We start from the raw sequence: 111,229 nt of genomic DNA on the forward strand, positions 1-111,229 counted from the left end.
AGGGAAAAGTTGACAGCTATGGGAAGGGCACCGGCGATGGGAGGCCTCATTAGGGAAAGCACGCCTTGGTTGAAGAACGGTTTCGGTTTAAGAACGGACTTCCAGAACGGATTAAGTTCGTAAACCGAGGTACCACTGTATAACACACTGCATGTGTTTTACATCATTAAAATTTATTTCCTCTTCCTCCGAACGTTGTAACTTGTGCTGTGTGCTGTACAGTGTAAACATACAAGTAATGGCTTTCAAGTACAGCAATCATTTTGTATTTGTTATTTTATTTTGGTTGTTGGAACTTTTAGTTAAGAAAAAACACACGCAGATCCTGTTAGTTTATAATCGTTGCTGTAGGCTTCGTGCAAAGACACACACAAGCAAATATTCCAGGCAGGCAGCAAAGGGCCTTGATCCTAAGAATAAAGTTTCCTTGTGTGTTGGCAGCTATCGGAAAAAGGATGTGAGGAATGCGAAATATGGTCCCCAAGCTGCCCCTATTAACACCTGGGCAGAAAGCCAGTGCTCAGCAGAAGTCTGAGCAGGCACCACATTCAAATCATGCATCTCTTGGTGCTGAAATAGCTCGTCTTTCAGGAAAGGCGGTTCATTACAATCAGAAAAGCGCCATTGCCATGTGTGCTTCTCATGGCTAGCATGGTTTTCATGTTCACTATGACACGGCATTGTCTAAAAGTTTAATTTTTGAAGGCAGACGCTTAGCTGTTACGTGTGTGTATTTTTAAAGAATATCACAGGCACTTAACTGCATCATTTATAGGGACCCTGTTTTGCAAAAAGCCAATGGCCTTTACTTGTGCACGAAGCTTCTTTGGCTGCATCTGGTACTGGCTTTTAATGAATGTGGCAAAATGATATCCATCTTCATCTACAAATATTATAATCATCATCATCATCATCATCATCATCATCATCGGCGGCTTCCAACAAATATTAAAATACAATACAAAGTCACAGATTAAAAGCTTCCCTAAACAGGGCTGCCTTCAGGTATTTTCTAAATGTCAGGTAGTTGTTTATCTCTCCGACCCCTGACGGGAGGGCATTCCACAGGGTGGGCGCCACTACCGAGAAGGCCCTCTGCCTGGTTCCCTGTAGCTTTGCTTCTCGCAGGGAGGGAACTGCCAGAAGGCCCTCGGCGCTGGATCTCAGTGTCCGGGCTGAATGGTGGGGGTGGAGACGCTCCTACAGGTATACAGGACCGAGGCCGTTTAGGGCTTTAAAGGTCAGCACCAACACTTTGAATTGTGCAACTGCCTAGTTCGTCTTAATGGACACGCCGGCCCTGCTTATATTGTATTCCTGGCACATGGTATCCCTGGCATGCCCCCATTTCGAAATGACACCAGACAGGACCTTACTGGGACAAAGCTGATGACGCCCAAATGTCTGGCTGCCCTTCTCAGGGAGCTGTGAAGGACCGGATAATTCAGTCCTTCACTCTGGGAATTGTAACTCTGGGAGTGGAGCAGGGGGTCTCCCAACAACTCTCAGTGCACTTAACAAGCTACAACTTCCAGGATTCTTTGGGGGAAGCCAGGACAGTGTGAAGTGGTAGCGTACTGTTTTAAATGTATAGTGCACATTCCTGCTGGTGGTACAAAATAGCAACAACTTACAAGCGAAACTGGTGTTTGTTCCCATCTCCTTTCGTATTCATATTTGATGACACACGAACCCTGCACCCATATGAACCTGATCAGACTTTAATGTTGGCTGTTGGGGTTACCTGCACAATTGCATACCCTCCAACATTTCTCCGATGAAAATAGGGATGTCCTGTTCCATATTAATAATAATACTAATAATATTTTTACCATTTATACCCTGCCCATCTTACTGGCTTGCCCTAGCCACTCTGGACCAGAGCATGCCAGGCACTTCTGTCTTCCACTGCCTCTCACAGTTTGGTCATGTTAGTAGCTGTCCAACCATCTCGTCCTCTGTTGTCCCCTTCTCCTTGTGCCCTCCATCTTTCCCAACATCAGGGTCTTTTCCAGGGAGTCTTCTCTTCTCATGAGCTGGCCAAAGTATTGGAGCCTCAGCTTCAGGATCTGTCCTTCCAGTGAGCACTCAGGGCTGATTTCCTTCAGAATGGACAGGTTTGACCTTCTTGCAGTCCATGGGACTCTCAAGAGTCTCCTCCAGCACCATAATTCAAAAGCATCAATTCTTCAGCGATCAGCCTTCTTTATGGTCCAGCTCTCACTTCCATACATCACTACTGGGAAATTCATAGCTTTAACTGCTAGGTCTGATGAAAGTTGCTATCTAAAACATCTGGCGGGAACCAGGTTGAACTAAATCACTGACCCAGATTAACAACTGAGAGAACTGGTTTCATCATTTGAGATTTAGGTATTCTTCAAGTTATCGGAAGGCCAATGTGTAGGCTTCTTGTCAGAAGGGACAATGTTGGCAGCTTCTTCTTCTACCCAACCCTATTAAAAGAAGGTCCTGGAGAGATTTTATGTGTCCAGAACTCCATAAATAATTTGCTGTGGAATGAACATTTGTAGGCCATGGGCAATTTCATCAGATGGGTGAAGCAGGTTGACATACGATGGTAATTACAACGATGAAGGTAAGAGCAACAAAAACAATAACTTGCCACTAGCCCAAAGTTTTGCAACATGGTACTCCTGGTTCATACCAGACACTGCGAGATGAGACATTGGTCATGTAGGAGACACAAGGAGTGGAATCTAGCTGGAAGAAAGATACAGTTGCTTGTGTTTTCCCCACAGCTCCACAAACATGGCTGTAATTAAATGTATAGGAAACCTGAGCTCCTACTTAACTGCATTTTTAGGGCACACACAGAAAGGGTTTTAAGTGCACATCTAAAATACAGAGCGTGGATAAGACAAACCTGCAGTTGCAAAGATTTGTTAGGGATTTTGGATTGAATTAAGTTCTCCGGTAAATGTACAGCTGGTGGAAAACCTGGATTTGCAAAAACACAAAGACAGAAGGCTTGTAAATACCAGTCCTAGGCAAAAAGCTAGACCTAGAGAAGGGGCTCAAAATGCAGCGGCAGAGAAATGTACTCTTGACACCCTCAGAGGCACTACCTTCAGCATTTGAGAAGTCTTGTTCACTGCATGGGCTCTGGGTTCTGCTTGACTTCTGACTGGACCTACAGTCCTAGAGTGGAATAAGTGGCAGAGTCTTGGGCTGGTAGAATGGATTATACAATTTCATACTGCTGTTGCAGGTTTGCATTTTCAAATGCTTTGCTAGGAAGAGGATCTCTTTGCAAGTAAAGAGCTAAAATGGGGAGAGGGCTAAGATACCCCCCCTTCTTTTGCTAAAGAAAAAAAAAACTGCGGGAGGTTAGAGGGAACAGGTTTAAACATTGGACCTTGGTGCCAAAAAAAAAATGTCCAGTTTATGACTCTAGTGTGAACCCTTAAAATCCTTTAATCTAGGGGGTTGTCAATGTGTATGACTAATATGTACTTTTTCTTTCTGCTTGTACTTCTCATTTGTTTGTACACCTCATTTGTTTGCTTGTTCTTAACTTTTGTTTACTGCTCCGGCTCCGCGTTGGAGAACCTGGTATGGTTGTACAGGTTGGGCCCACCCACAAGGGCTTTGCTTCCACAATAGGACTTTCCCTCCTCCCCACAAACTACCCTTGAGTCAGGAGAACACCTTGAATAGCGCACAGGGGTAGGGGAGAGGCAAGGGATCGTTTCACCTGGCGAAGCAGAATGCTTTTCCTGACAGAACAATCAACTGTTGAATTCCTCCCATTACTTCAAAATTAAAATGTCTTTTAAAAAGAAACCTAGTGATTGCCAACACGGTGCCTGTGGGCACACATGCGCCCGGAGGGGTCTTACATGGCACCCCAGAAGCTCCTCTTCCCCTGCTGAAATTACGGTAGGTTTGAAAGAAGCATTCTCTTGTAGCCAACAAAGTCGGTTGTATTTTGTGCATGCGTGTGTGTTTGCGGTGCCCACAGTTCTGGGCACCACAGTTCAAGAAGGATACTGACAAGCTGGAACGTGTCCAGAAGAGGGCAACCAAAATGGTCAAAGGCCTGGAAACGATGCCTTATGAGGAACGGCTTAGGGAGCTGGGTATGTTTAGCCTGGAGAAGAGAAGGTTAAGGGGGTGATATGATAGCCATGTTCAAATATATAAAAGGATGTCATATAGAGGAGGGAGAAAGGTTGTTTTCTGCTGCTCCAGAGAAGCGGACACGGAGCAATGGATTCAAACTACAAGAAAGAAGATTCCACCTAAACATTAGGAAGAACTTCCTGACAGTGAGAGCTGTTCGACAGTGGAATTTGCTACCAAGGAGTGTGGTGGAGTCTCCTTCTTTGGAGGTCTTTAAGCAGAGGCTTGACAGCCATCTGTCAGGAATGCTTTGATGGTGTTTCCTGCTTGGCAGGGGGTTGGACTGGATGGCCCTTGTGGTCTCTTCCAACTCTATGATTCTATGATTCTAACAGTTTCTCTGGCTTGCAAATGTCACCATAGTCCCCAAGGGGTTGGCGACTCCTGCTCTGATGTGCTCTTTGGCCTGAGTGATCCTTAGGCCCTGTGTGTCCTGTTTTTCTCAGGGCAGTCTTCTCTTCGAAGCCTCGCTCCATCTGAAAGGCTGGCCCAAGTCTGGTTTAAAGGAAGGATCCATTCAAAGGGAGAGGTTGGGGTCTCGAAGTTGTCCCTTCACAGGAAGCAACTAGATGGCGAAGCAGCTGTTGCAAGTGAATACCCTAGACCTCTTTTGTGGACCTTTGAGGAAAAGATCCTGCTTATGTCCTGATAGAAATCCTATCTAGATGTATAAAGCTGCAGAATACAAACCCAAAGGGTTTCTGTAAAGAACAGAGAACGCGAGGATCTTACACACAGAAATAAAACAACAACAGGTGAGAAAAGAAGAGGCGGGCCTCAGATTGATTAAAGAAAGCAGTAATTTGTTTTCGCCATAAAAATAACAGTCATCAAAGGATGAGTGTGCATGCGTTGGTGCCCCAAATCAAAATCTCTTTTATAGGTTTACAGCTCCAGGTAGCTATATAAATTATGGCCACCAATGCAGATATACTGACGCATCTGTCTCCACTTGTGAACCATGCAATCATCCGCCTACTCTGTGTCCACGTCAACATTTCATTACATCTTACGATTGCTCATGCTCATGTCGACGCCGGGATGTAATCTTCCCTTCTCTCATTTGCTCTGCACCAGAGCGGAGCGGAGGTTTTTCCGCAGGAAAGCTTTGGAGGAAATTTCTGAGATTTTTCCTTTATCTGACTCTCCTTGGGCCCCTCCAGACGGCTGCTTTCACGTGGGCATGTTCCACAACCTGTGCTTGACACAATAATTTAGTGCATTAACAGAAGATTTATTCCGTTTTTAATTTGTGCCGCCTCGGTGCAACCCCACGTAATTGCTATCTGGGACGGGGAACGGGGTGGGCTACAGCACAGCAAAAGCAAGACAAAAATATATCAGAAAGTTTATGGTGTTAAAAGTTATGGGATTTCAGTAGGCGGTCACGGGATATGCACGGGCTGGAAATGAAGCAGTACGAATATCTCAACATCTTTGCAGGTACAAACAGTGTTGTAAACGTGGGCTCATGTGTGACTGCCCTGAAAACATCATGTGTGCAAGTCATCATGAATGCACAATAAAAAGGACTACTGGAGGGGACTTTCTGCAGAGTGGCCATTCCCCCCCCCCAAAAAAAAAATTCTCCACTGTTTTCCCATAGTTAATCTTTTTCATACTTTTGTCACTGTTGGTGCTTTGAACTTCCTAACAGTTGAGCGGGTGGTATTCAGATGGTTTATGCTAGCGGCCCCCAGTTAGCATTGTTTTTTCAAAAGCCAATTTTCGTACTTTGATGTACTGTATATTCTGGCGTATAAGACTACTTTTTAATCCAGGAAAATCTTCTCAAAAGTCGGGGGTCCTCTTGTACGCCGGGTGGAGAATGTATGCGGTCGAGTATATCTCAAACTCTATATTTTAACTGGAAAAGTTGGGGGTCGTCTTATACTCCCAGCCGTCTTATACGCCAGAAAATACGGTATTTGAGGTAGTTTTAGTTATTGGAATGATGTAACCATAGCTTCCAACTTGTCCCAGAGCGAAAGCAGGACTCGTCTTCCAGGGCATTCTCCCATGCAAGTCGCGTGACCTGTGCAAGAGTGTGGCAACCTAAAACATGTTTTGGGGTGCCACAATCTCGCTCAAAATGTGTGTTTGGATGTTATCTTGCATGTTTTTGGGTGCCATGCTCTCAAACGGAATGTCCCAGACAGTTGACAGGTATGTGCCATGGACCCTCCGGACAAGACAGGCCTTTGGTCTGACCCAGCAGGGCTGTTATGTTCTTATGACCTCTCTGTGGTGGTGATGAGCCACTTCACGACTTGGCTGTAGTTTAGAAGTACTCCCTAAGTGGATCGGGGCCATCATGGCAGTCGGTCTCTCTCTGTCCCCTCCCCAGCGGTTGCCAGGAATGTGGGGCTCACAAATAGGAGTGCCTTGTTGGGTGCTATATGTTTTGTTTTCTGCTGGGAAAGGGAGGATCTCGCCGCAGGGAAGCCATTTTAGGCAGCGTATCCATAGCAACCAGAACATATGTGTGCCCTGGCTTGCAGCTTATCACATGTAGCCTCTCATCTGATTGAAACTGACAAAGGAATTGCAAGAGGATAAAGCTGCAAGTGTCAACTTATGGAACTGACTTAGTCAGGAGGATTTCCCCAATGTATTTTACTGTACTTTGGGAAAGCAAGGCAAGGGCATGAATCTCTGCTGCCCCTGGGTGGAAGCAATGAGTTTGTACACGTTTGCTGCGATTACTTTAATGGGGGGGGGGGGACGACGACAAAAAAAGAGCAATTTAAGGCCCTCTTTCTGGGCCTGATCCAGGAAGCTCTGCCACAGCATTGATGATCAGTGCTGCTTTTACCATCAAGCAAAGTGAGGCTGTTGCGCAAAGGCATGAAGTTGCAGCGAGGGGTTGGAGAGGTGTGTGCTATAATATTGCCAGCCCTGTGCTCCCTCATTTAGCCTACTGCCCCTCAGGTGATGTGGTTGATGCTATCCTGTCACCTGTGTTGCTGTAAGATTCAAATGCCAACCTGATGGGCTTCTGTATGGGGAATAGAGGGCATCGTCTTGTCCGCCTCAGGCAGCAAAATGCCTTGGGCCCAGGACCAGCCCTACCGTTAAGCAAAGTGAGGCAAAGTATGTGCTTGTTACTTCTGTTTCAGTGTATCTGAAGAAGCGTGCATGCACACGAAAGCTCATACCAAGAACAAACTTAGTTGGTCTCTAAGGTGCTACTGGAAGGAATTTTTTTATTTTTTATTTTGTTTTGACTTGTTACATTGATAGGGTTGCCATATTTCAAAAAGCGAAATGCCATTTTGGAGCTATTTATTTTTTTAAGGGAAATCTGCAAAAACGACACTGCCGACATGGCTTGCCATACGCCTGGATTTTCCCTGACATTTTGCCAATTTCTACCCGGACACACTGTATTCTGTGTATGTCCGGGAAATTCTGGACATATGGCAACCCTGGTTACAAGGATCCCTAGTCCAGATCCTTTCTAGGTGTATCATCCCATCCGTAGCAGAATTAACTCACCACCACCGCAATTGTGGGAGAAAGGGGGGGGGGGGATGAGCTCAGAGACAGATTGCACTTTGGTGCGATACCTGGGAGCGCAAATCCCTCAATGACCACCTAGAAAGGCAAGAGAAGGGAAGGTGAGCATACACACACACACCCTTGCAAATTTTGCAGGATTGGCACACTGGTGTATGTTATAATTTTTCATACTATCCCAATAAGTTCCTAAGGCGTGCCTAGCACACAAGGCCGGCACCAGATATTTTGGCACCTAAGGCAAACCAAAAAATGGCGAGTGAACAGACATGCTGGGCAGTTGCAGAGCCTAGGACACCTCCGAGGACCAACCCAACCCTAGGGATGGTAGGAGACCAGCGGTGCCTCCTATTCACCAAGAGGCCACTGCAGAGGCAGTATTTTTTTTGTGGGGTGGGAGGAACTCTCAAGGTGGCAACAAATCTGGTCTCCAAGAAGCATGCATTGGCTATTGCTACCATTGTGGCAGCGGCTGCAACAATGCATTCCTTTGAGGCTAGATCTGCTGCCCCAGTGGATCCTGCCACCTGAGGCAGTTGCCTCACCTTGCCTCATGGGTGTGCCGGCCCTGGTCTTGCACTAGTTGGCATTTATGAGACTTAAAGAGCAAATGGACTAAAGCAAAGATCTGCAACGGGGGCAAAGTTTGGGTTTGGGGAACCTCTTGAGTCTGCCTGCCTCATGAGGAATTGTCGATGAATTCAGCAAGACGCCAGTTGAATAAATCAGAGGAATGCGCTCCGATTCTTCCCCGTGGCCCCAAACACCACTGTGAACTTCTTTTGCGTTGTCATGTTTGGTCTAGATATTGCTGGTAGCAGGAGAGAGCTTGGATCACGTAACCCCAAATTCCGAATGTCACTGCTCCATGTGGGAATGGGAAGTGAAGTGCGCATTAACCGGCCCCGCCCCCTGCAGCTTCAACCCCCCCCCCACAACAACCTTGTGAGGTAGGCTAAAGACAATGACTGCCCGAACAGCACCCAGCGTGAGCTTCATAGCCCAGTGGGAACTCGAACCCAGGTCCTAGTCTAGCCACTGCACTGGAGAATCAGGAGGTCGCCCATAGTCCGCCGACACCCGCGTCAGCCGGTGCACACGTGGCAAAGAGTTTCTGCTTTAATGGATAGAACTGCATTCGCTTCTGTGGCCTCGTGTCAGCAGCCAGGATGGCCAGGTGTTTAAGGCCACTTTTTTTGGGGGGGGGGAATCTGAGAGTTTAAAACGAGTTTTCTACCCATTCATGGAACCCGCAAAGGGCAATTGAGGGAGCAGCAAGCCTCCTTCCCCTTTAAGGCGCCGAGCGAGGCATAATTAGGCAGCGGCCCCTTTAAAAAAATAATCTTTCTTCCTCCGCGCTTCCCGAGCGCGTCTGGTTGTCCCGCCCCCTTCCTCGTTTCGTGAGCGCCCGCACGACGCATGCGCAGCCCGGGAAGTTCTTTCTGGGTTCTGGTCCACGCGGATTCTCTGCTGCTGCGCCTGGCGAGCGGCGGCGATGGTGAGTTTGTGACGTCACGGGCTGGTTCTGTGACGCAGCTGCAATTGCTTTTTCTCCCCCCTTCTTAAAGCAGGGTGCAGGAGGCAATGGGGTGTGGGGGTATTATTATTATTATTATTCTGCAGTCAGAGAAGCCGCTTGCAAGTCGGGGTCGGTGGGGGAGAGGGCGAACTTTTCCTGCTTTTAATATCTGGACTCAGCAGAGCAGCCTGTGTTTTGGCTAGGAATGCAGGCAGCAGGGTAGCTAAAAAAAAATGCACCTTAAATACTAACAGCGTCGCCATCATCATTAGGATCAATGCTCTTTACGTTCGCTTTTTCATAGTTGAGTTGGAAGCGACCACGAGGGTTACTTACTAGTCCAACGCCCTGCAATGCAGAAATCTTTAGCCCAACGTGGGTCTTGAACCCACAACCCTTATGAGTTAAGAGTCTCATGCACTACCTTAGCTGAATCTCTGTAAGCACCTCCTTAACACTGGCCTTAGACATCAGAGATATGTGTTGCCAGGGTCCACCCTGTTCCTATGACTGTAATCCGTTTTAATTGTTGCTAATTTTAAAAGTGTTGGTAACCCACCTGGGGCCTGCTGGTGTAGGGCGCTAATAAATTTAATAATGGTGGTGATAATAGTAATGTACCATTATTGTTGTTCTGTGTAACACCGTATTAGTGTATGACGACTTGGCAAAGAGCACTGTTTCCTACCCCGAAGGGCTTCTAGCCTAAATTAGAGGCAAGGGAACAGTGGAGCAAAGGGGGAACTGAGTCGTGAATGGGCAGAGGAAAAAAGGATGATGGGTAGTTCATTTACCTGTAGTTGAGCAATTGTTGCCAAAGGGGCTAGAAACCTCTTTTCAGACTTTGGGTCCTATTCCTTTATGGGCCTCTACGCTGACAGGGGCAAGATGGGAGTTGTAGTCCAAAACATTGGGCGCTCCTGTTGGAAGCTGATGTGTATATACACGGTGATGTGTTTGGCACACACTGCTTCCTGCTGAGCAGTGGAATAAAAGTTGTGCGAGGCTGTCGTTGTGTTTCTTAAGCGCAAGGGAGTCTCTGGGTCAGGGGTAGGCAATCTAAGGCCTGGGGGCTGGATGCGGCCCAATCGCCTTCTCATTTTGGCCCGCGGACGTTCCGGGAATCAGCGTGTTTTTACATGAGTAGAATGTGTCCTTTTATTTAAAATGCATCTCAGGGTTATTTGTGGGGCATAGGAATTCGTTCACCCCCCCCCCAAAAAAAAATAGTCTGACCCCCCCCCCCCCAAGGTCTGAGGGACAGTGGTCCAGCCCATGGCTGAAAAAGGTTGCTGGGTGATCTCTTAACATTTGTTTTTCCTTCATTGCAGCTTTTCTACTCATTCTTCAAGTCCCTGGTAGGGAAGGACGTGGTGGTTGAACTGAAGAATGATTTGAGGTACAACTGGGTACAAACACTTCTTGCTCTCCTTGGGAAAAATCCAGGGGCCTTGGTCCCAGATCCCAACCCTTTTCTAAATAAAAAAGTAAAATAAAATAATTTTTATTTCTACTCCGCCACTCTGGGTGGCTTTCAACAGAACATTAAAAACAAAATAAAACTTCGAACATTAAAAAAAACTTCCCTAAACAGGGCTGCCTTCAGATGTAAAAAATAAAATTTATTTCTCAGCCTTTACACTCCTTTCTCCCTCCCCAAAGATCTCATGTGTCCTGGCTGGCTTTTAATTGTGCCTTTCCTGCTTTTTTTTACAGTATATGTGGGACCTTGCACTCTGTGGATCAGGTATGAATTACACCTCAAGCCTATTTCTTCCTTACAGATTATATCCTATGCTAATTCTTAGTGGATCGCGTAGGCGCAGCTTATGGTTAAACTGTGGCACTTGCTCCCATGAGAGGCAGTGATGTCTAGCAACTTGGATGGCTTTAAAAGGGGGGGGGGGGTTGGCAGATTCATGGGAGAAGGCTACTTGCAGCTACTAACTGTGATGACTAGGTTCTGTCTCAAGAGACAGAATTGCAGGTGGGCAAGAGTGCTGTCGCCAGTGTGGTGTAGTGGTTAAGAGCGGTAGACTCATAATCTGGTGAACCGGGTTCGCGTCCCCGCTCCTCCATATGCAGCTACTGGCTGACCTTGGGCTAGTCACACTTCTCTGAAGTCTCTCAGCCCCACTCACCTCACAGAGTGTTTGTTGTGGGGGAGGAAGGGAAAGGAGAATGTGAGCCACTTTGAGACTCCTTCGGGTAGTGATAAAGCGGGATATCAAATCCAAACTCCTCCTCCTCCTCCTCTTCTTCTTCTTCTTCTTCTTCTTCTTCTTCTTCACATTCTCCCCCCCCCCCCGCCCCACAGGAAATGCACAAAAGCACATAGCTGGGCAATTGCAAATTTGCTTGTGCAGTTTTCTGGTTTTGTGCAAATCTGAGGGATCAATATAATGCTGGACTAACTGGGCCACTGGTCTGATCTAGCAGGTTTTGCTTCTGTTATGTTCTAGGTTTTATGAAAAATATGTGCGTTTTGGTTCTCAAAAGGCCTTCCTGTTTGACTGTATGAGAAGAAGAGCTTGGATTTGATATCCCACTGTATGAGGAAAGGGGATATGTGCAAGCAGGACTTACAGAAAGCAGAACGTCTCTTGAGTAGTGCGGTTATAAGGTTTTGTTTATTTTAATTGTGGGGCGTGACAGAGATGTGTGAAATGATGCCTGCCACGAAGAAATTGGACAGGGAGAAGTTTTCCTCCCTCGTAATACTAGAAAACGGGGCCCACCCAGGGGAGCAGAACGTGTTGGAAGACTCAGGACGGGCGAAGGGGGGGAAAAACGCCACAGAGCGTATGCTTGAATTCGCTCCACGTAGAGCAGCGATGGCCACCGACTCAAAAGAGGATTAGGAAAATTCATGGGGAAATAATAATTGTTAATTATCAATCATTCAATTTATTTATTGCATTAGCCCTATGGCCATAGCACATAGTAAAAGTCCAGGCAGTAGCCTGACATGATTATACAACAGATACAGTTAAAACAATTGGAAGTAAAATCGTACTGGATAAAACAAATAAAATAAAAATCGCTAGCGGGCGTGACGACAGTGTCCATGTTGGGAATATACATAAGACTAAGGCTAAGGGAAGTTGGCCAAAAAGGTGGTCCTGAGTTTCTAGGCCTGTAATATGTAGATGGCCACTCCACGTGAAACCAAGGGGTTGGCATCCACCAGTAGATATTTCATGCGGTCATCGTCCCTGGCGATAGTCGGTGGGATTAGAGGGAGAAGCCTTATTGAGGCATATAGTGGGCAGTAGAGGAAGAAGTGAATAAAGTCCTGTATCTTTCCATTGTTGCATGGGCAGAGTCGAAGATCCACAGGGGTACTGGAAAATACACCCTGTAAGAATGCTGTGGGAATGGCATGAAATCGAGCCAGTGTAAAGGCCCTTCTCAGTGTAGGATCCATCAGATCACTCAGATAGTGGGCCAGAGATCTAACTGCCTTCACGCGAGGGAACCACGTGGAGAGTCTGGCCGCATTAGATAGTTCTTGATCAAGGGCAGCGTCCCTAGCAAGAATAATTGTTAATTATATGCTACCTCTCCTGGCCATGTTCTGCGTCCACAGTGGGAGACAGCGCCCCTCTGAATAGCAGTTGCGTGGAAAAGCAAGTGGGGAGAGCGAGCGCTGTTGGGCTCAGATTCTGGTTGGCATCTGGTTGGTCACCGTGACGACAGGATGCTGAAATAGATGCTCCCAACAGGGCTCTGTTCAGTGGAAGCTGACCAGAGGTGTTGATTAAGGTGGATAAACACCAAAGGGGGTATGAACTAGGCCGCTAGGCAGAATGTTTTTGAAGCTTGCTTGCTTAGTTTCCCCACCACCACAACCCTCTCTCTTCTCTGGCTTTGCAGTATCTGAATATCAAACTCACAGACATCAGTGTGACCGACCCAGAGAAATACCCTCACATGGTGAGTGATGGACGTAGGGCAAAAGGGGGGGATTTGGGACGGCTGGTGTGAGAAGTGCAGACAAATGCCAAGGTAGAAATTGGTCTCTCCCTTGCTGGCTTTTAACCTGTAACGCCCCATAACCAGTGCAGGGGTTTTTCTTGGTGGTGGTTGGGGGAGATCCGAGGGACCTTTATGAAACCTTTATGAAAAAATGTTCAGTTTTTCTGAACAAAATAGGAAATTCTTTCCAGTAGCACCTTAGAGACCAACTGAGTTTGTTCTTGGTATGAGCTTTCGTGTGCATGCACACTTCTTCAGATCCTTAAATATAGTGAGGGAGTGGGGAGGGGTATTACTCAGAAGGGTGGTGGGAATGGGTGATCAGCTGATAGGTGTGGGAAACCTGTTGACTACTCTTAACAGCTGCAATTAGTCTTGCAGGGAAAGGCAAGGGGTGAGATAGTTTTTTCAGTTTTTCTGGACTGTAATACTTGCAAAGAGTCTAAAAGTAAACAGGGGTTTAAGGTAACCTTTTTTGGTTCAAGTTGTACAATAGAGAAAGCTGGAAAAGTGGTGACAGCATCACTAAAAAACGGTTTATTTGTTTTAAAAGATCAGCTAATAAGTGAGTCTGGGGCATGTGTTAAATAAAGCCTGTAATAGAGCCTTGCATGATGAGTGCCAGCATTTGTGGCTTCGTCGTTTGGGGCATGCCAATGTCTGCAGTATTGCAAAAATGCACAGAACCAGTAAATCCAGAAATGTACCATTCTATAGTTGGAAGTTTATTATACATTTCAGTGTGGAGCAGACCAGATTTGAGTTATGCAGTTGGAGCGCTTAGTAGATTAGTAAGATGTCCTACTGAAAACGCATCAAAGGGTTTAAAACGTCCTGCTCCAACTTTCCCCAGGCTTACCCTGATTATTTGTTTGTTTTAGAGCAGGGGTAGGCAACCTAAGGCCCGGGGGCCGGACGCGGCCCAATCGCCTTCTAAATCCGGCCTGCGGACAGTCCGGGAATCGGCATGTTTTTACATGAGTAGAATGTGTCCTTTTGTTTAAAATGCATCTCTGGGTTATTTGTGGGGCATAGGAATTCATTCATTCTCCCCCCCCCAAAAAAAATATATAGTCCGGCCCCCCACAAGGTATGAGGGACAGTGGACCGGCCCCCTGCTGAAAAAGTTTGCTGAGCCATTTAAAACCACTTGGCATTTAAAAAAATATCTCAAGGTGGTATCCCAAAATTAAAAGCAAATAATAAAAAAATTAAAACAGCATTATTAAAACAGATAAAATGAGGGATTCAGAAATAGCAAGGTGCGGTCAGAGAAAGCCTGGGCAAAAATAAATATCTGAAGCTGGTAATAGAAGATGCTCCACCTAAGTCTCATTTTAGCCTTCTAGTAACAGTAGTTAATGGGGTTTTTGAAAATGAATGGTGGGGGGAGTTAGTTTCCCACCCCAACCCCCAATCTGGTGCCCTGTCACCTCCCCCCACCTCAAAAAAAAATCTTGCGTGGCATATACCGTATTTTTCGGTCTATAAGGCGCTCCGGACCACTAGACGCACCTGTTTTTTAAAGGAGAAAAACCAGGGAAAAATATTTTCATGGTTTTCCTCCTCTAAAAGGCAGGGAGGGGTGCGCTGGAGGGGGAGCCCTTCACAGCGGCTCATCCCTGCTTGCTTTAAAGGGACATGGGGACGAGGGGAGAACGCTCCGTTTCTCCCCTCGTCCCCATGTCCCTTTAAAGCATGCGGGGATGAGCCTGCTTTTGGCATCGGCGCGCGGGGTGCAGGGTGGTGGAGAAAGCAGCAGCATCCCCGCTGTTTTCTCCACCAACCTCCCTGCCGCTCACCGATCCCAAAAGCAGGCATCGCAGCTGCCTCCCCGCACCTCCCACCGAACGCGGTGGGGGATAGGGAGAGGCAGCAGGAAGCGAAGGGGATGTTGCTGGATCGTGCCCAGCACCTGGCACGACCCAGCAACATCCCCTTCGCTTCCCGGAGGCAGTGGAGATGTTGCTGGATCGTGGCCAGCACCTCCGTTCGCCGAAAGAAGCTTCTTTCGGCGAACGGAGGTGCTGGGCACGATCCAGCAACATCGCCGCTGCCTCTCCCCACCTCCCGTCGAATGCGGCGGGGGGTGGCCGCGGGCGCGAAGCCTTCGCTCCATAAGACGCACAGGGATTTCCCCTTCCTTTTTAGGAGGGGAAAAGTGTGTCTTATGGAGCGTAAAATATGGTATGTGGGTGCTGTCTGGCCACAAGGTCACCCAGTGTGCTTTACAGCTGAGCGGAGGATTTGAACTGTTGCGTCTCCCTAGCCCAGGCCTGGACGCTTCTGATCTCTTCACCCTGTGATGCTTTTCTTCCCCTCCAGTTGTCCGTCAAGAACTGCTTCATCCGCGGCTCGGTCGTCCGCTACGTCCAGCTTCCGGCCGACGAGGTCGACACGCAGCTGTTGCAGGATGCAGCCCGCAAGGAAGCTCTGCAGCAGAAGCAGTGAGGGCGCATCCTGCTTTCAATTTCCCACCACCCCCCCTTCCCCTTTCTGCGCTGCGCGGTTTTCCTGGGAAAGAGTTGAATGAAGATGCGGGAAAGCTAGACCCAGCTTCCATACCTGCTCCCTGTGCCATGGAAGCTGCCACCAATATTCTGTGCGTACACACCCAACCCAACCCAGTCCTGCACCCATTGGGAGGCAGAATCCGTGCCCCAGGTTGGTGCCTGCCTCCTGTGGGTTGGATCCAGACTTACGAGTCACCTTTGCAGAAGGCCCACGGGAATCAATAGGAATTTAGTCGTGGCTTCCTGAAACCCCGTCCGTTTTGGTGGGTCTGCTCCAAGCGCACCTAAACCTGGGTCCGACCCTGCAAGAAGCAACAGATCTGTTTTCTCTTTTTGTTTGAAGTTCAAGGAGGTTGTCTGTACACTCCTGTTCTGTTCCTGCTGGGGGCGCGGAACCCCCTTCTGTAGTAATGGCAGCGGCTTTTCAAAAAAGTAATTATTTTGAGCCAGTAGTTCAGTTTCCCAGTAGCTCCCCTTGCTCCTGCAAATGCTTCTAGTATCCACCTGCTCTACCTGTGGCATTGCTCAGTAGTGGGAAACATTACTTCTTCACAGGGGGGGCTAATATCCCACCATATATCCTTTCCAGGTTCTCCCCCCCCCCCGCCCATTGTGTTTGTCCTTTCTTCATTTGTTCTCCTACCTGTGTTGCCGGTAGAGGCCACGATCCTGTGGGTATTCTGGGTGGTGCAGAAAGGACCTAGAAGCTCCCTAGAGCTTGGAAGTGCCGAATTCCAATTAGGAGTACTGGGGGTGGTTCAGATTCTGCGGCGATGCTCCTTTTGGCCAGCAGAGGGTGTCACAGGGCCAGCCAACTTGGGTCCCCAGCTGCTTTTGGACTACAACTCCCATCATCCCTAGCTAGCAGGACCAGTGGGGAGGGATGACAGGAACTGTAGTCCAAAAACTGCTGGGGACCCAAGTTTGGGAAACCATGCTTTAAAGCAACTTTTGTGTTTGGCCCCCAAAGATGGGACCTGCCCATGTTTGTATTTTCTTGTATTTTGTTTTCCTTGTGACCTTTGTTTGTTTTTGTTTTTTAAGAAGGCAAATTGAAAGAAGAAATTGTATGTAAAGTTGCGGAAGAATAAAAGGTTGCATTTGAAAGATTGTGGTTGTTATGGGCTTGGTCTAGGATAGGGGTAGGCAACCTAAGGCCCATGGGCTGGATGTGGCCCAATCGCCTTTTCAATTTGGCCCGCAGACAGTCCAGGAATCAGTGTGTTTTTACATGAGTAGAATGTGTCCTTTTATTTAAAATGCATCTCTGGGTTATTTGTGGGGCCTGCCTGGTGTTTTTACATGAGTAGAATGTGTGCTTTTATTTAAAAATGCATCTCTGGATTATTTGTGGGGCATAGGAAGTCGTTCACCCCCCCCCCCCAAATATAGTCCAGCCCCTCAGAAAGTCTGAGGGCCGGTAGACCAGCCCATGGCTGAAAAAGGTTGCTGACCCCTGGTCTAGGACATGGAAAAAAACCCACACCCATGGTTCTGTATGAATAATAATAATTATTATTATTTATTATTTATACCCTGCCCATCTGGCTGGGTTTCCCCAGCCACTCTGGGCGGCTTCCAACAGAATATTAAAATACAGTAGTCTATTAAACATTAAAAGCTTCCCTAAACAGGGCTGCCTTCAGATGTCTTCTAAAAGTCTGGCACACACAATAAGGCCATGCACTTAATTTTCCACGCCCTGCAGCCCTTCTCCGGATTATTGGCTTTTAGGACTGCTCTGCCCCTTACTTTTTCCAAATCTGTCTTCGTGCAATGATGGCTAGAGCATTGCTTTCACTTAATCGCACCAATAAATTCACCATGCGTTTTGCAAGTATACAAGTTCTTTCTGCCAATGAAAGCCAGGCAAATAACGCACATTTATATCCTAATGTGTTTCCCGTGTTTATGTAACCTGACTACTGCTGCACAACCCTCTTATCCCTTGACTTAAAGCAACTGTGCAAGAAGGAAGACCGAACACCTGTTTGTCATCATTCTATCCTGTGTGTTGCTTTGTTTGGAATCTAGAATACATATGCAGAATAAGACACAGCCAGGACTTCCAAGAATGGAAGATTCTACTGTGCAGGGAATCCAGCTCACCGGAAAACCATCGCTTAGGAACCTGCCTTGTTGTTGTTCAGTCGTTCAGTCGTGTCCGACTCTTCGTGACCCCATGGACCAGAGCACGCCAGGCACGCCTATCCTTCACTGCCTCTCGCAGTTTGGCCAAACTCATGTTAGTAGCTTCGAGAACACTGTCCAACCATCTCATCCTCTGGCGTCCCCTTCTCCTTGTGCCCTCCATCTTTCCCAACATCAGGGTCTTTTCCAGGGAGTCTTCTCTTCTCATGAGGTGGCCAAAGTACAGGAGCCTGCCTTATGCAGAGTCAAATAACTGGCCAGTCATTGGTAGTTCTTCCTAACTAGCAGCAACTTTCCAGAATTCCAGTTCTCCCCTACTACTAACTGGAGTAGCTGGGAATTGAAACTTCTGCACGCATAGCAGATATTCTGCCGCTGAACTGCAACCCTTCGCCAAAGAAGAACAATCCCTTTCTGTTCACCATTGCCACATCCTGCTTTGCAAACGTGGGTCGGTTTTAGAAACCGGATACCTGCACTCAATGGCCTTGCGCTGTGACCCTCCGAGGCATCCCCATATTCCTCCTTGTGAGCTTATTTTGCGGAGATCTTGAAGGCTGCGAAAAAGAAGTTGGGCAACTTACCAACGCGCCCTGCCGATCCTCTGCATGTAACAAGGAACATGAATACCAGCTTTGGAGATTTGCCGGTTTATTAACTTTTGCTTCCCACTGGCAGTCTGATGACTTTAAAGGATGGATCCTCCTCCTCAGTGACCTCGCTGACCATCCCAGAGGGCTTGTGGTCAAAAGCCAGAAGGCTCGAAACTCTGAACAAGGCACACAGCCAAGGCTACACTACTGTATCCTCCGAAGGCTCAGCAGAAGGGAAAGATGCACAGGGCCCTGGGCATCTGTATTGGAGAGAAGCTAGAGCATTCTGGGGGGTGTTTGTAAAACCATAGGGCAGATGTAGGGCCCTCCAGATATTGCTGACTGCTATCTCCCATCAGCCCTGGCGAACATGATGTCACAGACTGGTTGGATACAGAGGAACGGTGGGGGGCACCAGCTGGGGAACCCCCAAGGGAAGAAGGCTCAGAGCCAGGGGAGAGGTGGTGGGACAATGATGAGTGGTCAGAGAGAGAAGATAGGAGGAGGAGGAGGTGTCTGAAGCTGAAGAGGTAATGGCATAGTGAACTGGGGAGGGGGGGGGGAGTCCATGTCAGAAGTCCAGAATCGGAGGCAGAAGCTGAACCGGAAGAGGGAGGTCAAGCGGCAGAGATGAGTGGTTGGCGAAGAGCCACGGGTGTCTGTGGGTGTTGACCCATGGTGGTCAACAACGCAGCAGCAGAGTCATGGGATAAACAGCTTCCCTGACCAGCTGCGTCACCATAAATGTCCAGTGTGTTTTTGCTGCGCCTTAAATTCCTTCCTTCAAGCAGAGTTTCAGCAACAGCTTCGGCGGAAAACAGCTTCTTGCATCTGTGTTTTCACTCTTGCAATAAATCGGGCAACTCCCGGCTCATTAAACGAAAGATTTATTAAGAGCAGGAAAATGCACTTGGCCAGGCGAGCTTGCTTCCATCCTGGCTGAGAGCTGACAGCAGACTATTTACAACGTCTCACGTCACACAGAGAAATACACATACAAATCCCCGTATGTAGAGACGTCACATTCCTGTGACGCAGGGCGACACTGCTGAGCTTTTAACCCTGTAAAGCTCACACAACCTCACAGTGTCTCCCCCTCCTGGTGCGCAAGCTCCCCTCACCCCTGGTCTCCCAGAACCAGGAGGGGCATGAAGAGGGTGGAGGAGTTAGCTCCACACAGGTGCAGTCTCAAGATTGCTTGGGGAAAACCCTAGAGAGGAGGGGACTTAGGCAGCTGTGGGGACGCAGGGACCTTCAGTCTCGGCAAATGCTTCATGGGGGCAAGACCTGCTGGAGATGAATTGTTGTGCTCATGAGGCCCGACACTCCTGTTTTTGCTAATGAAGGGTTTCAGGCTTCACTTGCCTTTGATGTTGCTCGTGAGAAACTACCAGCTCCAGCGGTGAGCTAAAAGCTGTTTATTAATCATTAAGAGTTACAGAGTGTTGAAATCATGACTGCTCCATTACTTTCAGTTTCCCGGACTGCTATCTTCCCGCGCGCGCCAGCAGAGCCAGCCTCTCGGCCCTCTAATATGACGTCGACGCCTCCGCCTCCCCCTCTGCTCCTCCACTTGTCTGCTATCGACAGTGTGTGACATTTCTCCCTCTTCGGGAGACGTTTCCTGGTGGGGGCTGGTAGAGTCAGATGAATCTGTAGAGATTATGGGCAACTGCTCTCGATATCCAAACAGCTCCCTTTTACTGGCTGAATTGCTATCTTTTCTCTCCTCTTCAGTTTCCCCTTTTCTCTCCCCCCGCTCCTCCTGAGCAATCCCTCTTTCCCTGACAAAGGGTTAACTCCCACTTGCTCAGTGTGATTTATTGCTGGCTCGTTCCTGTCACATGGAGGGCCAAAGGTCCCCCCAGCCCCTCTGCCTGTACTCTAGGCTTGGTTTTTTGTTGTTGCCAAAAACGTTGGCCAGCCCTCCTTTCCGTGTTCCCCCAATGTGCTCACACATCCTCCGTGCTCTTAAGCGCTGGCATGGGTCCTCTCATGGCTAACCAGCTGCGACCGCTGATGGAAGCATTTCCCACAGTGCGCGCAGGCGTAGGGCTTCTCTCCCGTGTGCGTCCTCCTGTGCTTGGCAAGCAGCGAGCTGCGCGCGAAGCTTTTCCCGCAGTCCGAGCAGCGGTACGGCCTCTCCCCGGTGTGGCTGCGGTTGTGCGCCGTCAGCGCCGAGACCTGCTTGAAGCCCTTCCCGCAGGCCAAGCACTTGAAGGGGCTCTCTCCTGTGTGGGTCCTCGCGTGCGCAATCAAGATGGACCTCTGGCTGAAGCTCTTCCCGCAGTCGGCGCACCGGTACGGCTTCTCCCCCGTGTGCGTCCGCTCGTGCACCGTGAGCGTCGACCTCTGGCCGAAGCTCTTCCCGCAGTCGGAGCACTTGTGGGGCCTCTCGCCCGTGTGGGTCCTCTTGTGCGCGATGAGGTGTGACCTGTGCCGGAAGGCGTCCCCACAGTCGGGGCATCCGTACGGCCTGCCTCCCGTGTGGACCGTTCTGTGGGTGATGAGGTTTGAGCGGTGGCTGAAGCCCTTCCCACAAGCCGGGCACTCGTAGGGCTTCTCCCCTGTGTGGCTCCTTTCGTGGATGGTGAGGGTCGACCTCTGGCTGAAGCTTTTCCCGCAGAAAGAGCACGTGCATCGCTTCCCTTCTGGCTGGGAGATTTCGTGCTCTGGCTGTCCGCCACGAAGGCGACTGCCCTCTGCCTCCTCCGAGCATCTTCCTTGCCGTTGCGCAAATGCTGCTTCCTGATCGAGGCCGCAGGAAACATTTCTTTGGCCTCCTCCTGGCAACTTGTGACGTGGTTCTTTATCCTCAATGTGGTTTTGCTCCTCTGCGTGACAATTCCTATCTTCTCCTAGAATTGGGAGAGTTTGTAACGTGAGGGTCATTATTATGATTTGGCCCTGCACTACAGTGAAAGAAAACAAAAACTACACAGCTTTCATGGGGGGACGCTATGCAAAGTGATGTTCCTTCTAACTTGACTTCTCCTCCTTGGTCATGCGTCCACCTGCTTGCTGCCTTTCGTGACTGTTGTGTCTACCCTTTTCTCCTTTGAAAAGTACACAGAGCTGGAGGAGGAAGTGTGGAAGGAAGAGGGATGCTCTTTCCCACTTCCTCTTTCATCTCTATGGGTTGTAACAACCATTAATCCTACCCAGGGTATTAACTAAGTCGGTAATGTCTATGAACATAATGTCTATTAGGTTATGTTTTTTACCTAAGTGTATTAACTTCAATGGGTCTGCTCTGTGTAGCATTGGATACAACCCCCTGGATCCAGCTTTTACCCATAATCCCTTGAAAAAGCCGACTGTGTGTGCTTGCATATGCCTTTTTTCTGCAAGTGGGGGGCTAATCTGGAGGAAGGGGGAAGGTGAATTACCAGAGAAGGGAGCCCCCACAGCACTCAAAAAAGCAGTTTGTGCCCAAGGACCAAATGTTAACACCTGGTTTAGAGTCCCTCACTTTTTGCTTGCACCTCACCACTGCTTCCTGTGTGTGTCTTTAGATGCCCTAACAAAATAAAAAATAAAAAAAATTCCTTCCAGTAGCACCTTAGAGACCAACTAAGTTTGTTATTGGTATGAGCTTTCGTGTGCATGCACACTTCTTCAGATACCATGCCCTGTTTTTCTGCTCGCCGCCTGGAAACAGACGTACAAATACATCGAGCAAACACTTTCAGAATGCCGGTTTCCATATTTTTTTAAACATTTTGATTGAAAACATTACGAGGAAGCTTGTGCCACCTTCACGCGAGCCGCACAGATTTAAAAGAGCGGCCAGGAATCTGAGACATCGAGAACTGAATGACAACCTGAACTGAAGCTCGTTTTCAAGAACTCGAGATAATCCGCTGACCCAGGCACAATAATTCCTCACCTGGGGAGCTGGCATCAACATCAACCTTCTGGCTGAGTTCTCTGCAAGGTGGTCTCTGCCAGGCACCAGATGGAGCATCACTCTCTGCCTCTGCGCAATGTACAGCTGCCACCTGGAATGGCCCTGGCCCCTGAAAAAGCCAAGGAGACCCAGCTGAAGAAGGCATGGGGTCCAAAGCTGAGCAGGGATTTTGCTCCCACATCTCGCCCCCCCCCAAAAACCAGCATCTGGCTCTCTCACCTGAACGTCCTGCCGCCGCCTCAGGAAATCCTCTGCCAGGGACACGGCCTGGGAACAGGTTTGTGGCGAACTATCACCCACCCATTTCTGGAGTTCTTGGGGCAGGATAGACAGAAACTGCTCCAGAATCACCAGCTCCAAGATCTGCTCCTTCGTGTGCCTTTCTGGCTCCAGCCACTGGCGGCAAAGCTGCCAGAGCTGCCCGCAGGCCTCTCGGGGGCCACCAACCTCCCGGTAGTCGAACCGCCTGAAGTGTCGCCGCTTCGCCTCTGCGTCCAAGATGGCGGAGTCCCCCTCCTCCAGGTCTTCCTCTTTCACCCTCATGCCATTTGCCTCGGCTTTGTCTGACCGTTTGGCATCTTTGCCAAGGCCTGGCAGGAACTGGGATAACCCCCCCGCAGCTCCAGGCTCCTCAATGGCGTGGGCTGCTGCTTCAGAGGTGGACAGGAAAGCCTTGGTATCGGCTGGTGCAGTCACCGGCAATTGTGGGCACCTCCATTCTGAACAGGGCAACTCGACCCTTTCGAGAAACTCCTGTAGCTGCTTAGGAGGTTCGTGCTTCATCTCATCCAAAATTGTTATTTCCTTGAAATCCCCGCAACTCCCCACACGGACGGCACAAAGGCTGTTTTCCGCACCGTTCCTTGGCCCAGGGTCTGCAAGCTCCATTTCCTCCATTTTCAATCCTTGCTCAATCGTTACTTGGAGAGGGAGAGCCAGCACTGACACACCTCCCTTTTCAGCAGCCAATTTGTCCCTCCAAAGGGTGGAGGTGGGGAACTTAACTGGCGCTCCAAGTTAAGATGTACAGGCTTGATGAGACGATGGGTGGATTTCTCACCTTTAGTAATTTGTCACAGGTGGAATGCAATATTCCTAGGCTGAGGAGAGGGGCTGTTCCCTGAGGGAAAGATGAGACAATTGCCTGAAATTAGATTACATATATTTATAAAACTTATTACCCACGCTTCACCACAAGTCCCCACGAGTGGGCTAGAGCAACAGACTATATATAGGGGGGGGGGAGAGTGTTATGAAAACAGATAAAACAGATAAAACTAATGCAATAACAAAACAGTTCAAAATGGAACAGTATAAATTCAGCAGAAGAGGTGTGTCCAGCAAAAGAAAAAACCAGAAAAAGTGCCTTGTTTTTTGGCCAGGGTCCACACATGGTAGGCCACTGGAATTTGCAGCTAACCCAACTCTGCCCTTTCAGGGAAGACACAGGTTTCATCGCTTATGTCACACCAAGCACTGGAGTTGCAGGGATGATCCCCAGTCGCAGGGTCAAGGCTTCAGGCATTGTTTCCCAAACTTGGGTCCCCAGCTGTTGTTGGACTACACAACATCCCTACCTAGCAGGACCAGTGTTTGGGGCTCAGAGATAATGAGAGTTGTAGTCCAAAAACTTGGGAGGCCCAAGTTTGAGAAACTCAGGAGTGGAGATGGTCACACCAGAAGTGATAAGGCCATTCATTGCGTTGAGGAAGACTACAGGTCTTACCCTACGTGTGTGTGTGTGTGTGTGTGTGAGAACCTTTCGCAGGCTGCCCTTGCCTCCTGTCCCCAAAGCCTTGCTATAGTCTAGAACCGGGAGTTTGACCAAGGACATATGGGCTCCCAACAACACCAGAAAGGCCAAAGGCTTCCCCGCTTTCTGCTCATCTTGCGCTACTCCAGTCCAGACCCGGTTTTCTGCCCGTCTCGATTTAACCCGCCAGATCCTCCCCCGCCCCCACAAAAAACCTAAGCTGTGAAGATCCATCATCCAGTGCGCATGGGAAATTCAAAGCCCATTTTCCCACGGCGGCGGGAAATTTTCCCACGGCCGGCGGGCGGGTCAGCAAGTGACTTTTCAGAAGCTGCCTCCTCCTGCTGCTGTTTCTGCGCCAGTGGGGCTGCTTGGGGACGAGGGCTTTTGTCCGCGCGTCCCTCATGAAGGACCACCCGCCAAGACGGAGAGGATGGCGGATTCGTGGTCTCCCTCCTCCAGGTGTTTGCTAGACGCCAACTTGCATCCTTGGCCGGGGCTGGTGGGAACCAGGAGCATCCTTGGGAGGGGTGGGGGCTGCAAGGTCGCCATTCCCGGGGCATTGCAAAAAGGGGTTACCAAGCTGCAAGGGGGAGAGGCAGCTGCAAATAAGGGGAAAGGCGGAGGCGACGTACTTCTCAGCCGACGGCTGCCTTACAGCCCGCGCTCCTTGGCATCCGAGCGGCACTAGCTGCCGTCCCGCCAGGAGGGGGCGCTCCACTGCTCGACTTGGAAAAACTGCCGCCTAAGCTAAGGCGACGCTGAGCCAGATGCAGTCTAACTGCCTGCCCGCGTGTACTGCTCTGTTTTTCTAGTTCTACGTTCACGGCGCACTTTCTCTGCGTCACCAGCTGTCCTTTTCCCCCACTATCATTAACAGGGGGAGCGGCTCTACCGGAAGTGCGCGCTGTGTGTCACTCTACCTTGCGCCTTCCACCGGGCTGTTGTGAGCGTGTAGCTATGAGAATAGGGAGGCGGAAGTCTGATTTTAGGGTCCTTTTCCACCGAGGGCTGGCCTCGAAACTGCCTGTGTAAAAACAGGAATGATGCAAGCCGGTTGCAATATATTTACAGTTACAGGTGGGTAGCCGTGTTGGTCTGCCATAGTCAAAACAAAATCGAAAATTCTTTCTAGTAGCACCTTAGAGACCAACTGAGTTTGTTCCTGGTATGAGCTTTCGTGTGCATGCACACTTCTTCGTATCTGAAGAAGTGTGCATGCACACGAAAGCTCATACCGGGAACAAACTCAGTTGGTCTCTAAGGTGCTACTAGAATATATTTACAGTATTTGCTTCATAACATTTATGCACCGCTCAAGCAAGCAAGCAAACCAACAAACCAACAAAGCAGCAACCCTCAGCGAGGTTCACAACAAATATAAAGCAATAAACTCGGAACTTTGCATTAAAAACACACAAAAGTTTAAATGCTAAACACAGGTCATAATGACCTATAGGGTGAAATAGTCCCATATATCCGTGTGTCGTCCACCCCATCACCAGCACACAGCTGCATCTGGGGAGCAATGCTTTAAGGCAGAAGAAGCCTTGTAACTGCTTTGATTAAGAATATATATGTATTAGGAAATTATTTTATTTAGATGTATTGTGTTAAAGTGTTTGTTGTTGATCGTTTGGGGTTTTTGTTGTTGTTGGAACTAATAAAATAAAAAAGGAATATATCCCCTTAACTCATTGCATCTTAGCTTCTTGTGTGGACAATGCACAGGATCATCACCCTGCCCAGCCTAAGCAAGCCCTCCTATGCTGTCCCCTCAAAACACCCCACAACTTAAGATTCAACACTCAACATTTTCCCTTCCACGACTCCCCGCCCCGTTCCCCCCCACCAAATCATTTAGCTTGACGAAGAGTTCTGGAGAACTGAAAAAAAAACTTGCATACTATTCTGTGCTGGCCTAATAATAGTGGCACTACTACTACTACTACTGCAACTGCATAATGCTCTTTCCACATTCATTCATTCTTTTACTTATTTACTCAATACTGTACACCACCCTCCATCTGAAGATATCGGGGGTGGGGTGGGGGGTTAAACAGCATAAAAATACAGAATACGACCACAAAGGACATAATATAAAGAACAAACCAAGCCCATAACCCGTCCCTACCCTCACACCCCACAAAAACATTTAAAAGGACATAGAATGTTAATCCTTCGTAGGAGGAACGCCATCATTTCCTGTGGCAGCACCTGTGGAACTCCCCGCGCCTTGAGACTAAGCAGGCGCGCCTTCGCCACACCCCTTTTCTGCCCCAGCTGAGAATATTCCTGTTTCAGGAGCCTACCCAAGTGCTTAACGGTTGAGATAACTTTAATGTGCTTTAGTGTTTCCTTTCGCATGCGTTATAAAGTGCGGGAATTTTTATGAAGCAAACAAAAGAATCAATCAATAGCGTTCTTATAGGGATTTCGGAATATTTCTTGCAGGGCAATACGCAGGGGTCGAGGGGTGCTGAACTGGGCAAGGGAGACCTCAGATCCTAACAACTGGAAGGGGGCAGAGGTGCGTAACACTCCTCCTCGTTTCCTTCAAAGAAAGAAAGGAAAGAAGCCACCAATTGGGATTTGAAAGCACGGGTATACTGTATTCCTGCATTGCAGGGGGTTCGACTAGATGAGCCTCGGGCCCCTTCCATCGCTGCAAATTCGTGGCGGTGACGCAGGCGTTGCAGCAGACGGCTACAGGCGGGGTCCTTCCGCAATGGGAAAGTAGCACGTGGGGGGAGAAGCTGCAACCGGCTGGACTTGCAGGTAAGAGGAGGACCCCGCCCCCTCCCTTCCCCTGAACCCAGGAGTCCTGCCATGGGGGGCTACCCCACCCCCACCCCAAGAAAAAGACCCTCCAAGCATTTCATTCATTGCCGGAGAGAGACTTACTGCAGATTCTCAGTGCAACCCCTCTTTTTCCCCCTCTAGCACCCCATTTGTCTCCCGCAAAAGCCTGTTCCCAAGTTTGCTGCAGTTTCTGGTTCCCTCCCAAAGAACCCAGAAAATTATTCTTGGATTTCCTCCCGCGATCCTTCCGGAGAAACCAAAGCTGCCGGCTTCTGCCAAGACCCCGCCGCCAGTCACTTCCCTGCCCTCTTCCAGAGAGTCGGTGTGAGCTACATGGACCCAATGGCCTGGCTCAATATAAGGCAGCTTCCTAGGTTCCTGTCCCTCACTTTATTTTTAATTTCGTCAATCAGCCGGTCTCTTTTTCTCTCCCGCTCTGTGCTTATTAAACAAAAACCTGAGCCCCGGTCCAGATTTAAAGAATTAGTTCTTTTTCTCATCTGACCCCCCCACCCCAGTTCACATGCAGATAACTTCTTGTATTTCCGATGTAAACTCCGAGGTCTGCTGTTTGATTGTTCCTATCGAGCTGGCGGGATGCAGATTTAACATCCTTTGCCTCACGCTAGCAGAAAAAGGTCCTTTTGTACTTACACGAGTTAATTCATTTGGATTTTTGACATGTCGTGGTTCCAAGTTCTCGGAGCCTGTGACGTTGAAATGGTTTAAAATAAAACTGGATACATGCCTGTTCTTCAAATTGCACATGGCTTTTTCACCCAACTGTCGTTTGAACCTGTTCCCCCACCCCAGTGCCTGAGGGAGAGCTGAAACAGGCAAATCTGGGAGCCAGGACTCTGTAGTTCTCAGGGTGAGGACTGGAGAGTAGCAATAGTATTAATGGCAGTTTACAACAGGGATGAAACTCCTGAAAGGCAGGATTCCCATAACCTAGAAAGGGTTTGATGGCAACCAGGGCTCTTGCCGATTTATTTATTTATTTATTTAATAAGATTTTTATTTTCTACAGTAAACAATAAACAACACAATAAACAAAAGAAAACACATCAAACACATTAAAGCAACATTAAAAATAACAAAAGAAAAATACATACCTAACAAGAACAGGAACACAAAATAAATCATTATTTACTTCTACTTTCGAATCTTCTTTGGGGGCACTTCCCCCGCTCTCTCGACTGCGTTCAGTACATTGGTAATTTTGTAACTATTTTCTGAAACATTCACCATTATTCTTAATACACTATTAACATACTAGCTAACCATATATAATTCATTTCTTAAACAACATAACCTTAAACATTACTAAACATTCCTAAACCATTTAAACATCACTTCTTATATACTATTTTATATAACATCACCTAGCTAAAGCCATTTAAACAAACTGGTTCTGCTTCAGATATCTAATTTTTCACGATTTTTTAAATAGTCCTTGAATTTCTTCCAATCTTGTTGCACCTTCTCCTCCCTCTGGTCTCGGAGTCGGGCTCTTGCCGATTTAAACTCCTCTCCTCCATATGGTGGTGGAATAATAATAAAAAACACCCATAAAGTTTGCAAGGCCTTTTATACTTAACTCTGTAACATATTGGAGGTTGGAAATCCTGAGGAAAGAGCTGTCTTTTGTTCTAGCCATCTGTGGCATTTGTATATTTGCCCTAAGTAAGTACACTGATGAATCCTTGCTTGCGTGTTGCATCATCATCTCAGGTGGGCAGAAATCAGGTTTGTAGTACCGGCTTTGTTTTTCTGCTAGAACCTCGGGATGTTCCAACTGGAGCCTCAAGCAAAATAATTTTGATTTCAGGGATTTGGTTTGACGTGACAGCACTGAGCTGAACTCAGAGTTCTTTCTCCCTGCCCCCTACTCCCAGTTATCCCCTCCCTCAGCTTCATCCCCTCATCCCCTCATCCCCTCAACAGTATCTTGTCCTTAAATTGTTGTTAAACAGTTAGGAGTTGGAAACCAGTCTACTTCAGATCACTCAGAGATCTAGCAGGAGACCCCAATCTACCTTCTGCCCATCTCTGGCCTACCTTCCTGTAGCGTAAGTTCCTTAGATCTAGTCCTGCCCTCTGCAGGAGCAGAGAACGGCTTCAGCCTCTTCTTCACGACAGCCCTGGTGTATTTTCAAGAGGGCTCTTAACGTCCTCCCTGTTAATGCTTTCCTTGACCTTCCTTTCCAGGTCGCCATGCCAACCCTCTACCTTTCCCCTCATCCGGATAACTTCCAGAATCTGCGGGTGCTCGTTGCGGCCCGCTATGGCCGACATGAGCCCAAGGTGGTCGCTCTGCCTCCTGACAAGGAGCTGGGGAATCCTTCCTTCTCTGTGCCCAAACTCCCAGCTCTGGAGACCCAGGCGGGCGGCGCCTGCGTCTCTGGCGCAGCGGCTGTTTCTTACCTGCTGTGCCCGGATGCCATGAGAGGGCAGAGCCCAGAAGCCAGCGCCCTGGTACGGCAGTGGGTCAGTTTCGCAGACTTGGAGATCGCTCCTGCGGCCTCCGCGGCTGCTTTCTCTGTGCTGGGGGTCTCCAAGCAAAGCAAACAGGTGAGAGGGCAGGCTTAACTCTGCTGTGACGGGGATAGGGTACTGTGTCTAACCCATAGCGTAGTGGTTAATGGAGTGAGCTGTGGGCCAGGAAGAAAGGGCACCGGAGTGGGCAGGGCGGGGAAGGAAGTGTAAAAAAAATAAAAGGCTCTGAAAAATAACTCTCGCTTATTTGAGACAAATGAACAAAACGAAAAGCATAAACATGCATACAAGTGCTGTACACTTTTTCAGCACCTGCCCAAAACGTTGTTTAGACAAGCCTAGCCAGGCATGTAGAAGAAGAAGAGTTTGGATTTGATATCCCGCTTTATCACTACCCGAAGGAGTCTCAAAGCGGCTAACATTCTCCTTTCCCTTCCTCCCCCACAACAAACACTCTGTGAGGTGAGTGGGGCTGAGAGACTTCAGAGAAGTGTGACTAGCCCAAGGTCACCCAGCAGTTGCATGTGGAGGAGTGGAGACGCGAACCTGGTTCCCCAGATTACGAGTCTACTGCTCTTAACCACTACACCACACTGGTATAATGCTGGCTTGTGTTTTAATCTGGTTTCTCGCTTTTCGTTGCTTTTAATTAAAGTTTTTTTGAAAGTTTAAAATAGTTGCGTTTAAGTGCTTCGACTGAAAATTTTATTGCTCTGTTCTTTTCGCAATCTGCTCTAAGGTTTTTCTTTTAACAGTCGTGTGCTATATACGTTTTGTCAAATAAATAAGCAAGCATGCTACGCAGCGGAGCCCCACGTTACTCTGCTCTGTTTTCCCCCCTACTTTCGCAGGATCCAAGGGTCATGGCACCAGCGTGTTTAACGAGACCCTAAACACTGCCCTTTTTAATTCGTTGTTTTTGTTTGATTTTAACTCCCTCCCCCCCCCCCCCCGAATCATCAGCAAGGGCATTTAGTGAGCTAGACCACATACAAGGTGGAAGGGGACACAGTGGCAGGGAGTACTGCCAATGCACCTCAACAGAGCGGGAGGGTCACCTCTAATTCAGGGGGCCCCTTACGCAGAAACGCTCTGCAAGGAGTCCAGGCGGCAGTTATCTTTGAGCATTGCACCACGAGAGGCGGTGGTTTGCGGGTGTGATCACACACTCTTCTCCTGCCCAGGTGACAGACCGCGCTGTGGCAGAGCTCCAGAGTCTCCTTGCGGTGTTGGACGGCCACTTGAAGCTGCGGACATACCTGGTGGGCGAAGCCGTGACGTTGGCCGACGTGACGGTTGCGTCTTCTCTGTTGCTGCCGTATAAATATGTGAGTCCACATCCCTCCCACCCTCTGCTCCAGTGGGGCGTCGGTAGCATGATTTCGCAGCAGTTTCTACTCTTGCAAAAGTAGAATCAGTGGCTCTGCAGATGTTCTGCCTTAACGCTGTTGTTGGTTCCCTGACCTTCTTCTCACCTGTATTCGTAATGGTACAGGTGAAACTCGAAAAATTAGAATATCGTGGAGAGGTTCATTTCTTTCAGTAATTCAACTTAAAAGGTGAAACTAATATATGAGATAGACTCATGACATGCAAAGCGAGATATGTCAAGCCTTTATTTGTTATAATTGTGATGATTATGGTGTACAGCTGATGAGAACCCCAAATTAACAATTTCAACTTTGGGGTTTTCATCAGGGGTTTTTTCTAATTTTTTGAGTTTCACCTGTATATCTCGCTCTCGTGTTCCTCTGCTCATCTCCAAATGATTGTTTTTCCCCCCTCTTCCCGTCCTGATGTTTCGTCTAGGTCTTCGACCAAGCTCTCCGCGCTTCATACACCAACGTCACCCGGTGGTTCCTGACCTGCATCAATCAGCCAGAATTCCAGTTTATCTTGGGTCCGATGAAGCTGTGTGACCAAACACCTGTAGCGGGGACTCTGAAATCAGATCTCGGAGGTAAGATGCTGCTACTTTTGTCCTCGTTCCCAGGTCCTCGTGAATTTGCCGAGGGCAAAGAAACCTCAAGGAAGAACAGAGCTTCAGTCTGTATTGCTTGGGAGAACAGAATGTTGTGGTGGTGGCGACAATTTAATGTTGAACTGGGTAGGCTTTTGGTCTGACCTAGCGAAATAATAATATTATATTTTTTACACCCTGCCCCTTTGACTGGATTTCTCCAGCCACTCTATGCGGCTTCCGACAGAAATGCAAAACATCAAACAGGGCTGCCTTCAGATGTCTTCTAAAAGTCAGATAGTTGTTTATTTCCTTGACATCTGATGGGAAGGCGTTCCACAGGGCGGGCGCCACTAGTGAGAAGGCCCTCTGCCTGGTTCCCTGTAACCTCACTTCTCGTAGTGAGGGAACCGCCAGAAGGCCCTCGGAGCTGGACCTCGGTGTCCGGGCTGAACAATGGGGGTGGAGACGCTCCTTCAGGTATACAGTATAGGACTTTAATGGTTAGCACCAACACTTTGAATTGCGGTCGGAAACGTGTTGTTCATATAGGCACAGGCTTTTTGGCAGCGGCGGGGAGATGTGGGTCTAGTGCAGGGGTGGCGAACCTGCAGCCCTCCCAGTTATTTATCTGGGCTATAATTCCCATCATCCTTGACCATTGGCCATACTGGCTGCAGCTGATGGGAGCTGGGGTCCAACAGCTTCTGGAGCGCTGCAGATTCCCCATCCCATTCTGGAGGGCAGATGGCAACTAAGCAAGGTTTATTCACAAGGCTGCTGCTCGTTGGTTTATTTCCTTTCCTCTTAAGAACCTAAGGCAGAGTTTTCAGGGCCCAAGGAGCTCACAGAGCCGCCCAAAAGCGCATCCCAGCTAAAGAAAGAAGCCAAAAAGAAAGAAAAACTGGAGAAGTTTCTGCAAAAGAAGGGAAAAAGCCAGCAGCAACAACAGCAGCAGGGGGAGGTAAGAGTGAGGGAAGACTTATATATTCCAGAAAAGAAGAAAATAGGATCCGTTTGTGTGAGAGAGATATTTTTCAGTGCTATCTATTCCCCCCCCCCAAAAATAAAGCTTACTGCATGTGGAATGCTAGCGTGTTGGGGATTGAGGATTTCTTGTCTCACCAACATCTGAGCAGATTTGGGAGATGCTCGGGGAAAGGAGTGGGAGACCCTTTTGCATACAATGTTTTTTGTTAAATGCAACCCAATGTTACCGGCTAGCTCATTCGGTAGAGCATGAGACTCTTAAAATACATCTCAAGTCGATGTGTGTGTGTGACTAATAAAAATAAGAAAAATAAAATATATTTATTATTGGGGGGAAGGTGAAGTTTAAAATGGCACACTGAACTTGCCTGAATTCAGGAAAATAGTGAAGAGCTTGGGGCAGGGGGGGGTGCCATAATTGTGTTTGGGGTTGCCTGTTTCACCTTCCTGTCCCCATCCTGATTCTTAGCAGAAGAAAGCAAAAGTTGAGAAGAAAGAGAAGAAGGATCTAGGAGTCATAACCTACAACATCCCAACTCCCCCAGGAGAGAAAAAAGGTAATGTAAGTGGGGTGGGAGGGAGCTGGGCAGGGCTGGAGTTCTCTGCACCACACTGTGCTCAGGCCTCCGACATGCCAGCTGTGAAGTCCGTTACCCAAGGCAAAGAAGCAGCACCCAAACGCAGCAGGGAGGTATTAGGAGGCCTCAATGTCTCTCTCTCCTCCTTCCAGATGTGAAGAGTCCGATGCCTGACTCCTACAGCCCCCAGTACGTAGAAGCCGCCTGGTACCAATGGTGGGAGAGACAGGGCTTTTTCAAGCCAGAGTATGGGGTGAGTTTGAGCCTGGGGTGATCGCGGGGTGGGATTCTCTCACCCTTCCCCCCCCCCAGAAGGTAACATGGCCAGCTCCAAGACTTTTTGGCGCCTGAAGCAAACAACAAAATGGCCGACGCGCACATCCCTCAGCCAGGGAAGTAGGGGAGCGTGAAGATTACACCACGGATGAGCAGGGGTGGATAAAGATCTACGTTGGGCTTCACTGCCCCTCCGGACTTTGCTGCCTGAGGCGGTCGTTTCGCCTCGCCTCATGGTTGGGCCGGCTCTGTGGCTGGTTCCCGGAGGGCTCCCTGCCTCACGAAAATTTCTCTCCTTTCCAGCGCCGCAGCATCTCTGAGCCAAACCCCAAAGGCCTCTTCATGATGTGTATCCCTCCGCCCAATGTCACCGGATCCCTCCATCTTGGCCACGCTCTCACCAATGCTATCCAGGACTCTCTGACCCGATGGTGAGGTTTCCTTCAGTTGCCTTGACTACAGCCTTCTGTCCTTATGCTAGGGCCCTTCCTAGACGTCTCTGCCTATGTGGACCCTCTGTTCCCCACCCCCTCCACCCCTTAACTGCCATTCTTTGGCCTTGCCCCAATTTTGCCCTGCCTGAGAGCTGATTCAGGTAGCCTCAACTCCCAAGTGGCGTGGTGCTTTGTATAGGTCATAGAATAGAATCATAGAGTTTGAAGAGACCACAAGGGCCATCCAGTCCAACCCCCTGCCAAGCAGGAAACACCATCAAAGCATTCCTGACAGATGGTCGTTAACTCGTACGGCCGCAGAACGGGATACAGTGTGCAGAATTCAGATTCCCGAGAATCGCTGCGCTTTCGTTTGGAACAAAACAAGTTCAAGTTCCTAACCCTCATGGTCTCAAATATACACTTGAAAGGGTGTTCAGAGCTCTGTAGCACCTTTCTCTCCCCATGGCTAACCCAAACGGAGGTTGTGCAAAGGTATGCAAAATAGTGAAGACGCTAAATACGCTCGCATAATTTGTACAGGTTGAAGAATCGGGCTGTTCCCGGTATGGAGGCTTGCATTTTTAATGAAAAGTAGCCTCAAGAGGCTACACTTTTGACCAGAGGATTCCTAGAAGAGAGAATTTTCCTGGAATCCTACTCAATATTGAGCCAGAGCAGAGCCTCAATGTATAGTTAGCAGAGTAAAAACTGAAGCACGTTGCAGGATTCCCAAAGAAATAGACCACAGGCAATTATATTTCATCCAGCAGAGCTTTGCTGAAGGCAAATGAGCATAATGGTCACAAATCTAATACATTCAGGATTGGCACTGTCCATAAGAAATCCAGTTGCAGCAGACTTAACTTAAACTTACAGTAACTTATAATAGGTCTAAACCTTAACGCTAAGCATGCTATGTACAGAACAACATACCAGAAGGAAGAGAGAGAGAAAGAGAAAATGAAACCCACATTCCTTCTGGCCCTTACTATTATAGGCAACATGACATTGACAGAAAAAGGTAACACATCCCGTTTAAGCCAGCTGTACTCAGCTTCTCGGAAGGAATAACCCAAACATCATGAACCTTCTGCTTGTTGGGTTCACACAGAGAAGCTTCCAGAACCCCCTTGAATTAATTAGACTAGGAAAGATCTCTACATATCGGATCAATACTTTCTGTACCATGAAATGCAAGCTGGCAGGAATGTGGTTTGGACCTTTCCCCACTGCTAGTTTTCCCACTCAAAATTCCCTCGTCCCAACTGTCCACTCGCCTCTGTGGTATTCTGGAGAAAGAACCACACTTTCTGAGCACGAGTACTCCACCCTTTGAATGCTGGGGTGGGGAGGACCCAGGGTTCCCCAAACAGGAGCACGGCCTTCAAGGTTGACATCTTATGTCATAGGAGGGTAGCCAACAAAACGTGTCCAGGTGTTGCTGGACTACTCCATCTCCCATCAGCACCAGTTGTCAGGAATGATGGGATTTGTAGTCTGGCAGCACCTAGAGAACACCGCATTGGCTGTTCCTGAACTACATCGCCTGACGAACAGCTGCTCACGGCCTCTGTGTCTTCCCAGGCACCGGATGAAGGGGGAGACCACTCTGTGGAACCCCGGCTGCGACCACGCTGGCATCGCCACACAAGTGGTGGTGGAGAAGAAGCTGTGGAAGGAGCAACAGAAGACACGGCATGACCTCGGGCGTGAGCTGTTCGTCGAGGCCGTCTGGAAATGGAAGACCGAGTGAGTTGTCTCAGGCTGGCCCCGTTTTTCTGAGCGCCTTGAGAGCCAGTGTGGTGTAGTGGTTAAGAGCGGTATACTTGTAATCTGGTGAACCGGGTTCACGTCCCCGCTCCTCCACATGCAGCTGCTGGGTGACCTTGGGCTAGTCACACTTCTCTGAAGTCCCTCAGCCCCACTCACCTCACAGAGTGTTTGTTGTGGGGGAGGAAGGGAAAGGAGAACTTTAGCCGCTTTGAGACTCCTTCGGGTAGTGAAAAGCGGGATATCAAATCCAAACTCCTCCTCTTCTTCTTCTTCTTGAACCTCATCCCTGAGCCGCGTCACGTCTTCTAGAGACACGATGTGCTCAGGGTGCTTTTTCCCTCTGGCTCTTTTCTTGCAGAAAAGGCGATCGGATCTACCACCAGCTGAAGAAACTAGGCGCCTCAATGGACTGGGACAGAGCATGCTTTACGATGGACCCGGTAATAATAATAATTTATTATTCATACCCTTCCCATCTGTCTGGGTTTCGCCAGCCACTCTGGGCGGCTCCCAACAGAATATTAAAAGCACAATAAAACATCAAACATTAAAAACTTCCCTAAACAGGGCTGCCTTCAGATGTCTTCTAAAAGCCAGACAGTTGTTTATTTCCTTGACATCTGATGGGAGGGTGTTCCACAGGGCGGGCGCCACTACCGAGAAGGCCCTCTGCCTGGTTCTCTGTAACCTCACTTCTTGCAGGAAGGGAACTGCCAGAAGGCCCTCAGAGCTGGACCTCAGTGTCCAGGCTGAACGATGGGGGTTGAAAACGCTCTTTCAGGTATACTGGGCCTGAAGGATAAGATCAACCTGATGGGACGCCTCTATTAACAATCGCTGACCAGTTCAGGAAATGACTGGTCATGCCAATAGTCTTCTATTTTATTTTATTTTAATAATTTTTATTAAGTCATGCCAATAGTCTTCTAGGACAACAGTGGCAGACTTTAGACTTTGGGGAGCCACTTTGGGTTGTGTCCCGTCCCCCCGCACTGCTGTTTTTTAACTAAACCCCAAGATCCACCAACTGGATTTTGCAGTTATATTTTGGAGTCAAACGGGCTGTGATTTTGTTTGCGTCCCACAAGAGGTGGAAGGGGCTGAACTGAACTTCTCCCTTGCTTTGCCCGCAGAAACTCTCCAACAGCGTCCAGGAGGCTTTTATCCGGCTGCACGAGGAAGGCGTCATCTACCGGAGCACGCGCCTCGTGAACTGGTCGTGCGCCCTCAACTCGGCCATCTCCGACATAGAGGTGACAGGGTCGGGAGAGGCTGGCCAAATGGGATGCTGTTGCCCTGGTTTAACTCCTTGGTCAGCTCCCCCACTCGCTTGCCTTCCTACTTTCAAGCTGCCCAGGTGTGGCCCTGAATGTCAGCTTGTCCTCCTCCTCAGCCTTAGCGTTGCCTTTGTGGCCAGAGAAACACCGTGCAATTGAAGACTATGATACCACTTTAGACAGCCACGGCTTTCCCGCAGAGGATTCTGGGAGCTGCAGTTTGTTACTAGTGCTGAGAGTTGTTAGGAGACCTTCGTTTCCCCTCACAAGGGCTGCAGTTCTTAGAGTGGCCTAACAATCGATCCTTCCTTACAGGGAATTCTGGGAATTGCAGCTGCGTGAGCGGAACCACTCCCAGAATTCTTTGGGGGAAACCGTGACTGTTTAAAGCTGTACCACAGCGCTTTGAACGTACAGTGTGAATGCGGCCTTTTGTTGAACTCACCCGGGAAGGAAGAGGAGGACAAAACGAGAGTCATTGGCTGTGGCTCTCCCTACTGTTTGCCCCCTTACCGTCTCCCCACCGGCCCCCTCTGGGTGAGAGAGAATGCAGGATGGGCATAGGGCCAGCTATCGCCCCTGTGTTAGACCCAGTGAGAAGAGGGTGACACACCTTGGGCACCTTCCTCTTCCCAGGTGGACAAGAAGGAACTTACGGGCCGGACGCTCTTACCTGTCCCCGGCTATGAGAACAAGGTTGAGTTCGGGGTGCTGGTCTTCTTTGCGTACAAGATCGAAGGTTCTGGTGAGTCAGGAGACCCAGTGGACAGTTGGGTTGGGATCAGGATCTGAAGCCCTTTCTTTTTTCTCTGACTCTTGGCTTGCTCTGTTGTGGGACCAGTGTCTTCTCAGAGAGGAGCACTGACCCGCCGTTTTCCTTCCTCCCTCCCTTCCTAGATGAAGAAGTGGTGGTGGCCACGACCCGTATTGAGACGATGCTGGGGGACACGGCCGTTGCCGTCCACCCCAAGGATCCCCGGTACAAAGTAAGTAACTGTGAGGGCCGTTAGCAGAGAGCGACTGAAATTGAAGCATGGTCACCAAGTAGTATGGGAAACAGCCCAACTAGAAAAACTGACCAGTAACCCGAAACTGACACGGGGACAAACAGAAGACGACACCTTCACCCCGACATGGCTCCCCTTCATCACACACACAGCCCAACAACATAATGGCAAAAATCTACCGACAGCATACAAATCAATATGGCTAACCTGACCAAAAACACTCACCCCCACCCCACTCACACAGGAAATGAAAGACCACCACAGCCAACCACAAATGAACAATCACACCCTACACCAACCCCGACCTCTCTTACCACCAAAGGAACACAAGTGAACAACAGATAACCTGCACAAACAACGCGGACACCAAACCCTACATATATTAAGTAAAATAGAAACATCGTCACCCCACCCCACCCATCTCCCCATCCCGCCCACCTCTTTCCCCCTTTTCCTCCCAATCTCTCAATAAATGAAATTGACTTGTAAAAATGATACATGGAAAAAACACAAGAGAGACATTGCGCTACCTTTGTAAATCAAGAAAATCTTTAATAATAATAATAAAAATTTAAAGCGTAGTCTGGAGAGCAAAAGGAATGAATAAGACTTTACAAAGGGAACAAGGACAGTATATGATACATGGAGAAAAAAAAGGAGGCTTATCTTTCTTATGGGGGAAGAAACTCCATCAGAACAACTTTTCCCTCCCAACTCCACCAATTGTCAAATCTCGACAAGTTTTCCTTGCTGACATATAACTCCTAGCATCTGCTGCCATCCAGCCCAATAACAGGATTAACCCCTTAAGTTGCTGGCCGAATGATCCCTGCTGTTGCACTTCTAGTGAAAGACAAATGAACACCTGTAGCGTTCTAGGTGAGATTTATTTGGAAGAGTTATTGTAAGCATAGCATTAAGGTGCGTTTTCTCGACTGTGCCTGCTGCCTTCTCCATATTTTCAGATACAGTCAATGTGCCCAGACTGATGAGGGACAATTTCCTGTATTTGCCCAAGCTGCTTAAAAGCTCCCTCCACTTTTTCTTCTAGGAATAAATTAAGAACAAGTAATGCCGTTTTACTCGATGGAATAGGGCACCTTGGTTAGTGGCGGAAGTGGTAACAGGATGAGAGGGCGGTTCAGACACAGCTGGTGTGTGCAACCTTTGACCTTCCAGGTGTTGCTGAATTACAGCTCCCATCAGCCCCGGCAAACATGGCACTAATGCCCAGGGATGATGGGAGTTGTAGTTCAGGAACATCTGGAGGGCCACAAGTCCCCCCCCCCCAACTTGAAAATATAGGATATTTTGCCAGAGGAAGAGTATTACAGGAATGGAGAGCTGAGTTGGTTGGGCTGCAAATGCGTGGAATGGATCTTCTCTTAAGGACTGGATGCAGCCAGTAGACTTTACTTCAGATTACCTTTTTGGAGTACAGCGGTACCTTGGGTTACAAACGGTTCGGGTTACAAACACTTTGGGTTACAAACTCTGCTAACCCGGAAGTAGTACCTTGGGTTGAGAACGGAAATTGCGCGGCGGTGGTGACAAGAGGCCCCATTAGCGAAAGCGTGCCTCAGGTTAAGAACGGTTTTGGGTTAAGAATGGACCTCTGGAACGAATTAAGTCTGTAACCTGAGGTACCACTGTATTCTTTATTCGGATGATCTGCGAATACTTCAGCTAAACTTTTCCCCCTCTTCATTTGTCTTCCAGCACCTGCACGGCCGTAGAGTCCTGCATCCTTTCACCGCTAAGTGCTTGCCGATAGTTTGCGACGACTTTGTAGACATGGAGTTCGGAACTGGTATGTCTAGGCAAGCGGCCGGGAGACGGGAGTTTGTGCCTCTCTTACACAAACGCGAGATTCGAGTGCGACAGCCCTGCAGAGTGTGGGTCGCCTCCCCCAATGCCGGGTTGGGCATTCAGAAGGGCCCCTCACCAGCCGGCTCCCTCGTGGGCTGGGCCTGGCTGGCAGTGTGTGGGCACCGCTTGGGAATCAAAGTCAGTTCCTGTCCTGGGTGGCAGCCACTTAAAGGACACCTCTAAATTCCACCTCATCTGGTCTCTTGAGAATGGGACGCCGGGGTCCTTCTCCAGCATTCTCAGTGAGGTGGGCAGGAGAATGCCTGCAGCGCTGCGGCGGATTGCCATGGTTGTGGAAAAAAACTTCAGATATTTTGTTTTTTTGGGGGGTGGGGGGAATTGCAGAATGCCTGGCTCTGAGGAAGGAACTCATTTGGGGTCTGAAGGGGGTGCTGAGGAGGAGGTGGAGAAGCTTATAGTACTGCTGCCGGAGTTGCCATGGCTTAAAAAAAAAGGAAGGTGGGGCACGAGGAATGGGAGTCAGGAAGAGGAGGTCAGTGGTGGCACTGCAGGGAGGTGGGGGCGAGTGAGTGGGGGCATTGACTGCACCCCACTGAGCATCTCCTGAATACTGGCCACTACTCTGTGGCTCCAACTCCACATTGGCAATTTATAATAATACTAGTACATTAACCCCGTTAAATTAACGGGCGCTAGAACATATGTGGTCAAACTGTTGCCCTAGCAACGCCGGGTACATGCGCAGAGCATCTCTGCGCTCCAAGTCCCAACGGCTGTCCGTGGGGCACATGCGCAGTAGCGCAATCCCACGGACACAGGGACTGGACGCAGAGACACTTGCACTTTATTATAGAGGATAATAATAATTTATTTATACCCCGCACATCTGTCTGGGTTTCCCCAGTCACCCTGGGTGGCTCCCAACAGAATATTAAAAATCGAATCAAACATTGAAAACTTCCCTAAACAAAGATGCCTTCAGGTGTTTTCTAAAAGTCAGGTAGTTGTTTATTTCCTTGATATCTGCTGGGAGGGCGTTCCACAGGGCGGGCGCCACTACCGAGAAGGCCCTCTGCCTGGTTCCCTGTAACCTCACTTCTCGCAGTGAGGGAACCGCCAGAAGGCCCTCGGAGCTGGACCTCAGTGTCCGGGCTCAATGATGGGGGTGGAGACGCTCCTTCAGGTATGCTGGGCCGAGGCGGTTTAGGGCTTTAAAGGTCAGCACCAACACTTTGAACTGTGCTCGGAAAGGTACTGGGAGCCAATGTGAATTTAAATTTAAACTTCTTCCCCCCCCCCCCCAGTTAGTTTTGTGTTTCTGACAGCAAGCTTGGTTTTTCAGCCGAGTGAAGGTCTTCTGTGGAAGCTCGGGCAAGCGTGCCTGAGCTCAGTGAGCCTTACTCCCAGGCACAGCAGCCTTCGTTCACAGACGTTTATAACCTTTGCGCTGTTGTGGAACTCCCTCTTAAAAGACTTGTTGGTCGTGTATTAGTTCACACGCACACACACACACAATTGCTATCTGCACTTTCGGAGTGTGCTCCTTTGGGTGGTGATTTGGCGTTTAGGGGCATGCTGTTTCTGTATTTAATAGGATTTATACACTGCCTGAGCATGTAAAAAAATAAAAAAGTCCTCAAAGCTATTGGGGTGGGTGGGGCTGTTCCTGATGAACTTCAGCACCTCAGGGTCTGCAGCTGCACCGCTGGGTGTAACTAGAAAAGCCTTCTGGTTGAAGGCTGGGGAAAGCATCTGCCCAACTGCCTGCCTTCAGCCGCACTTAAGAGGCTGTGGGGTGGGCAGATCCAGAGCCAGGATGGATGCTGCCCTCTTCTAATATCTCCTCCTCCTCTTCCTGCGTCCCTCAGGCGCTGTGAAAATCACCCCGGCCCACGACCCGAATGACTACGAGGTGGGCCTGCGCCACGGGCTCGACTTCATCACCATCATGGACGAGACCGGCTGCCTCGTCAACGTACCCCCCACCTTCCAGGTAAGGATGGGAGGAGGCGGGCTGTACGGTAGATCTCTGTTGGAGGCCTCTTGAGTGCCAGTTCCTGGGAACCACAAGTGGGGTCCGGGCAGCTGGCTGCTTGGGTGCCCAGCGCGGCGTGTGTGTCCTGCCCATGGGGGTGGGGCGAACCAAGGGAGGGCGCACTGCGTGGAGCTCCTCTGCAGCCTTCCCCTCAGCTGTAGGGCAGCTGAGGCCATGGGCAGACTCGAAAAAGCAGTGCAGAGCTTGCAGGCAGTCTACCCACCACCTCCCCCTCAGGAGAGACGTGTGGCTCAGGCACGCTGCAGGCCCCGTGGTGTGGCGCCCAGTGCCCCCCGCCTCACCTAGCGTAGGAAGTGGCGTAGGAAGGTGGGTGCGGGAGTTATTTTTTTCAAAAACCGTGTCGTGAGCCCAATTTTTATTTTAACACACACACATTTTTGCCATTTTGTCACCCCTCTCAGTGATGACACCCAGGGCGGCCCGCGCCCACCGCACCCCCCTTCCTACGCCACTGGGTCCGGGGGGCTGATGCCCTCAGGTCCTGCTTGCAGGTTTCCCAGAGGTCGGCCGCTGTGAGAGCAGGATGCCGGACTCAGTGGGCCTTTGGCCTGGTCCACCAGGCGGTTCTTAAAGTTGTGATTGGACAAAGTGGCCTCTGGTTTCTTATCTGAGGAGGATAAGGCTCTGAGTAGCTGCTGTCTCCGGTATCGGAGGTAGTAGTAGGCCTCTCTGTGGAGTCACAAGCGGGGAGGGTGACTGTGGCGCTCAGGCCCCTTCTTGAGGGCTCCAGGTTGGAATCTGGTTGGCCACTGTGAAAACAGGATGCTGGACCAGATGGGCCTTTGGCCTAATCCAGCAGGCCTCTTCTTGGGTGTTTATAATCTGCTTATGCCTGGTCCCTGTTTGTAATGGGTTGAAGGATGGGTTTGGCATCCACTAGGAGCGTGAGGATCCCATCTCAGTGAGTTGGGCCTCGGTCACGGACATGGACCTTCCAGTCCTCTCATTTCTTCTGCGGGATTTGACATCTTTCCGCAGGGCCTGCAAGACGGAGCTGTTCCGCCTGGCCTTCGGATTTGGCATATAAATTTCCCCTTGGCTTTTTTGCTGGCCCATGTAGGACCAGTATGGATAGCTGGCTCGGGTGAATATCTGATGTTTCCTCCCCTTATGGTCTTGATTTATGGGCTACTACTAAAATGAGGCTGCATTTTAAGCTGTATTTTAATTAACTGTTTCTTGTTGTTGTTTTCTATTACGTTTTATTGTAATTTATATTTGGTGTTAGCTTCCCTGAGCCTGGCCCTGGCCGGGGAGGGCGGGGAATGAATTATTATTATTATTATTATTATTATTATTATTATTATTAAGATGTCAGTGCTTGTTGCTTAACCCCTGACACTGTAACTAAAGGTAAGCAGCATGCTTTGGGGAACCTCAAGGTTTTCAGAAGTAACAAAATATGTTTAGGCAAAACAGCAGCAGCCCTAAGGAAGGGGACCCCCTGCCTCCCACAATACCCAACAACATCCAAGAGAGGACTGAGCTTGCTCAGTAGCTCTAGTGTGGTGACTGACTGTTGTGAGGAGGAGAAGAAGAAAGGGAGCAAAACTGGAAGGGCATGTGTGGAAAAAGGAGCCAAGTTTCTGGAATTCCCGAGAAACAGTGTTCCATGCTGCAACAATTTGTTGTAGATCCTGCTGCCAAATTACCTTCTCCTTACCCCGTTTCCAGGGTATGAAGCGGTTTGATGCTCGCCGTGCCGTGTTCCAACTTTTGAAGGACGCAGGGCTCGTGAGGGATGTGAAGGACAACCCCATGGTGGTACCGATCTGCAGGTGAGAAGAGGATGATGGGGGAGAGGAATAATTTTGATCTGGGTGGTGGGACCTTCTGGTTTTTGGCAGGCAGCCCTGTTCTCTGAAGCGACCTCTTCGTGGATGCCTAGGTTGCAACTAACACAATGGGTACCGTCCGTCAGAAAAGGGGTGTTGATGTTATGGGATGCGTGTGTTCTGAGGTGCACAAAATCCAAAAAAAAGAGAGTTGGAAGGGACTTTGGAGGCCCTCCAGCCCTGACACCTTGCTCAGTGCAGAATCTACAGTGCCGGATGTAACTGCAACACCCCTGATGGCAGTTCAGCCTCTGCTGAACTGCCTCCAGGAAAGGAGGCAGCCCGTTCCAGTTGTAGCACTGCTACGAATGTAGAGTCAAATCATACTCTATCCGATTTCAGATGTAACGGCAAACTGTGGTTTGCTCGAACTAGGTTGTGAGTGAGGCAATGGGCCCATAACCTAAGGGGGTGAGGGGAGTGTGCAAGCTCAAACCAGTGACCCTGGTGGCCAAACCATGGTTATGTATGAACCGTGAGAGATGGTTATTGGCCCATGGCTGAGCTATTTAGTTTGTTTGTGGTGAGATCCTAACCATGACTGCTCAGAAGTAGTTGGGGGAAGCTTCAAAGGGCGTGATACCGTAGGGGGGGAAAGGATTCTGAGAGGCGGAGGGTTTTGAAACAGGGTAGATGGAAGGGTATTCTGTATGCAGAAGAGTTGGGAAATGCCTGGGGTGGGGAATCATAAAATCGTAGAGCCGGAAAGAACCACAAGGCTTCATGTAGTCCAACCCCCTGAAATGCTGGAATCTTTTGCCTGATGTGGGGATCGAACCCACAACCCTGAGATTAAAAGTCTCATGCTTTACCGATGGAGCTATCCCAGAAATAGGAAGAGCAATGAAGAGTTCTAGGCGGAGCCTTTATTATCGTGGGGAGGAGATCCTTCTGCCATCCATTGGCGCCGGCTGCACTCGCTTGTCGGAGCTAATCCTGTTTCCCACTCCCACCCCCACCCCCCGGATGCCTACAGCCGTTCCAAAGATGTGGTGGAGCCGCTCCTGAAACCCCAGTGGTACGTGCGCTGCGACACGATGGCCCGCGGAGCAGCCGAGGCAGTGCGCCGGGGCGACCTGCGCATCGTGCCGGACTTCCACCTCAAGACCTGGTTCAACTGGATGGACAATATCAGGTGAGGGCGTGGCGTTCACACAGGGTCCCCGGTCGTTTAACAGACTATTGATCCCTGTGCCACCACTGTCCCACTCTCCTGCTGCCACCAACCAGGCACCGTATTTTTCGCTCCATAAGACGCACTTTTTTCCTCCTAAAAAGTAAGGGGAAATATCTGTGCGTCTTATGGAGCGAATGGTGGTCCCTGGAGCTGAATTGCCCAGGGGCCAAAAGAGGATCATGCTTTTTATTTTACAAAGAGAAAAGGGGGTGTTGAAAGGACACCACTCAGCAGCTGATCAGCAAGAGATCGGGAGAGAGATAAGAGTCCCGGCTCCCTTTCATCCCCGCCCTCCATTGTTGAATGTGCTGCAGAGGGAGGTTGTTTGTTTCCCCAGCGACATGTGACTGGCTGATTAGATTATCTGTCTGGAAGTGGAGAAAAGGCTCCCTTTCCTTTAGAAGCTGCAGAAATGTGAGTTGAACCCCATAAAAATGGGGCTTTTCATCTTTGCTTTTCCCCCTTTGCAAAAAAAGCTGCAAAAATTTTAGCTGATCCTAAAAAAAACAGCGTTTTTCCCTTTGCAAAAAAAAGCTGCAAAACTTTTAGCGGATCCTCAAAAAAACAGGGCTTTTAGAAGAGAAAAACCAGAAAAATAATTTTTTCCTTGTTTCCTCCTCTAAAAACAAGGTGCACCCTATGGTCCAGTGCGCCCTATGGAGCGAAAAATACGGTACTCCCTGGTAATCAGTGAGTCCAGTCTGGTTTTAAAAATTGAACCAAAAAGAACAAGTTTATTTTTCACACAGTAACAAGCTTATGGTTTCGAATACAGTGCTTTGCTTAAGTTCTTAGATAATATCTTGTCAATATCTCTTCGCTAGTTCCTATACCGTCCTATACCTTGCTATCGAACCAGCCACCTCCCAGTTCCCAACCAAACTGTCTAGGTTCTTAACTCAGACTCTCACACACTGTCTGACTAGCTAAAGCTCTCACACTGACTCTCTGACTAAACTGACACACTGCTCCACTCAACTCACAGACTCGACCAACTCCCTGAATGACTGACTAACTCTTGACTGTCTAACCCAACTGATCTTTCTGAACCCCTGTGCTTCAATCTTATACCACAGATGACTCCGCCCCCTGGGTCTTCATTGGACAGTCATTTAACAAATATTTAACTCTCTCACTCTCATACTGGGATGACATCACTAGCATAAGAGGGCAAACGCCACAGAGGGTTCCTGTGGGATTGCCCAGTTCCTGTGGCGCTGCAGGGGGAGGGGGCCGAATGCAGTGGGGGTGGGGGGGTGGGGCATAAAAAGCAGGCAAAGGGGACAGAAAGAGCCACGTCTTTTTGTTCCGGCGAGATTTCTGAGTGCGTGCTGGTCCTTTGGTTTTGGTGTGCTGTGTGCATACATCCAGATTCTCCAGAAGTTTTAGTGTTCTGTGCTGAGGGCTTTTGTGACTTTTTCCCCTCTCTCCGCCTCTAGGGACTGGTGCATTTCTCGGCAGCTGTGGTGGGGCCACCGTATCCCGGCATATTTTGTGACAGTCAATGACCCCTCTGTGCCACCAGGAGAGGTAAGACACTGAGGGCAGATGGTGGGCCAGGCCGCCGAGGAAACGAAACACGGAAGATGTTTGGGGTGTATAAACGGCCATCTCCACGGTCCTCTCTGAGCAGGTAGCCCAGGGTGGGATTAGAGGGCTTGGAGGAATGCCTGGAAAAGATCTATTTCCCTGTTAATAAATTCAGATTTCCAAAGAGAAGCTGAAAGCTAAGGGGCAACGCTGTTGTTTATTGGAAGCATCCCCGCCACTGAAAGCAAACACTCTTTAGCCGAATAAAGGCTAGCAGAATTGTTTGCAATAGATAACAGAGCCCTTGTGGTGTAGTGGTTAAGAGCCGTAGACTTGTAATCCGGTGAACCGGGTTCGCGTCCCCGCTCCTCCACATGCAGCTGCTGGGTGACCTTGGGCCAGTCACACTTCTCTGAAGTCTCTCAGCCCCACTCACCTCACAGGGTGTTTGTTGTGGGGGAGGAAGGGAAAGGAGAATGTTAGCCGTTTTAAGACTCCTTCAGGTAGTGAAAAGCAGGATATCAAATCCAAACTCTCCTTCTTCTTCTTCTTCTTCTTCTTCTTGCACTTCTGGTTTATAGTGCGAAAGAAACAACTCAAAAGGGAGTGGGAGAGAGGAAGAAAAGGAGCAATATTGGGTGCTAGTTCTTAGTCACACAATGCGCATAGCAATCTTGCTTCCTTCAAAACAAGGAATAAGCTTATGGTCAAAGTCAGGAAGCCTGCACTGAAATGCCTGGGGAAACGTTGCAAAATTAATACGGTAGCTTAACCTGGAATAAAATGAGACTGTGCATGCATGATCCCTCTCTCCCTTCAGGGAATAAACATGGGTGGAAGGTAAGAGAGGAGTGTGCGAGGGGCGTATGTGGCCCTCGGAAGGTTGCCGGGAAAGGAAAGTGGCCCCTGAGCTGGAAGATCCCCCCCCACACACACACTTTATAGCTTGGATTTGTTGTGCCTTGTTTTTAATCAGGTTGGGGGAGCTGCGGTGTTTTAAATAATCTGTCCTCTTCTGCCCAGGATACGGATGGTAGATACTGGATAAGCGGCAGAACCGAGCAGGAGGTCAAAGAGAAAGCAGCCAAAGTCTTCAAGGTGCCCCCGGAAAAAATCTCCCTCCGGCAAGGTACAGCAGGGGGAGGGATAAGGTGGGTGGGTGGGAGATTTGCAAGGAAGCAGCGGGAGCAGTGCCCCCTTATCCTGGCTGCCGTCCTCATCCCAAAGAGGGGCTCCCATCTCACACCCCAGGAAATGGTGGTGGGTAGGGCTGTCATATGTCCGGATTTTCCTGGACATGCCTTGTATTTCAGGGTGAAATAACTGTCTGGGCGGATTTCATAAATTTTGTAAAATGTCCGGTTCCCCCCACCCCCACCCCTTTTGCTTGCCCTGAAGGAGCGGGTGAGCAGTTTGGCCGGCTGAGTGGGCCCAGCATCATCATCATCATCATCATCATCAATAAATAAATTTATTATTTATACCCCATCCATCTGGCTTGGCTTCCCCAGCCGCTCTGGGCGCCTTCCAACAAAATATTAAAATACAATAATCCATCAAACATTAAAAGCTTCCCTAAACAGGGCTGCCTTCAGGTGTCTTCTAAAAGTCAGATAGTTGTTTATTTCCTTCACATCTGGTGGGAGGGCATTCCACAGGGTGGGCGCCACCACCGAGAAGGCCCTCTGCCTGGTTCCCTGTAACTTGGCTTCTCGCAGTGAGGGAACCGCCAGAAGGCCCTCGGAGCTGAACCTTAGTGTGCGGGCTGAACAATGGGGGTGGGGATGCTCCTTCAGATATGCTCCTTCGCCTACTCAATCCGGCCCACGGGCGGTCCGGAAATCAGCGTGTTTTTGCATGAGTAGAATGTGTCCTTTTATTTAAAATGCATCTCTGGGTTATTTGTGGGGCATAGGAATTCGTTCATCCCCCCCCCCAAAAAAAAAATAGTCCGGCCCACCACATGGTCTGAGGGACGGTGGACTGAAAAAAGGTTGCTGACCCCTGGTATAGTCTATGGGTGCCATACTCAAAGCACAATTTTTGATGTTTATTTGCCCCTTGAACAGGGTAAAAAGTTACTTATTCTTGGACGAAAGCTAAACTTGCTTGAATATAAAGAACAAAGGTCCTGATCTCTCGATCTCTCTCCTAATAGATGACGCTATGTATTTCTCTTGTCTCATTTGCAGATGAGGATGTGCTGGACACCTGGTTCTCATCCGGTCTGTTTCCATTCTCCATCTTCGGGTGGCCAAACCCCGTAAGTCCCACCCTGAAGCAGGACTGTGGGGATTCCTAGTGACGTCTTGGCCTTTGTATTATTCCAGAATCTGTTCGGAGATTCAGGGAAATACTTTGCACAGCTCAGATATGGAATTCTCCGCAAGGTGCAGTTATGGCCCAACCAGATGCCTGTGGGAAACCTGCAAAGCAAGAATGCAAGAGCCAAGTCTCGCCTCCTGCAGTTTCCAGCTGCTGGTATTTAGAAGGAAGCTGCCCTGACTAAGCGGAGCCATCATAGCTAGTAGCCATTGATAACTTTACCCTCTGTTAATTTTTCTAACTTTCTTTTTAAAGCTTTCCAAGTTGCTGGACCTGCGGGAGTGAAGTACTTTCTTTTATCTGCCCCAGAATCTTCCATCATTCTTTTTTTTGCCATATCATTTTTTTTTATTCATTTTATAATAACACAATATTAATTCCCTTTACATTTTCTTTTCTTATCTTATACAGGTGAAACTCGAAAAATTAGAATAATTGTGGAAAGGTTCATTTCTTTCAGTAATTCAACTTAAAAGGTGAAACTAATATATGAGATAGACTCATGACATGCAAAGCGAGATATGTCAAGCCTTCATTTGTTATAATTGTGATGATTATGGCGTACAGCTGATGAGAACCCCAAATTAACAATTTCAGCTTTGGGGTTTTCATCAGCTGTGCGCCATAATCATCCCAATTATAACAAGCAAAGGCTTGACATATCTCGCTTTGCATGTCGTGAGTCTATATCGTATATTAAACTCCAGTAGCTAATGAAAACAATTGCTTACATAAATGGACTTTTCCACGATATTCTAATTTTTTGAGTTTCACCTGTACGTTTTGGCTTTTTACGGCCGTGACTTCCATCAAACCCTCCTTATGATTTTCTGACGTTCATTACTCTTTTCTATACTTCACAACTTTATCACTGCTAAAGATCATAACACTTAAATTGATCACTAAAATTCGATATTACAGTTACTTCTGGATTTTAACTTACAAAGCTTCTTGCCGTCCTACCAACGTGCTCAATTGAGTGCAATCGTCTTTCAAATAATCTGCCCAGTCTTTGATGAAAGTGGAATTTGCTACCAAAGAGTGTGGTGGAGTCTCCTTCTTTGGAGGTCTTTAAGCAGAGGCTTGACAGCCATCTGTCAGGAATGCTTTGATGGTGTTTCCTGCTTGGCAGGGGGTTGGACTAGATGGCCCTTGTGGTCTCTTCCAACTCTGTGATTCTATGAACTTCTGGTTTTTCTTCAGATCGTATAATTCTTTCGCCTTTTACCGAATCTTCCATCATTCATAACAGCATCCCAACAATTCGTAACAAGTTCCGGTGTTGCGAGAGAAGGGGAGAAGCCTTTCCCAATCCGTGATGTTGCAAACTTCTGTGTCATGTCACTTCTTAAATGCCTTTTATTCTGAACTGAAAATTCCCAAATGCCGCAGCCTTTCTTAATAGTTTCTCCATCCCCTTGATCACACTGATTCCCCTTTTCTGAACCTGGTGATGAGCCTTGAGTCTTAGCCTGTCCGTGGCTACTAGCCATAATGGCTGTGTTCTACCTCCCCTGTTGGAGGCAGTGTGCTTAGGAATGGTAGTTGCATGGAAGAATGGCTGTTGCACTCAGGTTCTGCTTAGGGGCTTCTGAACTAAACATGCAGGATTCATATTCCCCTGCCCCCCACCCCGTTCTTATTCATTCACCCCCTCCAACTTTTTATTTCTCTTCTAGAGCGAAGATCTTCAGATTTTTTACCCGGGGACCCTTCTGGAGACTGGGCACGATATTCTGTTCTTCTGGGTAGCCCGCATGGTCATGCTGGGCCTGAAGCTTACAGGGAAGTTGCCGTTCAGAGAGGTGTGGTTTTCGGCTGTCCCTCCTTCAACCCCATTCTTCACGACTCTGCATGTTTAAAGTGGCTTATGTTTCATGCATGTGCCCATAGGTTCCCTGCACAAGCATGCAATCTGCCATTTGCTGGGCGGGTTAAAAAAAGAAAAAAGAGTAGCCAAGTTACTAGTCCTCACGGAGGCAACACAAAAATCTGATAACAATGACGCCCCACCCCCATTGTTCAGCCCTGAGGTCCAGCGCCGAGGGCCTTCTGGCGGTTCCCTCCCTGCAAGAAGTGAAGCTACAGGGAACCAGGCAGAGGGCCTTCTTGGTAGTGGCGCCCGTCCTGTGGAACGCCCTCCCGTCAGATGTCAAGGAGATAAACAACTATCTGACTTTTAGAGGACATCTGAAGGCAGCCCTGTTTAGGGAAGTTTTTAATGTTTGATGTTTTATTGTGCTTTTAATATTCTGTTGGGAGCTGCCTGGAGTGGCTGGGGAAACTCAGCCAGATGGGTAGGGCATAAGTAATAAATTATTATTATTATTATTATTATTATTATTATTATTATTATTATTACTATTATTTTATTTCAGGTATCCATGCAGCTGCTTATTGATCACTTCAGTGTTAACGATCTTTGCCCCCGAACACACTTGATTCGAACCCAGTCCTCTTGTTCTTGGGGTCGGAGTGCTGGGAAACCCAAATAGCATGCTGGCCAGTTCCCCAACCACAGATTCGCTTGAAACCACCACAGAACTTTTACTGAGGCCTAGCCACTTGATCCTTAAGTTGCAGTTCTTCTGCGGTTTCATTTTTCCGTTTTAGAGGCCGCAACCTCTTGCGTGTAGCGTAATTAGTTTTTTCCTCTAACGGAAGCCCTCTGAGGACCAGCTCCTGCTGAATCCTGGGGAACTGAGTGCCACTTGAAACATAAATCCCTTTCCCACGAGGAAAAACACTCCCCCGCAGAGCAAAACGTTGGAAAATGGCATTCAAATCATCAGATGTAGCCATTTTTCTTGATGCACCCACATGGAGAAGACAGTTACAGGTGGGTAGCCGTGTTGGTCTGCCATAGTCGAAACAAAATAAAAAATTCTTTCCAGTAGCACCTTAGAGACCAACTGAGTTTGTTCTTGGTATGAGCTTTCGTGTGCATCTGAAGTATCTGAAGAAGTGTGCATGCACACGAAAGCTCATACCAAGAACAAACTCAGTTGGTCTCTTAAGGTGCTACTGGAAAGAATTTTTTATGGAGAAGACAGGTATTCTTGCAGTGTTAGATGCCTCAAGAGATGTGTGCAGATAAATGTTTTCATGCTTTGCCCTGCAGGTCAGCCAATGCATAGTATTTCAAAACATTCCCTGAAGATCAGAGGGACTGGGCCAACTTCACAATTGCAAGCCTCTCCCCTCTTGCCACCCAAGCGTACATTTTACCCCTTTCCCTCCAACTAACCCTCTTTCTGCCACTCCTGCCAGGTTTACCTCCATGCCGTCGTTCGGGATGCCCACGGCAGGAAGATGAGCAAATCTCTGGGGAACGTGATCGATCCGTTGGATGTTATTACCGGCATTACTCTGGAGGTAACCTATGGCTTTAGGCCAGGGAGGGGGAAGCCACGCACACACCAAATGTGGGGCTGGGAGAAGAGGGCTCTTATCTGGGATTTTTTCCCCTCCACTAAGAGTCTCCCTATTGCACTTCCAGATTTTTCATCCAATGAAAAGAAAAACCCTTTTCCTTCCCCCCCACACTTTATATAATTTTTATTAAATTATCCGTTTTACAATTTAAAATACTCATTTAAACATCCTTAAAATATCAGTGACTTCCCTTCTTCTCTTTCCATGGTTCATTTCGCATAGCGTAAATCCCTGCATATTTTGCATAAGCTAAACCATTCAGTATTCCATTATTGCATCCATCAAAACTTATTTACACTCTTGAGTTTATCTTAATGCTGCCAACGTTTTCAGGTGTACACAATTTTTTGCCGTATATTCAATAAACGTTTTCCAGTCTTCTCTAAACGAATGTTCTTCTTCTTCTTCTCTTATTCTGTATGTTAAGTCTGCAAACTGCGCGTATTCTGTCAGCTTAAGCTGCCATTCTTTAGCTGGGACCTCGCTTGTTTTCCATTTTAGGGCTAATAAAACACAGGCTGCAGCAGTGGCATACATAAATAACCTTTTTTGACACCTGGGAATTTCGATCTGAATTATCCCCAGCAAAAAGGACTCTATTTTTGTTTGGAAAAGTACTTTTAAACATTTTTTTCCCCAATTCATTATGGATCATTTCCCAATACTCTTTTACCCTTTTGCACAGGGGTCAGCAACCTTCTTCAGCCGTGGGCCGGTCCACTGTCTTTCAGACCATGTGGGTGGGCCAGACTATATTTTGCGGGAAGAAATAAACAAATTCCTATGCCCCACAAATAACCCAGAGATGCATTTTAAATAAAAGGACACATTCGCCTCATTTAAAAACACGCTGATTCCCGGACCGTCTGCAGGCCAGATTGAGAAGGTGACTGGGCCACATCCGGCCCACGGGCCTTAGGTTGCCTACCCCTGCTTTTGCAAGTCCACCACATGTGAAAGGACGTTCCCTCGACCTCTTTACATCTCCAGATGCTACCCTTTTCCTCTTATCTGCCTCTGCAGGGCCTCCATGCGCAGCTGCTAGAGAGCAATTTGGACCCATCTGAGACAGAGCGAGCAAAACAAGGACAGGTAATGTGTCCCCCCGCCCCCCGTTGCTGCCAGTTCCCCCCCCTCCCTAATGCTGATGTTGTAATAGATGCTGCAAAGAACACCAACATGACATGGCCGTGTGTGTGTGTGTGTGTGTGTGTGTGTGTGTGTGTCTATATATGTCAATTAGTTAGGATGCTAGGTTCAAGGTGCTGGTGGTCTTGGTGTACAAAACCCTACACAGCTTGAGACCAGAACACCTAAAAAAAATCGCCGCATCCCCTATCTACCCAACCAAGCGCTGTGTTCTGCAGGAGAGGGCATCCTGCAGGTGCCGTCCTGCCCAGGTCCCTTCCACACAATGTCAGAATTAGGGCTTTGCTGCGGTGGCAGTTCCTGTCCTGTGGAACTCGCTTTCACTGCACGCTAGACAGGCACCTTCTCTGTTGCCTTTTTGGCCTCCTGCTAAAGGCATTTTATCTCTCAACAAGGCTTCTAACAGCTTCATCCCAGTTGGTCTGTCCTGGATCTGAACTGACAGTATGTACGTGTTCTTGTTGCTTTAAACTGTTTTTTTTTATATTTATTAAAACAACATTAAAAAATTCTTTCCAGTAGCACCTTAGAGACCAACTAAGTTTGTTCTTGGTATGAGCTTTCGTGTGCATGCACACTTCTTCAGATACAAGAATATTTATATTTATTGTCTTTTAAAGTTGTTTGTAGCTACTTTTGTATTTGTTATTAAATTGTAAGATTACTTCCAGAGGCTTCGTGCCAAACACCTTGGCACTCGGACGTTTTGGTGGGGGAGGAAGGGAAAGGAGAATGTTAGCCGCTTTGAGACTCCTTCGGGTAGTGAAAAGCGGGATATCAAATCCAAACTCTTCTTCTTCTTCTTCTTTGGCTTCTGAATGCCGCAAAGTGAGTGTTCCGGTTTGCAAACGTTCTTTGGAACCCGAAAGTCCAATGGAGTTTCCACGGCTTACAATTGGCTGCAGGAGCTTCCTGCAGCCAATCGGAAGCCGCGCCTTGGTTTCTGAACATTTTGGAAGTCGAATGGACTTCCGGAACAGATTCCGTTCAGGTTCCAGGGTACGACTGTGCCCACATACACAGTGTCTCTCCCTCCCAGAATTATAGATAGCTTTAAGTCTACATATTATACACACATTCTCAACTGGAAGCCAGTCTAAATAAGCACTTTCAGTTCTGAAAACTTAATGGTGAGGATTAAATACTTTACTTGTCATTCCTTCACAGAAGTCGGATTATCCCAACGGGATCCCAGAGTGTGGGACAGATGCCCTCCGTTTTGCTCTCTGCGCCTACACATCCCAAGGTAATTTATCCCTCTGCCTGACTTCTCTCTCTCTCTGAGTGAAAGAGGCCCTGCTGTTTTTGTCCTACCCCTGCTCCAAAAAAGGGTTAACGTCGAGCAGGAGGAAGTTCGCAAAAGGGTAACCGGAACGATCCAAGGAGCTGGAGCCACTCCCCATGAGGAAAAGTCGCAACGTTTGAGACTTTTTAGTTTTTTAAAAGAAGGCAAGAGGAGACACAAACCTGTCTGTCTCGAGAGGCAATGGAGTGCGCCTCTGGGGGCCGGGGTGAAGTCAAAACAGCTGTGTTGGCAGCACTGAAGTGACCTCCCTGGGGTGCAAGCCTGGGCAGTGTGCATGGAGGTTGTGGGTTGCCCAGATGGCAAGACCCCGCACCTCTTGGCCCTGTTGTTGTGGTCCAACAGGAAGTAGCAATGGCTTTGAAAGAGGACTGGATCAATTCACAGGGGAAACAAAGCTGTCAGTGTCTATTAAGCCGTGATAGCTATGCTCTGCCTTCATCCATGGTTGGAGGCAGTCTGCTTCTGAATACCAGTTGGCTGGAAACCACAGGAGGGGAGAGGGGTCTTGTGTTCGGGTCCTGCTTTCAGGCTTCCCACCGGCATCTGGTTTGGCCGCTGCGCAAAAAGAGAACTGGGCCATGATGGACCTTTGGCTTGATACAGAAGGGCTCCTTTGCCTCTCCTGCTTGTGTTTCGTAACACTCTCTTCCTCCCCTGCTCCCTCCAGGCCGGGATATAAACCTGGACGTGAACCGCATCCTAGGCTACCGGCATTTCTGCAACAAGCTGTGGAACGCGACCAAGTTCGCCATCCGCGGTCTCGGGGACGGGTTCAAGCCGCAGCCCAGCCCAGAGGTGAGCCTCTTTTCTAATGATTCCCTATTCCATTCTCTCCACCCCACCCCTGCCCCATCTTATTTTTGCACTGCAGTGGGGGGAGGGTAGTGGCTCCGTGAGCTCAGCGCAGGCTGCAGGGTTTGGAGATCCAGCACGGCACAGGGATTGAGAGTGCTGTCGGGGAAGACGCAGCTTCCAATCCCCTCTCGGCCGTGAAGCTCGTAGGGTGACTTTAGGCACGTCGTCATTTCTCATTCCAGCCTACCTCACAGGGTTCTTGTGAGGATAAGGTGGAGTCTTGTGAGGCACCCTGAGCTCCATGAGGGAAGGCTGGTGGAAGGAATAAGGGTTGGGTGCGCCCAGGTCAGGGGGGCGGGAGTCCTAGGAATTAACGCATTACATTATCCATTTAGAAACGGCAGTGTATTGTTGGTTTCTGAGAAACTCCCAGGCAATGCCAGGCCCTTTATGCTAGTGAGCAAATAAAGCTTCTGCCCTCTCGCTTTCCCGCCGCAAAGTCCTGCCCTCAGAAGAGGGCCACCGGGAGCAATTCCTTATTAACGAGAAATACCTGTTTCAGCCCAGCGGATCAGAGAGCCTCATCGACCGCTGGATCCTGAGTCGCTTGAGCCATGCTGTGGAACTGTGCGATGCAGGATTCCAGGCCTACGACTTTCCTGGCATCACCACAGCAGTCTACAACTTCTGGCTCTATGAGCTCTGCGATGTCTACCTGGTGAGTGCGGTTTCAGAAGGGTTTGGCGGGTGGTGGTGGGTTTTTTGGCCCCTTTTCCCTTCTGGGGAGGTGTGACATCTGCCGTTGGTGGACAGATCATTTTTGTTTCGTCATTTTACTACCAAGAATACGCTAAAATGTCGGGGATGTGTGAGGGCCTAGATTAGGCCTGTGGCACTCCAAGACGAAATGTTGGGACTACAACTCCCATCATGCCCTGCCGCAGGGGCTGATGGGAGTCGGAGTCCAGCAACATCCGAATGGCCCAAGCTTCCCCCATTCCTCGCCTGGAGTCTTACTTTTGGACGCGGCAATCTCCAGTGCTCAGCCACAGAGCTCACCATGCAGACTTAAAATAGTCTGAGCAGACCACAACCCCATCAATAATACCATAATACCCTGATCTACTTCACGGAGCTGTTTTAAGGACCTGAGCTCCTTGGAGGAAGAGACAGGTGCAGATGTAATACCAACGCAAAATGCACATTTTTAACTGTCCCAGGCGTACTGTGAAGACTTGTATTTCAGAAGTTGCATGGTCGCCACAGGCGCAAGGAATTGCATGTAGGCGAATACATGGAGTTCTGTGCCCGCGAGTGGGCAGGCTGGCAGGGGGGGGGGGCTCATTTGCCCTTTGTCTGCTAGCCCTCTTGGTAGAAGTCCAACATTATTTTTTAACTGCCCTGTCAGCTTGTGTTTCCATGGCAAGGCAGGTGTTCTCCTCACCCATTGGCCCACCCACTTTGGCCTCTAGCCCCGCCCACCACCGGCATGTGGCCCCCGGAAGCTGGCCTGCGAGGGAACGTGGCCCTTGAGGTGTTCCTGACTTCTGCCCTTTTGAATCCCCCACCCCAGGAGTGCCTGAAGCCGGTGTTTGCCAGCCCAGATGAGGCTGCGATCCAAACGGCCCAGAACGTCCTCTATACCTGCTTGGATGCCGGACTCCGTCTTCTCAGCCCTTTCATGCCCTTCGTCACCGAGGAACTGTTCCAGCGGCTGCCCCGGCGGTCCCCCTCCGACCCCCCCAGCATTTGCGTCACTCCTTACCCCTGCACAGAGCAGGTAAATCCTCAAGCTCACAGAGTCAGGGACGTAGCTGTGCCAGGGACCTTTTTGTTCATAATGGGACGGGAAGCAAAACCTTGAACCTACAAACAATGTGCTAGTCTTTATTGTGTAGCTTTATTTTGAAACGAAAGTTTAGAAGTGCATGAATTACTAGAAAATAACGACAGAATTGTTGTTATTTACATGTTATGTTTTCTTAAAGTTCTTCAATCAATTATAATGCCACTTTGCCAAGCTCTCCAGTCCTTTTCATTTCTATCCTGTCATTGAATGAATTTATAGGCCTGCTTCACAGCATAAGGCCGCCAGAGCAGTTTGAAATACGGAATAAAATACGGAAGCGCAAATAACAGTACAGTCATACCTTGGGAGCTGAACACCTTGCCACTTGTACGTTTTGGCTCCTGAACGCTGCAAACCTGGAAGTGAGTTTTCCAGTTTGCTAATGTTCTTGGGACCCCAAACGTCCGGTGCAGCTTCCATGGCTTCCGATTGATCACAGGAGCTTCCTGCAGCCAATCAGAAGACACGCCTTGGTTTTAGAAGTCAAGTAGGCTTCCGGAACGGATTCCGTTCTGCTTCCGAGGTACGTCTGTAAAACCAACTCGGCAAACTCTGAAACAGTAAAACCGTCTCATCAGATATAAACCGATCCCCTGTAGATGACAGGGGAAAGCCTTCCTAAAGCTTCAGTAGCCCTGGTGTTCTGGACTACAGTTCCCATCAGTCACAGCTAGCACAGGGTGCTCATGGGAGAAGTAGTCCAGAGCCCCAAGTTGGTGAAGGCTGAACAATAATATAAGGAAGCTCAACCTTCTGTCCCTCTTCCTACAAAACCAGGAAAGGAAGTGTCTTCTTTGGGGTCAAGTTCATAGCTTTACCCGCTTCTGATTTGTTGACTTGCGATACCCAAAATGCCACTTTAAACCGAGGCATTGTTAACCCCTTTTCCCGCCTTACCCCAGTACCGCTGGAGGGACGAGGGCTTGGACCACAATGTGGACTTCGCGCTGAGCATCATTAGGGCTGTTCGATCGCTCCGGGCGGACTACAACCTCACCAAGACCAAAGCTGACTGTGAGTGGAGGGTGTGTGTGGAAAGGGTCTTCTTTTGGAACAAAGGAAGCTGCCATTGGCCCCTCTAGCTGTTTCTAGATCTACCTGGAGGTGCTGGGGATTGACCCTGGCACCTTCTTCCTGCAGAGCAGATGCTCTGCCACTGAGCTGGAGCAGAAAGAGAACAAGGGTATGAAGAAAAGCAACTGCTAATGAGCTAACATTTAGAGCCCGAACACGCTGCCAAAATCCAAGGTGGAATAAATCAGCGTGTGAGTTGTGGCTTCTCGGTTGCCTGGGCCCTGTGGCTCAGAGTGAGGCTGAGAATGAGGCTGCTTGGCTCCAGGACACACTGCAGGACTCATAGCTGAGCAGGGATTTGAACTCAAAGAAGACCTGTGGCTCAGTGGCAGGGCAGTGGCTTTGCACGCAGAAGGTCCCAGGTTCAGTCTCCAGGGAGGACAGGTGCAACGAACCTCCCCTTCACACTCTCCCCTTGTTACTAAGTGAATTTCTAATCAGGTGTTCCGGGTCAAATTTCAATCCACCCCACCTGTCCCTCTGAGGTCCGTCTGTTATGTCACTTCCCTTTTATTTATAATCTGGGGATCTCTTAGTAATGGGGGTTTTCTTGTCCAGCTGCCGTGGCCGGTTATATCCTCCGCTCTGGGCTTCAGGGGTTAAACTCCTCTTTGCCTACAGTTCGGGGTCTCTCTTTCATTAGATCCCTCACTATATCAGTTAGCTAAGCCCTCTTAGCAACTCTGTGGCAATACCAGGGTTTCCGCCCACTAGCCCCTCCTGAGGGAACTCCAAGACACAAACTATCACACTGCAGGTCAGTTTTGTCTTTTCCCTGAGTTCACCTCCTCATGAGCATACATAACTCGCTGGTCCAAATAAACGACGATACTTTCTTAGCTCAACAATAACAAGTCTTTATTTCTTTCAGAACATAACGGTTTCAGTAATTCAATCGTTTATAAGCTTAGTTTCATTACAGCGTAAACTCTTTCTTTCAGCATCATATACTCATCTTCAACCTATCCTAACCTACCCACCACTATCCTGGCCCCACACCCTCCTTCTTCCAGTCACCACTCCCTCCCTCCCTCCCTCCCTCTCTCTCTCTCTCTCTCTCTCTCCCCAACGGCTGCTCCCTCCTTTTAAAATGCGGAATGTCCTGCCTCCCGCCAGATATCTGCCACTCAAACTGGGGTGCACATTAACTCATAAAACACTGTGGGTTTCTGAAAATCCCTTAACTTATGTCCAGTTCCTTATTGGACTCAGGGATGGAAAGGGGGATCTAAGAGGTCCTGAGGGAGGAGGAATCGAAGGGCAGAGCCAGCCCTGCAAGGAACGTCTGCCGCAAAAGCCAAAGGAGGTTCAGACAGGCCAGCACCTCCTTTTCTCCAGTTCTGACTTCCTCTCGCTCCGCTTCCCAGGTTACCTGCAGTGCCTGGATCCCGGAACAGCACAGTCCGTATCCTGCTGCTCCAGCTACATCCGGACTCTCAGCTCCTCCAACCAAGTGCTGGTTCTGGAGCCTGGGCAAGCGCCCCCTGCTGGTTGTGCTGTGGCCATCGCTTCCGACAAATGCACCGTCCATCTTCTGCTGAAGGTACGCAATGTCACCTGGATGACCAGCCAGCGAGTTTGGGGCTCGGGCATCAGCTACAGCCCAGCTCTCCGGTCTCTCCCACCAGTAACCACCACTATTCCCTGTCACCTCACTCTGTTGCCTGACTCTTGTCTACTTGGCCCTCCAGCTGTTTTGGGACTACAGTTCCCATCATCCCTGACGACTGGTCCTGTTAGCTAGAGAGGATGGGAGTTGTAGTCCCAAAACAGCTGGAGGACCAAGTTTGGCCATGCCTGGTAGCCTAGTGTTTCCCAAACAGCTGTTTTTGGACTACAGTTCCCATCGTCCCAGACCATAGCTGTCAACTTTCCCTTTTTTTGCGGGAAATTCCCTTATTCCAGTGCCGCTTCCCACTGCAAAAAAAGGGAATGTTGACAGCTATGTCCTGCTTGGCAGGGGGTTGGACTGGATGGCCCTTGTGGTCTCTTCCAACTCTATGATTCTATGGTTCTGCTAGTTAGGGATGATGGGAGTTGTAGTCCAAAACAGCTGGAGACCCAAGTTTGGGAAACGCTGCTCTAGCCATAGATGTTAGGAGGAATAAGCCGTTCAGCGCTGTTTTCATGGCTGTTAATTACAAATAATACATTTCTGTAACATGGCAGCCATACTTTCTGAGCTTTTTCTTTAAAAAAAAATCCATAAGGACTAGGACTCTTTTCTGGTCGCTGGAGAGAGAGAGAGAGAGAGACTTTCCCTGCTGTCCATTAATTAAGGTGCACTCTGCGGTTTCCCCCCCCTCCCCTGTACTTTTCCATCCTCCTGTGCCAGGGCTTGATCGATGCTGAGAAGGAGATTTCCAAACTGGCGAGCAAAAAAGCAGAGCTGCAGAAGCAAATCCTCCGACTGCAGGAGCGCCTGGGCAGCCCGGACTATGCTGCCAAAGTGCCTGCCAAGGTCCAGGAGGCGGATGCAGCCAAGGTAAGGAAACACCCACACACCCTGGTCCTGTCCCAAAAACTCCGAAAGTCACATACGCAACGCCTACGGGGCTCTAGTGACGAGCAGCGTTCCTGCTGCCGTCGCCTGAGCCAAAGCCACTGAGGGCATTTTAAAGGCCTTGAATTGAAAGAAAGTTGGCTGCCAGTGTAGGCGTTGTAGGTTAGGCTCATGAATATCCTTGCCTCTTCATTCTGGACCAGCGACCTTTGGCCCTCCAGGTGTCGCTGAACTACAACTCCCATTCTCCCGGGTGCCTGGCCATGCTTGCTAGGGCCGATGGGAGTTGTGGTTCAGCAGCACCCGGGCAGCCAAAGGTTCCCCACGCACGTTCTGCTCCCCAGACTCTCCAAAGGGGACCCCCTTGTAGAATGCATTGCAGTAATCCAACCTGGATGTGAGTATGGCAGAGAGAGAGATGGGGAATCGGCCCGAGGTCCACGTTCCCTTGTGGTCCGTCTTGCAGGGCCCGAATGCCTCCTTGCTCACTTTTCCACCTGGGGATTGTCCCAGTTCAACAGCACATCCCAGCCCGAGCGCAGAGCATTTGGGATAGCTCAGTCGGTAGAGCATGAGACTTGCGATCTCAGGGTTGTGGGTTCGAGCCCCACGTTGGGCAGGAGGTTCCTGCAATACAGGGAATTGGACCAGATGATACTTGTGGTGCCTTTCAACTCTACAATTCTATGAATCTACGAGGGCACAGAGCAGAGCCACCCTATGGGTGGTGCCTAGGGAGAATCCCAAGGGCTGGGATCAGAGGCTGAAGAGGGCTGCATTTGACTAGCAGACCTGAGGTTCCCAACCTTAGGACGAAGGTGTGCAGCCGCATCTGACTTCCTCAAAAAAAAGGTGCAGGCAGCTCACCCGTCTCGGCTGGGCAAATGCCCCCCACAGGGGCGGAGGAAGCCACCCGGCTACCTGGGGCGGCAAACCCGGAAGCACCCGGGGGGCATAGTTTCGCTCCCAGCACGCATGCGCAGTGTGCATATGACGCATCCGTGCTGGGATGTGGCGCGCTGCCGGCAGGCAAGCCCCGAGCAAGCCCATCCAGGTGGAGGTGAGCCAGGGAGGGGCGCCCAGAGTGTCACCCTCTCCAGGGTGTTACCCGGGGCTCCCTGCCCCCTTCGTCCCCCTCCCTACGCCACTGGCCCCCCAGCCACTGCTGCCACCCTAATCCAATGTTAAACTGTATCTGGGAGGACTCCCAAATTGCAAACCTGTTTACTGTGGCTCCTCAAGCTTTCCTGTGCTGAACACGAGCATTCAACAGGCTTCCTATGCCCTAGGACAGGCATCCTCAACCTCAGCCCTCCAGATGTTTTTGGCCTACAACTCCCATGATCCCTAGCTAGCAGGACCAGCGGTCAGGGATGATGGGAACTGTAGTCTCAAAACATCTGGAGGGCCGAGGTTGAGGAAGGATTTCTCTCTTGGGTTTTAGGACACGCAGTGGCCTTGCCAGGCCATTAGTCTCAGCTGCTTTAATTAAATAAAAAGTGTGTTGCTTACGCCTCCCTCACGCATCTGCTTTGCTCATGTTGACGCTGTGTCATCAGGGACCCCACGTAGCTTGTGGAGCCCATTCTAGGAATGGGGAGGAATGATGGGGAAAAAATGTGTGTATCTGAAGAAGTGTGCATGCACACGAAAGCTCATACCAAGAACAAACTTAGTTGGTCTCTAAGGTGCTACTGGAAGGATTTTTTTATTTTTTATTTTGTTTTGACTATGGCAGACCAACACGGCTACCTATCTGTAAATGGAAAAAAAAATGTTTGGTTTTTTTCCCCTTTCCCCAGCTGAAACAAAGTGAGACTGAATTGCGGAAGTCAGAAGAAGCCATTGAGAACTTCAAGAAGATGCTCTGAATACGTTTATCCTAAGGGGTGGATGGGAGGGAGAGGAGAACGTTAAGCCCTTTCACCTTGAGAAAAGAAGACTCGTCTTCGGTTCTGCTCTCCTTGGTTTATTCTATTTTCTGCAGAGACATTAAAATATTTTGCTGAGTTAGAATGTTGCGGTGTCATTGGTGTGTAAAGAAGCAAGGGAATGCAAGGCATGGCCAAGCAGGGGATGCCTAGCCCTTTGGGTCTGCAGGCAGGTTCACATGTTGGCACTGGTCACTTGTTTGCTGCAGCCCTCAAGTGATGACTCGGTATGTGTGAATGGGCCATCGATGTCTCAGAGCATTCAAATGCAAAGGTTTAGTGGAGTTGTTTTGTACATCCACCTGCAATCAAACAAAGGGTAATAAAATAAGGAGTGCTCAATTAAAGGTAGACAGGGCTGTAGCCAAGGCTTGTCCTACTCAGAGTAAACCCATTGAAGCTAATGGACATGTCTAACTTAGGCTCATTCATTTCAGCAGGTCTGCTCTGCATAGGATTGGAGTCAATGCTGTGGATCTGTTTGGAGTTGAGTCAAGACCATGTTTACCTGGTGCTTAATTTATTTCTGCACTTAATTACCGAGAACAGTGCAATTCACTATAAAACCATACAAATTTGCATTGTGCATGTGTAATTTTTTTTACTGATCATATAGCAGCTCAAAACCCGATCATCTTAACTCATCCACCTCTTTCAGAAGGCAGAGTCCGTTCCCAATATACTTCAGGAATATATTTTGCAGTCCTAAAAGACTAGACGCTTAGTGTTTTTTTGTTGAGCAGCACGAGATATTGGGGACATTTTTCTTTTTCTTTTATGTCTACTCCCTAACTGTGATGCCCACACAGTCCTAATGGCAAATTCACACATGGTGTTCTTGGTGCCCCCCCCCCCAACCTTGGTCGAACTTGTATAGCATTTCTATGTAATCTTATTGCTGCTATTATTATGATTAGACTTGTTAGTCGCTTGTTACCCAGAGCTCTTCAAGAAACGTATAACACGTTAAAAAAAAAAACCTCTTCTGGTGCTGCATAACAGAACAGAAATAATTATTCTGGTGGTGAAACGGACCCCTCCTACACCAAAACATCAAAAAAAAATATGGCCCCTTTAAGAATGTGCTGCAAAAGGCATGGCGAAATGGTGGGTCTCCCACTTCAGCATGATGTGCTTTCCATAGACATGGAATCATAAGAGTTGGGAGGGACCCCTGAGGGTCATCTAGTCCAACCCCCTGCAATGCTGGCATCTCGACTAAAGCATCCCTGACAGATGGCCATCCAACCTCTGCTTAAAAACCTCCAAGGAAGGAGAGTCCACCACCTCCCAAGGGAGTCTGTTCCACTGTCAAACAGCTCTTACTGCCAAAGAGCTCTTAACTCTCAGAAAGTTCTTTCTGACGTTTCGCCAGAATCTCCTTCCTTGTAACTTGAAGCCATTATTTCGGTTCCGACACTCCAGAGGAGAGGAAAACCAGCTTGCTCCGTCTTCCATGTGACAGCCCTTAAGTTATTTGAAGAAGTCTATGCTTCCCGCCCCCCAGTTTTAGCTAAAAGGCTCTGCCTGTCCCATCCTCTGCCCGTGAACCTGTGGTAAGTTTATCCACTCAGGAATGTCCCGGTCCTCAAAACTTTCAAATGTTTAATCACGTCTCTCTCTCTCTCTCTCCTGAGTACATTCACGTGCCAGCTGAAGAACTTTTAAATTGCCCAAAATATTTCTAATAGCAAGATACACACATATATGTATTTCAGCAAGGTTTCTGAATCGCTCCATAATTATTCTGCTTCTGTAGCTGCGCCCTTAAACTTCGTTTGATGGAATTATATAGTTGGCAAAACTTCGCACAGCAGGGCTGCAAACATTTGCAACTGCGCATCTAGGTGCTGGGGAAAAAGCACAGCTCGGCGACTGCTTGGTAACTCAAGTTCTCTCACACACATCTTGTACCTAACTTGACAGCCAAACCTAAATCTTATCACCCAAGTACCCCAGAAAATTTGGGCTCTGTGCCTCTTTGTCTGCTAGTCCTGCCTCCTCTGCTCCTCTCACAGCTCACCCTGTAAGCATTCAGCAATCTCTCGCCATGATGACTCAGTTCCATCTCCTGAGCCAAGAATCCACTTAGGTTAATGCGTAAGAACCTTGTTGTCCCTAGTGGGCGAAAATGGCTCTCTTGTGGGTTAGCCGTAACGCAGAGGAGTGTGTGATGGAGAATGCTTGGGTGTACTTTAAAAAACAAACAAACTTGCCCTCCTTGTCAGCACACAAGGGGGCCTGTTCTCTCCCTAGAGAGCCCAGGAGGCTGACATTTGACCAGCTGCTTCCAGAGCTACACTACTGGTCCACCTAGCTCGGTATTTCATACACTGGCTGGCAGCAGCTAGCCAGAGTTTCAGTCGGGGGTGGCATGTCCAGTCCTACTTGAAGATGCCGGGAGTTGACTCTGGGGCCTACTCTGTCACTGTGAAAGATCCCTTCCAGTAGCACCTTAGAGACCAACTAAGTTCTTGGTATGAGCTTTCGTGTCTAAGGTCTCTAAGGTGCTACTGGAAGGAATTTTTTATTTTATTTTATTTTATTTTGACTATGGCAGACCAACACGGCTACTTACCTGTAACTGGAACTGTGAAAGATGGCTCTTTTTTAACAAACACACCTGGGAAGCACTGTATTCTGGGGGAAATAAGATTCACCTGCTCTAATTTCCATGCCAGGATGCTGTTCCTTGAGAGGAGATGTTGACCTGTTAAACCACCCCCGGGAATGGTAGGGGAATCAGGGCCGGCTCAAGACATTTTGACACCTGAGGCAGACCACAAAATGGCCAGGGAAGGGGAACAAGCTGGAAATAAAGACACACATCAAGAACAAGGGTGGTGGAACTCATAAGGCTTACTGGGAAATGATATACAATGAAATGGAAAAGAAATATATGTTCAAAATAACGTTTGTAAGAAAACCCAGAAGCCTTTCTCTTGGGAATTATAGGGACAGAACTACCTCAATTGTATAGAAACTTAATCATGTATGCGACTACAGCTGCGAGAATGTTACTTGCCCCAAAATGGAAATAAGTCGTCCCAGCAAAAGAAGAATGGACACAGAAACTTATGGAATATGCAGAAATGGCGAAACTTACTGGAAGAATAAGAAATCAAGATAACAAACTTTATTTTATAAAAGAGTGGAAATGGTTTATTGAATATTTACAAATAAATTGTAAACAGACAAAAACACTTGCAGGATTGTTGTAATAATCTGCAGTTACATAAGAGTAAGAGCTCTTCGACAGTGGAATTTGCTGCCAAGGAATGTGGTGGAGTCTCCTCTTTGGAGGTCTTTAAGCAGAGGCTTGACAGCCATCTGTCAGGAATGCTTTGATGGTGTTTCCTGCTTGGCAGGGGGTTGGACTGGATGGCCCTTGTGGTCTCTTCCAACTCTATGGTTCTAGGATTCTAAATAAGATAGATAAATGAGTAAGATAAGTGAATTTGGATATGCAGAAGATATTTAAAAAAAATTAAGGAACCACAAAAAAGAGGGGGAAGGAAGTTGAGTTTGAAAATGTCAAAATGATTGTAAAATCAGTGAAATGTATAAATCTGAAAAGTATAAATTAAAAAATTTAAAAGGGTGGTGGAACTCAAACCACCCATATCCTGACCCATGCAGTTACAGGTGGGTAGCCGTGTTGGTCTGCAATAGTCATGCAATTCATCATGGCGAGAGATTGCTGAATGCTATACAGACCTATACAGTAGTTGAAGTGGGAATCAAAGGCTATTGTGGGGGTGGGGTTAGTGAACTGCTCTGAATCCCACTAGGTGGGCGCAGAGCCCAGGATACCCCAAAGGGCAGCCCTGACATTTCCTCCCTAGAAGTGGGGGGAAAACAGCCCCTGAGGCTGCTGTGGAGGTGGCACTGGGTGGGGTGGGGGGCACAGATCCAGTCTCCAAGGAGTGCACAGCAGCAGCAGCAGTTGGCGACAATTCCTTGGGGGCCAGATCTGTGGCCCCCGCGCATCTTGTCCGCTGAGGGGCCTCATAACAGTTCTCAGCATGATTAACAAACTACAGCTCCCAAGTTTTTTGTGGGGGGGGGGGAGTGGAAGGGGTACGATGCTACCATTACGTCAGTGTAGCGTAATGGTTAAAGAGTGTTGGACTAGGACCTGGGAGACCAGGGTTCAAAACTCTGCTCGGCCATGAAGCATCGCTTGGTGACTTGGGGCCGGTCGCCATCTCTTAGCCTAATCTACCTCGCAGGGTTGCTGTGAGGAGAACCGTGTACACAACCTCCGAGATCCTCGGAAGGCAAAGGTGATATATTATTAAATCATGGGCGTAGCCAGGATTTTTTTTTGGGGGGGGGGCAGGCCTTTTGTTAGGGAGTGGGGGCAGAACCTCAGATTGCTATGTCATTTTATTGATGAAGTGGGGGGGGGGCAGCTGCCCTTCCCTGCCCCGCCGCCGGCTACGCCCATGTATTAAATGAATGAATGCAGATGGGGTCTAAATTTCAACTGCAAGGCCAGTCCACTGTTGCATATGGAGGACCGGCACCCCCCTGCCCTTCCCTCGAATTACTGGATTATTTTATTTATTTGGAGGGGAAGGAGAGAACGAGACGCGCAGTTCTTGGGATTAGTGGGAATAAGCGCCCCCGTGCAAAAAACAAAAACCTCTTTGTAAGACAGTGTACGCGGGACGGGGCCGAGCATTTAATAGGTCAGCTGGGGTGGTGGTGAGTTTCACAGCCCGGGTCGGCGGGATCACGGGGGGTGGGGCCAAGATTTTACATTATTATTATTATTATTATTATTATTATTATTATTATTATTATTATTATTATTATTATTTTATTACACAGGCCTTGCTCCTGCGCTTTAAACATAAACCCCGGCCGGCTTAGTCCTTGGGAGAAGAAATGATGAAGCGATGATGGGGGAATGCGCATTTTGCACCTGCAGGATCTCTCCGCGCTGCCTTTAAGGGCGCATCCAGGAAAATAAAAAACAGGTGGAGAGCCTCGCCCGGGGAGGCGGGTGGTTTCTGAGCGGTGGCGGGTGGGTGCGTGGGGGAAGGCAAGCCCGGACGCCTGGGTCCCCCAGGCAGGACCCGGGGGCTTTATCTGTGCGCCCCGCCCTTTCCCTCCTACTCTCTCCCTTCCTCCTCCGTTCACGTGCGCTGTAATTATAGCCCGTGACTGCAGCGGCGGCGGCGGCACCGGCTGGCATCGTACCTACTTCTTCTTGCCCTCTATTAATAGGGGCGGGAGATCCGGTGTCCCGGCGGAGGGGCGGCGCCCGCGGAGGCAACAACACCAACACCCCCACCCCCACCCCCGCATTGCCGAGGCGTGGGAGGATAGATCCTAAAGCTCTCTCCCTCCCCCACGCGCTCCCCGCTCATTCCCGGGACTTCTCCTCCGCGACAGGTGAGCTGCTTCTGAGTCAATTCCTGTGGCTGAAACCTGCCCGGTAGGTCTGGCGTCCTTTTAGGGCATCTTGGAGGGAGCGGCGAAGAGTTTGGGGCTGGGGAGATCTGATAAAAGGGCGGAGTGCCATCCCAGGGGATCGTGTTTGTGTTTGTTTTGATCAGTAAGTGTCAACAAGCTGTCGTCGTCTTCAGCTTAAAAAAAAAAAAAGATTTAGGCTCTGGTTTTGGACCTCACTTTCCCTAGGAAACCCGTTAACCCATTTAATACTTTTTCAGACCCTCCAAGTGTCCCTCTTTTCCAGGGACAGCCACGGATTCACAGAAGCCGTTTCTGATTTGATCTAGGAATGTCCCGCTTTTCATTGGGACGACCCTATTTTCATTGGAGAAACGCGGGAGGGTATTGTGGAGGTATGCGAGACCCCCAAGCCAAGGAGATAAGCAAATATACAATCTTTAGAAGACATCTGAAGGCAGCCCAGTATAGGAAAGTTGTTGGGTTTTTTTGGGTAAAGTTTAATATTTTATTATGTTTTCTATATACGTTGGAAGCTGCCCAGAGTGACAACCCAGTCAGATAAAAATAAAGAATAAAAAAAATTCCTTCCAGTAGCACCTTAGAGACCAACTAAGTTTGTTCTTGGTAGGAGCTTTCGTGTGCATGCACACTTCTGCAGATACACTGAAATGCACACGAAAGCTCATACCAAGAACAAACTTAGTTGGTCTCTAAGGTGCTACTGGAAGGATTTTTTATTTTTTATTTTGTTTGATTATGGCAGACCAACACGGCTACCTACCTGTAACCCAATCAGATGGACAGGGTTGTTGTTGTTGTTATTATTATTATTATTATTAATAATAATAATAATAATTGAGCAGGACATCCCAATTTCCATCAGATAAATGTTGGAGGGTGTGAATTTTTTAAAATTTATTTTTGCTATGTGTAATTGTCTCTTGTTGTATCATTGCTAAAAATGTAAACAGGTAGTGATGCAGGAGGCTCAAATTGCAGGGCGACCCGGTGCCTGAACAGCTCCTATTGCAGGGGCAAAACTAGGCTTTACTTCACCTGGTTTGGCACTCCACCCCATGTGCATTTGTGTACACACACACACACACACAGGCTGGGGGCCTCAATGGTGCCCCTCTGGAGGCTTCACACGGGGCAAAAAAATCTGGCTAGCCTCCCTTAGCTACAGTGCTGCCTATTGACTTGTGTGTTTGTTCCCATTTTGCTTGTCCATGTGTAACCATATAACAGTGAAGTGTGTGTTGCTATTCCTGTGTTGTGCGTTGAAAGCTGCAAAGGGGGTGGGTGCAGCTTGTGTAGCACACGCCGTTCTGCAGGCTGTCCTCCTCCTGCTACTTAATTGCCTATAAATCTCAGGTGGGTAACTTATTCTCATGGCCGCAGGTCATAGCAAACATTGTTGAACGCAGTTATTCGCCGTTGCCCAGTGGTGAATATAGGGGTCAATGAAACAAAAGCACTTAGTGTGCCATTATTAAGAACAAAATAAAAAAAATTCTTTCCAGTAGCACCTTAGAGACCAACTTAAGTTTGTTCTTGGTATGAGCTTTCGTGTGCATGCACACTTCTTCAGATACACATTATTAAGAACGTTATCCTTATGGCAATGGCGCAAGTTGCTTTCTACAAGATAAGGTCGATGTGGTTTTGCTGTAGCAAATGTAAACAGATATTTCCAGAGGTATAGCCTGACAGCAAAAAAACGAAACAAGGAGACGTGGCTCCTTTTAGCGAATTGTATCATAGCATAAGCTGTGTTGAACTATTGCCTTTTATTTAAAAAAATAGAGTTTTTAATAAACAAACAAACTGGCCCCCTTGTTCCAGATTTGCAGTTGGTATAGGGCAGTCTTTGCTAACATGGCTCCCTTCAGAAGTTTCGGGCTGCAACTTCTATCCCCTCCCCCCCAGGCCCAGCATGGAGCGCTTTCCCTAAAATCAGGGATTGGGTCCTCCAGATAATTGCTAGATTAACTGAGCCTCCGGATAATTGTTAGACTCCGATTAGCCTCAATGGGCAGGAGCTGGCGGGAAGTGGAGTCTGCCCTGCTTAAGTGGGAAGACTGATGTTTTAAGAATTGCTAATGGTGTGGAGAATGTACGGTAAATAGGGCAAGTTTTTGGGAGGTCCTTTCTCATAGCTCTGGAACTTGGGGATGCCTAACAAAATTGACCAGCGGTAGTCAGGATGGACCAAAGAAGAGACAAACAGACAGAGAGACTTCATAACAGCATGTAACTTACGGGACTCTCTGCTACAATATAGGGTGGTGCCCCGGTGCCCTCTGGCTTAGAGGCCTTTAAAAGGTTGAGAGGCATAAGCTGGTGTATCTACAACAATCTTTTGACCAAACGGAACTTGTTAGGAAGGGCTGTGGCTCACTGGTAGAGGCCCAGCTTTGAACACAAAAGGTCCCCGGTTCAATGCATGGTGACTTGTATCTTGTTCTTTTTTATAATTTTATTTGGTTTTACAAATATAAAATTATGACAATCCAAATTACATATCCACATTTAGAGATTTCTCCAAATCTCTGGACTTCCCGCCTTCTCTTCCACGGGTCCTATTGTGCACCCTCTCAGCTGCATATTATATCATAGTCCATATTTTGTGTCTCTCCATATTGCCCATAAATTTCGCTACGTTTCAAGGGTTATTAAAATCTTGCAAATGTTTTCATCTGCTTACAGTGGTCTCCTAGATAAATTATGATTTTTTCCCATTCTTTGTTGAATTTTTGGTCTGCTTGGTTCCTGAGCATTTCCCAGTCAGTCTTGCTATTTCAGCATAGTCTAATAGCTTGGTTTGCCATTCCTCTGTGGTAGGGTGTTAAGTTGTGGGTGGACACAGCAGACGACACAGTGATTTCCAAGCAGCTCTTGTTTATTCTCAGGCTGGAACAGAAGTGAGCTGAAGGCCTCAGCAGTCTGCTTATATAGAACTCAGCTACAAAGCAACAGTAACAACTTTCTGTAGTTAACCAATCCCTGAGCGTCACTTTACAATCCCTCTTTTGCATATGCGGACCTGAGTGAAAACTGCAGCAGAATGAACTATATACACACACCCCTAGTGGCCTAGGGGGAGAACATAGGGACTCTGTCTTCTTTCCATCTCTGGGCTAGCAACATCCATGTGGCTGTTGTCGCATACATCAGTGTTTTTCAACCACTGTTCCGTGGCACACTAGTGTGCCGCGAGATGTTGCCTGGTGTGCCGTGGGAAAAATTGTGTTTATTTGATTCCTATTCAAGAGAATTACTTTATATATAGTCAATATAGGCACAGAGTTAAATTTTTTAACGTTTTCTAATGGTGGTGTGCCTCGTGATTTTTTTCATAAAACAAGTGTGCCCTTGCCCAAAAAAGGTTGAAAAACACTGGCATACATGCAAAGTATTTTCTGTTCCCTTGGAATGTCGGTACCTAGAATTCCTAATAAAAAAAAGCTTCTTCATCTTCTTTTTTACAAAAGTTATTTTAAACATTTCCCCCCCAATTCATTATATATCATTTCCCAGAATGTCTTACACACCCACCACATGTGAGAGAATGTGCCTTCCTTCATGGTGTCTTGTAATCCAGGTGGGGCTGATAATCTCCTCTGATTGAAATCCCGGACAGCTGTTGCCCGTCGGTGTTGACATTGGTTTAGTTCCATGGCCAGGTGGTCTGCCTATATAAGGTAGCTTCCTCTGTTCCGTGGATGAAGGAGAGCCAGTGTGGTGTAGTGGTTAAGAGCGGTGGACTCATAATCTGGTGAACCGGGTTCGCGCCTCCGCTCCTCCACATGCAGCTGCTGGGTGACCTTGGGCTAGTCACAATTCTCTGAAGTCTCTCAGCCCCACTCACCTCACAGAGTGTTTGTTGTGGGGGAGGAAGGGAAAGCCGCTTTGAGACTCCCTTGGGTAGTGATAATGCGGGATATCAGATCCAAACTGGGGGGAAGGAAGCAGCCATGCTTGGGAACGTTGTGAACTTGGATTCATGTGCTCTCAGCAGCATGCGCGATCCTGGCTGTTTCTCTGTGCCATTCCGCCCCCCCCCTCCCAGTTTGGGGCGTGTGTGTTATCCAGGAGTGTAGCCAGAGCTGTTATCTTCTCAACCCAAGCTGCTTTCCTTGCCAGCTGAGTTCTAAGAAATGGCACAGATCTCAACGGTCAATGTGCAGAGTTTGCGTGAAGGAGGGGGGGGGGAACACAAGAGACCACCAAAAAGAGAAGATACCACGGATTCCACTGCGTGTTTTTGTATGTGTGTGTGTGTGTGTGTGTATGTATTTCATGCAGCCTCGGGCTGAAGCCCTTGTTAGGTGAGAAGGAGTTCCGTTCAGGTTTATCTAGCATGAAAATATCAATGGTTTGTAAGAAGAGAATGGCGGTCATCCTTCATCTCACAGCAGGCCAGTGAATAGTCCAGACTCCAGAGAACGTTTAGTTAATGGCTGGTACATTGTTGTTATTTGCAAGGGGGGCGGCCACATTCACACATGAAAAGATAAGTGAAGTGGGCTGTTGTGCCGTCCAGGTAAGATCCTGTGATTGTTTAGCTGCGCACAGGTGACAATTCCTGTAAGGAGTCTCAAATCTATCCTAGCAGAAGCCGCTCCTGCAAAGCAGCGGTTAGGAGGAGGAGAAACCACCAGCAGAGCAGAGAATGCTGTGGAGTCAAAAACAGTTGACTTTGGGCCTGAGCCAGCAAAGCACTCCTTACGGTTCTTGAGCAAGAGTGCCTACTCAGGATCACCAAATACAGGTTAGTTACAGTTTGGGATGAGAAGATCCTGAGTAGGCATTATTGCACCATAAATTTAAAGTGCATCATGGGATTCGGGTGGAAAAATAAAGTGCACCCAAACGAGACTAAAGTCAGTCCGCTCCTGCTGTAAAAGATGTCCTTGAGTTTCTTATTTACTCAGGGAAGCAATTCCTTTTGTGATGTAGCGAGTTTGAAAAGTGAATCTTAGAATCATAGAGTTGGAAGAGACCACAAGGGCCATCCAGTCCAACCCCCTGCCAAGCAGGAAACACCATCAAAGCATTCCTGACAGATGGCTGTCAAGCCTCCGCTTAAAGACCTCCAAAGAAGGAGACTCCACCACACTCCTTGGCAGCAAATTCCACTGTTGAACAGCTCTTACTGTCAGGAAGTTCTTCCTAATGTTTAGGTGGAATCTTCTTTCTTGTAGTTTGAATCCATTGCCCCGTGTCCTCTTCACTGGAGCAGCAGAAAACAACCTTTCTCCCTCCTCTATATGACATCCTTTTATATATTTGAACATGGCTATCATATCACCCCTTAACCTTCTCTTCTCCAGGCTAAACATACCCAGCTCCCTAAGCTGTTCCTCATAAGGCATCGTTTCCAGGCCTTTGACCATTTTGGTTGCCCTCCTTTGGACACGTTCCAGCTTGTCAGTATCCTTCTTGAACTGTGGTGCCCAGAACTGGACACAGTATTCCAGGTGAGGTCTGAATGGTTTGGAAATTGGTTTCTGAATTGCTTTCTGGCTTGTTTTTAGGTTTACTGTTTCCTTGGATTCTTGTTCTTCCTGATAAATGCATCCAATATGGACCACCCCCTGGCCTGGTTCCGGTGCCTCTTGTGGCTGCTGCTGCCACCGCCGCCGCTGTATTTGCCTCCGCGAGGAGCCCACGCCTTCTTCCCCAACTTCTGGTCTCGCACCATGGCTTTCACCTGGGACTCTGTCACCCACCAGGACATGACTGAAGAGGCCATTCTCAATGTCACCTTGCGCATCTTTGTGGAGATGCAGCATCCCACCAAGGGGAAACGTATCCGGGAGGAGGACTTCAAGGTGAGAGGAACGGGGGCGCGGGGCGCGGGTCTGGACACCAGCAGGGCTGCCCTAGTGACAAACAGAGCTCTTTCCATATGAACCTTTCCGGACCCTGAGATCATCTTCTGAAGCTCGCCTTCGTGTGCCTCCTCTTCGATAGGTCCGGAGGATGTCAACACAAGAACAGGGCCTTCTCTGCACTGGCTCCCCGTCTGTGGAATGCTCTCCACAGGGAAGTTTGCCTGGCGCCTTCATTATACACCCTTAGGCGCCAGGCAAAAACTGTTCCTTTTTAACCAGGCCTTTGGTTGATCTGATTTATATCCTATGCCCTTTTGAAATGTGTTTTTTTGTGGCGGGATTATTATTATTATGTATTTTGTGGTTTTATATCTTGATTTTCCCCCTGCGAACTGCCCTGAGTCCCCAGCGTTTATGGCTGTATTTAAATTTAATGAATAAATGAAATAAATTAATGCTAGCCTAGGGGTGGGGTGGGGGGCTGAAATCGTAAGTAAGGGTTAGGGCAGGCATAGGCAAACTTGGCCCCCCAGATGTTTTGGGACTACAATTCCCATCATCCCTGACCACTGGTCCTGTTAGCTAGGGATCATGGGAGTGTAGTGGTTAAGAGCGGTAGACTCGTAATCTGGGGAACCGAGTTCGCGTCTCCGCTTCTCCACATGCAGCTGCTGGGTGACCTTGGGCTAGTCACACTTCTCTGAAGTCTCTCAGCCCCACTCACCTCACAGAGTGTTTGTTGTGGGGGAGGAAGGGAAAGGAGAATGTGAGCCGCTTTGAGACTCCTTCGGTAGTGATAAACCGGGATATCAAATCCAAGCTCTTCTTCTAAACAAAATAAAAAATAAAAAAAATCCTTCCAGTAGCACCTTAGAGACCAACTAAGTTTGTTCTTGGTATGAGCTTTTGTGTGCATGCACACTTCTTCTTCTATTATTCCCAAGAGAAAGGCTTCTGTTGTTTTTTTAAACAAACGTTATTTTAAACATCCTTTTCATTTCATTGTATATCATTTCCCAGTAAGCCTTAACTTTACTACAAGACCACCACATACGATCAAAAGAGCTTTCTTTCTCTTTACATTTCCAACACTTACTTGATTTACCGGTAGTTTTATACATTTTTGCCAGTTTACTCGGTGTTAGATACCATCAATATATCACTTCCATACAATTTCCCCTTAAACCATAGCATGCTGGAAATTTTATATCCCTGTTCCACAGCCGTTCCCATGCTTCCATGTCTATATTATGACCAATATCTATTGCCCCCAAGGGTGCTCCCAATCAGATTTCCCTCCCTGTCTCTCACCTAGGGCAGGACCCTCCTGGCTGACGACATCTTCGCTGCTTTCTACGGTCCCGAGGTGTCGGCTAAGCGCTTCCGCGGGGCTATCGCCCAGGTGGCCAACGCCAATGCCGCCATGGACTTCACGAACACCACGCGGGACGACCCTGTGCTCCACTTCGATTCTGAGCTCATCCACTCCACGAACAGCTGGCTGTTGAAAACCCGCAAAGAGATCCTCCAAGCTGTGCGTTCGGAGCAGTACGTCATCGCCCGGGGCAAGCTGGGGCAGCTGCTCCATACCTTACAGGTGCTTACCGAAATGTAGGAGGAGGTAGAAGTAGTAGGGGAAGGTGGCATTTGGCTTTGAGGTAGAGAACTTAACATGTTTGGCCCTAGCCCTGATTTGATCTAGCCTTCTTTGTCGAAAGCAGGGTTGAAATCCATTCTAGGGGGTCTCTGTTCATTGTAGGACGCGGGTGGCGCTGTGGGTTAAACCACAGAGCCTAGGGCTTGCTGATCAGAAGGTCGGCGGTTCGAATCCCTGTGACAGGGTGAGCTCCCGTTGCTCGGTCCCTGCTGCTGCCCACCTAGCAGTTCGAAGGCACGTCAAAGTGCAAGTAGATAAATAGGTACCACTCAGGCGGGAAGGTAAACGGCGTTTCCGTGCGCTGCTCTGGTTCGCCAGAAGCGGCTTTGTCATGCTGGCCACATGACCCGGAAGCTGTATGCTGGCTCCCTCGGCCAATAAAGCGAGATGAGCGCCGCAAGCCCAGAGTCGGACACGACTGGACCTAATGGTCAGGGGTCCCTTTACCTTTTTAGATCTACAGCACAGGGTTCTCATAATTCGTCACCTGCGCCAAAGTTAAAAAGGCTCCCAGGTTTTAGCCGTAATCTTTGGTTTGTATATGAAAGACGCAAAAACTATCAGGGCACAGCTGCTGCACTCCTTGACAGCAGCCTCGGCAGATATGTGAAAATGGTATGATTTCTGTAGAGTTATATTATGTTTTTCTGCATACCCTTTTCCCTTTAACTCATTCCCTGCGCTTGCATTCCTTCTGCAAAGCACAAGAAACACTTGCTGTTTATATTATTTATGTCTACTGTCTTATCAAAATGTGATTCACCATTTCTCCCCTATTGTGTTTTATTGTTTTCTAAGCCATGGGCAAAATTAAGAGAGTATTTTTTAAAAAACAAAAAAAGTGGCAAAAATATTCCATCACGATGTCCCAGCCAATGTTAACCTTTTTGGTTCAAAAATGTCCCATGTGGTTTTTCAAGTCAAACAGCAACTGAGCGAAGCAGATAAGAATTGTTCCTACACGCGACACACACGGCTTTGTTTTGCATTATGTTTTATATTTTATTGTATTGTGTTATGTGACTAAAGATACTGTGTGTGGTATTTTTTAAATCCTTTGTCCCCCTGATCAGATTAGGCTCCCTGCACCTGCTATTTACAGGAGGGAAACTCTCCCATTAATATATTCTGGGTCTCAAGATCAGCTGTGGGCCAGCTGTAGCCCTTTAGCAGTGAGGGGAAGGAACTCAGTGCAAGCTCAGAGGAACTAGCGTTGTTAGTCACATAATCAAGGTGGTGGGGTAGAATCCTCTGCTTAAGTCCTCTTCTTTCCACCATTTCTACTGCATTTGCTCATATCACTCTTTCTTTTATTATTGCTCCAACTAACTACCGTATTTTTCACCCCATAAGACACACTTTTTTCCTCCTAAAAAGTAAGGGGAAATATCTGTGCGTCTTATGGAGCGAATGGTGGTCCCTGGAGCTGAATTGCCCAGGGGCCAAAACCAGATCGTGCTTATTATTTTACAAAGAGAAAAGGAAGTGTTGAAAGGACCCCGCTCAGCAGCTGATCAGCAAGAGATCGGGAGAGAGATAAGTGTCCCTGGCTCCCTTTCAGCCCCGCCCCCTTGCCCAGGCCTCCTTTTTTTGAATGTGCTGCAGAGGGAGGTTGTTTGTTTCCCCAGCAACATGTGATTGGTTGATTAGATTATCTGTCTGGAAACTGTAGAAAGGGCTCCCTTTCCTTCAGAAGCTGCAGAAATGTGAGTTGAACCCCATAAAAACGGGGCTTTTCCTCTTTCCTTTTCCCCCTTTACAAAAAAACTGCAAAACTTTTAGCTGATCCTCAAAAAAACAGGGCTTTTCCCTTTGTAAAAAAAGCTGCAAAACTTTTAGCTGATCCTCAAAAAAAAACAACAACCAGGGCTTTTCCCTTTACAAAAAAAGCTGCAAAACTTTTAGCTGATCCTCAAAAAAACAGGACTTTTAGAGGAGGAAAACCAGAAAATTTTTTTTTTCTTGTTTCCTCCTCTAAACACGAGGTGCGCCCTATGGTCCGGTGCACCCTATAGAGCGAAAAATACGGTAGCTTGCTTTCCCAGCTTATTTTCCTCACTGTCTGAACTTTTATTTTCTTCTCTACCCATCCGAATCCGTTATGCCTTGGCAGATCCTGCAAACCTGTTTACAATACTTTTGCGAGTACACAATAAACATTTCTTGATTTCTTGATTTCTGAGTTTTCCCAGTTAATTTCACCATTTCAGCAGAGTCCATTAACTTAGTTTGCCAGTCGTCTTTGGCTGGGGCCGCTTCCACTTTCCATCTTTGGGCTAAAAGTACAGGCGGCCGTCGTAGCATAAACAGTCTCCGCTAATAAGCTTCCGTTCCGTTTAGGATTTCTACAGTCACAGCAACTGGATTGAACTTGGCCATCGGAAGATACACCCCCACCTCCTGCAACCTGGCCGTGAAATCAAGTCCATCGCAGAAGGTGTGGTTTTAGAATATCATCATCATCATCATCATCATCAATTTATTTTCCACCTCAACTTGGGGAGCATTCATTCTGTTGGTTACTGGGCTGGGTGAGGTTGGAGACTCGGTGCAAGAACTCCTCAGTTAAATGAAGGAAGAGAAACTGAGTTGTGTCTTTCGTTTAATCTGCAGGGTGAATCCAGGATTCCTGGGTCCCTGGCTTGCTTGCTATCTTAGGCAGTGGGTAGACTAGGTGATTTTAGACACTGAACTAAAATTACACATGTGTGCACATGCGCGCGTGCACACTAACACTCAGACACACCGTCTTTAAACAGCCATGTGTATTATCAACTTACATAGCGGTTACATTCCAGGGATAGCGCATAAAGCCAAAATGTCATATAATAAAAACACATTTTCCCTGTACCTCCAAACACTCTCCCAGTGTGAGTGCAACGGCGGGCAGGATTGCTGACGCCCCCCTGTCTCAGATGCCCACCCCCTATTTTTATTTTTTACATTTTTTTTCAGCGAAGCACGTAAAGCTGAATTCGCAAGTTGCAATACGTAACATGCAAGTCGACTGTACGTGCTCATTAAGCACACGGCCCCTCTTCTTCTTCCTGCTGCCTGCCTGTGCTTTGCAATTGCTTCTACATTCTTGACATGTTGAAGAAAAGGGAAGGGGGGGGGGAGTTTGCCAATCCTTCTGAAAAAAAGACATACTCTGAGCATATGCAGCTTTGTCTTTTTTAACTCACTTAAATCACAAAGGTAAAAAGGTAAAGGTAAAGGAACCCTGGACGGTTAAGTCCAGTCAAAGGTGACTATGGGGTTGCGGCGCTCATCTCACTTGCAGGCCGAGGGAGCCGGTGTTTGTCCACAGACAGCTTTCCAGGTCATGTGGCCAGCATGCCTAAGCCGCTTGCAACAGGACAGCATGACGGAAGCCAGAGCGCACAGAAACACCATTTACCTTCCCGCCGGAGTGCTACCTATTTGTCTACTTGCGCTGGTGTGCTTTTGAACTGCTAGCTTGGCAGGAGCTGGGACAGAGCAATGGGAGCTCACCCTGTCAATGGGATTCAAACTGCCGACCTTCCGATTGGCAAGCCCAAGAGGCTCAGTGGTTTAGACCACAGAGCCACCCATGTTCCACACTTAAATCATTCCACCATCAGGACTGCTGGATTAAATGAAATTTACTTCTGATTTACACATTTATTTAGGAATAAGCACCATTTTGTTGTAGGAAATATATTTTACAAGATGATGTCTGAAGCTATACAGATGCCCAGCTGGCCACCTCCCAAATATAAGAACGGATGCTGTGGTGTCCAGAACCAGCCTTGCAGGACCCAAGCATATCCGGGCCTCAGGGCCTCTTAGCTGCTGCCCCCATCATCTGGGTGGTCCTGTAAGGGCTCAGGAATTCACTCTCAAGCTCCAGCCCAGGCATAGACAAACTCGGCCCTCCAGGTGTTTGGGGACTACAACTCCCATCATCCTTAGCTAATAGGACCAGTGGTCAGGGATGATGGGAATTGTAGTCCCAAAAAACATGTGGCGGGCCGAATTTGCCTATGCCTGCTCCAGCCATTGCAGCAGACCCTCCCCCCCGTTAGGCTTTGTTGAGGCAGGCTTATCCAGACACATTGTTTTGTTCTTAAAATTGATTGATTTTTATCAATAATTCAATGCCTACTGTTTTTACTTGACAACCTTTTGCATAAACCGTTCGGACGAATAAAATAAGTAGAGGCTTTCTCTCCTGTTCCCCTCCAGCCGGCGTACGAACCTGCACGGACTGCTCTGACTGGACGTGTCAGGGAAACCTATTGGAAGGTCTCCTTGAGAAGGGGCTTCTGACCACCGGTTTCTATGGCGCCCAACCTGAAAAGCCAATTGGTATGCTTTTGTTGCCAGAATACAGTGAGAGGCTCTGTTTGAGGCATGGGGTTGTGTGTGTGTGTGTGTGTGTGTTTAGTATTAAAGACTCAAAGGGCTTTGTTCTTCTTCATTTGTATTCCTCGTGCATCTTCCAGCAGTTCACACTGAAACCCTTTAGAATTGAATGAAAATTTGTTTTAGAGAAGCGCTTTTTCTCCCAGGTTTATTCTCACGGGATTGGTTTTTCTTTCCTGCCCCACTCCTACAGATTCTTCTTGTTTTTTTAAAAATGCATAAGGCTGCCAACTTTTGCATTTAAACGTTCTGACAAGTTCAGCTCGGTGTCCGGAGAGTGTGCAAAGGTGTATTCCGTTTCTTGGTGGGAACTAGGAGCTATTTGTTTTCGTTTTCCTCTTTGTTGCTTCTGGGCATGTGGAGAATGTCTGTTCCCACCCTGCCCCCTGCTCTCAAGATGGGGAGCAGCTTTTCAAAGGAACCTTTGCAAAGGAGGACAGGATTCTTCCATGCCCCTGAAGGGTATCACCGTCTGAATAATAAGAATAAGAATACTTTATAGGGAAATGGCAGTTCAAAACACCCAACACTTTACAACCCTGGGGGACACGGTGTGAAGCGGAATGTTGGAAGATTCGGGGCAGACGAAAGGCAGGGCTTCCTTCACACAGCGCGTAGTTAAACCTTGGGATTTTCTCTTGTAGGTGTCATTGATGCCTATCTGGCTGCCAGCCACAATGGCATGTTCTCTCTTCATGGTTGGAGGCAGTAAGCCTCTAGATACCAGGTGCTGCAAATAGCAGGCAGGGAGAGGAACGGGCGTTGCGAGGGGGGGCGGTCTGCCCCGTGTTCCAGGGGATGGGGGGTGACACTTGGGCCAGCCCCGCCCCTCTGGCGCACCCAAACAAGCAAGGAGTCGAACTATGGTTTCGATAAATACTTTCCAAATATCATTAAATCTGCCCATACGTGATCTTCATTCAAAAAGCAATCCATTCAATAGTTGTCGTCTCTCTATGGATCAAAGGAAGCTGTATTTTTTTTTGTCCTTCCAGTGTATCAATATTAATCCTTTTTGCAGGTGTAAAGAGCAGGTTGCTGGGCTTAGCCCGGCCATTAGCAGAGTTCATCTTATGTTCATATAATTCCCCTTTTTACTGCCACAGTTATCTAAAAAGATGGAATTCTGTCTGGGCCTGTGTAAGTTCTTGTTGGTATGCTGGCTGGCAATTCTGTTTTTTATTATTATAATAAGTGATCTGGTGGCAAATGGAGCTGTTTGGTGTGCCGTGCAGTAGATGATGGTCCTTTTAAGCCAGGGGTCAGCAAACTTACCACGCCTCGGGCCGGTGTCTCCAGTGCCGATCACGCGGCGGGCCAGAGGGCGGGGGAGCGTGCGCCCATACGCGTGTGCACACGCTATTTCCGGCGCACTTCTGGGTCGGAGGAGCACTGGAAATAGCTTGTGCGCATGTGCACAGGCCTCCTCCAACCCGGATGTGCACCGGAAATAATGCTTGTGCATGCGCACATACTATTTCCGGTGCTCTTCGACCCAGAAATGGGCAGCCGCGCCACGCCGCGCCAGTAACAGCGAGCGGCGGGGTTCGCCGTGGGCCAGATAAATGAGTCCCTCGGGCCTTAGTTTGGAGACCTCTGTTTTAAGCAATTCTCTCTTGCTCCACAAATTCCAGTTGGGTTGGTGGTCTTACTTTCTCTCTCTTCTGTTTGCTTATTTCCCTGTCTTCCAGGAAAGTGCAGCCATGGAGGGAGATTTGACGACAGCCGCCACAGGGAGCCTCGGGGTGGTATCAATAAGGACAGCTCGTCCTCCTTGTTCTCGCCTCACAATTACCTGCACAGGGAAGCAGCTGCCGTGGCCCAGGAGGCCTCAGTGCACTTCCTGGAGAAGCTGTGGCGGGAAATAAAGAGCAAGCCGTTCATGAGGTAACGCTGCCCGTTCCGCAAGCCTGTGTATACACAATGCTTCTTGCTCTGCTCATTTCTGTGTTGTCTGCGATGGATGGATTTCTTCGCCGCTTCCCATTCAAATGAATCCCAAACAATAGAAGACGACAAATTGTAGAACATCGTGCTTAAAGCACGAGTTATAAACACAACGAACAAATCAGCAGTGAAACCGGGCTCCTTTGGGAGAAAAAGGCGTGAGATAAATATAATATTTATGATCTTTAAAAAAAAAATGTGAGGGAATACAGCAACTGAAAGTAAGCCAAACGTTACTGCATTCCCGCCCCCTCTCTTTCTCCTCAGTCCATTAAAATGCTCCCAACCCTTCGTCAACTCCAAGTGAATAATTGACATTGACGGCTGTACGTCATGCATTTGCATTTGAGGTGGCAGGGTTCTCTGTCTTGGTTGCCAAGGAGTAAAAATGCAGAACTGCGCAGCCAAAGATTTCTGATCAAACTGAGGTCGACACTTCTCCTGTCACCTTTTTCTTTTCAGGACTCTCTTTCTTTTTGGCACTATTGAGTCCCCGGTCTACAGGCTCACAACTTCTTTTGCCCGAGGCGGGGCTTGAACCCACAACCTTGAGATTAAGAGTCTCACGCTCTACCGACTGAGCCGTTCCAAACAAAACAAATTTTGCTGGCAGAAGTGGGATTCGAACCCGTGCCCCCGAAGAGACTGGAGCCTTCATCCAGCACCTTAGTGGCCTTCAGGAGGGGGGAAACAGAGTTATCACTGAGCCCACAGGTGCCACATTGACAATTCTAGGGACAACGACTAAGCCACAGCTCTTGCCGTTTTGTTTCCAGGCTACTGGATATCAGTCCAGCTACGGGCTTGAGCTTTGTTGTGGACACCACAGGAAGCATGGGAGAGGAAATCAGCGCAGCCAAGCGCCAAGCATGGGAGATCATCACGGCCCGCCGAGGCACCTTCCAGGAGCCAGATTTCTATCTCTTAGTCCCTTTCAACGACCCTGGTGAGATGGTTGATGAGGGCCCATTTTCAGTGGGGAGGAAAGTGTTTTTTAAAAAATGAATATTACATGTTCATTAAATTTGAGGAATGGCCATACAGTCATACCTCGGGTTGCATTCGCTACGGGTTATGAACGCACCGAAACCAGAAGTACCGGAACGGGTTACTTCCGGGTTTCGGCGTTCGTGCAGAAGCTCCGAACCGTGCCACGTGCATGCACAGATACGGCGCTTCAGGTTGTGGACCTTTCAGGTTGCGAACGGGGCTCCAGAACGGATCCTGTTCGCAACCAGAGGTACTACTGTATCTGGCTGAGTGGTGAAGCAGCAACTGCTTTACATGAAGGTCAAAGAATCGGAACCACAGAGTTGGAAAGGGACCACAGGGGTCATCTAGTCCAACCCCATGCAATGCGGGAAGCTTTTGCCCGACGTGGGACTCGAACCTGAGGTTAAGAATTCTCATGCTCTACCAACTGAGGTATCCCCTCAGGGAAAGAAGTGTTCCCTGTCCAAGAGTCAGTCCCCAGGACCTGTAGGTAGGGCTGATAGAAATCTCTCCTTTGAAACACCAGAGAGCCACTGCTCAATGTAGACAGAACTGACCTCGTCGGACCCAGTGGTCTGACTGATTGATTTATTAAATTTATAGCTTACCCTTCCTCTCAAAGGAGCCCAGAGGGGCCAATAAGGAGGGATAAGGCAACAGGAACATCTTAAAATACAATAGAGATGCAGGCTGAGAGAGCTCTTGGCTTGGAAGGGTTTATGGCACCTGCCTAATACTCAAGGAGAAGGAATTCCACTAAAGACCCCCTTCCAGAATTGTATGGAACAGAGCTCCTGGTAAGATGGTGTCTGCAAAAGACCCTCTCCTGCAAGACATAGTGGTTGTTTGGCCATACAGTGGTACCTCTAGTTATGAACTTAAATCGTTCCGGAGGTCCGTTCTTAACCTGAAACTGTTCTTAACTAGAGGCGTGCTTTTGCTGCTGCTGCACCATTGGCACACGATTTCCGTTCTCATCCTGGGGCAAAATTCTCAACTCAAGGTAACTCTTCCAGGTTAGCGGAGTTTGTAACCTGAAGCATTTGTAACTTGAGGTACCACTGCATAAGGCCAGGGGTCAGCAAACTTTTTCAGCAGGGGGCCGGTCCACTGTCCCTCAAACCTTGGGGGGGCGGCGGACTATATTTTGGAAAAAAAATATGAGTGAATTCCTATGCCCCACAAATAACCCAGAGTTGCATTTTAAATAAAAGCACACATTCTACTCATGTAAAAACACCAGGCAGGCCCCACAAATAACTCAGAGATGCATTTTAAATAAAAGGATACATTCTACTCATGTAAAAACACCAGGCAGGCCCCACAAATAACCCAGAGATGCATTTTAAATAAAAGGACACATTCTACTCATGTAAAAACATGCTGATTCCCGGGCCGTCTGAGGACCGGATTTAGGAGGCGATTGGGCCGCATCCGGCCCCTGGGCCTTAGTTTGGGGACCCCTGGTATAAGGGGTGAGGCTGTCATTCATGCATCCTGTTACAGGGCCTTTATATCCCAGAACCAACACCTCGAACTTGGCGTGGTAGCTAATAGGCAGCCAGTACTATTCTTCCAACAGCAGATTAATACGTTGGCCATGTCCTGCCCCAGTGAGCCGTTGAGCTTCTGTGTTTTGCATCAGCCAGCCGCAGCTTCCGGACCAACCTCAAGGGCAGCCCCACGTCGACTGCATTGCAGTAATCGAGCCTGGAGCGTACCAGCTTGTGGACAACAGTGGCCCAGCTATCCCGGTCCATAAATGGCCGCACCTGCCTTACCAGCTGAAGTTGGCAGAAGGCACTCCTAGTCACTGAGGTGTTGACTGGGTCTCCAGTGACAAAGATGGATTTGGGAAGTGCCCAACAGACTGCGTAGCTGCCTTTTCAGCGAATGGCACTTAAAGCCATTGTGGTGTAGTGGTTAAGAGCGGTGCACTTGTAATCTGGGGAACCGGGTTCGCGTCTCCGCTCCTCCACATGTAGCTGCTGGGTGACCTTGGGCTAGTCACACTTCTCTGAAGTCTCCCAGCCCCACTCACCTCACAGAGTGTTTGTTGTGGGGGAGGAAGGGAAAGGAGAATGTTAGCCGCTTTGAGACTCCCTCGGGTAGTGATAAAGCGGAATATCAGATCCAAACCTCCTCCTCCTCCTCCTTCTTCTTCTTCTTCTTCTTCTTCTTCTTCTTCTTCTTCTTCTTCTTCTTCTTCTGGCAACTAAAAGCAGTATAATGCAAAGTAAAGTACAAAGTCTTAAAAACATAAGGCACATGAAATGTCAATAAAGCAGTCAGCTGAGCCATACCATGTCAGTTTATTGGAGAAAGGTCTGCTTGCATAAAAATGCTTTTGCTGCTGGAGGGAGGGAGGTTCTTGGAGACTGGCTTCTCTCAACAAAGGACTTCTAGAGCCTGTGATGAGGTGACCAGAAAGCCCCCTCTTTGTCTCCTGCCAAACCCCCTTCAGATGTTGGCAGCTAGAAAGAAGGGCCTCTCTCAAAGATCTACAAGATCTGGGCAGGCACTTTTGGGGAACACGGTCTTTCTACGTAGCTTCCTGACTTGTATGAGTTTTAGCTGGGAGAAACCTCTGGCTTTTCCAGATGTTGTTGAACTACAGCTCCCATCAGCCCCAGCAAGCACAGCAAGGGATTGTGGGAGCAACATCTGGAAGGGCCAGAGGTTTTTCGCACCAGGCTAAGAGGCAGCTGTTAAGCAGGTTCAGACTGAAGAATGATCTGTTTATAGGCCCAGGTAAATGTCAGGCCAGGAAGGATTAAGTCCTCAGGAAGACGAGGCTTAAGCTGTCAAAGGAAGACATCGTGAGAAAAGGCACAGCTACTGTAGAAAATGTAACTTGAAAAAAAGAGAGACATTGCACATACTTTTGTAAACCAACAAATCTTTAATAAAAATACATTGAGAGAGAGAGAGAGAGAGAGAGAGAGAGAGAGAGGAAGGTACAGCTAAAAGCAGAATAGCCAGTTTATTCGGTGACGGTGAAGGCAGGAGCCAGATAAGGAATCAATAGAAGTGCCATTATAATGGAGGCCTTGTATTTGCCTTCTGTTGGCATTTGATTAGATACTAGGAGAGGATATATTTATTAGAAACTACCCTTCCTTCCTCACGTCTGTGAGTTCAGCAGAATCCCATCCCTTTGTAGCTTAAAGGGAAACTCAGATAAACTAGTTTTATCCTTTTTTGTGTTGGTAATCCAGAACGCTTTAAGACAGACTGGATTTTCCTGGTATTCCCCCCCCCCCTTTCTCCCCCTTAAAATAACAATCGCACACAACCAGACTTTTAAGATGTAAAAAAATAATATTTACTCAGAATAAGTCTTAAAGAATGACAGGTGCAGTAGCTTGAGGCTGGCAGACTTAAAATGGTAATTAAGTTACAAAGGCATACTAGGTCCGGCTTAAAAATGGAGTCCCTCAGACCAGTGTGGTGTAGTGGTTAAGAGCAGTAGACTCGTAATCTGGGGAACCGGGTTCGCGTCTCCGCTCCTCCACATGCAGCTGCTGGGTGACCTTGGGCTAGTCACACTTCTTTGAAGTCTCTCAGCCCCACTCACCTCACAGAGTGTTTGTTTTGGGGGAGGAAGGGAAAGGAGAATGTTAGCTGCTTTGAGACTCCTTCGGATAGTGATAAAGTGGGATATCAAATCCAAACTCTTCTTCTTCTTGTGGGGGACCAGACTATATTTTTTTTTGGGGGGGGGAGAATGAATTCCTATGTGCCACAAATAACCCAGAGATGCATTTAAAATAAGAGCACACATTCTACTCATGTAAAAACACGCTGATTCCCAGACCATCCGTGGGCCGTATTTAGAAGGCGATTGGGCCGGATCCGGCCCCTAGTTTGCCTACCCATGGACTAACAGATGTCGTCACGTTGCAGGTTTGGTGGAATAGAGTGGAAAGAGAGTTTGCCCAGGGAGGGAGGAGCATAAATAGCCATGTTCTCTTCCTGTCAGGGCACAAAGGGGAAGTGATATGAGTTCTCTCTAGCGAGTTTATAGGAAATCTCTGCGAATCTCAGTGCCTTCATGTGCCTATCTGGCAAAACATGAATTGTTGGTTTGGCTGCATCAAATCCCACACCCTCTCCATCCTGGTGCCCTCCAGGTGTTTTGGACTTACTACTACTGTCACCCCTGACCTTTGGCTATTTGATGAGAGGTACATTTCAAAACATCTGGAAGGCACCAGATAAGGGACGGCAGCTTTATATAGCTGGGGACCAGGAGGTTCCTCTGTAAGCTCTTCTTCCTTCCTCCACCTTCCTGCCATTCTTAAAAGGGCCAGAATCCAGGCAAACACATTCTGTAGTTTCTCCTCAGGCCAGTTCGTGCCTTGTATGTGATTCAACACGAAGCGGAATTGTTTCTGACAAGGTAACATGGAGTATGGAGGAGTATGGAGGAGAAGGAATGGGTAAGATTATAGTTCCATAGTCCGCACTTGGCTCTATAGTCTCTACCTTGGACAACATTGAATGGTCATGGGTGTGGGTTGTGCCTAGTTCCAAGTGTAGAGTGTCATGGTGAAGTTCAAGACCTTTTTCTCAATTGTCTCTGGGATCTTCATTATACATTTTAGGGTTGATGGGAACTCAGACAAGTGACCAGCTGTACTTTCCAAGTCTGGACATGGAAATCCAGATGCCGTACACACACACACACACACACACACATACACACACACAGTAAAGGTAAAGGGACCCCTGACCATTAGGTCCAGTCGTGTCCGACTCTGGGGTTGCGGCGCTCATTTCGTGTTACTGGCCGAGGGAGCCGGCGTACAGCTTCTGGGTCATGTGGCCAGCATGACTAAGCCGCTTCTGGCGAACCAGAGCAGTGTACGGAAACGGCGTTTACCTTCCCGCCAGAGCAGTAGCTATTTATCTACTTCCACTTTGATGTGCTTTCAAACTGCTAGCTGGGCAGGAGCAGGGACCGAGCAATGGGAGCTCTCCCCATCACGGGGATTCGAACCGCCAACCTTCTGATCTGCAAGCCCTAGGCTCTGTGGTTTAACCCACAGCGCCACCCGCATCCCATATACATATATACACACACATTTATATATTATATTATATTATATTATATTATATTATATTATATTATATTATATTTATTATATTATATTATATTATATTATATTATATTATATTATATTATATTATATTATATTATATTATATTATATTATATTATATTTATTGTATATAGCTGTTTAATTCTTACAGTTGTTAGTTGATGCTGGTTCATACATGCATGTCCATCCCTTGGAGACCACAGGTTGACATGTAGATTTGCACTTACGAATTTGCCGTTGCAGGTCAAAAAAGAAATAACTTTAATCATAGTGCCTCTGATGCCATGCTCATTCCATTGAGACAGTTCATTTATTCATTTGACATGTGTCTGCATGAATCGGCATTCATACTCTCTCTTCTCTCTCTCTCTCTCTCATCCCTCCAGAGTTTGGCCCTGTCCATAAGACCAGCGACCCGGATGAGTTCTGGAAAACCCTCAACACCATTAGCCCTCTGAAAGGCGGGGACGAGCCAGAAATGTGCCTTTCTGCACTTCAGGTTAGTATCCATGCGATATCTTTAAGGTCTGTGTCATTTTCTAGATCTGTAACTGGAAACCATGCTCTTGTGCTCGAATCCTTCAGGCAGGTTTCCTGCAGGGATCAGGTTGGCCGCTATGAGAACAGGATGCTGGACTCGATGGGCCATTGGCCTGATCCAGCAGGCACTTTTGATGTTCTTATGTCTCTGTGTCAAAGCCTTACTGCATGTGCAGAGCTAATGTGCTAGTCAGTGGCAAATGGTCAGAGAAGTGATTCATAAGACCAGAGCCAAGCCACACCACGAGAGAGAATGAGGAGGATTTAGGGTGTCAAATAAAGAGAAGGACATGCCCATTTTAATTTTAATTTTAGTTTTAATCTGGCGAAGTCAACCTTCTCTGGCTGACCGGCTTCATGTGAATGTCATAACTGCAAGGAGATAGAAGTTTAGGGCATTTCCCAAAAGAAGAAGATTAAAAGTGGCACTTACACATAATTAATTTGTAATGTCCGAGTGCTAATGCAATGGCCTGTGGGCTATGCAAATAAATAAAGTCTGTTGTTGTTGTTGTTGTTGTACAATGTCCGAGTGCTTGTCATTGTCAGGGGCTGGTCTGGATCAGAAGGTGTAATCGCAGGGAGATCAGCTCCTAACAAAAGAGGAGGAGGAATACCCCCCCCCCGAGTCCAGCGTTTCCAGAAGCAGAGAGACAGGCAGACACAGAAGCTGCACAGTTGAGAGAGGAGCTCCCCAGCTATGAGATAGTAGCTAAGCAACCAGAAGGGAGGGAGCAGCTGGGCGATACATCAGTCGAGGGGGGGGGAAACCCCTCCCTCCCCCCGAACTCGGAGGTCTGAGCGTGTCAGAGAACAAAGGAGATGCCGGGGGGGGAGGAACTTCCTGTTGGCACGCTTCTTGCTGTGGAAGTGGAGAGGAGTCTGAGTAGGCAACTGATATCCTTGCGGAGGGTTGCCTGTTTGTGCTTGCAACATAATGCTGTAATAAAAGGAATATCAATCTACCAAATGCTCGTTAATTCTTATTGGTGAGCTACCAGAAGGGAGAGGGGTACTCCCGTACTTGACGGTCTTGAACCTACAAAATGGAGAGCCTGTTGGAGCCAAAGCAACCCGCCGTAAGCTTTTCCAGGGTTAATAATAATAATAATAATAATAATAATAATAATAATAATTTATTTGTTCCCCAGTCACTCTGGGCGGCTTCCATCAAATATTAAAATACATTTAAAATATCACAGTTTAAAAACTTCCCTAAACAGGGCTGCCTTCAGGTATTTTCTGAATGTCAGGTAGTTGTTTATTCCCTTGACCTCTGATGGGAGGGCGTTCTACAGGGCGGGCGCCACTACCGAGAAGGCCCTCTGCCTGGTTCCCTGTAGTTTTGCTTCTCGCAGTGAGGGAACCGCCAGAAGGCCCTCGGCGCTGGATCTCAGTGTCCGGGCTGAATGATGGGGGTGGAGACGCTCCTTCAGGTATACAGGACCGAGGCCGTTTAGGGCTTTAAAGGTCAGCACCAACACTTTGAATTGTGCTCGGAAACGTACTGGGAGCCAATGTAGATCTCTCAGGACCGGTGTTATGTGGTCCCGGCAGCCGCTCCCAGTCACCAGTCTAGCTGCCGCGTTCTGGATTAATTTCTTTGGCTGTTAATTTTTATCACAAAGGAGGTGAATGCTGTCCTTGGTTCAACAAAATAGGAAACAAAATAGGACATTCTTTCCAGTAGCACCTTAGAGACCAACTGAGTTTGTTCTTGGTATGAGCTTTCGTGTGCATGCACACTTCTTCAGACTATGGCAGACCAACACGGCTACCCACCTGTAACTTGGTTCAACAGTTAGGAATCTCACCTGTCCTTGTCTGCTTCTCCAGCTTGCCCTCCAGAACTCGCCGCCGTACTCCGAGATCTTCGTATTTACTGATGCATCACCTAAAGATGCACACCTGAAGAACAGCGTGGAAGCCCTCATCCAGGAACAGAAATGCAAGGTTGGCTGGGCTGTTTGCTTTTCATGATGCTCGGTTTTGAAAAACACTGATAAGAGATCTGAATTTTTGTTACGGTTCTGTAAAAACCCAGGGCGAAACGGCCTGTGTAACAGCGTAATGAAACTATCTGTCCGCTCTGCCCCCAATATAAAGCTGCTTTCCCCCACTTCCACTTGAACGTCAGGTGACCTTCCTAATAACAGAAGATCCCTCCAGAACCCGGGTGAAAAGGGAAACACTTTCCCCAGACCGATTCAACCTCTACATCAGCCTAGCTCACAGCTCCGGCGGCCAGATCATATTTACGGACAACGAGAACATCCAGCGGGTGTCGGAAATCATCGGTGAATCCAGCACATCTTCGGTAATGGGGGAAATAGGAGGGAATGCTTATTTTTAAGTACAGTGGCACCTTGGGTTGCGGACACGATCCATTCCGGGGTGCCGTTTGCACCCCAAAAAGTCCGCAACCCGAGCAGCGATATCGCGCATGCGCGATATCACGCTTCTGCGCATGCGTGACCTGCGCAGAACGGCGAAACCCAGAAGTAAACACTTCCGGGTTTGCCGCGTTCATAACCCGCGCCGTTCACAACCCGCAGTGAACGCAACACAAGGTACGACTGTACTCGTTTAAACATTGTAAAATAAAACCCACTGGCCTATTCATTAGGACGCTTTTTTTAGTTTATAAAAAATCCTTTTAATTGGTTTACAAACTGATCAGCTAAAAGTTGCAGCCCTCGGGAAGGAATATAACAAAGAATCATAAAGTTGGAAGGGACCATGAGAGTCATCTAGTCCAACCCCCTGCAATGCAATAATCTTTTGCCCGACGTGGGGCTCGAACCCACAAACCCCGAGATTAAGAGTCTCATGCTCTGCCAAATGAGCTATCCCAATCTACGTAGCACTACACCGATCATCAGTGCAAGCCTTTTTTTTAAATTTTTCTTTATTATTATCATTATCATCATCATTATAAACATCCATCAATATACAGTCTTACATATTTTCCATGTTGTACGTTCTGTTTCCATATGCTAATAAAATATTTAAATACATAGTTTTAAGTATTTTTTTCATCATTCAAGTATCATCTCTTCTTTTTATCCCTCAGATCTAAACTTTACTGAACTGTAACAGTTTAATTCAATGTCTATACAACAACACCAGCTTCCATCAGCTTCATTTTATAACACACAGTATTTTCCTCCAGGATAATTCAAAAGCCGCCACAGACTTTATACCATTATTGATGCCTTGTAGGTACTTTCTATATCTCTCCCATTTTTTCACAAAGGCCTGTCTGTTATTTCCTCTCATACTATTGGTTAGCTGGGCCATCTCAACATACTCCTGAAATTTGTTTTGCCATTCTTTTACTTTTGGAGCGTTTTCCCCTTTCCAATTTGATGCTATAAGCTTTCGAGCACCAGCCGTTTCATATAAGAAACGCTGATCATCAGTACCTTTCTGCTTGCCTGATGGAACAACCTGTCCTCTCCTCCCTGCCCTCCCCCTCTGTCTGGGGTTTTCCTGACCCATCTCCCAGCCATCTATTGGGGTGGGGGGGGGCGAGGAAGAGCAGGGGAAGCCCCAGTGTGCTAGTGCTTGTGCAGGCTTCTGCTGGTGGGGCTTGTTAGCTGAATCCTTCCCCTGATTTTGTTTGTCGTTTGAGAGAGATGACCAACCTGATCCTAAGACAGGCAAACTCGGCCCTCCAGATGTTTTTGGGACTACAACTCCCATCATCCCTGACCACCGGTCCTGTTAGCTAGGGATAATGGGAGTTGTAGTCTTAAAAAATCTGGAGGGCCGCGTTTGCCTATCTATGCCTGTCCTAAGATGTGATGGCTTAAACGACATTTTCATAAATATATATATTTATAAAAGCATGGAAAGACTCTGCCTTCAAGTTGCTGTGCATTACGAAAAACACATTCTGCTTCAAACCACACGTTTCTTCATATGTTTTCCCCGTCGCTTAACTCTTTCCAGGTGACCCTCTTCCGCCACCAGGAAGGGAACATCTTCAGCCCTAAGGGGTCGCAGCGGAGGAGGAGAAAGGAAGCGGCGAAGCTGGAGGATCACACCTTCTGGATCGACAGCTTGGTGGACAAAGTGGTCTTGACCATCCAAGGGGGCATTCGGGCCTTTGAGATGCGGAACCCTGCAGGTAGCGGTTAATGTATTGAAGTTCTCACCCTAGGCCACTAGGGGTGTTGTGTATATAGCTTCACTCTGCCCTCCGTGACTGCAGTTCTCACTCAGGTCCACAACATGCAAATGAAGGATCGAGAGTGCCGTTCACCGATTGGGTAGCTAGAGAGAGTTGTTACTGTTGCATGTTACTGAGTACTATATAAGCAGGCTGGCTGAGCCCTTCAGTCCAGTTCTGTTCCAGCCTGAGAATAAAGAGAGCTGCTTGGAGAATCACTGTGTCGTCTGCTATGTTACACCCACTACACAGTAGCAGCGATCTGTGGCTTTTCAATGGCACCTTGCCTGCTCTCTCAAGCGGGCCGCTCCCAGGGTGGATTTGATTTAAATCAAATCGTTTTAAATCACGATTTAAATCACTAGTCAGTAAGACTTGATTTAAAGCATATATTTTTACGATGGCTTGAACTGGCAGGGTCATGTGGATGGGCTCTTAGTCACAGGGGAATTCCAGGCCGGTATTTCTGGTGGGATCGGCCTTCTCTTGCAGTGCAAGTTTATCACAGTGCCCACACTACTTCAATGGCATCAGAACGCCAGCCTGTGTCCTCTCCATTCCATTTAATCTTGACTTATTCTTCTGGCAGAAAATCCGACAAGTTAGAAATAACCTGTTGCGAATGGGCCTTCTGGCGGTTCCCTCACTGTGAGAAGTGGAGTTACAGGGGACCAGGCAGAGGGCCTTCTCGGTGGTGGCCCTGTGGAACGCCCTCCCATCAGATGTCAAGGAAATGAACAACTACCTGACTTTCAGAAGACATCTGAAGGCAGCCCTGTTTGTGGAAGTTTTTATCATGTTTTTATTACGTTGGGAGCCACCCAGAGTGACTGGGGAAACCCAGCCAGATGGGCGAGGTATAAATAAAATATGATGATGATGATGAATGGACCTGTTTGCAGTTCTAAGCTCCCACCTGGAAGCAATTATCCAGTCCAGCCCATTTCAAGGGAATAATGTTTAACCAAGTTTTTGTTCCCCCTGTAACCTTCCATGCAGGTGTAACGCAGGCTTCTTCATCAGCCAGCGGCCCGTTGGCCAAGATCCAGTCCATTGGCAGCATCTACAGAGCAGTCCTTTCTCCCCCTGTCCATGCTGGTAAATGGACTCTGACACTTCAGTCGCAAGGCCACTACTCTGTGCACGTCCAAGGTGAGGAAAGGCTAAACTGAGGCGCTGGAATAAGTGAGGCCACAGTGCTGAGCTCCGTTTTCCCTCTGCATGATCTTGCACACACCCGGAGGCCCTAGGGAGTGCCAATTGCATCGGATCTCATCTTGGTCTAAAACAGTGGCCGTCTTTTTGGGATCTTTGAGCAAACGATTGCTTTGACATGGTGAAACTCTGTTCTCTAGAGCAAACGATTTCTAGTGAGGTCCGGAGGGTGGCAACACAAGAACGGGGCCTTCTCTGCAGTGGCTCCCCGTCTGTGGAATGCTCTCCCCAGGGAAGTTCACCTGGCACCTTCACTATACACCTTCAGGCGCCAGGCAAAAACGTTCCTTTTTAACCAGGCCTTTGGTCGACCTGATCGACATCCTATACCCTTTTAAAATGTGGCTCTTTTGGGGGGGGGGTATTATTGGGTTATTGTTTTTATTTTAATTTTGTATATTGCGCTCTTTTCTGTGAACCGCCCTGAGACCTCCGGGTATATTATTATTATTATTATTATTAATAAACAATTAATAGTGAGTTGGAATTCAAACACAAATTCCACTGTCCCAGTGACCAGGATCCTACTATAATGTTTATTTCAGCCATAGGTGAACTCTGGCCCTCCAGATGTTTGGTACTACAATTCCCATCATCCCTAGCTAACAGGACCAGTGGTCAGGGATGATGGGAATTGTAGTCCCAAACATCTGGAGGGCCGGAGTTTGCCTATGCCTGGTTTATTTGGAAGTCCAGTTCAATCTAGGTCTCTTGCAACCGTTTCTTTAATTCAGCGTTTCATCCTCACAACTTCTGCCTCCTTTTCCGTGAGCAGATAGTTACTGAACAGGCCCTTACTTTGTTCCTGTTTCCTTTGGGGGGCGGTGACTTTAAGCAACTGCTTGTTTTTATTTTTAAAAATTGCGAACTGCATTCATACAAAAATCAATGAGCCGTTCGTGGAATAAATGAATAAAAATGAATTTTATTCTTGCAACTTGTGAGCCTTCTCCCCCCCCAACAGGAACTGACTGATTTATGGGGCAACTCAGTAATGCTGAGTCGCCACTGAACAGGAAGCAATTGTAGGGGCAGCAGCAGCAGCAAGGAGAGAGATTCTCATTTTGGGACGACGACAGTAAAACCACAATAGCACTTTGCCCGTCCACACTGTACAGGCTACACAGCTGCATTTAACATTTCTAAAATGGCCACAAGTCTGAAAGAAGGGCAGGATGACAGCTTGGAGAGCACCGAATTGGGAGGTGCTGGCGATGAATATTGTTTGGGGGGAAAGGGTGGCATTTCTGGGTGTAAAAAGCTGCCCCTGTGAATGAAAGGGATGAAGAGGCTTACTGGACACTCCAGGCTGCTTTGTTGGCAATGGGAGAGTGAACCATTGACAAAGCGGCAACCTCCAAGTTATTTATTGTGCATTCATTTTGATTTCTTGCACAAGGTTTATGTGGTTACGCACAGGTTAGACTCTATTTAGTCTTTAGTGCTTTAAATCACTTTAATTGGTTTTAATAATCAATAGCTTCTCGCCTGGATGGCTATGCTCTGCCTCCACAGCTGGAGGCAGAAATGCTTCTGAATAGGCTACCAGTTGCTGGAAGTCCTGCTTGTGGGTTTCTGTCAGGCTGGTTACTGTGAGAACAGGCTGGTGGACTAGATGGGCCACTGGCCTGATTCAGCAGGCCTTTTTTGCGCTCTTAACTGCACACACATACATTTCCTGGTGTGTGTTCGAATCTTCTCCACAAAATACTGACATTCTGGAGGCACCCAAAATGTTCATAGAATCATAGAGTTGGAAGAGACCACAAGGGCCAACCAGTTCAACCCTATGCCAATGTTGAAACGCTTGTACAGTACTTGTTTCGTTTTTTTTAAAATGTGTACCTTCTTTTATACTTGTTCTTACTGAAATATATATATATTATTTTTGTTTTACAATTTAGAGTATTCATTTAAAGCAACCTTAAAATACCAACGACTACCTTTCTTCTCTTTCCATGGTTCGTTTTGCATATCATATTTGACATAAACTAAACCATTCAGAATTCCATTATTTCAATCCATCGAAACTTGTTTACATTGTTGAATTTATCTTAACGCTGCCAACGTTTTCAAGTGTACACAATTCCTCCCCCCCCATATATACAATAAACATTTCCCGATCTTCTTCAAACGTATATTCTTCTTGTTCTCTCATTCTTTATGTTAGGTCTGCAAGCGGCACATATTCCATCAGTTTAAGTTGCTGTTCTTCTTGAGTTAGCTCGTTTTCCATTTTTGCGCTAACAAAACACACAGATAACTTTTTTTTTTTGCGCTTGAGAATTTCCGTGAAACGCTTGTAATTGTTGACAGGTCAGAGCACCTTCGACTTCCTGTATTACTTTGCGGTTCCAAAGGACGGACGCCACCCTGGGCTTTTCATGATGGATAGTTCCCCTGTACAAGGTAGGTATGGGATCTTTTCCCTGCAGTGGCTCCTCGGTGTTTGTTTTTGCAGAGCTGTGCGGTGGCGGCAGGGGCAATGGAGAGGACAGTGATTTAAAAAATAAAAAATAAAAAAAATCCTTGTCATTATCCATTCTTAAAATACCATAGGGAGTGGACTGGGAATTAGACACTGCGGGGCAACAGTGGTCTTCATGGGGCAAATTTTCCTACGGGTCTACCTCCACCCAGCTGTAAAGAAACATCAATAAAATCTGCACAAAATGTGTACTTCATGCCACTGAAGAGTGTCATATATTCAGGAAAAACAAGTTCCTGAATGTGTTGGAAAGAATGAACCATTAAGGGATGGTTTAAACGTATGTGGTGGGCCTGTGGGAAAAGTGACCCAGTTAAGAAATCAAATTTTTTCATGATACTCCTATAATTAGAAAGGAAGTTAAAAAAAAACCAAAAAAAAACCATGCTGGAATTAACATTACTGAATTTATTCATGGGAGAACACCAAGATGTAATATGGAAACCAATTGTGGGGTGTACATTGTTAGAAGACGGAGTTTTTATAGCTCAAACCTAGACATTTAAAGGATTTCACCTGTCTTTCTAAAAATCTATTGGCAAAACGCAAAACATTTGTCTTTTCATAATTTTTTGTTTAGTTTTTCATCCGTGCTGTCCGTAGAATTTCATTTTGGTATGTTGTGCTTTTTCCTAATGTTGGTTTTTGGAAAATACTTCCCCCACCCCCAAGCCATTGTCTCTATTAACCATCCAATATTATTGGGCAGTCAGATACGAAACAATCCCTCCGTTGGTTCCATGCCACAGCTTGGCACCACCTGTTCCCTCAGACATTATTGCTAGCTGCCAATTTCCAGCTTGGATACTTCCAGAGGCCCTGCCCTATAAGCAGGCACACTTAGCATCTTTGAGATTGGATGAACACACAAAAAACAAGAATAGCTCTGCTGAATTTGGCCAGCGGCCCATCGAGGCAGGCGTGCTGTTCTCACATTGTCCAGTCAAGATGCCCCCAAGGGGAAGTCCAGTCAAAGGAGACCATGGGGTTGGAGCGCTCATCTTGCATTCAAGCCGAGGGCGCCAGCATTTGTCTACAGACAACTTTCCAGGTCATATGGCTAGCATGACTAAACAGCTTTTGGCACAATGGGACACCATGACGGAAACCAGAGCACACAGAAACGCTGTTTACCTTCCTGCCACAGTGGTATCTATTTATCTACTTGCACAGGCATGCTTTCAAACTGCTTGATTGGCAGGAGCTGAGACAGCAATGGGAGCTCACTCCGTTGCGGGGATTTGAACCGCCGACCTTCTGATTGGCAAGCCCAAGAGGCTCAGAGGTTTAGACCACAGCGCCACCCACATCCCTACTCTTCCGTCCTGTACTTTCCCAGCAACTGTGTGTGGTCCAGTGAGCTTTTGCCTTTCCGTTTCAACAGGCCTGCCCACTTACCTGGTCGTTATGGCAACCAGTTTGAAGCGGTCCCCTGAGGCTGGCTCGGTTCAGCTGAAAGCGGTGAACTTGGAGGGGAGAGGAGGCAGCCTCGAGGAGCTGGAACTGGAAGGAGGAGCCAACCGGACAGACCTACTTGTGGCCAAGCTGCCTCACACCCTGATGACCGACAGCAGCTTCTCTGTAGTGCTGCGTGCTATGGATGGAGACGGCCGGAAGGTGGAGAGAGCTGCCCCTCAAGCGACCACTGTGGAGGCATCCCTGCTGGAGGTATGGCAGGGAAGCAAAGAAGAGAGCCACGCGTCTCGACTTGGGGAAGCTGCAGTGGCAGAGAAAAGGGGGATGCGGTGGGTGTGGGTGTCATCACTGAGGGGATAGACCAGGGGTCAGCAAACCTTTTCAGCAGGGGGCTGGTCCACTGTCACTCTGACCTTGTGGGGGGCCGGACTATATTTTGAAAAAAAAATATGAACGAATTCCTATGCCCCACAAATAACCCAGAGATGCATTTTAAATACAGTGGTACCTTGGGTTAAGAACTTAATTTGTTCTGGAGGTCCGTTCTTCACCTGAAACTGTTCTTAACCTGAAGCACCACTTTAGCTAATGGGGCCTCCCGCTGTCGCTGCACCACCAGAGCACGATTTCTGTTCTTGTCCTGAAGCAAAGTTCTTAACCTGAAGCGTTATTTCTGGGTTAGCGGAGTTTGTAACCTGAAGCGTAGGCCCTATGTAACCTGAAGCATGTGTAACCTGAGGTACCACTTTAAAAACACGCATTCTACTCATGTAAAAACACCCAGCAGGCCCCACAAATAACCCATAGGTGCATTTTAAATAAAAACACACATTCTACACATGTAAAAACACACTGATTCCCGGGCCGTCCGTGGGCCGGATTTAGAAGGCGATTGGGCCGGATCCGGCCCCCGGGCCTTAGTTTGTCTACCAATGGGATAGACAAAAATATGAGGTTGTTTTTTGGTTTTTTTAAAATGGGCTCACAAAACTTTTTAGTTCAGTCAAGAAATGTAACGAAACGTGGCTGGCACTGGGCGCCACTTACCACGGGGCCTGCAGCGTGCCTGCGCCACACATCTCTCCAAGGAGTGACATGGTGGCTTGGGCACCTGCAGGCTCCGCACTGCCTGAAATGGCAGTGTGGCGCTTGCGTCTGTCCTCTATCTCTCCCTCAGCTGCCCTACAGTTGAGGGGGAGGCTGCGGAGAGGCTCCACGCAGCTCAACCTGCCCCTGACTGCAGGATGCGTGGGCCACACCGGGCACCGGAGCGGCTAGCTACGCCGCTAGGAAGCTGTACAGTGCAAGCCAATTCTCCAGAGGCCCATCAGCTGCACCATCAAGCAGCTGTTAGTCAAGCCTCACCCACCCCACTCTTGCCCTCCTTCTGTATCTGTTAATCCCCGTCGAGGGGATTCGAACTGCTGACCTTGTGATCGGGAGGCCCAAGAGGCTCAGTGGTTTAGAGCAGTGTTTTTCAACCACTGTTCCGTGGCACACTAGTGTGCCGCGAGATGTTGCCTGGTGTGCCGTGGGAAAAATTGAAAAATTACTTTATATATAGTCAATATAGGCACAGAGTTAATTTTTTTAACATTTTCTAATGGTGGTGTGCCTCGTGATTTTTTTCATGAAACAAGTGTGCCTTTGCCCAAAAAAGGTTGAAAAACACTGGTTTAGAGTACAGTGCCACCCGCGTCCCGTTGCTCTGCCCCAGTTCCTGCCAACCTAGCAGTTCGAAAGCATGTCAGTGCAAGTAGATAAATAGGTACCGCCGCGGTGGGAAGGTAAACGCCATTTCCGTGCACTCTGGTTTCCGTCATGGTGTCCCATTGCACCAGAAGCGGTTTAGTCATGCTGGCCACATGACCTGGAAAGCTGTCTGCGGACAAATGCCAGCTCCCTTGGCCTGAAAGCGACATGAGTGCTGCAACCCCATAGTCACCTTTGACTGGACTTAACCGTCCAGGGGTCCTTAACCTTTACCTTTTTCCATTAAAAAAACAAAAAATAATGGGGCACACTGCCATGCTTTTTTGGTCTGTGCAAACCTACCTGCAAATATGCACCTGAGAAGAAGAAGAATAAGAATAAGAGTTTGGATTTGATATCCCGCTTTTCACTACCCGAAGGAGTCTCAAAGCGGCTAACATTCTCCTCCCCCCCCCAACAAACACTCTGTGAAGTGAGTGGGGCTGAGAGACTTCAAAGAAGTGTGACTAACCCAAGGTCACCCAGCAGCTGCATGTGGAGGAGTGGAGACACGAACCCGGTTCCCCAGATTACGAGTCTACCGCTCTTAACCACTACACCACACCACACTGGCTCCCCTCACTGGCATTTGCACATTTTCTTCCTTTAGGGAGCTCTCATCTGGCTCCAGCCGCTGTGCTCTAACCTACACCTTGCTTTGTTCCAGCTCAGCACAGACGCTCCGGTGTTCCCAGGGAGACCTGTTACCATTGCCTGGAAGGTGACGAATCCCGGCTCATCCAAACAGTATGATCTGAGGGTAAGCAGCCTTCCTGGGTTCCCGGTCAACATCTCCAGCTCCAGGTAATTCTGCTGAATGAGCAACCATGGAAGACACCGGTTCCTAGCATTGTAACTCGCTGTGTTCTAGTCTTCTATGCCCTGCCCTGCCCCACATTCCAAAGGCAGGGCTTGTGTGAATTCCACTATTGCACTTCCTGAAAACTCAATTTCCATTCCAAAATGAGAAATGTTTTGAGATCCTAAGGCTGTGAATGTTCTTGGAGATCTCAGGAGCCTGTGCCTGTGAGAATGTTTTCAAAAGCTGGGCAATGAGGGTTTAGGCCTCTGTGCAAGTCCCCTACCTCCTCATGTTTAGAGGGGAAAGAAATTAGGGGTGTTGTTGCCTCTCTGTTTAGTGGTGGAGGCAGTTTTGTTGCTGGTCATACCATATTGTATTGATCTTACCCAGGGGTCATAAAACTTTTTTCAGCAGGTGGCCGGTCCACTGTCCCTCAGACCTTGTGGGGCGCTGGACTATATTTTTTGGGGGGGAATGAATGAATTTCTATGCCCCACAAATAACCCAGAGATGCATTTTAAATATTATTATTACTATTATTACTATTATTACTATTACTATTATTATTATTATTATTATTATTATTATTATTATTATTATTATTATTATTACTATTATTATTACTATTATTTGTACCCTGCCCATCTGGCTGGACTTCCCCAGCCACTCTGGGCGGCTTCCAAAACAACAACAACACCCAAATACATTAAAGTATCACACATTAAAAGCTTCCCTAAACGGGGCTGCCTTCAGATGTCCTCTAAATGTCTGGTAGTTGTCTATCCCTTTGACATCTGAAGGGAGGGAGTTCCACAGGGTGGGCGCCACTACCGAGAAGGCCCTCTGCCTGGTTCCCTGTAGCTTTGCTTCTCGCAGTGAGGGAACTGCCAGAAGGCCCTCGGCGCTGGACCTCAGGGTCCGGGCTGAACGATGGGGGTGGAGACGCTCCTTCAGGTATACAGGACCGAGGCCGTTTAGGGCTTTAAAGGTCAGCACCAACACTCTGAATTGTGCTTGGAAACGTACTGGACACATTCTACTCATGTAAAAACACACAGATTCCTGGACTGTCCACGGGCCGGATTTAGAAGGCGATTGGGCCAGATCCGGCCCCTGGGGCCTTAGTTTGCCTACTCATGAATCTTACCTTACAAACTACCTCGTTTTATATGAAATACGGTCTATACATGTTTTAAACAGCTAGATAAAATACTGAAGCTGCTTGATAATGCTTGGGCCACCCACCCATCACTTAAATATTAGCTTCCGCTCCCCTTTTCTGCAGGCTACAATTGGACTCTAACCAAACAGCAACTGGACTCATTGCCTTGAATGTACCCGATGCCACTGATCCTGGCTCTGTGATCACCCTGACGCTGCAGGCCAGCCTCCTTCACCCATCTGGGGACCCTAGCTTTGCCCATCTGCAGCTGCTTGTGATGCCTCTACCTCTGGTGAGTCTTTTAGGGGAAGAGAACTGGGGAGCAGGGTGCCCACGGCAGAATTCCTGGAGTTATTCTTTGTTTATATTTTGGGATGGAGAACCTATGGTGTGTGTGCGTTGTGTGTAGTGTGTGTGTGTGTGTGTGTGTGTCCGTGTCCCTGGTGCTGGACTCCAAATCCCACCAGCCCTGGTCAGCATGGTTACGTACCTCTGGTTACGTACTTAATTCGTTCCGGAGGTCCGTTCTTAACCTGAAACTGTTCTTAACCTGAAGCGCCACTTTAGCTAATGGGGCCTCCCACTGCCACTGCGCCGCCAGAGCACAATTTCTGTTCTTATCCTGAAGCAAAGTTCTTAACCTGAAGTGTTATTTCTGGATTAGCGGAGTCTGTAACCTGAAGCATCTGTAACCTGAAGCATATGTAACCCGAGGTACCACTGTAATAATAATAATAATAGTAATAATAATATTTATTATTTGTACCCTGCCCATCTGGCTGGATTTCCCCAGCCACTCTGGGCGGATTCCAACAAAAATCACACATTTAAAACTTCCCTGAAAATAATAATAATAATAGCAGCAATAATAATAATAATAATAATAATAATAATAATAATAAATAATTAGTCTGACAGATATCTCCACAGGTTCCACACACATGGTTTGCTTTAAAATCGTCAGAAGGATGCAGGCTTGTCAAAAGGAGCGAGGAATTAGTCACGGGTCATAGCGTTACAAGTTTGAGGAGGGCAGTCGCTTCCAAAGCTGTGATCCTGTGTATGTGATAGAATCTTTAAGAGGAAACCAATCAGACTGCTTTCTTTGTCAAATAATGGAAAGAGCTGGCCAGTTATATGCTGCCGTTTTTACATGTCCAAAGAGGTGCCCTGTTGCCATAGAGACAAGTGGGCGGGCCTTTCCCCACTTCCCTTGGCTGGCTGCCGCATCGTCCTAGGATGAAGAAAAACAGGCTCATGCTAGAAACTTGGAGACACACAGAAGCTGCTCTTGCTATGTGCTTGGACCCAGAGCTATGGCTTTGAGGTCTCCCCGAGAACCTAATGAGTTGGCCAATGCGTGTAAATAAAACCATATATCCTAAAGACACCAGAGTCTCCATTGGCCTTCATTCCAAGGAAACAAAACCCTGGTTAAGTGCAGGAAATCCCTGAAATCTCTCACCACTCGGAGATTGAGGTATGCACAATAGTTTGGATCTTTTGTGCTTATGATTCTCTCTGTGTCCCCTAAAAGCATCTTAGAATCGTAGAGTTGGAAGGGACCCTGAGGGTCATCTAGTCCAACCCCCTGCAATGCCAGAATCTCAACTAAAGCACCCATGGCAAGATGGCCATCCAACCTCTGCTTAAAAACCTCCAAGGAAGGAGAGTCCACCGCCACCTCCCTAGGGAGTCTGTTCCATTTTCAAACAGCTCCTATCACCAGAAAGTTCTTCCTGGTGTTTCATCGGAATCTCCTTTCTTGTAAACTTGAATCCATTGGTTTGGGTCCTACCCTCTGGAGCAGGAGAAAACAAGCTGCACAAATTATTATAGCTATAGGAAGTGGAAGGGGCAAGCAGAATATAAAATGGAAGAATGGTATAAAGAGGTGTGGGATGTAGCTATTAATGATAAATTAATAAGTGCCATTAAGGTAAGATGGGGGACTATGCAGAAGAAATGCTTTTGAGGAGATGCGGAGGGTGTTTGTAGAATTTGTACTGTTAAAACGGAAAGGGGTCAAACCATTGCAAGAGGTGTTGAAATTTTGGGAGGTTGGATAGTTACAGTGGAATGGTCTCGTGGTGGGGGCGCACATGTTTATTCTTACTTATTTATGATTATTACTTTGTCAAAAATAGATCTTTTACAACAACAACAACAATAATAAAAATAATAATATATAATATAAAAAACACAAAAAAGAAAACAAGCTGGCTCCATCTTCCATGTGGCAGCCTTTAAGATATTTGAAGATGCCTATCCTATCTCAAGTCTCCTCTTATCTCAGCTAAACATCCCCAGCTCCCTCAACTGTTCCTCATCAGGCTTGGTTACCACCAAGCACCAAAGTGTTGGTGTTGACCTTTAAAGCCCTAAACGGCTTTGGGCCCAGTATACCTGAAGGAGCGTCTCCACCCCCATCGTTCAGCCCGGACACTGAGATCCAGTGCCGAGGGCCTTCTGGCGGTTCCCTCACTGCGAGAAGCAAAGCTACAGGGAACCAGGCAGAGGGCCTTCTCGGTAGTGGCGCCCGCCCTGTGGAACGCCCTCCCTTCAGATGTCAAAGAGATAAACAACTACCTGACATTTAGAAGACATCTGAAGGCAGCCCTGTTTAGGGAAGTTTTTAATGTGTGGCATTTTAATGTATTTTTAATCTTTGTTGGAAGCCGCCCAGAGTGGCTGGGGAAACCCAGCCAGATGGGCGGGGTACAAATAAATTATTATTATTAATAATAATTATCCGAACACCTCATTTCTGGATATGCAGTAACAAGAAGCTCTTCTTCGCCCACAGGTGCAGAACCCAGTCTCCTCCCCGGTCTGCAACGTCACTTCTGTCCGTGGGTCCTGTGGCCCACCACGGACCCCTTGCCACGACCAGCGCTGGACGGCCACCTTGCGGATCTGGGACGAAGCTGGCGTCCGCTCGGTGCAGGTGGAAGGGGGCGCCGTGGTCGCTCACCACTCCGATGGGCTGGCGGAGTCCGTCGCTTACACCTCAGACTGTTGCTCGCAGCAAGCCAGGCTGGTGGTCACCAACCTGCTTGGGGAGAAGTATCAGTGCCAAGTGGCATCGGCGCCCCCTGCTCTTACTCTGGAGCCAAGAGCGTCCCCTCCTGAGGACCTTAGGAAGCCTGTGGTGGCAGCGGGGGCTGCTGCATCCTGGGGGTGGGTATTAATGGTGTTCATGGCAACTGGATGGATGATGTGTGCCACATAGGGGAAACTCCCAGCTGTAGGAAAGACCTCTCTGCCTGTAGAGGCTGCCCTCTGTAGGGATATTGTGGCGTTTTAGCTTCCCGGGGAAGAGAATGAATGAGCTTGGAAGATGCCGGGCAGATGGGCAGACCCTGAATTCTGGACCCCGCAAAGCAAAAGGCAGATTCTGACTACTGACTAGTGTATTGCACTGTGACTGATAGGTGGTGAAACGCTCTGAGCCTCAGATCCCACCCTCTTGACCTGATCTGAGCTGCTCTTGAGCTTAGTGGCGGTGGAGTCTCATATGAAGAGAACAGAAGCTGCTGTATAACTGAGCCAGATCTTTGGGTCACGTAGCCCAGATTGATCTGTCTGGTTAGGGGTGCCTGCTGGCCTTTCAGCCTTAACCACTTCAGATCCTTTTAATGGGCGCAGTGGCAAGGTTGAAACTGGGACTTGCGCATGCAGAACCACGTGGTCGGCCAGAGGGGCATGGCTTCTCCCTGGAGGGAGATGTGTGGGGCCCAAACCCACATCCTCGCTGCTATGAGTTCCATGTGCAGAAGGGCATTACTAGCCAGACTGAACAGGCCATCTTTTCCCAATCTCATACTTTTTTCCCCTATCTGTGCCCCCATACCCTTTTAATCATTTGTCTGTATGCACCCTCTACTGGTGTGTTGCAGTTCTGAACCCTTTCTTCTGCTGTGTACGTCTCCCCATATATTTTGACCTGGCCGCCAGATGTGTGCAAGGCTAACTGCTTCATTTTTGCCCGCTGGAAACATACTCGGTGGTCAAGTCTCCTGTTACCCCTGAAATGGCCCCCAATTTATCCCCGGTGCTTCCTACAGTTGTCGTCCTCTTCATTCCTTTGCCCCCAAAGCCCTCTCCATTCTGTTCATTACTTTCTTACTACGGCTGTATAAAACTTTACACAGGCAGTGCTGGTTGCCTGGACGCACCCTCTGCACACCGTTACCTTCTGATCATTGATCGATTTCCATTGTCTTTTTGCGTACTCGAGAGAATTCTCAGGACTGGCCCTACTGTTAGGCAGAGGAAGGCGGCTGCCTCAGGAGGCAGATGCCGAGGGTGTTAAAGCACTGGAGAAGAGAGCCCCACACGGACTGCCCTGCACCCCCTAAAACAAGCCTGCTCCCCTCAGGTGTACAGTGGGAAAGTGCTGTCCCATTGCCAGAGTTGAAACGAGGTTCGACAGCCAGTCTGGCCAGATTCTGTGTATGGAATCAGGGAAGGAGGCACCTTCTTCTCATTCTTTGCTTCAGGCAGCAAATGTCCTGGGCTGGCCCGGGGAAATCTTCCTTTGCTCTTCCTCCCTCCTGTTCTTATGTGTGTCTTTCCTCCCACTCCTGTTCCGTTTCCCTGCCTCTCTGCCACTTCATCACTGGGTTAGTCTGTTGCAGGAAAACAACATCTTCTGACACCTTTTAAGAAGTCTAGCCGTGATCTAGTAACTGTTGAACCGAGACCTCCACACTTCCTCCTTTTGTGTGAGTGGCCAACCGGCTTTCTGGAGAACTCTTTTAGGGTTCCTCTTGTGAAACATTTGGGAATTGGCAAGCCTCGCCAATCCATTTCCAGTTGCCTATTCCTAGATTAACCTGTGCATGGGATTCTGGCTGGAACAGAATTGGTCCCTTCCACTGCTCAGGTGGGCCTTCCTCGCCTCCTCCTCCCATCTTGGGCCCTGCTATGACCTCCCTCCCTCTCTCTTTGTAACCCCTGTTCCCTCAGGCTGCTGCAGTGAGAACTGGATGCTGGACTCGATGGGCCAATTCAGTCTTAATATGACTGAGCCGGGAGAGGAGGTGATCAAGCTTTCCCCTGTTTTCCTGGTCAAACTCAATATGCCCATCTCACTTTCCATACAGGAAGCAGTAATTTTTTTTGGGTGGGGGGGGGGAGATGGCAGATATTTCGGTTGAGGAAAGAAATAGTGGCTTTCCTGCTGAAAGCACCAACTGTTCTGCAACCACTGTGAAGTAAAGAAAAAGTTGTTAGGAGAATCGACCACAGGTCTTCCACCAATTTGGCTTTAAACGTGCCTTAAGATCTGTGATTCTTCTCTGTGTGAATCGTTCCCCTCTCCAGACTTCATTTCAGTTAAACTTGAACTGTATATTTTTGCCTACTGGGTCTAAATCGTCCTCTCTATATTTTTATGCAAATTATTTTTTCAAAGTTCTGGATATTTTAGTTTTCGCCGTATGAGATTCGTGTTGCTGTTTTGTATATAGATAGATATTTGTTTAATGGATGAAAAGAAGCATTTGGAAATTATAGACTTTTGTGTCAACTGAAATGTAGAATGGTGGTGTCTTGCTTCTTTTTCTCTTGAATTATTTCAATAATGGAATGTGCAACAGGCATTGAGAATCTCCCCCCCCCCAGGGGGGGGTATGTGGGAGAAAGTTTAGGATGCCGAATTAAAATAATCCAGTGCATTCAAATATGTTTTAATCACACACATTTCAGTCCTTTTCTATACAAACGTTTGAATAAATAAAGTTTGGTTGGTTTGTTTTGTTTTAAAAAGGGGGGGGGGGGTGTGAGAATTGGGGGATGCGAAAGGGGGAGTAGGGAATATAAATTACTAACATTTGAGTAGCGTTATATTGTTCAAGCCAGCAGGGGGAGCCAGTGATTTATGAGGTTTGGGTCGCGGTTAGCATCTGTGTGAGAAAGTGATTAAGATAATCAATGGCTTTTAAAAATACCTCCTTATAGTGGGCAGGACCTGGCAGCTTATGTAGAGTCAGGAACTGGAGCCCAGTGGTTCAGATCACTAGGAAAATCCTAAATACCCAGCTCTAAATGCCAGGTTTGAAAATGGGGTTGAAATCCAACCCAGGCTTATGCCCTGGTTGGAAATTACACAGAAGCTGACGCACGCCATACTTCTAGATTGTTGAAACAAAATAGAAAATTCTTTCCAGTAGCACCTTACTGATTGTTGTCACCTGTGCCAGGAGTAAGCCCTGCCCCCAAATTTCAGTCACTTATCATTTACCATTTTTGTTCTGTAAATGAAAAACACTTAGGACATCTATTGGTTTTTGCTGTTGGGGTTTAACAAACAGTGTCCGTCGTATTTTTTCCCAAGGAAATCCCAAACCAGGCAAGCAAACAGGTGCCTTTCTCTTAGAATCATAAGAGTTGGAAGAGACCACAAGGGCCATCCAGTCCAACCCCCTGCCAAGCAGGAAACACCATCAAAGCATTCCTGACACATGGCTGTCAAGCCTCCGCTTAAAGACCTCCAAAGAAGGAGACTCCACCACACTCCTTGGCAGCAAATTCCACTGCCGAACAGCTCTCACTGTCAGGAAGTTCTTCCTAATGTTTAGGTGGAATCTTCTTTCTTATAGTTTGAATCCATTGCTCCATGTCCGCTTCTCTGGAGCAGCAGAAAACAGCCTTTCTCCCTCCTCTATATGACATCCTTTTATATATTTGAACATGGCTATCATATCACCCCTTACACACAATGTTCTCCTGACACACAATGCACATGGCTTTGTTCCGAGACATTTTATCACCCTGACACACATTTGAATAGGCTTGGGTGGGGGAAAAAATACCCCTGTGTATTTCAGTTTCGTGGAAGTTGTTGAGGGTAGAAAACTAGCCGTGCCCAATTTTTGCTTTCCCTGGATTAACAAAAGGACCCAATACTGAACATGAGGCCAGAGATTACATGGGCACACATAGACCTGAGGGATAGCTTCATTGGTAGAGCACGAGGTCCTTAATCTCTGGGCTGTGGGTTCGAAGGATTCCTGCATTGCAGGGGGTTGGACCAGATGATCCTCGTGGTCCCTTCCAGTTTTATGATTCTAGAGAACTGACTGGTTCTTGGCAGTCGCTCCATAGGGCGCACCTCGTTTTTAGAGGAGGAAACAATAATTCCCCCCCCCTGGTTTTCCTCCTCTAAAAGCCCTGTTTTTTTGAGGATCAGCTCAGATTTGTGCAGCTTTTTTGCAAAGGGGGAAAAGCAAAGAGCAAAAGCCCTGTTTTAATAGGGTTCAACTCACATTTCTACAGCTTCTTAAGGAAAGGGAGCTGTTTCTACAGTTTCCAGACAGACAATCTAATCAGCCAGTCACATGTCGCTGGGGAAACAAACAACCTCCCTCTGCAGCACATTCAGCAATGGAGGCCTGGGCAAGGGGGGAGGGGCGAAAGGGAGCCAGGGACTGGCAAATATCTATAGGCAAATCCTATGTAGGGGGTTGCTTCATATTTCCCTCCCTGCAATACAGGAATGTAGAAGACTGCCTACAGCAAGTCAGACTTAAGATCTAGCACAATCATGTTTACCTTGACTGGCAGTGGATATTTAGGGAGTCACACATTGGTCTTTTTCATAGGAACAAATCAAGCTGCTGCAAACAGAGATTGACCATTGGTCGGTACTGTCTACACTGACTGGCAGCAGGTCTCCAGGGTTCCTGGAACATTCCTAGCCGTACCTGGAGATGCCAGGAATTGAACCGGGGACCTTCTGGATGCAAAACAGATGCTGAGCTCCCATGCCCTAGCTGCTCCCATTACCTGCTAGCCTAACATCTTATAAATGGGAGGGTTTATTATGTTATGGCCTTGCTATGCTCTTCCACTTTCCCATCTTCCAAACGGCAACCAGAAGTAAAGGCTGTGTGTCACCCTGTTTTTTCTTGGCTTCATGGCTGTGGATGTCCTGACACGAGAAAAATAAGCTTAATAAGAAAGTGACTTCTTCAAAAACAAAACGGGTAGAGTTAACGGAATGGTGTCGAATTAGAGGAGGAAGAATAATAATGTTGGTGCGCGATGTTGGCTTAATATTTAGACCACGGAAAGAGCACCTTAAGCAGCCACAGACAACCTCTTCGTTTTGGTTCTCTCCACAATAGCAATGGCCTTCCTCACCGAAGAAGGGAAATATAACCAGACTAAGAGTGCTATATAAGGGACGCGGGTGGTGCTGTGGGTTAAACCACAGAGCCTAGGGCTTGCTGATCAGAAGGTCGGCAGTTCGAATCCCCATGATGGGGTGAGCTCCCGTTGCTCGGTCCCAGCTCCTGCCCACCTGGCAGTTCGAAAGCACGTCAAAGTGCAAGTAGATAAATAGGGACCGCTCCAGCGGGAAGGTAAACGGCGTTTCCATGTGCTGCTCTGGTTCGCCAGAAGCGGCTTAGTCATGCTGGCCACATGACCCGGAAGCTGTACGCTGGCTCCCTTGGCCAGTAAAGCGGGATGAGCACTGCAACCCCAGAGTCAGACACGACTGGACCTAATGGTCAGGGGTCCCTTTACCTTTAAGAGTGCTATACAGTGGTACCTTGGTTCTCAAACGCCTTGGTACTCAAACAACTTGGAACCCAAACACTACACACCCAGAAGTAAGTGTTCCAGTTTGAGAACCTTTTTCGGAAGCTGAACATGCTCTGTTTTGAGTATTATGCTTCCATTTTGAGTGTTATACTGAGGTCTGTCTGTTTTTGCTACTTATTTTGCGTTTTTGTTTTTGCGGCTCTTTTCGTTTTGTTTTTGTGACTGTGTGGAACCCAGTTCAGCTACTGAATGATTGTGTGACTGCAGTACATTGTTTATTGCTTTCATTTTATGGATCAATGGTCTTGTTAGATAGTAAAATCCATGTTAAATTGCTGTTTGGAACGGATTAATCCATTTTGCATTACTTTCTATGGGAAAGCGCGCCTTGGTTTTGGAACGGACTTCCGGAACGGATTAAGTTTGAGAACCAAGGCACCACTGTGCACAATTATCAAAAGGCAAGGTCTATGTAATGTGGCAGCCAAGGAGAGAGTTACGGTCCCGTCTTTTGAAGGAAGATTTGGGTGGGGACATAAGAGGGACAATGTTCAGCAATTTTAGGATATGGCACATAGCAAAAGTGCCCCGAATGAAAGGGGCGTCTCATTCATTTTGGTGAGCAGGGTTTCCTGGGCAGAGCCAGCCTTATCTCTGATAGAGGGGAGGTAGTTGCTGAGGGGGCACGAAGAGGGCAGGGCCTGCTCTGTGCTTCCCGATTCTAGCCTGCTACCTTCAGGAGTGACAGAGGGTCCTCTCTGGTCACCAGCACTGAAAGAAGATTCAGCTGCCATTGTAGCCAACAAAGAATAGGGGAGGCGCCATTTTGTCCTTCACCTCAGACAGGAAAAAATGTCTTGGAACCAGACCCGAGCACAGCCATGTTTTCTGCATCGCTGCTGTTGTGCCGCCGAGTGTGAAATGTTGCATCTCAACATAAAGTCCTAAACTCATGCTAAGAAAACGAGGTTCTAGCCTTCGAGCTGGAGCGAAACGTCTAGGGTTGTGCTGATGGAGCAAAAAAAAACGGGTCTGGGTTGGTTCTAGGCTGTGGGGGGGGCCTTTGAGCAAGGCACCCACTGTGGGTGGGGGTGGGGGGGCCTCCCTCACCTAGTCCACCTCCTCAGTGTAGCAAGCCAAGGGGCCTCATGGCCCTGCCCAACGCCTGACCCTGCCAACTTCTGAATGGCAGCCCTGGGCCAGGAAATGGCACAGAGTTCTTTCCAGCCTCGCCCTCAATGTTCCACATCTATATGGCTCCTTCCATCTGACAGGCCAATTGCCTTCCCACTTCCTC

General features: G+C 48.1%; 4 protein-coding genes across 8 annotated transcripts; 3 read left to right on the top strand and 1 right to left on the bottom strand.

The window, feature by feature from the left end:
* The first annotated feature begins 9,112 nt into the window (after positions 1 to 9,112).
* LSM2 (LSM2 homolog, U6 small nuclear RNA and mRNA degradation associated) lies at positions 9,113 to 15,662 on the top strand. The gene is made up of 5 exons (XM_033141609.1): positions 9,113 to 9,163; positions 10,516 to 10,583; positions 10,901 to 10,931; positions 13,061 to 13,120; positions 15,488 to 15,662. Exons 1-5 carry the CDS (start codon positions 9,161 to 9,163, stop codon positions 15,611 to 15,613), a joined length of 288 nt encoding a protein of 95 aa, XP_032997500.1. The 5' UTR covers positions 9,113 to 9,160; the 3' UTR covers positions 15,614 to 15,662.
* A 4,711-nt stretch (positions 15,663 to 20,373) lies between these two features.
* LOC117042128 (zinc finger and SCAN domain-containing protein 2-like) lies at positions 20,374 to 24,820 on the bottom strand. Of its 2 annotated transcripts, XM_033141618.1 has the most exons (4): positions 24,718 to 24,820; positions 22,549 to 23,449; positions 22,309 to 22,438; positions 20,374 to 21,277 (listed from the first exon to the last, which is right to left on the bottom strand). In XM_033141618.1, the coding sequence occupies exons 2-4, from the start codon at positions 23,224 to 23,226 to the stop codon at positions 20,391 to 20,393; spliced, it is 1,695 nt and encodes a 564-aa protein (XP_032997509.1). In that variant the 5' UTR covers positions 23,227 to 23,449; positions 24,718 to 24,820; the 3' UTR covers positions 20,374 to 20,390. The 2 variants fall into 2 exon arrangements, with proteins under 2 accessions (XP_032997509.1, XP_032997508.1); XM_033141617.1 differs by lacking the exon at positions 24,718 to 24,820 and having other exon boundaries at positions 22,549 to 23,553.
* Positions 24,821 to 26,759: 1,939 nt separating this feature from the next.
* On the top strand, positions 26,760 to 62,558 carry VARS1 (valyl-tRNA synthetase 1). 2 transcript variants are annotated; one of them, XM_033141610.1, is made up of 31 exons: positions 26,760 to 26,860; positions 29,096 to 29,458; positions 30,568 to 30,711; positions 31,193 to 31,343; positions 32,156 to 32,307; positions 32,806 to 32,890; positions 33,064 to 33,164; positions 33,491 to 33,618; positions 35,209 to 35,373; positions 35,756 to 35,837; positions 36,531 to 36,650; positions 37,311 to 37,419; positions 37,572 to 37,660; positions 39,401 to 39,491; positions 41,380 to 41,504; positions 43,242 to 43,345; positions 44,379 to 44,537; positions 46,019 to 46,109; positions 47,133 to 47,238; positions 48,302 to 48,372; positions 50,114 to 50,239; positions 51,705 to 51,809; positions 52,893 to 52,961; positions 54,186 to 54,264; positions 54,992 to 55,119; positions 55,682 to 55,837; positions 56,693 to 56,899; positions 57,871 to 57,982; positions 59,410 to 59,585; positions 60,378 to 60,527; positions 62,348 to 62,558. In XM_033141610.1, exons 2-31 carry the CDS (start codon positions 29,102 to 29,104, stop codon positions 62,414 to 62,416), a joined length of 3,807 nt encoding a protein of 1,268 aa, XP_032997501.1. In that variant the 5' UTR covers positions 26,760 to 26,860; positions 29,096 to 29,101; the 3' UTR covers positions 62,417 to 62,558. The 2 variants fall into 2 exon arrangements, with proteins under 2 accessions (XP_032997501.1, XP_032997502.1); XM_033141611.1 differs by lacking the exons at positions 26,760 to 26,860; positions 29,096 to 29,458; positions 30,568 to 30,711; positions 31,193 to 31,343; positions 32,156 to 32,307 and having other exon boundaries at positions 32,807 to 32,889; positions 33,062 to 33,164.
* A 5,281-nt stretch (positions 62,559 to 67,839) lies between these two features.
* VWA7 (von Willebrand factor A domain containing 7) lies at positions 67,840 to 106,024 on the top strand. Of its 3 annotated transcripts, none has more exons than XM_033141612.1 (17): positions 67,840 to 67,922; positions 73,441 to 73,737; positions 75,056 to 75,337; positions 77,738 to 77,834; positions 79,583 to 79,729; positions 81,478 to 81,673; positions 82,510 to 82,679; positions 88,217 to 88,329; positions 90,207 to 90,323; positions 90,508 to 90,687; positions 92,325 to 92,502; positions 93,544 to 93,696; positions 96,076 to 96,168; positions 97,632 to 97,915; positions 100,083 to 100,219; positions 101,503 to 101,671; positions 104,186 to 106,024. In XM_033141612.1, the coding sequence occupies exons 2-17, from the start codon at positions 73,489 to 73,491 to the stop codon at positions 104,609 to 104,611; spliced, it is 2,991 nt and encodes a 996-aa protein (XP_032997503.1). In that variant the 5' UTR covers positions 67,840 to 67,922; positions 73,441 to 73,488; the 3' UTR covers positions 104,612 to 106,024. The 3 variants fall into 3 exon arrangements, with proteins under 3 accessions (XP_032997503.1, XP_032997504.1, XP_032997505.1); XM_033141613.1 differs by having other exon boundaries at positions 79,607 to 79,729; XM_033141614.1 differs by lacking the exon at positions 67,840 to 67,922 and having other exon boundaries at positions 73,567 to 73,737; positions 75,061 to 75,337.
* Positions 106,025 to 111,229: the final 5,205 nt, after the last annotated feature.

Source organism: Lacerta agilis, chromosome 2 (assembly GCF_009819535.1).
Source record: "Lacerta agilis isolate rLacAgi1 chromosome 2, rLacAgi1.pri, whole genome shotgun sequence".
In the NCBI taxonomy this organism is placed as follows: domain Eukaryota; kingdom Metazoa; phylum Chordata; class Lepidosauria; order Squamata; family Lacertidae; genus Lacerta; species Lacerta agilis.

What these genes read in the sequence shown, in the direction of transcription:
- LSM2 (XM_033141609.1), top strand. An exon ending in GAACTGAAGAATGATTTGAG is followed by an intron (nt 10,584 to 10,900) that starts GTACAACTGGGT and finishes TTTTTTTTACAG; the next exon opens with TATATGTGGGACCTTGCACT. An exon ending in CCTTGCACTCTGTGGATCAG is followed by an intron (nt 10,932 to 13,060) that starts GTATGAATTACA and finishes CTGGCTTTGCAG; the next exon opens with TATCTGAATATCAAACTCAC.
- LOC117042128 (XM_033141618.1), bottom strand. Translation starts at nt 23,226, where the DNA reads ATGGAGGAAATGGAGCTTGCAGACCCTGGGCCAAGGAACGGTGCGGAA. An exon ending in GGCGGCGGCAGGACGTTCAG is followed by an intron (nt 22,439 to 22,548) that starts GTGAGAGAGCCA and finishes TGGCTTTTTCAG; the next exon opens with GGGCCAGGGCCATTCCAGGT. An exon ending in TGTTGATGCCAGCTCCCCAG is followed by an intron (nt 21,278 to 22,308) that starts GTGAGGAATTAT and finishes TCCCAATTCTAG; the next exon opens with GAGAAGATAGGAATTGTCAC.
- VARS1 (XM_033141610.1), top strand. Translation starts at nt 29,102, where the DNA reads ATGCCAACCCTCTACCTTTCCCCTCATCCGGATAACTTCCAGAATCTG. An exon ending in CAGGACTCTCTGACCCGATG is followed by an intron (nt 33,619 to 35,208) that starts GTGAGGTTTCCT and finishes GTGTCTTCCCAG; the next exon opens with GCACCGGATGAAGGGGGAGA. An exon ending in TCTTCGGGTGGCCAAACCCC is followed by an intron (nt 48,373 to 50,113) that starts GTAAGTCCCACC and finishes TTTCTCTTCTAG; the next exon opens with AGCGAAGATCTTCAGATTTT.
- VWA7 (XM_033141612.1), top strand. Translation starts at nt 73,489, where the DNA reads ATGGACCACCCCCTGGCCTGGTTCCGGTGCCTCTTGTGGCTGCTGCTG. An exon ending in TCCGGGAGGAGGACTTCAAG is followed by an intron (nt 73,738 to 75,055) that starts GTGAGAGGAACG and finishes TCTCTCACCTAG; the next exon opens with GGCAGGACCCTCCTGGCTGA. An exon ending in AGTCCCTTTCAACGACCCTG is followed by an intron (nt 82,680 to 88,216) that starts GTGAGATGGTTG and finishes TCATCCCTCCAG; the next exon opens with AGTTTGGCCCTGTCCATAAG.